Below are 119,919 nucleotides of genomic sequence, written 5' to 3'. Positions count from 1 at the left end.
CCAATCTCTGCAGTAGAAAAAGGGACTTTAGAATGAAGCATGAGTAAGTCAATCCACCATATTTACTATAACTTCATTTCTTTTAACACCTGAATAACATTCCAGAATAACAATATGCCATAGTTTATTAAACCATTCCTCTACCACCTAATAATTTATTTCCATTTTTTTTGCTATTGCAAACTTTGTAATAAGCATCCTCATATAATCCTGTCTGATTACCTATGCCAGGATAGAAATCTAGGTGGATACCTAGAAGTGAAACTGTTGGTTACAGGGAACTTAGGTATAGAATTAAACAGATGCTCCCTCTAAACTTGCTGCCTCGATTCTAACTCCTACCGTCAACATATGGGAGCCCATTTCCCCACATTCTTCAAATCCTACCATCCACAGGACATACTTAAATATAAATCAATACAGCATAGCAGATGATTAAATCTAAAATTACTAATTTTATAATTTATAAAAGTACAGTAAATATTAGCAACCAGAGAAAAGATATCAAAAAGAATGCTTTATAGGGAAAGCTTCATGAAGGAAGTGGCAGTTAAGTTGGACCATGAAGCATGAATAAATATTGAATGGGTAGAAATGACAATCCTGAGAGTATTAAACAGCATGGATAAAACCATGGATATAGGAAAGCACTTGCCATTCAAGGAACGAAACTGTGAGAAATGGCTTAACTAAAGTCATACTTTATTTATTTATTTATTTATTTATTTATTTATTTATTTATTTAAAGTCATACTTTAGACGAAGTCATCATTAAGATAATACAGTGTCAAGTACTTGGTAAACATGGTCTCAGCTGATACAACCACCTTCCAAGCATGACATTGTTAGATTGCATTTTTACATATAAGAAAGCTGAGGCTCAAACAGATTACAATACGCCCTTTGTTTCGCCAAACTGCCATGGAACAACATAAATAAAAAGAGATGATGCTCTAAAGAGTCTTGAATATCAACCAGAGAAGTTTATATTTTATCTTGAAAACAACTGAAAGTTTTGAAGATTTTAAGCACAGAAAAATGTCATGAATTTGTGTTTTAGGAAGATGAGTCATGCCAATTAACATTATAATTCAGTTCTCTGTTCCAAAGCCTCCTTCTCCTAGAGGACTTTCCGGACCACCCTAAAGATAGTCCCTCTGCCCTCCCAACACAAACGCCACTCTCTACCCGATTATTCTGCTTCATTTCCTTTATTACGTATCTCAGATTAAATTCTGCATTTACTATTTTCTTGAGTGTTTGCCTGTTTTTCTCATAAAAGTATAAGCTTTATGAAGGCAGGGACTTTATTATATTCCTTGTTGTAATTCTACTAGGAACAATATGCAAACCTGAGGAAGTTTACAACAAATATTTATTAAATGAATAAATGAAGTGAGTAAATGATTAAAGATATGAAAGTTGGTGCCAAGAATCTAGATATTTGTATCCAAAATATCTTAATGGCTTCCTGATTTTTTGCTTCTATAAGAATTTGGTGTCACCCAAAAACTTAATCCATATTCATTTAGTAAAACGACTTTTGACTAGATTCATTAGTTCCATTTTCTAGAAATAATTACCAAGAGAGAACTGATATTTCTTACACTAAAACCTATCTCCATCTGTAAATCCATTTCTATAAAAGTATCTATACAGTCCCAGAGAGAATTTTTAGACCAAGCATGTTTCAAATGAGTAATGCTGTAGTAGAATTATCATATAAAAAATGTATAGTTAAGTCATTTGTCAGAGACTACTCTGATGGATAGAGGTGGTTTCACTGAGGAGGAGTTCTGTTCCATGAAAGGGCTGGATGGGATCTGAGTCAGAACAATGATTCACCAATCTGTGGTGGTATTTCTTGGGTGGACCTCTTAGGTAACCAATCCAAGTTATGTCTATTCTTTTTCTAAGTATCCAACTCAAAGAGAATTTTCATTTCTTCCTTTAAACCACAGATCCACAGATGTCATCAACACTTGTTAAACGAGTTTCCTTTTAATTGCTTTCTGCTATTGCACCCAACCCTTAAAATCCCAGGTATCATTGTGGTTAGCACATTTACCTGAGAACCACTGACCTGGACAAAAGAAGTACAGAAGTTTCCTTTATCTTATTAACACCAACAGCCATTATATCAGCACATTATGTATAGGTAAGTAGGCGTTCGCTTGCTCAAAATTCTGACATAGTTACAATTAACTGTTTCTCCAATATGACTCCCACCCATGGGTTGCAGTAAAATAATTGAGTTTAGAGGGGGATTTGTAATGTTTTTCTACAGCATTTTGGATTTTCTGCATGGAGACACCCCTGTAACATATATGTATTTGTGTCTGGAACCTGTAGTTTTATGTCATGCTTTGGAGAATGCTTCAGAAGGTTGGCAAGCAGCCTAACATCCTGTGAATGAAAAATGTGTAATTATTATAAAGTAAAAGGAGGAAGCAGAGGGGAAGCATCTTATAAATCAGATGTTAAATTGCTATTGGTGGTGATGATGATGTGACGACTCCTTTGTACTTGTTTAATATTTTGTGCTTTCTTTTTTTAAAAAAAGATTTTATTTATTTATTTGAGAGGGAGCACAGAAGGAGGGGGAGAGGAAGAAGTAGACTCCCCATTAAGTCTAGTGTGGGACTCATTCCCAGGACTCTGAGATCATGACCTGAGCTGAAGGCAGCCGCTTAACTGACTGAGCCACTCTATCTTGTGCTTTCTAAACTGCTTTCATAAATACAGTCCTGAATCTCACAGTACCATTGCTTCATTGGTGTTTTCTATGGAATCATATATAAACTATGCATTTTTATCTGTAAAATGTTCATAAACTATAAGAGAATCATGTATAGACATGTGCTATTTAAAGTATCTAACTAGATGATTATTATGTTAAATGAACAGTGATTATTAGTGCCACTTAAAAAATACTTTCAGCTTACATTTTCATCAAAATACAGTGAACCTAATTATAAAATATTTAATGTTCAGATAACTGTAAAATATAAATGCATGTCTTATGCAAATATTTCTCTAACATTTTGCATCTTGAGTCAGTTTTTTAGTTAAGACATGCACACACGCATGCATATATAATATACAATATCATTATTCATTTAAAAATGTTACTAGAAAGAGTATACTCACTGTGATGGTCTATGGTAACAACTTTTTTTTTAACTAAATAATTTACTGTTGTGCAAATTCTTTATTAGATATGTCGTATTATTCATAACCCTGATGTTTTCTAATTAGCCACATCTCTGATCTACCAGTAAAAGAAAGGGTGATCATACACATTTAATAACTAGAAAGTAAACAACATGATTATTTTGTTTTTGTTTTGCCTATAAGACAGATAAAACTTTGCTGGAAGGATGTGTGTGTGTGTATGTGTGTGTGTGTGTGTGTGTTTTAATAGAGCATCTTCTTCTCCAACATTTTAGCACTTGTATAAAGTCTTCCCCTGAAAGATTTCAAAGCATTAATCCATTGTTTCCAAGTACTCCTAGTCACCTAGAAAAGATTCAAGCCCTAAAGTAGTGGTTAACTTCACAGATTGAGGCATTACTCTGCCCAGAGGAGCTGGGAGGGATTTGGAACCATGGTTGTTTCTGCAGATGCTTTTGAGGAGACCTTAGTCAATCTTGTGGTTGCATATGGGTGCCTGCATAATGAATGGCCAAGAGGAAGAAAAGGTATACTAGAGGTAGAAGTAAAAACTTCAATGCTATATTTCATCAATTTCAATTGTTTTCTTAAGGTTAGTTTTCTAGAACAGAGTGGAAAAAGTCTTAGAAGAAAGTGGTGTTTTAGATCCTTGCCAAAGGAGCATTGAGATTTCATGGCCAAGAGTTTGTTGTTGTTTTTTGTTTTTATTTTTATTTTTTGAGGCAAGATATAATTGATATTCTGTATCCTCTTTCGGTAATTCTCCCCATGTGGTTTTTCAGGAGAATTTATAGTAGTATAAAGTACCAGAAATGTTAGCTAAATTGTTGAGTGATTTTTCGGTGTGGGAAGATTGGGGAGCCAATCTTCCAATCTGTGGGCCATTTTTAAACAGATATTTAATTTGTGTCACGGTGTACAAGATCTTTAGTTTATCCGTTAAAGGTAGCTACAACTGAGAGAAGCATCTGAACTGCTGTCAAGCAATAATCAAAATGGAAAAAAAGAATAGGAAATGGAAATATAAAATTCTACAGTATTTTTCAGTGAAAGATAAATGGAAATTAGGAAGTTATTTCAGTCCTCTTTTAAGCCATAGTGTCTGGATGAATTCCAAGATACCTTATCTTATCACATTTTAATAGATTTAGATTTATTTCTGTACTTATAAGAATACCAATCCTAAAACTAATTGTAAAGATTAAAGGAAAGAAAAATTGCCCAAATCTATGTGAGGTCCTGTCCTAAGGTAAAGGTTTAAAAATAAAACAAAGCAAATCAAGAAATGTACAAATAAATCCCCAGTCAAGAGACTTATAGGAAAAGAATTCGTGAGAATTTATGAGAGACAGAAAAATAAGGAAAGGGTGTGGAGCAATGATTAGAGAACCAAGAGGTAGTCAAAGTAGTTTTGGTGGAACTGAATACCTGGGAGATGAGGTAAGTGCTTACCCATCATTGAAAGGTGGACAAGAGTTAGAATTTTACAGTTATAAAACATATACTGACAGGGGCACCTGGTGGCGCAGTCAGTTAAGCATCTGCCTTCAGCTCAAGGCTCAGGTCATGATTCCAAGGTCTTGGAATCAAGCCCTTTGTTGGGGGAGTCCCTGCTCAGCAGGCAGCATGATTCTCCTTCTCCCTCTGTTGACTGCTCCCCCTGCTTGCACTCTCTCTCCCCCTCCTCCTGTTAAATAAATAAATAAAATGCTTGTTTTTTTTTTTTTTTTAAGAAACATATGCTGGGGATCCCTGGGTGGCGCAGCGATTTAGTGCCCGCCTTTGGCCCAGGGCGCGATCCTGGAGACCCAGGATCGAATCCCACGTCGGGCTCCCGGTGCATGGAGCCTGCTTCTCCCTCTGCCTATGTCTCTGCCTCTCTCTCTCTCTCTCTCTCTCTCTCTCTGTAACTATCATAAAAAAAAAAAGAAACATATGCTGATAATTTAGTCTTTTGAGTGATGTTGAACAATGAGACTATAAAAAATCAGAAAAGGCATGAAAAAGTTGAGATAAATTAGTTGTAGTTAGGATGGAAATAAATGTTTGCCTCAGAAAGAGAAATGTCAATTCTATACTATATTTTATATAACAAGCACTAAATTTAGTAATCCAGTTTCACAGCTTTGTTTGTTCCCTGTTTTTTGATGACTCCTAAATTAACCCCAACCATGGTTCCTCAGTTAATTACTAGTCTGACATCTCCATTTGTGTTGTGGAAATTTAAATGTCTCTTAAATTTTAGATATAAAATATTTACCATTTCCCCCCGAACTTACCTCTCCAAGACTTTGACTCTTTTACTATTCGAGATAAAATCTTGCATCATCTTTGACATATTCCTATCCTTTACCAAGATAGTTAATTACCAAATGCTGACAAATACTCTACTATAAATGTTCATCACTTTGTTTCTTTTCTTACTACCACAATCCAGGATGCCATCACTATATTCCCATTGATTATATTAGCCACTTTGCTCATTGGTCCTCCTCTTTCATTTTTCTCCCTCCTTTAAACTGTCATCGTGCAGATTGCAGATTCATCATCCTAAGCACTGCATGTCCTCATCTTAGTCATTTCCACAGATAAAGTAAAAAACTCTTTTGATTAGCACTGAAGGCTTTGCATAATTTGTATTCCTCTGATCTATTTATCCTTCATAATCTCATTTTCCTCAATATCTCTTGGCTTCATTTATTCAGTACTTCAACCAATATAATCTATAATTGGTGAGACCCCCACAATATGATCTGGTCATAAAACAATAACAACTTCAACAATAATTAATGACATGGACCAGACCATAAAATGGTCTTGACTAGAGGTGAAAAAACTGCCATGTAAAAATAAAAAATAAAAAATACTCTTAATGTCAATCCATGTTAGGGTGATCCATGGAAGACCTCAACAAAGAGGAGATGAGAGAGTTGAGTGATGAAGTTGACTGGGAGCTCACTGGGTGGACTTGAGGGTGGACATTTTAGGCAGAAGAATCAGAGTGTGCAAGGACATGGAGGTGGAAACGAGTTTGGTTGTTCATGGAATTCTGAGTAGTTTGAACTGGCTGCAACATAGATTAGAAACAGGTTGAAGAATGAGATGAGATGATACAGGGGTTACCTTAGAACAGGGGCACTGTTTATTTACAGTAACAAGAAGAAAAAGCAGAGTGTGGGGTATAGATGAAGAGAAGTTCACAAATGTGGTGATGGAGTTGTAAATACTCTCTTCTGATGCTTTTAATTTTCTCAGTTGGACCAGGAAGTAAGGTTATCAGCTAAGATTGAGGATGGGGCAAATGGTGCTGGAGGTTTGAGGGGAAAAAGAAGTATGAAAGAGCTTTCAAAGAGAGTGGGAAAAAAAATCAACAGAGGATGTATTAATACACACACACACACACACACACACACACACACTTGTTCTTCTGAAAGTATCAATCCAATTTATTTTTATCTGAGATCCAATAATCATACACATTCCCCTCCAAAGCCACTTCTAATCTGAAAACCTTGATTATAGGCCTGGCTAGATTAAAGTTTTCCAATTTTGCCATGAAGATAGCATATAGTTTAGTAAGTATCTTCATTAATAAGAGTGTTAAACTGCAAATTCTCAGACTTTTTCAGAATTTGAATTCATTAGATCTGAGGTAGTGTCTTGTAATCTGCATATGCAATAAGCACTCTCAGGTGATTTTGATCAAGGCTGTCTTCCAATCACACTTGGAGGAGCCCCAATATTTAAGGCAACATCTAAACATCTTTGTGTGGCAACAAAATCCTTGTTGTTGCCTCTGTATGAGGATTTTCCAGAGAAACAGAAACAATAGGATATCTCTTTCTCTATTTCCTCTTCCTCCTCTCTTTCTCTTTTTCTTTATCAATAGAGAGATAGAGAGGCATATAAATAGATATATGACCATAGAATCTATATATCTAAGATAGAGATATTTTATTTTAAGGAATTTCTTCACACAATTGTAACATTGGGTAAGACTGGAAACTCAGGCAGGATTTTTTTTAAAAGAGAGAGCTCTTTTTTTAAAAAAAATTTTTTTATTGTTCAATTTGCCGACATTTAGCATAACACCCAGTGCTCATCCCATCAGGCAGGATTTCTACTCTGAAGGCAGAATGTTTTTCTTCTCTTGAAAAGCTCAGTTTTACCTCTTAAGGCCTTCAACCGATTGGATGAAGCCCACTTACTTATAGAGGGTAATCTTAAAGTCAACTGATTATAAATGTTTATTACAGTTACAAGAATACTTTCACAGAAACATGTAGACTCATGTTTGATCAAACAACTTGGCACTATAACCTAGCCAAAGTGACACTTAAAATTACTCATTATACTGTCCAGCTTCATCTTTGGCCAAACCATGACATAGTCTGCGGCAAGGAAGTTGAATTGCTGGCCATTCTTTGAGCACTGCCTGTTGTTCCATCTTACTAGATTGTCTTCTCATGCCTCTTTATCTGGAAAGTTACCCAAATCCCTATTTCAATTTAGGCAATACCTATTTGTTATCCAAATGAAACACGGTGAAAACACCTAACTTACTCTAGGTTGATCATAGCATGCTACTCTACACAAGATCTCTTTGAACTATAACCATAAATAAGCTAGTAAGAAAGATGGACACTGCTCTTACTCAACATAACACTTCATATTTGTATGTGTTCTATGTATATAATAGGGACATAATAAATAAAATGGAATCATGATCAGATTTCAAGAATTATGATAGGCTTTGGTATAAAGAACGCCTAAGACATTTCTGTTTTCCTCCCTTCTTCCTCTCCATCCTGGCAAGGGCTTCACTTATTGATACTAACTCTGTCACTGGTGGGAGGGAACAAGGCACCATTATACTCCTGAAAAATAATTTCATAGCACAGATCCAGAGAGGTTCTATTTTAAACTTCTTTCCTTTTTTCTTTTCCTCCCCATCCTTCTTCCCTCCTTTCTTTTCTTTCTTCCTTTCCTTTCTTTTCCTCATACTTCTGCTACTACGATGCTTAAATTGAACTTCTGGGGGTGAGCGAGAAGAAAGAAGTAAAGATATGGAATGACTGTGATTTTTTTCTGATATACCTTTTATATTCATATCTTTTATTTGCAGACCAGTCATAGCTTCCCGTCCATCTTTGCCACTATGGATGATTGCCCTCATTGTGTTTGGAGTATTGGCAATCCTGGGAATAACTATTGGTCTCCTGGTTCATTTTCTGGCAGTAGGTTGGTAAAGAATATATTTTTATTTATTTCAGTTTGTTGTAAACTTTATTTCCATTTCTACCAAAGACATAGAGATAATTGCAAACAATAAATTACCTATCTTCCTTTAAAATGGCCGTCAGTGACCCAAGACCCAACACCTATGGAACACTTATCTTCAGTTTTTAACACAAGAAGCTGGAGTAGTCTTGAAGAAAGCACCTTAATTTGTGGACTCTCCGAATTATGATGTAGTAATCCTGACTTCTCTCCTTTGTTTATCCCAATTCACCTCTAGCAGGTTGCTTCAGCTGGGAGATAGAACACACACCAAAAAAAGGCACATTACTATGGTTCACTTTTATTTTCACTACTGTCATTCTGTAGGGTCAAAATAGGATTCTATGGAAACATGTCTCTCTCCCAGTCCCTGAAGTCTCATTATTCTAATCATAGAATCATTGAAAACTTTTGGAAAGACCTACATTCAACTCATCTTGAGAAGAGATGTATCTATCTCTATGTCATTCCTCACTCTAGTGTGTAGTTCACATTTTGGAGAATATTTGCCTCATAGTTTTCAGTCTGGAGTTGTGGTTTTCTTTTGTTTCCTTGGAAATGAGCCCCTTACCCTTGTCTTTTGGTCTTTTTATAATCTTAGAGGAAGCAGAATGTAAAGGAAGTGTTTTTACTCTGTCAAATTTAAATAAAAGTGTTCCCATAATTTATGCTTAAACTCTGTCATTGCACTCCAGAACACTGTACAAAAACAAAAGTGTGTGTGTGTGTGTGTGTGCACGTGCACGCATATGTGTGTGTGTTGTGTGTAAGCTGTAAGTTTTCTTTACAGAAATAAGTTCCAAGTAATCAAGTCATGGAAAAGTTATAAAACAATTTCTTTCTTTCTGCCCCTTATCCATCTTTCTCAATTCATATTGTCATTTGAACTACCTAGAGAAATGGGAATGTTAATTATAAGGTGCAGGTGTGCCTTATGAATATCTCATCCCTAAAGGGTTGTTTTCATTTCACCAGGTACCAACAGGGCTCAGTGACTGATTTCACAGTGACCTCAGCATAATGAGCCATCTCTGTGACCCATTAGGAGTACTGTACAGAATTAAATTAATATTCAATTCCTTGTTCTAGTGTGTGCTTTCTTAGTCTTAAATGTCTTAGACATAAAATATTTAGTTTTCCATTGGCTCTTGGAAAAGTGCACCATGCAGTTATAATAAAAAGTTTGTATCTTGTCAATGCATACATTGAGGAATATTCATGGCAGCCTGATTATCATAATAGGTAGAAATACTTAAGAATCTAAATAAAGAACTGAAGGATGAACTGTGAACATTGAATTTTAAAAAAGAAAGTTGAAAAAAAATAAAATAAAAAAGAAAGTTGAATAGCTTCAAGATATATGTATATTTTTATTACTTATGGTAAGACCTACCATTGCAAAGTCTGATTTCTACAGTTAAAGATCCATGACCCCAGATAGACTAATTACAATGAACAATGTTGGTTTACAAATTATTATTCATAAATAATCCATTTCCAGCATTTTCTTTAGAAGTTTCTGATTTCTTTTTCTATCACCTTTCTCACTGTAAAATATTTTCACCACATTTATAATAGTAAGTCATATTTTATTTTAATTATGGTGCTTTCCTTCTCTTCATTCATATAGAACCTGTAAACAATTACCATTATCATTTAATTACATCATATTATTACCTCATGTAATGATTTCATTCATACTGAGCCTGTCTCTTCCATCACATAGTCTTCAAAGGTAATGCAAAATAGTATTAATACATATTTGGTTCTTTCTATATGTTATGGGCTGTATATCAACTTCATATCTATCACATATTAGAGGTAAGATGTATCATATATCAAATGGTTTAGTATCTATGAAAATTTGGGAAGGAAGTATAATGGATTAGGTGTGTACTTTGTAGTCAAATCAAATTTTGATCCTTGGCTCACAGTAGCTGTATGATATCAGCTAAGTTACTGAATATCCGAGACCACATTTCTCCTGAAAAAAAAAAAAAAGGGTACACTTCATATGTTTTTTATACAGTATCTTCCCATGGCACATAATAAATGGTAAAAGTCTTTACTCATAGGCTGGTGGTTATGTGGCAGAAATCCCAATTATAGTGTACAGTCCTGTCTCAATCAAGATATTACTCTTCTTTCTTACCTTTGTATATATCTATATCTGCTGCATTATAGGCCTGATAAACACTTTTCACAACACCGAGGACTTCTAATCAACTGTGCCAGATAGATATACAGACTTTATCAATGTCAAATATGAGCACAATATTTACTGGTTGATATTACTGTGTAATCTATATTTGCATTTGAAATCCATTTCATTTAAATAACTCTTGGATCATGTTTTTATCTCACAGAAAACACGACCTACTATTACCAAGGTAGCTTTAAAGTGTTGGATATCCCATATAACAGAAATTATCAAAAAGAGACATCACTGGAAAATAACTATCTTAGCAAAATTCTTGAGACTAAGGTAAATTAGGACTTTCCTATATTTATTTCATTGTTAGTTCACTGAAATATAAATATATTATTGGAATTTGATATTTGATTCTATGTTCTCTTTAACAGATGGTTGATGCATTTCAAAGTTCTAGCATTTACAGACAATATATTAATTCTCAAGTCATCACGCTGATGTAAGTAACTAATTATAGTTAGAAAAGAGATCAGTCTGTACATACATACATATTTCAAGTACCTCTGTAAAAATAATTTTGAGAGTCAAAAAGCCAATAAGTTACTAACAAACAGAATTATCCTAAGCTAAATGTCAGAATAATTGTTCAATATAAAACCAAGCAAAGATTGGGCTATCTAGTTTATTCATTAGATCTATTGAGAATTTATTATTCATTAAATGCCTCATCACTCAGGTTTCTTAAGACTTTATATCCAGCAGATAGCAGATGATCCCTTTGACCAATGTTTGATAGTCTAACATTTTTTATTTAGCAGTAGTATAAATACAGACCCTGTTTTCTCATATCTCTCTACTTGTAAGTCAGCTAAACACCTGTGGAACTACCCAGAGTTCTTACAAGGTAGAAAGGAGCATATCTACACCAAGCTGTGATGACAAGGAGGTCCTTGTAGTCCATAACAAGGAGTAAAATAGGCAACGTGTCCTCTGCATGTGGGTTTAACATAGCATGGAATAGCAGAGGGAGGCTTAGAACAGGAATTAATCAACCTGAGCTCACCTTTTGCCACTTGGTAGCCTGAGAGCCTTGGGTGAATCATTATATGACTTTGAGTCTGCTCACCTATCTGTAAAATACTGAAAATAGCACCCTCACTGCCCCTCTCATAAACCTGTACTCAGGACCAAAGAAGATGTGTATATAAACACATTTCCAATGAATTGCTTTTACCTTCATCAATGCCACCAGACTATGCCTAGCCCTTTTCCCCTTGCTCCTAGAGTTCGTGAGACTCTTGAAATTGCAGAACATGTCAAGATCTTAACTAGTATTAACCTTGAGTGTTGATTTTAGTATTGGAAAGAGATTGGAGGCTAAAATTGAAGGGCCCAGGTATCTTTCGGAGATAATTGCAACCACTGGAAAGTTTCTGCTTTGTTCTCCCATAAATGCAACTTTAGGTATCCATAGGCAGTGTGGGCCCAGACGTGATGGAGAGGTTTTAGGACAGAGATTTTCATTTTGGTATTCCCTTCTATGATAATCAAACTTGTGTGATCTGAGTTTTTCCTAGAGCTGATTACCAATTTATATGACAAAAGGTTAGTTATCTGTCATGGAGAGCCAAAGCATAATAATGCCACTTCAGATGTTAGCCTCAAAGCTGCTTGACATGTTCATTAGTTAGCCTCTTAGGTTTCTCACATCTTTATGCCCAAATCAATCTTTCCTGAAGACCAAAGTCAGATTCATCTTCCTCAAGCATGGTTTTATTCAACAGCTTCTCTCTACTGCTACCCTTTGGCTAGCATTGAAAGTCTTCCTCCATCTGAGCCCAATCTCCTGGACACTATTGTCTCTGTGACTGGGTATAGGAAGACAGTACAATGCAAAAAAAAAAAAAAAAAAAAAAAAAAAGCCTGTGTTATAGAGTCAGTTGTACTGAATCTGTTCTGAGTTTAGTAGCTATATAACTTTGCACATATTAGGTAACCTCTCAGAGCCTTCATTTTCCTCTGTCCATAAAATGCAGCTAATGACACCTATGCTACTGGGTTGTGATGGAGGTTAAGTGTGATAATAAATGTGAAAATAAGTACCTAGAACACAGCAGATGTTCAGTAAATGCTAATTAATTGTTTCTATCCTGTTATTCTGGAATAGTACTCCTCTTTTTCTCTGTCCGATGAAATTTGCTGCTTGATAATGAAGTAATAATAACAATGTTTTAAGGTCCAATGTGTATGTCATCTCTTCCATGAAAATTTCTCTGATTCTTTGAGTAAAAAATGGCTATCCTTCTTCTATTTGCAGATAAGATAACATAAGTATCATTGATTCTGCCCAATTTATTGTAGTATTTTGTATCCTTGTCTTATCTCCTAGAAATCTGGAAATTCCTGGAGGATAGGAACTATTTGTTAGTTACCCTTGCATCACTAGTAGCACCTATTCCAGTTATTTGTCTATAGCAGTTGCTCAATAAATGATTGATGAATACATGAATAAGTGAGCCCAGTTCTTATGTGGTACTTTTTTTTTTTCGGTACTTCTTTTTTAAAAGAAGATTTATTTATTTGTTTTAGAGACAGATTGAGAGCACGAGTGGGAGGGGCAGAGGAAGAGAGAGAGAGAATCCCAAGCAGACTCTGCACTAAGCACAGAGCCCAACTCAGGGTTCAATCCCTTTTACATGGTACTTCTACCCTGTGCTTCAGGCCTTTCCTATTTTTCAGATTTGTAGAACTACTTGTCCTCTAAGATGAATATCATAGCTGCATGCATACTGTCACCAAATAAATGTAGGCAGATGGATGATCCTGTGATTACTCAAAAGTGAAGGTACTGCACAAACCCATAAAAAGGCAGAATAAGTAAAAATTTGAAAGACCAGAGAATGAGGAAGGAAACTTTATTTTTTGGTAACATATGAAATATGTTTATCTTGTTGAAACATATTTATCTTGTTTCCAGTCCTCATAACAGCAGTGTCACTGCACATATATGGTTGGTATTCAAGGCTCCCAGATCAATGAAGGAAAATACAAGAAGAAGAATTGAAAGCGTCTTACGCCAGATGCTGAGGAACCATGCAGGCTCTTTGACTACAGATCCTAATTCTCTTAGGCTCATGGGTAAGCTTATGTATTAAATAGGAGCAGCGTTACTCTCATTTTTTTATTTCTAACATATATTACAAGTACCATGTGCAAAGCTGATACTCAGTTTTTTGAATGAATATGTCATCATTTTATATCAGAGCAGTAATTTATGTTATTGAGAACAGAATAATCAAGTCATAATAATGCCATATCTGAAAGCAGTTCTGGGGGAAAAACTGCTTCTCATTATAAAACAAGTAGTAAAATTTTGAACAGTCCCTATAAGTAATGGTGTGTCTTAAATATTTTTCATAATCTCCTATAATTTTCAAAAATAGCATACAATTTGTCTTTATAAGATAAGTCACTTTTTAAAAGTTATTTTTGTTTACTGACAGGAATCAGGTTCACTTGTGGCTCTTCCTCTTCTAAAAGATACTGGCAATTTTCCATCTTAGATAATAAAGAATACAGTTTCAACTAAATAAAAAAAGGTCTCTCATGTGGAACTATGATGGTGGTATTTTCGTATCAGACATTCACATCTAGTAAAAGAACAATTCAAATAATCCGATATTCTGTCCTTTCTACTGACATTTTATCCTGGTAGTCAAAATTATTTCTGGACTGTTCTACAGTGTTGAACCTAGCATCTTACTACATTGGCCCCACAGTCAATGGATTAATGCTAGGTATTATATTTACCATGAGCTTTTTGTTCTATTTCAGAAATCAGTAAGGTTGATGCTGAAAAGATTATCAACAACCGTAAGTCCAGAAACTTCTTATTTAAATGTGCGAGATGGGGATGCCTGGGTGGCCCTGCGGTTGAGCGTGTGCCTTTGGCCCAGGGGGTGATCCCGGAGTTCCGGGATGGAGTCCCACATCAGGCTCCCTGTGAGGAGCCTGCTTCTCCCTCTGCTTATGTCTCTGCCTCTCTCTCTGTGTCTCTCATGAATAAATAAATAAAATCCAAAAAAAAAGGTGCGATATGGTCTAAGACATAATAGGATTTATTACTGTTAGCTAGGCATACTTCTAATTAAGTTCTTTACATACAACTCATTTAATCTTCACAACATCCTAAAGGTAGATATTATTATCATCCCATTTGAGACCTGGAGAAACTAAAGCGCTAAGAAGTGAAATAATCTGCCCAAGTTCATCCAGTTTGTGAATGGTGTGGTCAGAACTCAAATTAGGGTTGCAGAGACTGTGGGCTTACCCATGACTTTATCTGCCTCCCGCAGCTGTCATAATCTCCAAGTGCTGAAGTATCTTGGAGATACTATGCTGGGTATGAAGATGATCCAGGGGCTGCTAGTGATTCCTATGCAGATTACATCCTGTCCTCTTCAGTGCAAGATATTGTCAGATAGAACCATACTAGAATAACTCAGCTCACTCTCTGCTTTATAATCAAATAAATATTATCTTCCTTCTCTCAATGGAACAAAACGGACTCTGACAGGCTGTGGGATACGAGCAAGGATGTCAGCAACATATGATAGAATCAAGGGAGGTTCCAACGCTCAGAAAGGAGAATGGCCGTGGCAAGCAACTCTCAAAAAAAATGGCCAACACCACTGCGGGGCATCTTTAATCAGTGAAAGATACCTGGTGACTGCAGCACACTGCTTTCAAAAGTAAGTTTACCATGTTGCCCAAGACCAGGGAGACAAAAGACCCTGGAATAGCTCCAGTCTTCACCTGTTATCCCAGCTTAATTATCAGTAGCACTCTTGTCTCAAGTGTTCTCGTTTGGAAGATAAATTATACAGGAAGCCATTCTAAGATATTCCTGCATTACCTGTAAGAATTCAAAGAGTCATTCATTCTTGATACTACATTTTTTTTTGATACTACGTTTTTTTACATGATTCTTAACTCTCGTCACTTCATACTCCAGATATCCCTAACTACTCATAGTTGCTAAAACACATCATCCTGTTTCATACTTCCCTCCTTCTCTGCACATGCCTGGCCACTTCTCTTTATCTTTCAGGCAACTATGACTCAGCTCTATAGTCTTACCCAAAATGCTACTTTCCCTAAGAAATCTCTGTTTCCTAAAGCATGCAGATTTAAGTTCCCCTGTTTTGTTGCCCTGCTAATTAAAAACAAAGTACTTAAGCAAATTATAGCTGTGTTTATGACTTTCATTAGACTTGAAGTCATTTTTATATTCCCTTTGCTTTACATAGTATATGGTATAGAGACTCAAACAAGATTTTTTTTATTTTTTATTTTTTTATTTTTATTTATTTATGATAGTCACACACACACAGAGAGAGAGAGAGGCAGAGACACAGGCAGAGGGAGAAGCAGGCTCCATGCACCAGGAGCCCTACGTGGGATTTGATCCCGGTCTCTAGGATCGCACCCTGGGCCAAAGGCAGGCGCTAAACCGCTGTGCCACCCAGGGATCCCAAACAAGATTTTTTTAAAATGAATTTAAAAAGTCAGACTGTCACTGCTAATGAGCAATAGAGCAAGGGAATATTGTCATGAAAAGAGTACATTTTATGCAGGCCGTATTTCTATTATTTTGAAATAGATACAAAATACATAATTTTTGTTTCTTTAGGACAAAAAATCCAAAAAACTATACCGTCAGCTTTGGCACCAGAGTAAATCCCCCTTACATGCAACGTTACGTTCAACAAATTATTGTTCATGAGGACTACATCCAGGGTGAACATCATGATGATATTGCAGTTATTCAGCTCAGTGAGAAAGTCTTATTTCAGAATGATGTACATCGAGTTTGTCTTCCTGAAGCTACACAGGTCTTTCCACCAGGTGAAGGAGTTGTTGTTACAGGATGGGGAGCGTTTTCATATAATGGTAAGTTCAGTGAAGGCTTAACATAGTGTTTGAGTACAAAAGCAGAAAGAAAAAATAGTGACCAAGGTACAAAGTCAAAAGCATCATTTACTTAAGGATGCCTAGTTCTCCCAGGAAATGTCTCAGGAAATCAGGCATATGGAGTTATGGCTTTGCAAATTGCCTTGATTTGGAGCATTCTGTGGAAACCAGTTGGTTGTAAGAACTCCCCAACATGGAGAAACTAATTGAGAAAGTTCTGGGTCAAAGATATAAGAAGACAGGTAAAGACATAGAAAGTCAGCATTTAAAAGATTTCAAATTATTCTTTGAAAATTTCTGTTTTATTGATTGGGGTGAGGAAACTGAGTGGACTTTCTAATATTAAGAATGAGCAAGAGTCAGATATAGGTTTTATGCACAGAGGAAAGAACAAGTTTTCCGTCCTGTTCTGTGTCAGAGCAGCTCTTATACTGGAAATGTTTACTTCCTTTAGGTAAATACCCAGAGGTACTTCAGAAGGCACCTGTGAAGATTATTGACACAAACACTTGTAATGCTAGGGAAGGATATGATGGTTTAGTATCAGACACAATGTTATGTGCTGGGTACTTGGAAGGAAATAAAGATGCCTGCCAGGTAAGTCTGGACACTAGTCGCATTGGCCACACAGTGTATAAATAACTGCTGTTATTTTAGGAAAATCACCCATATGGAGACAATTCTACGCTTCAGTTAATTTGCACTTTGGCAATTCTGTTAAACTCTTTCCAACTTTGGTGCTAAAGTAATTCTCCACTACATGCAACATATGTTTTTAAGTGTTTAACAAATAAGTTGGCCAAGCACTGACTAAAGTCTTTTATAAACAATTTATTTAATCCTCGTCACAACCTTGTGATAGAGATACTATCATTATCATTTTACAGATAAGAAAACTTGAGTCAGAGAAAGGTAAAGTGATTTGCACAAGAACACATAGCTAGTAAGTGGAAGAGCTGGAATACAAACCAAGGCAGTCTAGCATCACAGTCCATAATCTTAACCATATTTTAGTAAAGGACTAATCTCAGTAAATTTTCAGCTAATTTCAGCCCATTTCTCTTACCTTCTTGGACTTCTCGTGGTTGGGGTCCTGACTACTTTTCTTAGATATGAAGCCTTGTTCTCCAAATACATCTATAATATTTGTCTCCCAAAAGCTTTCTCATAGAACTAGACCTTATAACTTATCAGTTCATGCTTTCAAGATTCAGGTCAACACCAAAGAGTTCCAGAGAATTTATTCCAGCCAAAGATGAGGTTAAGGGTGATGCAGGGATTTACACCATACATTTTTCCTAGAGTCTGATTGAAGCATGAATCAAAAACTTTATCTGGGCTTATTACTTAGTAAAGTGTCTGGAAGTTAATTCTCATAATGATCAATATTCTTTGTTTTATTTAGGGTGACTCTGGAGGACCGCTAGTTCATCCCAATTCTCGAAATATTTGGTACCTTGTTGGAATAGTGAGCTGGGGAGAAAAATGTGGTGAAGTCAATAAGCCAGGTGTCTATATGCGAGTGACTGCCTACCGCAACTGGATTGCCTCCAAGACTGGTATCTAAGAGAAAAACATCTTTAGCAACTATCTGAAGTCGTTTTTGCCTGAGGTCACTTTCAACCTTATTTAGTATGCATTTTAAATCAGTGTGTATAATGGCTGTTTTGAAAGAACTGTGGCCCCAAGGGAATATTTATGAACTTTAATTTTAAGCAAACTTGCAAAACAACAAATCTCATATTTAGTCAAGAAGGCCTAAACAGAGAAAGTGCTCCTATCAAAAAGGACTATTACTATTTCTCTAGTGCATGAACCCACAGCATGGCTGTCTTGCCATAGCATAAAGCTCTTGGTTTTAGTCACTCAGACTTTCTGGAATTATGAAAATATGTCCTTTTCCATTGTAAGTTATCTGGCAGCGCTATGAGAGACTGAAACTAACACTTTCTGAGGGTTGGGTTGGAACGTGCTCTCTTTGCCTTCATGTCATAGCATTTGAGGAAAGGGTATGGTAGTAAACTGATTCTGGCCAGAACTGAGGCACTGAATTAGAGTCTCTTGTTTGTACGAGGGTGTTCAACTCTTGAAATCACTGTGAAACAATTTCACCATCAGCAAAACTCAGAAAACACATTTTAGACCTACAGAGACCAGGTACTAATTTTTCAGTGTTGATACAGGTTTTTCTGGAAATTCTTCATTTATAACACATGTATATAGAAGTAGCTATGAACCTGGAAAATGTATAATGTATTTTAATTAAAACAAATTTGAAAGCAGACTGTCTTTGTTTAATGACAAATTTCTTTCTTTTTTTGGTGGTTTTGTTTTATTTTTATTTAATTTTATTTTATTTTTCTTAATGGTCATTTTCAAGTGGCTTTTTCTTTTTTTCTGTTCTTGTTTCCACTCGGTCCATGGGTTGAGAGAAGGCTATAAGGTAGTTTAAAAGCTATCTTCTTTTCTTTTTTTCAAAGATTTTATTTATTTATTCATCACACACACACACACACACACACACACACACACACACACCCCACCCCCCCACACACACAGAGGCAGAGACACAGGCAGAGAGAGAAGCAAGCTCCATGCAGGGAGCCTGATGTGAGACTCAGTCCTGGGACTCCAATCATGCCTCTTGGGCCAGAGGCAGATGCTCAATTGCTGAGCCACTCAGGCATCCCTAAAAGGCTGAAGGGAGAAGCTCAGGCAGGCCAATGAGGATGCAGAGGGTGAGTACCCCATAACTAGATGCAAGAAGCTCCGAGTCATTGCCTGAGGATGAGGCCAACCCAGCCAGGGTTTAAGCCTACCAGCTTGAGAAGTTTGGTCAGGTGATCACTTGTCTTCTGGATGAGGAGTAGTAATGCCAAGGCAGCTGTTTTATATATAAAATTTTATTGACTATTTTAAAAAATCAAGTACTGCCAAGTGCATCATGTCTACTCATATGCTATTTAAAACAGATGGATAGTTTTGTGGGTTTTTTTTAAATCGTAGAGTAATGTAGCTAGTTTCCTATGCTTGTTAGCTTTGCCTAGTTCATATCCTGGATCCCCGGTTATATTAGTGGTTCTCAAACTTTGATCTCTTAGGATCCCTTTACATTCTTCAAAATTACTGAGAACCTCAAAGAATCTTTGTTTATATACAGCCTGTATCTATTGATATTTATCATACTCAGAATTTTTAAAAAGATTTTATTTATTTGAGAGAGAGAGTGAGCAAGAGAGAGCATTAGCAGGGAGAGGGGCAAGGAAGAGGGAGAAGCAGGCTTCCCCCTGAGCAAGGAGACTGATTCCTCCCTGGATCAGACCTGAGCCAAAGGCAGACACTGAACTGACTGAGCCACCCAGGTGCTCCTATCACACGAAGAATTAAACTGAAAACTATTTAAAATATTTAATCCACTAAAAATAATAGTATTAAACTCATTGCATGTTAACATAAAGCATAGAATTTTTATTAAAAATAGTTATATTTTCCAATAGAAAAAAATGAGAAATATGGCATTATCTTTAATATCTGGCTTACTAGAAGATGGCTGGTTTCTCATGTCTGCTTCTTCAGTTAATCTATTGTTTTGTTGAAGTATATGAGAAAAATCTAGCATTACACAGGTATGTAGTTGAAAAAGGGAAGAGGATATTAATAGTGTTTTCAGATATTTGTAAATGTTCTCCTATGAAAATACACCAAATCTCAACAAGTGGTCATTTCTTCCATGTGGAATTTAGCTAGATCAATGAACTTTTTATGCTCTGTTATATTAAAATCAGTTAGTATGTTTTGCATTTTTAATGAATCTTTTATCCATGCATGCATTTGTAACAGTATTTATTGGTCATTTTGAGTTACGTAGATGCTCCAAATGTTGATGCTTCTTATTAATCAATATAAACATAATCATATTCATTAATATCAGAACTGATCCCATCATAAAGTCACTAAGTATCAACAGGCACATATAAATTTATCAAAATTTATTCTTCATGCTAAATCTCAAATTTTATCATTAGCAACAGATACTGTCAGTTGTTTTCATTAGGACAAGTTTCCTTTATTTTCAAGATAATTTTTGGCAAATATTGATTCTAAATAACTAGTTTGTCAGTCGTTCTTTTCAAATAAAATCTTGTTCCATGACAAAAGTAGTGAGTTCAGCGTGTGAGTCATACTATTGTTCAAGGCCTTTATTCAGGAGAGCCATTTTAATTCAATATGTAGCAAAAATACTTATGTATACTTCTCATTTCATCATTCAGAATGTTACAAAGCATCCTCAGCCTTAAGATTTTATAGTTTATAATTCTTAATGTTTCATCCAGGGAATTCTTAGATAAGGTTAGATTTTTTTTTTCCCGTGACTGTGTGGCAGTGAAGAATATAGTGATGTCAATAACTTGATTTACTAAGGTATCAGCAGTTTCAACCACTATTGCTTTTGCACCACCAGTTTAATTTCACAGATCTCTTGAAGGGGTCTCAGAGACCCTCTGGGGTATGCAGACCAAGCTTTTGAAACCATTGAGCAATGCTAATTTTCCTTAAGGGAAGTATCTATGATAACCACAAAATAATTTTGTCCATCCATAAATAACCAAGAGTCTTTCATCCATACATATGTACAAAGAAGTATATTGAAGAGGCAGCTAACCAAAGAAGAGGGATGGGGGCAATTGAAGCTGAGATAAGCCATAAAAGATGAACAAGAAGAAATCAAAAAAAGACTTCTTGGTGAAGGGGTGGAGGTACTTGGGTGGGGCATCCAAAGCAGAGAAAACATGCTGTCAAACACTGTGACTGAATACAGCCTCATTTGCTAGGATAGGCTAGATTACTGTAACACACACCTAAATCTGCATAGCTTAATGCGTCACAATTTGTTTCTCACTCATAGACTGTTGGCAGTAGATGAATTATCAAGGCAGCTGGATGAGCAATTCAGGCTGCTCGTAACTGTGACTTTGCCATGTGAACATGTAGCCTCCACAATCTCCATGGCAGAGAAAGAAAGCTGCTAATAGATCCACTAACAGAACTGAAAATATATCCACGAATGGACTTGGAGTCTTAGACAGAACTCCTCAAATGGCCCCTTAAATTTTAAGGGGGCTGAGAAATGTGAGAGAACACTTGGATATTTGGAGAGGTATTATTAAACCAAATTGGCCTAACCTTGTTCCACAAAACAGACCCTGGAACTAATTTCTACTATCGAAAAGAATAGATAGTTTCTATAGATAAACAGTAAAGTGCTCTGTTAATCAACCAGAATGATGACTTATAGGCAGAGTCACACTAAAGTTTCATACCAAAAAAGAGTAGAAATAGAGCTGAAGGGTTTAGACAGTAAGCAAGAGATTCTTTACAGCAAAATGATCAAAAGCTCAGTCTGGTACTGGAGAGCTAAAATTTTTCCTTAAGTGGGTAAAAGAAGGAAAAGAAAACAGGTATATGGATTTGCTTTCCACAGATGTGTTAATAAAATTTGTGTCAATCCAATTTATATAAGCTCAATTATACTTTAAATTCCTTAAAATAGCCTTGTATATAAATAAATATATTTATTTTATATTTAAAATATATATTTTATTTTATTTAAATAAATATATTATAAATAAATATATTATTTTGAATTATTTATTTTTCTATGTAGGATATCTGTATTTGCTTAAGGAACAATAAATTTAGTTTTTAAGTCCGAAATCTGGGCTTATTAAAGAACACCTGTGCTCTACCATTTCTCCCGGCAGAGGGCACTGCAACCCAAGCATCAAGCTTCACAGTTTCCATAAATGTCAAACTTACAGAGTAACTTGACCACTAATAAGTGGGCAAAGTATAGTCCTGTGAGGAGGCAGGGGAAGACAAAGAAAAAACTTCCCTTCCAGTCCTTTTTTATGGTAAATAAAGAATATAAATTGAGATGATTTGTGCATGTTCTTATCAATTTGTACCAAGTGTCAAATAAATGGGGATAGCTAATAATAGCCCAGAGGGCACAGTTTTCATAAGGGTGCCATCCCCTCTAGGAGGAGTTAAATATGGTTTTGGGAAGAGCATTGATTAAGTTCCATTTTATTTTTTATTTTTATTTTTTTAAAAGATTTATTTATTTATTTATTCATGAGAAACACACACAGAGAGAGGCAGAGACATAGGCAGATGAAGAAGCAGGCTCCCTGTGGGGACCCCAAAATGAGACTCGATCTGGATTCTGGATTCCCAGATCACTCCCTGAGCCAAAGGCAGATGGTCAACGGCTGAGCCACCCAGGCACCTTAAGTTCCATTTTAAAGGGAAGTATGAAGAACATTCTTGCAAGTGACATTATCAACTTTCGTGATAAATAAAGATTTACATAATTGACTAATAAATTCTACATGACCACATGACCTAGTGGAGGGAAAGTATAAACACACAGCAAATTCAAATGCATGGCAGCAATAACAACTGCCCGGTTTAGACCTTGAAACTGTTTCAAATCTACAGTTGCCTCTCTGACCCGCTCCAAACAATCCCAGGCTCCGCAAACATCAGCATGCTTCCTCATCTAACTCACACATGTGTTCCCCTTTCTCGGTCCATTCATTATGTAATGGCATTACTGTTCTTATACATTATGCCATATTCAACTGGGTTTAAAGCCAAACAGCACATTGAGCCCAGTAGAGGCACATTAGAGCAATAGTTTAAAGCGTGGACACTGACATCATTAGACCTGTGTTGGAATTCTGTCCCTGCCACTGCACAGCTGTATAAACTTAGCCAACTTTCTTACATTCCTCAGGCCCTCATGTGAAGTAGAAATGATAATGGTTAGTACCCAGGCTTGTACATAATGCAATGAATATAAGGCATTTAATGCAGTGCCTAGAATATAGTAAATCACCCTCCTCCCACAGAGAATGGTGATTGATTGTTACAGAAACTAGATGTTGGCAGGATAGTCCTAATTCTGCTTTAACTTGCTTCATAGCACCAAAAGCAATCTGGAAATATATTATGCATTTATTTTACTCTGTCTCCTCTCTTTGACTGTAAGCTCCCACAAAAGCAAGAACTCTGTTGTATTCACTACTATCGCTCCAGCACTCCAGCCTCTAGAACGGTATCTCTACGTGGTGGGCCTTAGGTAAATATTTGCTGAATAAATAAAAAAAATCTACAAAGTACTAATTTCAAGCACATACCACAAGGCAGATTGATTATATGGTATATATATCACCATTTTTAGTGAATAATTCAAGTTAAAATAGCATCAGGAGACTCTATATTTCCTCTTTATAGTTATCATTGACTCTTTGCCTGAAATGAGAATTCATTAATATGAGGTGCTACTGAAGAATGGTCCCGAATTATGAAACATGTAAGAGGGAAATAAGTCTTTGTTCTGGAAGGATCCTGCTTAAACATGAGAAAGAACACTGCTTCTGAGATAGAAGTACATGGCATAGCTATTTGTTTCAGTGCTCAAATGATAAAGACATTAATCAGAGCCTCCTCTAATCCAAGACAGGTTAAACCTCTAATACGTTATTTAAAATTAGGTAATGTGTGTTGTCACTTGGATGACTCAGCATTCAAGTGACAATACATTTTGAATTCCTGCAACCTCAGTCATCATAAGACAATGATAAGGTTGCTTACATGCTCGGTATAGCAAGAAACAAGATCTGTGTTTATGTGTTAAGCAAGCAGGTCATGCAAGGATATATTGACCATTTGATGAGAAATTTGGTATGACCCAGAGTAGACAATACACAGCATTATGTCAGGAGATGTCTGAGTTTTTAATATAAGTGTTGCATTATTTGATCCCCTGTCATGTTTATTGGACTCCCTAACCTTTATTCTGACATTTGCAGACACATATCAGTTAGATTACCACTAATTATAGGGCAAAAGTTGATAGCTCCACTAAAGTATTCTGTGTGTCTGGCCTTCTTTCTCCCCAGAGTTTGATAGGGTCCACTTCATTTTCTTCCTATAACAGGAATGGAAATAGTGGTCATGCTGTTTTTTTTCTCTCATGACTGGTTATTATTCTTTAAACAGTATATTAGCAAATTTGCTCTGGATATTGACCATTAATGAATAGTATGATTAACATAAGTCACAATAGTAAGCAAACAAATAATTACACATGGGACAACCTGTTTATCCATATACTCACCTATTGCTACATCAGAATTATTTCTGATATGCCTGTCCCTAAAATATCCTAAACTCCACCTCTTGCAAATCAAGTAAGAGATTTTCAGTGCTAATTACCTGAGTAGTTAACTAACTTTATAGTATAACTATAGGGATCCCTGGGTGGCGCAGTGGTTTGGCGCCTGCCTTTGGCCCAGGGCGCGATCCTGGAGACCCAGGATCGAATCCCACGTCGGGCTCCAGGATCGAATCCCACGTCGGGCTCCTGGTGCATGGAGCCTGCTTCTCCCTCTTCCTGTGTCTCTGCCTCTCTCTCTGTGACTATCATAAATAAATAAAAAATTAAAAAAAATAATTTATAGTATAACTATAAAGCACAGAAGTTAGAATCAGGAAATCTGTCGTAGCTCTTCTATTGGCAACTTCCTTTACTTTCTTGGAGCCCAATAAATATAATTTCCTTTTCTGTTCCTCTTTGGTCTCTCAGTCAAGTAACTGTAACCAAGCCCAAAGGGATTCTGTTTTCACAATATAAAACTGCCGATGATATTTTTAAATAAGGTAATTAGGATTTGACTTCAGGAAGAAAAAGGCTAATGGTAGGGGATCTTAGGGTCACCAATGATTCAATGAGAAAAATTGTATCCCAATCCCAATTCTGTTAGTCATATTGCGGCTTGAGAAATTTACTCAACCTCCCTGATTTTAGTTTGCTTTCCAGATTAATGGGAATGATAGTGTATAGACTTCACAACATTGTTAGGATTAAGGAAACAAAGTACTGAAAATGCTTAGTACAGCAACAGGAAATCAGCAAATCTTGATTAAATCAAGAACCGTTCTGACTCTATTTTGTCATATCCCTTTTTCCTCAAATATTTATTTTGCATGCAAATACGTATGTCAGTATTTTCTACCAGTTACATGACACCAGTTGATTGGGTCTTTTGTTGTTGTTGTTTTTATTTTAAGTTCAGTTAGTTAACCAGCAGTTATGTCAGTTTCAGATGTATGATATAGTAATTCAACACATCCATGCATCACCCGGTGCTCACCACAACAAGTGTGCCCCTTAATTCTCATCACCTGTTTTATCCATTGTTCCCACCAACCTCCACTCTAGTAACCATCAGTTTGTTCTCTATAGTTAAGAGTTTATTTTCTGATTTGCCTGCCTCTCTCTTTTTTCCCCTTTGCTGTTCTGTTTTGTTTCTTAAATTCCACATCCGAGTGAAATCATAGCGTATTTGTCTTTCTCTGGATGACTTACTTCACTTAGCATTATACTCTAGCTCCTTTATGGAGTTAATGTCCATGTGGACATTGGTGTAAGCAAGTTAGGTAGTAAGTATGTGCCGCACTGGTTCCCACAGGTGTCCCTGTGTTCATGCTGAGGGGCAAGGTTGGGAAATGACACCTGCCTGTTTGTTCATGGAGGGTTCTCTCTGAATGCTGCCTTTCTGGGACACATTTCAAGATGCGCAAATCACCTTTCCACTGTATGCTCCAGGCCCTCTTCAGATCACTGTTTTTGGGCTTTATGTCCACAGGTTGTTTGCCTGCCTTCTCTCCAAGAGCAGTGCAGTGCTTTCCGGGCTCTGTCCCAGCAAGCTTGCTGACCTTTAAAATTCTAGGCTTTAAGCCCCACTGGTTGCCTGATGTCACAAAATTCTGCCACCCTTGCTTTCCAAGCCAATGGCTACGGGGAATTACCTTTCCCGGGGACTCCCCTGCGTGCTAGGATGTCTCTTGCCCTTCCCCAAGTCCTCAGCTTCCTCACCACCATGGTGGCCTTGATGTGTTTCTCTCCCAGACTGTGTCTCTACGCTTCCTACCTTCTCAATGGGCCCTCCCTTCTGTTTTTAGCTGTGGAGTTTGTTCTGCCATTCTTTAGTTGATTTCTGGAATATTTAGGATGATTTGATGGTTATCTAGTTGTATTCATAGAATAAAGCAAAGTGCTCCTACTCTGCCACCATCTGCCCTCTCCTTTTAAATAGGATTTAAAAAATATTTAGAAAGGCACAATTAATATCTATTTTAGACAAATTTCAAGCATTTTAGGATCTGTTTAATATGTTACAGAATCTAAATTACTAAATATATACAGTAAAGCCATATCTAACAAGAAGTAAGCAATACTAAAATAAGATTTTCAAACTTGCAGCTGCAAGTCCTAGAAATCTGATATAGTTATATAACTCAGTTATGAAATAGGTGTTTAGCTGTAGGTATCAGCATAATAAGAAATATCCAAGAATATTTATTGAGTCAACTACTATTGACAGTTAATTTGGAAAGATGAAATTTCTACAAACCCAGCCAAATGGATTCCTTTTCCTGAATCCCTTCTTTCTTGTTATGGAAAATAACGTGGGGACTGTATTGTTTTCCTTGGTGTCATCTTCATTAGGTTTGTCCTTTTCTTTCTTTCTTCTTTAAAAATAATTTTAATATCAGAGAAAAGTCACAAAAATATTATGAGAACTTAAATTTCTCATCACACTGCTGTTGTAAGCATTAAAGAGGCAACAATCCATGTTTTCACTCTACTAATAAATTAACAAATTATTATATATGTATGTACATACATATATGTATGTGAGATATATAGAGTTAGAGATAACAAGCTATAAAGGCTAAGAAAAATAAGTAGGCAGAGGTTGAGAATAGAGACGACAGAGCCACTATTTTAGAGAACATGGTCAGAGAAGGACCTTTGATGAGTGACATTTGAGTAGAGATGTGAAAGGAATGAAGGAGCAAGACTTGTAAGTATCTCCAGGAAGAGTTTCAAAGAGGGAGAGTATAGAAACTACAAAGGCTGAGGACAACGTAGCTGGAACTGAATGAAAATTAGGTTGGAAAGAACAAAGTAGTAGGGCAGGATTATATATGGTTTTCTAAACTAAGATCAAGCTGAATGTTATTCTAACTGTGCTGAAAAGGCACTTGAGGAGTTTATGCCAGGCAGCAACATATTCTGACTAATATTTCAATGAGATCACTCTAATTGTTGTATACAGGTTAGATTGAATGGGACCAATCATGGAAGTCGTGATACCAGTTAGGAGGTAATGCAGTACTTCAGATGACTGATGATGAGGTTATTGATTAGAGTGGTATTGGCGAAGATGGTACAAGTGGTCCGATCTGAATTTTGAGGATAGAAACTAGAATTTTCTAATGGATTGGATGCGGAGAGGAATCTAGGATGGCTTCAAGGTTTTTGTCATGACCAACTGGGTGAGGAATGGTTGCAATTTACTGAGATTGAGACTGAGTGAGAAGTAGCAGTCAGGAGGGTTAGGGAGAACTAATCGTTAAGGTTGGGACATGTTAATATAAGATGCCTGCATGAAATACAAGTGAGTATGTTGAGCAGAGATTTAGATATGGAAGTCTGGAGTTCAGAGAAGGAATCAAGACTGGAAATATAAGTTTGAGATTCATGAACATATAAAGAGTATATTTGAAACAAAGAAAATCCATGAAAGTTAGAGAGTAAATATGATCGAGAAGATATCTGAAGGCTGAGTCCTGAAAACTTGCAAGATTGACTGGTTGGGAACAGTAGGGATTCAGCAAGTAGTTTCTCAGTCATTGCCCTGTAATTAGCAGTTGTTGAGGAGTCATGTAACTCCCAGTTGATTCATGTTTCAAGTATTAGATACAATCTACTAATGTCACAGGTACACTAAGAGCATGGGGCTGCAGTAGTTTGAATACATTTGTTAATTAGGAATAATTTAAAGGCAAAAAGTAGCTACAGATTTTTTTCCTTTGGGTATTTGATCAACAAACTTTTTTTTTTTAAAGATTTTATTTATTTATTCATGAGAGACAGAGACAGAGAGAGAGAGAGAGAGAGAAAGAGAGAGGCAGAGACACAGGCAGAGGGAGAAGCAGGCTCCATGCAGGGAGCCCGATGTGGGACTCGATCCCTGGACTCCAGGATCGTGCCCTGGGCCAAAGGCAGGCGCTAAACTGCTGAGCCACCCAGGGATCCCCAATCGACAACCTTTTGAATCAGAGGTTTTAATCAAACACTAAAAATACTGTGAGTAATTTAATTTATGTAATAATGTTTGCCAAATCCTTCAAACTTTTAGTGCCTAAAAGCATGCCTTACAGTAGTAGAAGCTGAATAAATATTAGCTACATACTGTAACATTTCCCTGGCAGGTACTTAAGAATCGCAAAGCCCTTTTATGTATTGACAAAGAACACTCAAATTATTAGAGTAGAGGTTATTTCCTACTCATTTTCTTTAGCTGCATAAATGAATATGAATAAGAAAAAAGGTATTTCTTGAAATAAAGATCTCATATCTAAATTCTTTCATCAGTATTTTAACTTCTGACTTAGTGGGTCAAACTTGGGTCAAACTGCATAACCCTCTTATAGACTGAGCATAATTTTTTCTTTCTACATGTTGGAAGCTGTAAGATTTGACAGGATTGTGTACTGTCCTCAGAACTCTCTGATAGAGCCAGCAATATGCTAGTGGTGATTATAGGGGTGTTAGAATGATGTCTCAATTGACCAGCTGTTGTTTTTAGCATGGCCCTATGATTGGCTAAAAAAGATGGCATGTGACTAGTTTCCAATTGGCAAGAACCCTTTTGAAACTGGGGCTCTTGTCTGACTCAGACTGAAAGGGTTAAGCTCTAGGAGAAGGAGGTTAACTGCATTGTCTGTCATATATTTCGGATGTCAGAGAAAAGATTCCAGAGTTGCATTCTAGGATCATTTCCAACAGCTGCCAGCCAAGGAAGTAGAAACTGTCTAATGATGGAACCACTTCAATACCAGAAACTACAAGGTATGGAAACAATGGTTAAAAGGATTAAAGACATATTTTAAAATCCATTTACTTTCCTCCTATGCCCTGTTATATTTACTATGATATGATTTCAAAAAAATTCACTTCTCATGCTTACATTTTAAATCTGTCTTTTTCAAATTTTATCCTCTCTTGAATGATTAGGCATTTCAATTTATTGCATTATTATGTACTTACAGTCAATTTAAAAAATATTGTGGGAGGTTTATAATGGCATTTATGTTGTTTGAAAACTTAATTTTTTATTTTTATTTTTAAAGACTTTATTTGTTCATGAGACAGAGAGAGAGAGGCAGAGACACAGGCAGAGTGAGAAGCAGGCTCCATGGAGGGAGCCCAACGTGGGACTCGATCCTGGGTCCTCAGGATCAGGCCCTGGGCTGAAGGCCGCGCTAAACCGCTGAGCCACCAACGTGGCCCAAAAACACTTTAATTCAGTGTGTACCAAAGACTCCTGGGAACCCCTGAGATTCTCATGGGCTTTTGACATCAAAATTTAAGTATCATTAGTGGTTTTGCTATGTTGACATTTGTACTGATTGAAGCGAAAGCAATGATGATTAAAACTGCTGGACCTTAGTGTGAATCAAGGCAATAGCACCACACTGCACCCCATTGCCATTGTTTTTTTATTTCAAGCATTCCAGAAAAAAAGAATTCCAGTTTCACCTAAGAATGTTATTGATGAAGAACAAAAAGTATTAATTTTATTAAATCTTAACCTTTGGGTACAGCCCTTTATTAGTACACCTGGTGACAAAATGAAAACCATGCATAAACACCTCTGCTTCATACTGAAATGCCATGGTCTTGAGGAAAGTTTTTAGATATTTGAAAAAAGCTGTAAAAGCTACTATTTAACATACAGCATCATTTTTACTTTAAAGAGAAACTGACAAACTATGGTTACTTAGGTTTAGATTTTTGGCAGGTAGCTATTAAAAATTAATAAAGGAAGCTGTGACTTCAAAGAAAACAATAATTTGTTGTTTGTGATAAAGTTCAAACTCACTAGTGTAAATTCGAATTTTTAAAAACTTGCATGATCCCCTGTAAATTTTACAGCTTTTCAGTATACTTACTTTTTATAATGAGATTGGTGTTGGTATTAAGAAATATGGGGAGCTTTTGATATCATATAAATAAATGTGTCAATACTTGAGAGATATGGATGATTATGTGAATTAAGTGAATCGGTTCTTTAAAAAGAGCAAATGCATAATATTACAAAATCATACACACTTAAAGATCCACTCAAAGTAGACAAATACTGATGGATTTTAACATAACAAAGTACAAAAATTTCATTGATATGGCCTCAGATTCTACAGGGCAACAACTAACCTTTAAGAAATCGCCATTTTTCAAGTTTCGGTGTAAAATCAAGAATATCCACAATTATTTGAAAACCTATCATAATACTCTTTCTTTCCAATTACATCTCTATGTGAGATAGAATTTTCCTAAAATACTTCAATCAAGACAACTAATGGCAATACAATGAGTTCAAGAACAAATAGACGTTTCACATTTTTTTGAAAATAAATCTTTTAAAAATAAAAATGTTATTTTTAAATGGTTTATTTTTATTTTAAATAAATAAATATTTTAAATTTCTTAGTTTTAACTTCTAATACCGCAAGTATTGATGGATAGTCTACATAAACCATAGCTATTTAAGGTCTTCAGTAATTTTTAAGGGCATGGGGTGGTCCTAAGAACAAAATATCAGAGGACCACCGATTTGATTCTTTTCAAGGGAGAAAAGCGTAGCAGATTTATGTAATGATATGGTGCTAATTCATTAGCCTTGAAGCTAGATTTAAAAAATATATAAGCCCACAAAAAAAGCTGTTTTTTTTTATTCAGTGATTCAGTCCATGACATATTTAACATGGTGATTATGTATCTAATAACTGTGCAGATCAGAAACTTTAAAATGTATAATGCTAGTGCTCTCAGTGATCTATTTTGTTTATTTGTTTAATTAATGCTTATCTCCTGGCTCCCTGCATTTAACATAATCATTTCCACAATCACACTGGATCTTGAACACGGTATATTTTTGATGAGCAGAACTTTGTTTGATCCTACTACAGATAGTCTTAGATTCATCATAGGTCATGGGGTTAAAATCATGGAAGTATAATTATTTTAGAATTAAAAAAAAAGAGATGGGATGAGGTAATCCAAACTTTCTTTTGACAAAAACAAAAATAGAGACCCAGAGAGGGGTAGATAACATACAAGGTCAGTATGTGACTAATTCTGGAACTGGAATCTGGTTTCCTAGTCAAAAATATTCTTTTCAGTATACTGGTATTTATTCTCTGTCTCCTGATATGTGAAACTTTTGCTCTGGAGTGCAAAATATTGACTTACGATGTTAACCACAATTCCAAAAACTGGTGATCTTTGAAACTTTCACCCACTTCTTCAGCCCAGTGAGAGTGCTCAATTTTATTAAGTTCATGTCTGAGGTATTAAATTACTGGTAGAAAGATTCAATGCTGAAAATCAGATTTGGAACTTTAGCCTGATTTTCCAGGTAGTACTGTCCTTGTTGCTGCCTTACCTGCTTTGCAAAACCATGCATTATTTACTGTGATTATTTGGGTAACTGCTAAACTGAAGCCTCTGAGAGATTATGGGTGGAAAGCATTTGAAGAGCCATAATTTGAGAACATTCTGAGGTTTATACCTAAAGGAACATTAAACATTAAAATTGTCAGAATTTGGGATCGCTGTGTGGCTCCTCGGTTTGGCACCTGCCTTTGGTCCAAGGCAGGATCACGGAGTCCCGGGCTCCCTGCATGGAGCCTGCTTCTCCCTCTGCCTGTGTCTCTACCTCTCTCTCTGTCTCTATGAATAAATAAATAAAATCTTTAAAAAAATAAAAACGTATTCCATTTACTCAGTAATTGTGTTATCAGTTTTCATGTATAAAAATGAACCATTTAGCCTTTTGTATATTTTTTCTGCATATCTTTGTGGTATTCTTTTCTTCTCTTTAAAATATGTATAGCTTTCTTTATATGGTTATTGAACATTTCTTAAGGACATTACTAGTTACATTCACCATTTTTGCTTTGTGAAAAGATTTTATTATTTACAACTGGCCAAAACTGATAAAGTTATTATTGGCCATATTTACTTTTTTGAATCAATACACTTTGAATTCTCTTATTATTTAGCTAATTAGTCCTTAACTAACTTGGATTTTCTTTCTAGAAAATCACATTATCTTCAAATAATTTACCTACCAGCCTTTCAATAATTAAATGTCCTTTTACAATTACTGACATATCATATTATCACGAGCATACGGAAAACTGTTAAATAATATTGAAACCCCTCATTTTAATAATGAGAAAAACCATCACTTAGGAGAAATGATAACCTATATTAAAACTAGTTAGAGAGGCACTTCAGTGGCTCAGTGGTTGAGCATCTGCCTTTTGGCTCCCCACAGGGAGCCTGCTTCTCCCTCTGCCTATGTCTCTGTCTCTCTGTGTCTCTCATGAATAAATAAATAAATAAAATTTAAAAAGTAAAACTAGAAAAAAAGTGTGCATGTTAATCTGTAACCAGTCCCTACAATCCCTACTGAAAAAGATTTAAGGTCATTTTCTCCCTTGGCGTAAGATAACTGAATTGTTGTTTAAGTAAAACACAGAATAAATCATCCTTCAAAATCTTTGCCTGAATATATTTCATAAAATTTTAGCTGTGTATAATAAATTTTTGGAAATTGTGTAATAATGGTTAAATCCTTGTTTACAACTGGTCTCTATCATAAACTGAAGAGTACATAAGAGAGAAATAATTTGTAATATTTGAGACGTATCATTAAACATAAACTTCTCATCTTGCTGTTATTAGGTATCTAACTATAGTTTTCATGAGGAAATCCTGGCCAGCCAACATTGCATCATGACTGGTTTCATACATAAATTATGGGCATAGAATAACTCCTCCAGTGAGAAGTATTTGAATAATGCATAGATAATGATAGAGATACGTAGGGAATTAGTACACTCACCGGAGATGAATGAAACAAGGCACACGGTATAAAAAGCGATGGAGAGGGGTGCCTGTGTGCTTCAGCTGGTTAGGCATCTGCCTTCAGCTCAGGTCATACATGATCCCAGCCGGACTTGGGCTCCCGGCTTGACAGGGAGTCTGCTTCTCTCTCCTCCTCTCCCTCTCTCAAATAAATAAATAAATCTTTAAAACAAAGGTATGGAGATTAATGAACTTCAGTGTTACATGAATTTGAACTAGAAATTGGCCAGAATTCAATGAGAATAATAGTATATTTTCAGACAGGGAGTAAGGTTAGAGAAGAAATTGAAAAAAATGGTACTCAGGGCCAGTCTCGGAAATGGAAATTCCAGAGTAAAGTTGGGAGGTCTTTCAGTGATATCCACCCTTCAGCCTGGATATTGGCTTTGATTACTATTTTCTCTGTTGTCTGTGCTTTCTAGTAAAGAGGCCAAAGGAAGTTAATTAGCTCTTTCATTTCTATTTTCACCTCTTGCTATCAGAAAGCTAGTTTATTTCTAATTTTGAATCATATCTAGTTTATGGGGCCCCAGGGGAACTATTTAATTCATTTTAGAACAGTCTTGGTAGTTTTAGTTTGGATGGCTAAGGATCAAATTAGAGTGATATTTTTTCAAACTCAGTGCCATTACCTGTTAGTAGAAAAGACTGTCTTGTGAAACACACACACACACACACACACATATACACACAAATATATATGTATGATACTGTGATATAAAATGTATTTTTACTGTAGAACATAATAAAAATTTGGGAGAAAAAAAACTGCACTAAGATGTGTCAGAAGCCTCAATATTGAGCTGGAAAAATCTAATGTCCACAGGATAATTTTAGAGCGTAATATAGGAGGTAGGGTGGGGGTGGTGCATCAGTGGGACTAGTCCGCCCCCAGCAGGGAGGAATATTTTATCAATGCTGTTGTTTAGAATTTCTAGTGCATGATGACATTAATGAGCACACCAACTTTAATCAGTTTCCTTTTGCTTTTAAATTCTTTACAGACACAGTGCCCTCCTATTTACTGCATGCAGAATAGACTGCTTCTATAACCCCTGGCTTCAGACTTGGAGTGCCATTGCTTCAGAGCAGCAATGGAAGTTCCAAGTTATTACATACTAGAGTCAATCTCTTTTTATCAACTTATCAATGAAGATTATAAGCCACTTATGAATAAGATATAAGCCACTGTAATACCTAAATCAACCACTAAGAAAGGAAAGAAAATGTTTAGAGGAAATGGCTGTCCTGATTTCTCTTAAGTATAATTCATTGGAAGATTCTTTTTGCTTAGCAGCTGAGAAAGATGGAATTCATAAAGAGCTCTGAAAAGCTAGCTGCAATTTTTATGCAGAAATTTTTTTTTGCTTCCAAAATTAAGGAGAGAGAAAAAAAGATCACATTTCCAATTTCCAGAAGTTATGTAAAAAATAAATATAGTTGTAGTTTGGAATGGAATAAGATAAATCAGCCAGTGAGTGGTAATTGAACACCTACTATGGGTCTATACCAGACACCAGAAGATATCTCAGAAGTAAAAGATCCACTTTCTGGTCTCTAGGATTTTGTACAAAGTTGAAGAGAAAAAACTAAAATACATAATAGCAAAAACACAAAACCATGTCATAGATTTTTAAGTATTGGAGAAGTCTACCAGTGGAGAAGCTAAGAGTTCTAGAACAATATACCACTATTACTAAATTATTGATAATGGGAATGATGTAATGTCAATTGACTACTCTTGTTAGATACTGTTCCAAGTCGTCTACATTCATTATTTCATTTGCTATACTAACTGTTCTAGAATATAGGCGCTATTTTCATCCTTCTCCCACAAGTGAAGGAATTGAGGAACAGAGATTAAGTGACTTAACCAAGGTCACAGAGTCAATGGCAGAACAAGAATTTGAATCAAAGCAGTCAGTACCCAGAAATTGCACTTTATTTTATTTTTTAAAAATATTTTATTTATTTATTTGAGAGAGAGAGACAGAGAGAGAGAGAGAGAGAGAGCGCGAGAGAGCACATAGCTGTGGGGGAGGGACAGAGGGAGAGAAGAAGCAGAATCTCCTCTTAGCAGGGAGCTTGGATGTGGGACTCCATCCCAGGATAATGAGATCCTGACCTGAGCTGAATGCAGATGCTTGACTGAGCCACCCAGACATCACAGGAATTGCACAATTGCACTTTAAACTGCAACTTTAGGGCACCTAGGTAGCTCAGTTGGTTAAGCGTCTGCCTTTGGCTCCCGTCATGATCCCGGGGCCTGGGTTGAAGCCCCACCTTGGGCTCTCTGCTCAGCGGGAGCCTCTTCTCCCTCTCCCTTTGCCTGCTCCCCCTGCTTTTGCTCTCTCTCTGTCAAATGAATAGATAAAATCTTTACAAAAGTAAAATAAAATAAACTGCTACCTCAAACAGTCAGAGATTTCATTAAGGAGGTGGTAATTGAGTTGAGCTTTTACAAAGTGTCATACTGAAGTGAGAGAAAATAATAGGGAGAACACTCTAATGGGAAAGAGGTTGTAATAACAGAAATTACAAAGTCAGAATGAATATTACATGTCTTAAGAATGACAAAGCTTAATTAAGCTTAAAGTTCATGATACAATGTATCATGGGAAATAGAATTGGGATGAATTTGATTCTTAAAGGATTTTAGAATTTCATCGAGTACATTCTTGATAAGATAGAAAATACAGAAGCTATTATAAGCTTTCAAGAATAGTCACATGATGAAAGTCATGTGTATGGATGATTAGTCTTTAATGAACATGAAGGTGAAGTGGAAGGAGAAAAGAACAAGAGACACAGAATTCACCTGGAAAGCTGTTACAATAGTCTTAAGTTAGTTTCGGATGGGAAAAGAATATATGGACCAAAGAGATAATTTGAGGGAATAACTACCAAAATCATTGGCTACCTAGAGAATTAAAGTGAGTACTGAGTCAAAGATACCTTTTGATTTTTAAGTGTAGGTGATTAGGACATTGGATGGTGCCACTTACAATGACAGAAAAGCTTGGAGGCATGAAGATTTGTTAAGTTTGAGATACCTGACAAGACAGTAAACATTCTCTAAAAGCAGGGTGGTGTCATATTTAGCCAATTTAGCCTTAGCAATATGACAGGCACAATGCCTGGCACATAGTAGATGGTCAAGAAAATGTTTTTTAAAATGCCTAGCACATAGTAGGTGGCCAAGAAAATATTTTTTAAAATATATGATTGAATATAGTAATGGTAAGGCAATGAAACAAAAACTCAATAGGCAACTATAGGACTACAACTTTAATGAGGGAATAAAGTGGGATATAGATTGAGGAATTGTCTGAGTAGAGGAGAGTCCTATAGAGTTATGAGGATTAATTAATTCATGAAAGAGAAATCTGTTTTGAAAAAAAAATCTGGAGGATCTGTATAGAAGCCTCCTACTTGAGGTCTTAAAGGACTACTTTCAATTTAAAAATTATGAAGAAAAATAAATTGTTATTTTGCACGTGTCAGAATAGTCTCTGCATTTAACCTTGTTGAGGGAGCTTATGGTGTGTTGATCAGTTTGACACATCCCTTCTTTCAAAGTCACTGATATATATAGCTAGTACACAAGAATGTAGAATACATTAGTCTGTCAAACTCAGATCCAATATCATTTGATGAAGATGAGAATATCTCAGTCTGCTTAATTCCAAATGAGAAACACCTAGTATTTTTTGAAAGTGCATACCGGAAAATGTTAGATCATATTCGTACTTTATGTTTTAACATCTAGGAATGGTATACACCAAAACAATGGCAGTGGTTAATTCTGAGTGGTATGGGGAGAAAAAAGAGACTAGAAGAGTAGACATTAAAGAGACTTTAGTAATATCTTTAATATTTAGTTACATTTTAGCAAGAGGCTGGATGTATTATATTATTTAAAGGTATTAGAAACAAGAACATACATTTTCTCCTATACTTCTCTGAAAGAACTAACACTTCCCAATACGCCAAAATTCTGTGTGTTTCTTTATTAACCTTTTCCATCTTTTGAAGAAAGTTTATCTAAAACTAGATATTTTTATTCATAAACAATTCACTTAGTCAAAATACATAAAATTGCAATACATTAAAATATGATGAAAGCAAAACAACAAATGCTAGTGCCAATGTCAACCAAACCCCTAGCCTAGGATGGCATCTGTGTTAATGACCTGGCATCCAAGGCTGAGTGAAAATGCCAATCCCAATCAAGGAATTATTTTTTTTTCTGATTCATCTCTAGACCCAATTTATTTATTTAGTATATTTTTTTATTGGAGTTCGATTTGCCAACATATAGCATAACACCCAGTGCTCATCCCGTCAAGTGCCCCCCTCAGTGCCCGTCACCCAGTCACCCCATCTCCCCACCCACCTCCCCTTCCACTACCCCTTGTTTGTTTCCCAGAGTTAGGACTCTCTCATGTTCTGTCACCTTCTCTGATTTTACCCAACCAAGGAATTAAACACTAGTAGTGCATTGCTTCTTTTTTCATATTCTGTAGATTAAGAAATACATATAAAATAACTTCTAGCAGTTTCCTCCCACAGCTCTGCTAATGATCTTGTGCTTCACCCCCTTATAGAGTGTGAGCACTTCTCTTTGAAGACTAGATTGTACCACACTAGCCTATATATACTCTACATGTCAATAACTAGAGGTATGTTGGTAAAAATCAAAGCTTACTCTTGGGATGGTTCTTCAACATTTCTGGAATAAGAAATATTCCCTAGAAGTTATCTCAGATGCAATCAACAGAACTATGTAAGGAAATATTGTTAGAACAAATCACATCACCTTCTGGGATTTACCCAGTCTAGGGCAGCCAATCTTGGTTTATCAAACTGAGAAAACTGAACTCTCTAAATGTCATCAGGATATTGATTTTTATTCAACAAATTGATAGTAGACATAAACATTTCCCTAATTCTGCCTTCATTCCCAGATTGAATGTCTCAGACTACATCCTTCCATAGTAATTTATCAAAGTAATAAATAAAATTAAGAGTAAGCTGAACTTTTTAAACATCCCATTTATTCTTCCAAGTTTTACTTGCAAAGTTTTGTGGGTTTTTTTTAATACTTCCAAAGTTGTCCTAATAGCCTAAATAGACTAACTTATGTCCCCCAAATTGTTTATTCATGTAATTTGAAACTGCACTTTCTATGAATTATTATAACATTCCGCTGAAGTCTTTAATTTATGTGTAGATGGGATAAAGCCATTTAATCAATTAATCTAAATTATTAGTCAAAGGTTACAGGGCAAATTTGTAGTGAATTTACTAAAGAAACAAATCACATGAAAATGTGAATGAGACATGGTAGAATTCTTATATACAGCACTTGGGAAGTATTGGAACACATTCAATTCACATTTGAAAATACTTAATTCTGGAAGCAAATGATGCACAATTTTATACTTATTTTGTGAAATTCAACTGTAAATGTTCAACTTAGAAGAACTCTCTTGATTTTGGGAAAAAACAAAATCAAAATCAGACCTTAGATATCAGAAAATTAAAAATTGAATTAAAATGATAAATTTTGTTTACTGTAATTATTGATAGTTATTGAAACTCTTGATTCTAAGATACGATTAAGACCAAAAAGTGGGATGCCTGGGTGGTTCAGTGGTTGAGCGCCTCCCTTTGACTCAGGACATGATCCTGGGGTCCCAGGATCGAGTCCTACATCAGGCTTCCTGCATGGAGCCTGCTTCTCTCTCTGCCTATGTCTCTGCCTCTCTCTGTGTGTCTCTCATGAATAAATAAATAAAATGTTTTTCTTTTAAAAAAAGACACAAAGGAAGTTAAATAATCATGAACTGAAAGAACATTGGGAGAACAGTGCATAATTTACAGCTATAAATATGATTTGACATCAGAAAACTGGACTTGTGTTTCTAGAATCTTCTGTCAATCCTTCAACCTTTTTTGTACTTAACATATAAAACAAAGCAAAAATTCCTTCATATTTCTTTCTCATCTTTCCTTCCTAATCATTAAATTGAAGCTAAGAATGAGTCCAATAAATTATGAAAATGAGTAAACTAGATATGTCTATAACATATAGACTCATATTTGTATCTATTTTACAAGCTTTTACAGAGATTAAAGACTATCTTAGTTGGCATGATATGAAATGTAAGGTCAATGATATTTTAATTCAAATATAGATTGAAATAAAACTGTGAACATTCACTGACAGGAAATGTTGCTTGTTTGGCTTCTCTAAATCCTGGAATTTTCACTATAGTAGTCAAGTATGCTACTGTAGCATTTGTACATCTGCCCTGATGACTGTACTTTATTATGATTTTTTGCTTGATGTTTGTCTTCTTTGCTCACTCGTAAGGTCTTTGCAGATGGAAATTAATCTTGTTTGCTACAGTGTGCCTAGCAATTAGCACAGTTTGGCACAGACTAGGTTTTCAAGAAACATTAATGATAGTATGCATGAATAAAATGAAAGCTTGGGTCCAATTTCCGAAGGGATTTAACTGAGGAATTTCTGGAGATGACAAAGTATCATGATTATTTTGGATGAGCACATGTTTTGAAATGAGAACTATACAGATATACCCATTCAATAATTAAAGTTTTTTAAAAATGCAACCATATAAGATATATGATAAATCTTAATGTAAATTTTCATTGTTTCATTAAAAATCTTGTGAAAATTCTTAACTGTATGGCTAAGAGTACGTATCTGTTGTAGTATAGATTGGATTCTTTCTTCTCTTGCTTTTCCTCTTCTTCCTTCTCCTGCGTGTCTTTCTTTTTCTGCATCTCCTTCTCTGTCTTCTGCTCTTTCTCTTATCCCTCCTTTTCCTGCTTCTCTTCCTCTTATCATTTCTTCTAGAGTCTGGGACATTAATTTTTACCTACAAAAGGTAGTACAGTTACACATATGGAACGAAAGAAGAAAGAAAAAGAAAAGGAAGGAAGGGTGGGAGGGAGGTAGTACAAGTGTACATACATCATCAGAACTGTCCTGAGAATTTGGAAACAACTTTTTTCCACATAGGAAAACAGCCTTCCCTATGCACATTCCCTTGAGACTTCCCGGAAGAATAAACTGTCAAGCAAGTAAGGAGTATAAGACCATCAGATTAGAGTTGGGTTGGGTCCTACAGGTAGGATAATAGGATATAATCAATCAACAGTATCTCAAATATCATCAGTTTCAACAGTTCTCAATGTGTCTTATAACATAGAACCTATGATGAAATCTGATGAAAATGATAAACCTTGCCTTAGAAAAATGCATACATGTACATATGAATAAATTTTATAGTAATTTCAGTAAATCCAACTGAAACATATTTGTAGTCCTTGGACCTAGTCCAAACTCTGAAATTATCTAATTTATCTATCCATCTATCATCACCTACCTATGTATCTCTTAATCCATCATCTATGTACAAAATGAGATCTAGAGATGTTACCTGCATTGTTCAGACACACAACTATGAGGTGGCAGTCAGTTCTGTCACCAGGGCACTTAGCTTCCTGATCATGTTTTTTTTTTTTTTTCTTTTCTTTTCTTTTTTTCTACTCCTCATCCTGGAAAGGAGATTAGAGAGAGAGAAGGGTGGGGTTTGTTGTTCCTTTTTTTCTTTTTGCACATCTCTGGCATTCTCATAGTTGTTTTTAAACAGTTACTAGCCTTTATTCTAAGAAATAGCCTAGAATAGTCTATAAAAGATTGTTTCAGTCACGAATTTAGTAAAGAAATTATAGGATGTATTTAACCACTACTGTATGATTCCTGTGGTTCTTCCCAAACCTTTACTGACTCTCCTACAGGAAACAGTATCAGCTTCTCTGTTTCTATTAACCTCATCATGTTTCTAAGTAAGAAAATACCCTAACTGATCAAACAGATAGCATTGTGCTGCTAGCAAAGGTTAAAAAAATATTATTCCAGGAAAGAAACAGACTAAATTGTGCAGCAGCATTTTGGCACTGCTCACAACAAAACTACCACTTGTGGCTAGCAAGCGGCCAGCTGTCTCTTGGACTATTAATTTTGTACAAGTGGAAAATGAGTTGAAAACATATCATGGCTCTAAGATAGAATGAAAACCAATTAAAAAAAAAAGAAAGGCAATCATGACTTGTTTAGTCCAGGATATGCATCATTTTTGGAGGAAGAGTTTTCCTGGACAACTGGATCCATATACTTGAGAGATGAAGCAAAAACCTAGATATTCCTAGTTCATCAGTTTGATTTGGGAAATCAGTATGGAAGAAATGCAATCTTACTTATAGCATGAGCTATGCTCTTCATAGTATTGCATCATGATGTCAAACATATCATCTAGAAAGCTTTTCAACATGGATTTGTTTTCTGTTGCTATTCATGAATTTGGCCATTCCCTGCTCATTGTCCATTTCAGTGATTCAGGGCATTAATTATCTGATCTTTCTGATGACAGAGAAGCATATATATTCTCTGTGAAGACCCAGGGAAACCCTTCCTTATATCATTTTTGCATAGTATAACTGGCCATTTTGGATTTTGCCATTTGATTCTGATGCTGTATCTATGCTCAAAGAATTTTTAAAGAAAGACCCTTTTGGTGGAAGCATCCTTGGCATTAGGAAGTTTGTGTTTTTTCAATTTTTCCCTTAAAAACTATCCTACCAGCTAGCTCAAGGTGCTTACCAAGCTGGAGATCAAGCTCAGTTTTTTTTCTTTCTAAAGATGACAGGTTTTAATTAGTCAGTAGTTATAGACTACTACCATACAATCTCAGGGGCTTACATTTTTAGACTTAATCATGTGAAAAAGCTCGTACAGATGTTATAAATCCATTTATCTACATAGAAGACCTATTCTTTTTATAAGGTCAGAGTTAAACGTATCATGAAGATATCTATCTGTGAACTATAGATATACTGAAAGTATAACAAAAGAATTTCCAAAATTTGAGTTGAAGTTGATATAGTGTTTTATAACCACAGAACCTACTAATTTTTTTCTGAGTTAAAAAGTTTGTAAATAAAATATTTTTCAATAATGTTACCCAAAGAATGAAAATAAATGACTGTTTGATTTTTAGAAACGGAGTCTAAGTGCTACTGATATTAGCCAATTCACTTCTGAATAACTACTTGCATATCTTCTATTTCCCAACTTTTAGCTGGACGATCGATAGATCACAAAGCATAAAAAAAGTGAACTCTACATATAAGAATTCAGAAATATATTTTATAATTACTTGTAAAATAATTTGAGTAGCAATATTTTTAAATATAAAGACTGATAAATTGTTTTAGATTTATAGATTTAGATACATGTCAGCAAGGACATGACTTAATATGTTATATTTGAATGATAATAGAATCTGTCTACAACTTTGAAGATGGTTATAGTGAAGTAATCAGGCTATTGATACTGGTATAAAATAATTTCTTTTGTATGTAAAGTATATAATTTGCTTACAAATAAAAGTTTTCTAAAAGAAACAATTAGGATCTGAGGAAAAAACAAACAACTATTGGCTTAAACACTGGCTCAAAAAACTCCAAGATGCATTCTTCGGGATGAAAAAGAAAGGCATATATGTCATCTTTTGATCTTCCAAATTCCATAATTTAATGAACACATGGAAATTATACAAGTAAATAAGTTGATCTTAGAGTGAGTGTCTCCAATTTTTGTTACCTCAGTTTTCTGGGCAAATAATATTAGTTTTCATAATATACTAAAGAGAGGCCATTCAATTTGGTCTCTTTTTCCGTAGGTCAGTGACACATTCATTCTAGTCCATAGAATTCCTTATCAACTTTGCGGATGCCATCTTCTATCCATGTTATCACCCTTTGGCAGTGCTCATACTTGAGAAGGTGTAATACTCCACTAAATCCTCTTATGCTCTTTTTTTTTTCCTTTATATATTTAGGTCTTTATTTCTACAATGCTTTGGAGTTTTCATTGTACAAGTCTACACATAAATTGTTAAATTTATTCATACATGATTCATGGTTTTATTTTTTTTATTTTTAAAATATTTATTTATTCATGAGAGACACACAGAGAGAGAGACAGAGACAGAGACAGAGAGAGGCAGAGACACAGGCAGAGGGAGAAGCAGGCTCCGTGCCATGGGAGTCTGACGTGTGACTTGATCTGGGGTCTCCAGGCCCTGGGCTGAAGGCGGCGCTAAACCGTTGAGCCACCGGGGCTGCCCTGATTCACGGGTTTAGACGTTAGTTTAAATGGTATTTAACGCCAATAAAAAAAAATACACAGACAAAAAAAATAAAGAGATTCCAACATCACATTAAAATTTTTTATTTTCCAGGAATATTTTTGGTAGTGTATAGAAATAAACTTAATTTTTGTATTGGCATTAATACCTTGGTAAAGTAACTTATTCTAGAAATAGTTTTTCTAAATTATTTAGGAGGTGTCCTTCCTTCCTTCCTTCCTTCATTCCTTCATTCCTTCCTTCCTTCCTTTTTTCCTTCCTTTTTGCCTTTAATTTCTTTTTCTTGCCTTACTTCAATGGCTACTATAGTGGTTTGGGTGTTGTTGGTTTTTTTTTTTTTTTTTTGTATTTTTTTTATTGGAGTTCGATCCTTATGTTCTTGATTCAATGGCAAAATAGTGCGCTGATTGCCTTAATAAGTGCAAGATAAAATGTGAGGTCACATCAAATCTTAGGCTATTAATAAGTATGAGGCTAAATTATTTCTTTGTTATAACTCTACTAAGTTCAAAACTTAACTAATTTATTATAAAATTTTGCAATTACAGGGAAATGTATACAAATCTTTTAGATTCAATTCTAAAAGTTATCTTTTTCCCATTCCTTTCTTTTATTTTGGGCACTGAAGAAACATGATCAGTTTGGGAATATCTTAACTTTCCCCTTGATGTCATGATGTAATGTCATCTTATTATTGACTTTCCCTATTTACATTTTGCAACATACATGCATTGCATTGTCTTTTGACTGATAATAAATCAATCAACAGTGCAGCAATAGAAACCAGTATTGTGCCTGCATATATGCAGCAAGGTGGGCTGAGGGTGCTCCTAACCAATGAAATAAAATTCACATGTAGTAATTTCACTTATATAGTAAAAATTACTAGTGCTTGCCAACCTCCAGAATTAGCTGATAGTTATTCAGCCTTATAAGAAACATTCATTTAAAACTCTGCATATGCTAATTACTTAGAACCCAATACATCAATATTTTTAATTATGTATTGCAATTAAAATTAACTAAAATTTAAAAATTGTGCAGATGCAATATATTACTAAAAAGAGAAGAGTTTTGAAGTCATTGAAAACAATTAGCAATATAGCACTAACTTTAGAAAAAAAATGAGAGTTGCAGAGAATAAAGTACCCAATATTTTTATGGGCTTTATTCTGAACCAGGCAGTATTTTAAGTATTTTACATTTATTCTCTCATTTAAACTATGTATGAGTAGTATACTCATTTTACAGAGGGAGAAACTGAGCTGTAGGAAGGTTAAGGTTTTTCCTAAAGTTTATAGTTGGTTGATGACAACACCAGGAAATGAACCCAGCCACTATCCAGAGCCTAGTGTCCTGCCACTCCACCACAGTAAGGATATTACCTCGGAGAATGAAAAGGAGTTATTTTATGTATTCACTGAAAGTAGAAGAAGGGGGAAAAAAAAACAAGAACAATCAAAGAAATAGAACCTTTGCAATCAGATAGAAGATCATTTGAGAGAATGGCATAGGAAAGAAGAATCCTGAGGGAAACAGATGAACCTTTATTTTTGAATATTTATGAATATAAGAAATATATGCATACCACATCTCATTTCAGACCCTCAAAGCTGGTTCTTGTAATTACATGCTTCTTGTATAGAAAAATTTCCTCCACTTAAGCAAGAGTTTTTCTCTGGATTATTATTTACGAACATGAAGAGCTGAGAATATTTTTATAACATTTAATAAATTACAATATTAATTTATACAAATGTAATATTAATTTATTAGTGAGAAATATTTTAATGTAAACATTAAAAACATTTTAAATGCATATGTATATGATACTAATTTCAAGTTGGCATAGTACTGTATATAGCAATAATAGTGGGTTATAGTCATATATTAAAATTAATGTAATTTCTCTAGCACTTTTTTTTAGATTTTTATGACTTTGTACTTTTAGAAAAATTAGATCTCCAAAGAACAAAATTACTTTTCGATCAATTAAGTTATAATTTTCAATTTAGGTAAACAGATTGAATAAGTTTTGTGAACTACTTACTCAGGAATTTTTATTCCTTTTCAAAATTATATTACATACTTTTTTGTCATATTATTGATGATTACACAAACTAACAATCTGGCTCAGTTTTTCTGTTTCTAAACTGTCTTGGGAAATACATTTCGTATTAATGACTTTGGGGAATATTACAATAGAAATGTTAAGATTAGATTCATATTATTTGTAGTATTTTAGATAAAGGCATTCTGTGTGAATTACAAAGATAAATATTAAAGCTTTCTTTTTTCTTTAATATCTCCCGGATCCAATCATTTAAAAGTAGCCCTTAAAATTGGAAGAGTCCTTCTGAAACTTTACTCATCTTCATCAGAAGTTCATATATTCAACCCCAAATCTCTGAGATCAAATGCAATTATCCTGAGGAATTCACACACTATTAAGATGAACTACACTGTGCTTTTATTTTTTTTTAATTCCTATTTTTATTTATTTCTTTCAGGGAGAGAAAGAAGAGACAGAGAATAAATGACTAGGGGAAGGGGTAGAGGATGAGGGCGAGGGAGAGAATCCTAGGTAGACACCACCATTAGCTCAATGTGCGGCTTTTTCTGACAACCCTGAAATCATGACCTGAACTGAAATCAAGAGTCAGATACTTAACCAACTGAGCCAGGCGTCCCTAAGATATTCTTAATGATAAGAAAGAAGAAAAAAGGCATTGTTGTTGTTGTTGTTTTTAACATTCTTCTTTTGCCTTTGTGGGGGAAAAATAAATTCTTTAAATAAAATCTGTAATCTCTAGAACTAAAATGGACAGTATTAGAAAAAGCTAATACAGCCCTTATTTTACTTACGAGCAAAATAAGTCCCTATAAGGTAAGAGACTAGAGCAGGGTCATACCATCAAGGTGGCAGAGACAAGCCCCCTGCCTAGCCCATAGCTCAGGTCCTTACCACACTTGCTTATCTCATGGTTCCATGAAAAGGAAGAGACCTAACAATTCCCGTGAAGAAGGAAGAAGTACCATTGACGTACTGTAATGTTTTGTTGGTATTTTTTAAAAAAAACAAATTGGGGACACACCTCAATGCTGATCATACCTTCCCAACTGGAAAAGTGTGGTCTTCTGAATCATCAACAATTGCACGTTGTGTGCTGTCCACTGCTTGGAACTCTCTGTGCTATGAAGTATTAATAATTACTTCACTGAGTTGAACTGGCTGGCACAAAATTGATTATGTTCTTATCATGCTATATCAGGACTGTAGCTCTCAGCCACTAAACCTGTCAGACTTGTTTCCTTTCTTGTTGCCAGTGACTCTTATTATTTTCCAGCCTCCCAGCCCTGATCTGGCTGATAGGGATCAGATGGTGACTGGATACAAGCTGCCCCAGCACTGGGTCCATGATGTACGCGTAAGTACTCAGCTTTTCTCAGTCGGAGTTATCAATTGGGACACAGGTTCACAATTCCTGACACAGGCAGGACAAATATTGTCTGGTGGACTGTGCTTTAAAAATAAGGGGTTTTTTTTCTACATGTGTTACTGTATTTTGGATTAAAGTTTTATTTTGTTGCTATTTCCACATATAAGAATTTCTTTAAACAGAAAGGACCAATATGATCCTTTCTTTCTAAATAACAGAAATAGAAATGATATGCAGTAATACATTAACTCATTATATTTAAACATTTAGGAAAAACTCTGCTATATAAAAGAATAATTTATAATAGTTTATTTAATTTCTTTAGTATGATCAATAGCTTAGTATACATTTTTGTGGTAATGTTGCTTTGTGAAGTATATTCTGGGAAAACTTGAAATATAAAAGGAGGCTTTACTGAAATTTCAATTCATAATTCAAAATAAAAAAAGTATGGCGGCATAAGATTATATGTATCATGAATGAAGGATGAAAGTTCAAATATTTACATCTAAATATCTAAATAATTATTGAGTTAACAAAATCTACACTGTATGTGACATTTTTCATAATTCAACTCCAAAATAATTAATCATTTAATGAATTTAAGGTAAATAAATTTGTATATGTATATATAGTTCGGAATTTCAGGCTATCATTTTACAGACTCAGAAATGAATTACTGATATTTGATGTTAGTGATTTCAAACACTGCATAGTCTACCCTTGCATCTCAAAGAGGTTCTTGACCTCTCTATAGACACCAGTCTCCCAGCTGATCTGCAGACTGACGTTTCCAATTTAATCATGATTCTGTGATCATTATAATTGTACAGTCATTTGATTTTGTCTTCAGTAAAGTATAATACTTTAAGCCTGTAGGCTCCAGCACTCTGAAATAATGAGTGTTCTTACCCTTCCAAAATTACTCTGAAATAATAGCATGAGCCTGAGGAAGATTATCTATTTGATGCATAAAGTTTCTCCCCAATGTCCCTTTCAGGACAGCATGATATGGCATATTATCAGTACTTCTCATTAAGTATAGGAGGTGTATGTTTCTCTTCTTTTTTTTTAAAGATTTATTTGTTTATTTGAGAGAGAGAGAGTGAGAGAGAGAGAGAACAAGTGGGAGAGGCAGAGCGGGAGAGAGAGAAAGAATCTCAACCAGGTTCCACACTGAACTCGGAACCTGACATGGGGCTCAATCTCATGACTCTGAGATCATGACTGAGTTGAAATCAAGAGTCAGACACTTAACCAACTGAGCCACCCAGGCATACTTCTTATTAGATATGAGAAAGTGTTATTTCTTCTTCTAAAATATTTATTTATTTATTTATTTGAGGGAGAGAGAACACGGATGTGGGGGAGGGTCAGTGGGAAAGAATTTCAAGCAGACTCCCTGTTGAGTGCAGATCCCCATGAAGTGCAGAACCCAGAGACCCTGAGATCATGATCTGAGCCAAAATAAAAAATCCACCACTTAACAGAGCCATCCATGTGCCCCTGAAAGTGTTATCTCTAATTCACCAAGATAAGGACAGAGTAGGAAAAAATGTGCATACAAAAAAAATTACTTTTATATATAACATTCATATAGGTATAATATGCAAACAATTTCAGTTTTAAAGAATTAGCAAAGAACTTGAAGTTCTCTCATTCTCATTTGCTTAGAATTTTGTAGTACTGCTTTTCTATCAGCCTGATTCTACTCTTCCCAATATCTATTCACTCACTTTACCACACTAAAAGTGTCATTACAGACACATGAAATTTCTATATTGAAGTGTCATCAGCTTTTTTTTTTAAAGACTTTATTCATTTATTCATGAGACAGAGAGAGAGAGAGAGAGAGAGAGAGAGAGAGAGAGAGGCAGAGATAGAAGTTAGAGGGACAGGGAGAGGGAGAAGCAGGCTCCATGCAGGGAGCCTGATGTGGGACTTGATCCTAGTTCCTGGGATCACGCCCTGAGCAGAAGGCAGATGCCCAGCCAGTGAGCCACCCAGGTTCCCGTGTCATCAGCTTTGATTCAGAGCTTATAATTCTGAGGATTTTGAGTATCTTTTTAATTTAATTTAATTTTTATTTATTTCTTTTAGATTATTAATCAATTAATTAACTAATTAATTAACTAATTAATTTATTTATTTATGAGAGAGAGAGAGACACACACACACACACAGAGACACAGGCAGAAGGAGAAGCAGGCTCCACGCAGGGAGCCAGATGCGGGACTTGATTCCGGGTCTCCAGGTTCAGGCCTTGGACTGAAGGAGGAGCTAAACCGCTGAGCCACCTGGGGCCACCCTTGAGTATCTTTTTTAATTGGATTCTAGATCAGTATTATTTTTAACAATAAAGAGTGGATTGCACCATAGGGATAAAAAGGTTAGGGAGTAGGTTCATTGACTTTCTTAGTAAAGGTATTTTGCTCAAGAACAGTCTCAGGCTCAAAGAATGAATGAATGAGATGCTACAGCTTCTTAGAAGTTTTGTTTTTCTCATTGTGGTAGAGTAGGAAAAAGTACTAGCATGAGATTTAGATGTGTTCTAGATCCAGCCTTGCACTCATTTGTCTGGATAAGTCACTTACCTTCAAGATTTCACCTCTTTTATATGTAAAGTATGGAAAGTTCACATTGATATAAATGGAGGAGGAGTTGTCACCATTAATGAGATTTGAAATAATTTTTGTGAGTAAGCACAAAGATACTTTATTATTTATAATTTGGTTTATCTTGGTATTATTCATTTTGTTTTATTTACTTCGTTAAATAACTGGAAGTAACATCTGATATTAACTTTGTTATATTTTTACTATATCATAACTAGTAAATCTAAGTATTGTATTGTGGAACTGTTGTTTTAGATGTATGATTATGTGTGTGTTCCATGCTGTGATGTGGAATATTTCTTACTGTGGAACATGGTCAAAAACATTTAAAAACACTGCATTAGCCTTAAAGTCATTTTCAATTCTGTGATTTTGAAAGACTTAATAGCTAGTTAATATTGAGGACATTAACTTTCTTGAGGCTCTAGAGACCATTTATATTATCCTATAGATTTTTTTCCCCACTAGTCCCTATATCTGGTGCCTCCTACAGGTGAGGAAGAAATCAGAGATATGGTTACCAGCAATATAGATACTTCGGTGCCAGGAGGCCACACCCTGATGGCACAATTGGACAAATGTGAAAAAATAAGTATAAACAGAATGCTATGGGAATATCTGCTTAATCTTATAAAGGCTTCTCTGAGCTATTGAGTGTAATCTAAAAAAAAACTATTTGGAATTAGTTGGAGGAGAAGGAAGTAGGGATTCTTGACTGGGAGAACACAGCCCTTGTAAAAGTCGTGAGACTTAACACACAGTAGCAAATAGATGTTGGAAATTATCAGAAGAAATGCATGATCAGTCAGACTATGAAGCGCCTTTTGTTTCAGATTAAAATCTCTAAACTCTATGAAGAGAATTGGGTAAAAAACTTAAGCACAAGGAAGAAATGATCAAATTTGTGACTGAGAACCATTAGGGTAGACCAGAACAGTCTGGTGGTTCTACTGTCTTTTGGTACAGTTGCAGAACTAAGTGAAGGGAATGGCATGGACACTGCCTATGTACAAGTTGATTCTTCTGCCTAAAATGAATGTTCCTTCTCACAGTTGATTAGACTCCATATCTTCCTTGAAGATTCTAATTAAAATTACTGTGAAATTTTTCTCCTACCTCACATCGTATGTCTTAATTATTTCTTGAAACACAGCCATCCTGTTAACAAAAGATCACTTTAATAGGGACACCTGAGTTGCTCAGTTGGTTAAGCCTCCAACTCTTGATTTCAGCTCAAGTCATGATCTCAAGATTGTGAGAGCAAGCCCCACATTGGGTGCTGGGCATGGAGCCCACTTAAGATTCTCTCCTTTTTTTTTTTTTTTTGCCTCTCTTCCACACTCTCTCTCTAATAATAATAATAACAAACATTATATATACTTGACACCTCTCTGCATGCTTAACTACTTGTTTATAATTATGGCCCACAGTTGAACAGACAACTTTCAGTATTCCCAGTGCCAAAACATTGCCTGGCCCATTGTAAACCCTCAACATTTGTTTGTTGACTTACAGTAACATATACCTAAAGCTTAAGAACAGAGACTGAGAAATGAGGAAAAGTTGGAGTAAATAGGGCTCATTCTCATGACCTGAGCTGAAACCAAGAGTCAGACACCCAAGAGGCTACACCACCCAGGCACCCAAAGTTTACTTTTCATTACATGTCTATTCAGGAAGGCCTAGGGGATATTTGAGATACCGTAATTCAGAGGGTAAATAAAAAGCTAAGTAGTGGAGAGAATTCATTTGAAGTAAACTTATGCTATGGTGCTGACAGGGATTTATTGTAGAAGTGATGAAAGCATCACATAAATGCCTGTAGACTAAATTTTAAAGTTTTATTTATTCATTAATTCAACAAATGATTATTACTCTAACTTATACCAGTAGCACATTACATACACACATAATATATATATGTATACAGGTATTATACATACACATGATATCTATTGTGAGTTCATATCATGTGTGCGTATATACACATATCACATGCACATAAATAAATATACACATAGACCTGTACATGACCACAACAAATATTCTCTACTTTTATGGTGTTTACAATTTAGAAGAGACATGATAAGCAACTAAAACAAATGGCAATAAATTTAAAATGTGTATGTCTGAGGTAAAGGTTTTGTATTTTTTTTCCAAAACCTTTTTCTACTTAGCCTTATTTCTTTTAATAATTTCTTTCTTTCTTTCTTTCTTGCTTTCTTTCTTTCTTTCTTTTTTTTTGTGGTATCTGATTTACTAAACACACTGCCTTCTAAAGGATAACACCCCATCCTCTCATAGAATTCCTTCAACCTGGCAATTAAGGTGCCTGTAGAAGGCCTTTCCAGCATTCTAAAGGTCAGCTGCCTCCAGATGTTGTGCTATGTGCTACAATAATCAGAGGTCTAGAATCAGTGATAATGCTGGTAGTGATAACTACTGGCTTTTTTTTTTTAGTAGACTTTTCGTTTATATGATAGCGCTCTATGGCCTACTTTCATTTGCAGACAAATGAGAGCTAATTTGTGAAATGCATTTGAAAACATTAAATATTGAAAAAGTCTCCCACTATCCTTAAAGAAGATCTCAATAGGATCTAACCCTTTTAACACTATTCAACAAGTGTAGGAAGACATGGAAATCAACACCTTGACCAAGAAAATAGTTTTGTGTTGCTGTGTCCAGTTACTCTCAGTAGTCTTTAAAAAGGGTATTGTGTCTTTGGAGTACTGTGGAGTTAGATGTGTTAGGATAATGCATGGATATTTAGGGGGAAAATAGCAAGAAATTCTTTATGCTCTTGAATCATATATTCATTATATTATTTCACTATTTATGAAGCATTTGAATGCTTAACATTTCAGGAACACTCACATTCAAAATTCAAGTTGAGAAGCCAATTCAAAGACATGAGAAATACTTGCTGCACTTGCTGTTTTGGATTCTGCACATTATATTTTCTTCCAATAGTGTATATGACTAAACTTTGACTTTCAACTGATTTCTTGTAGTTGCCAGTACTAAAATGTATTTGTCTTTGAATTATTTTGCAAAATTTTTAAGATTTTATAATTAATTGCTATTGTTGTCTAATATTTGAAAATAGGCTACTTTAAGACATTCAGTAATTTTTTTTTGAGATTTTGTTTATTCATTCATGAGAGACAAAGAGAGACAGAGACAGGCAGAGAGAGAAGCAGACTCCCCATGGGGAGACTAATGAAGGACTCTATCATGCAGGACCTCGGGATCATGGCCTGAGCCAAAGGCAGATGCTCAGCCACTGAGCCACCCAGGCACCCCAAGGCATTCAGTAATTTATGTAACATTATCATTGGGTAAAGACAGCAGCCTACAACTTAGGTATTTTATATAAAATAAATTAATTTAAAATATAACTATAGAAAATTACAGTAGTGTGATCTACTAGTGGGAACCATATGAAATGGCCCCTTTTATGGGTTAAAAACGACTTAATACAAGAAATTTCATATGGTCCAAACTAGTCAAATCTCTTCCAGGTCTTATTTCATTTATCCTAGTATACATATATGATATAACTTATACAACTTTAAAATTACACAATTTAAAGAAACTATCAACATTTGAAAAATCCTTCATACTGTCTAAAAAACACTGGCTTAGATACAAGAATGTCAAACAACCTTGAGCATACATCTCATAAAGGTGAGATGAGGTAAAGCAAGTTGGCAAGTATTAACTCCTGAAAACAGTTTTAAAAAATCCAGTGCAAAACAGATTGTAGGGTGTGTCTATATACTACTCTAAGTAAAAGAGGTGTGGGTGGGGTGGGGCGGGTAGAATCCAGTTACCTATTTGATCTACAAGGTGTCAAATATTTGCCTTAATTTGCATGTATCTCGAGACCCGTTTTTCATCCATTGACAGATTCTTGCATATGCTCTTCATTGCTTCTTTTCATAATCAAACAAACCTGAATAAGCGAAAGGGCCTAGAATGAATGAGACCTTTAGTGGCAGTGGGAAATCATAAGAGAAGCTATACAAAGCAAGAATCTATGGCTTCATCTTGATTAAAGTTTTAAAAAATAGTTTAAAAATCAAGTCAGTTAGGGGCACCTGAATGGCTTAGTCAGTTAAACTTCTGCCTTCGTCTTGGGTCATGATCTCAGGATCTTGGGACTGAGCCTGCTCAGCTGGGAGTTTGCTTCTCCCTCTCCCCATGCCTCTCCCACTGCTCATTCTCTCTTTCTCTCTCAAACAAACAAATAAATAAATAAAATAGTATTTCAAAATTTTTAGTTGAAATAAATAAATAAAATCTCTAGAAAGAAATCAGATCAGTCATGTTACTCCCATCTTTCACCCTGAATTCATGATTTTGGTCATACGTGTAGTCATGAACAAGCTGTAGAGACCTGTTAAAGACAGGGTTGGACATATTAGCATAGACACCGCCTCGAAACTACGTCAATGTTATCATTTTAGCTCTCCTCTCTACTAAGTCAGTGAGGCATTTCCTGCCCCATTATGGCCCTGCCATCTGCCTTCTCCTTCCTCCTATCATTCATCCTTCCATAATCATCTTTCTCCTTGACGGTTACTAGCCCCTGATTATACTTTCATTTGGAATCTAAAACTTTGATTGCCTTAGTGTCATTTCTGCTACTGGAAAGATAGAGGAGGGATAAATTTATTTTTCTGTATTTTTCTATTGCTTATATGTCATGTCACTTTTAAGAACATATTAATTCATAGGTTATTGTGTTTGGGTACATAGGGTATTATCAGATAAAATTGTTGAGAAAAGTACCTTCTTCACCTTTTTGAACTTTCAGTAAAGTCAATTCAAGAAATAAGTCCTCTTTAGAGGAAAATATAAACTTAGAATCTTCACCTTTCATGATTCATCTTTTTTGGGGCAACTATTTCCTGTTTAAGACTGCTCCTGCATTCTTTACCTTTTGAACCAACAAGAGCTGCAAGAATTTAGTTAGCATTTACTACTCCTTTAAAATTGACAAAACCATTCATTTCTCTTTATTGCTATTTATTTAACTTGTCAGCTGTCATCTTTCTCTTGCTGACAACAGCTTTTAAAATAATGTTAACCATTACTTATAATGAAACTGTAGCAACATGGAAGGATACAGCTTACTAACTGGCTTTGAGAATGGCTTTGTTCATATACTTCTGGATTTTGAATCATTTCTTGTAGTGTTGTGTTGATCTATTTGTATTGTGTGATTTGTCCTGACTCTCCCAGGGCTCTCCATTAGTTGGAAATTTGAGGTAGAGTTGCAGTTAATTATCAGGGAACATAGTAAAGTCAACTGACTGTATTCTTACTACCCAATTCAAATGAGCTAAGCTACATACCTTTATATGTGAAATTTGTAAACCAGAATTCAAGTTCAATAATCAACCTACGTTCCCTCAAAAAAAATTTTTTTAAGTAGATCAGGAACTCAGGAAATGCTCAATATGCTTATCTCTAAACTAATGGGGATAAAGGGTGCTATATTCATGACTGTCTTTCTGGCAATGATTTAATACCTTTTAAATAAAATGTACTTTGATTCAAGTCTAATGTATTAGGAGTTGTTCTGGGTGCCTGGAACTGGATTATCTGCTTTAATTATGTGTTACTTATTCACTAGAGTAAATTAAATAAAAATATTTAGAATGGAATCTGCCCAGTAGAATTGCATTTTCTTTGATTCATATACTAATGTTGCATTTATAGTACTAAACTCTTTAATTGCATAGGAGAAAATACATGGGAAGTGAGTTCCAAATCCTATAGGATACTTAAAATATGGCTATTATTATTCATGCAGCTATGAAATGAGCTTTTTTTCTGGCTGTAATTCCTTTTTAGAGTTTTATCTGTAGCCAGATGTATTATTATAATAAATTGATTTAATGGATTTTCATGCAAATATAGAAGTAAATTTCCATTGATTCATTTTTAAAAATTGAAGTAGAATCTATCAAATTATAAAATAAAATAATGGAGTCTTAAGTATTCTTACACAGACAAAATTTAATATTTACACTGTTTAAACTATATACACAGTTTTTAAGATTTCTTTAAAAGTTCAGAATTTAAAAAGTTCAGAAGTTAAAATCCACTGACTTCATGTAATTCCATAGCTACACAGTATTTCTTTAAACTACTGGGAATTAGATGGTTTTATTACAAAAATTAACTACTTATTAATGAACTACTTAATGTATACTCAGACCTTCAAAAAATAAAAAATGGCTACTTGGAAAAAGTACAAATCTAATGAAATAGCATTTGAGTTGCATGATACTTTAATTTGTCCATAATAAGACAATTGAACATTTGAGGGGAAAATTCTGAGAATGAGAAGGTTTTGAACTTCTTTTTATCCAATCTAGCACTCCAACTTACTCATTACCTCTTTCACACATGGCTCTTCAGAAATGTGACAGAAAGATTCTGGGACATGTTAATTTTGTTTATTTAATATGCAAATTATATTAATTGCAAATGAGAATATTGTTGATCTCTTTTATCTAGGACATTTATATCTTAATCATACCTCCTCCCACTAAACTAGATTGCAAAATACCACTGAAATATAAACCTTATACCAGTCAGTCATACAGGAAGCTAAGTAAATAACACTGGCTGCTTATCAAGAGTAACTGCATTTAAAAAATATATATTTAGGGGCACATGCATGGCACAGTTGGTTGAGCGTTGAACTCTTGGTTTCTACTCAGGTCATGATCTCAGGGTCATGACCTCAGGGTTATGAGATCTAGCCCTATGTCAGGTTCTGTGCTCAATGCAGAGTCAGCTAAAGTTTCTCTCTTCCTCTTCTTATGCTCCTCCCCCTTCCACATGAGCTCTCTATCTAAAATAAATACATAACTCTTAAAAAATAAAAAAATATATGTATGCATTTAATTATTTATTTTGTCAGGAATTACGTAGCAATAGCACATTCTGTTTGGTTTTATTTATTTATTTATTTATTTATTTATTTATTTATTCCAAGTTCAAATTTATTGTAACAGCATTCTATACTAGTCTTTGAATAGTAGACAAAATATTGAAGATTTTTTAAGATTGGCATACCAGAATGTTTCACAAATATACAAACTATTTGTCAGGTGACTGTAAGCTTAGCAGATTATGAATTTTTTTAGTCACTAACACCATTTTAATTCTGTCCCCTAAGATATTTTTCCAAACTCAGTCACAAGTAGCAGGATGTGATTTCCCAAGAAGCCCATTATGCTGTGTTGAATGATGATGAGTGAAATCATTTTGGTTGAAAGAAATGGGCTTAAAAAGAACATTTATTAAGAGGTCATTAGACTATTTCATAAAACAAAACAAAAGAATTGACAGGGAAGATACGGACCTAGCATAGATCCAGTCAGTTGGACGAGTTGTAGAAGGGAAGTGATATGCACTTTCTAGTAAGTTAGCGTTTTCTTTTCAGTTTTTTTAGGTCAATATTTTAAGAGAGATTCATGGGTCATATTTGAGAGAAAAGTGAATGCCTTGACTATTACCTGATTTAAAGTTCAAAAATTTAATGGGAAATTCTTGAGTTCTCCTTGCCATTAGATGACATGTGCTATTATTCTTCTACAGCCTTGGGGACAAATAAAACCTCAGATCAGATATTCTAGATTCGATTCTGGGAAGTTATTATGGTTGTTCCTAATTGTTGTGTGTCAAATGTTGATTTATGTCCTCTTTGTCCTCAGGGAATACTGGCAAAGTGTGAATCTGGAGTTTATCGTGACTCATTCATAACTGAAATTTTCCAAGCAGCCAGATTTTCTAAATAACTGCCATACAAGGGCCTTTTGGAAATATGAAAACAGAAGACAAACCTCTGCCCTTTGGGAGTTTACAATCTTGGAGAAATAATATTTACACACATAAACAAAAAATAAGTTAGCATGTAATCAATGGCTGAACAGAATAGAATAATATAAAATAATAATTTAAAATATAGGTGGAAAGAATAGAAGAATGTTAATAATATGTCAGGATGTTTATATATAATGATTACATAGTAATTTGGAATTTGCATACCTTTTGTCTATATAGTATCCATGTTAATACTGTTTTTCTTATATTTTTACAGTGACTAAATTTTAAAAATATTCAGAGTAATGTGAAGAACTCTGTATATTTTTATTATTAATCACTAATTAACTTTATATAATATTACCCAGATTTCTGCAGCTCATTTTGTATGCTTACAGACAAAAATGTTTGTGGAATTATTTTATCTTTTTGTTACTGCAAAGACTGTTCTCTTTCATAATCACTGTGTTTCATCCATACTCATCTTATTTCAGTATTTGAGTTTGCCAAACTTCAACTCACCCAACATGTGCTGCTTCCTCTGCCTGAGCTCTTCATTCTAACCTTCACCTAAGTAGATCATCCTTGAGGTTTTGGTTTAAATGTTTTCAGAGGAATCTTCCCTGATCCCCTATACTAGATAAAATTTCCATGTTATATGCATAAAAAAGCACTTTGGATTTTCCTTAGCATTCTCCATTGTAGTAATTATATACATATTTTTTAAAGTTTGCATTTCTCCCCAGGCGGTAAACTCTATGAATATATCTGGTTAACCATTCAACCTCCAACCAGTACAAATTCTCAATAATTATTTTTTAATGATATATAAGTATTAGAATTCTTTACCAAGAAAAATCCTTAAGACTGATTTCAAAGAATTGCTAGAAATATTTGTAATTAGCATATCAAACATTTATAATGGGTGCTTCCAAACTGTATAAAATATACACAAAGTTTCTTTCTTCAGTGGGTTACAGAATTTTCTTTTTAAATATTTTTGTATGCGTGTAATACTAAAGCCTGTGTCTTGGGGTGCCTGGGGGTCTCAGTTCACTAAGCCTCTGCCTTCAGCTGAGATCATGGTCTCTGAGTCCTGGGATGGAGCCCTGAGTCGGGTCCCTGCTCAGAGGGCAGTTTGTCTCTCTTTATCACCCTTTGCCCCTCCCCACCACTCATTCTCTCTCAAGGAAAGAAATAAAATCTAAAAAACCAAAAACAAAACAAAACAATAAAAACAAAAGTCCATGCCTGAACTATCAAAAACAGGGGAAAGATAGAGCTTGAATTGAATCTTTAAGTTTGGCGAAAAAACCCCAAAACAAAATCAAAAGCCCTTTTCATATTCTTGAAAGATACTTAAGGCTGTGGAATGAACATTTGAATATGAGTATTAGTTTAGGAATTTTCAATTACATTTTCAACGTGACACACAGTGTCCGGAGGAAAGGAAAAGGGACCATCTCTTAGTTTGACTTATTTTAAAAGAAAGGAAGTCTTTCCTAGAAATCCTCAACCAACTTCCCTCCTACATAATGGACCAGAATGAATTGGCATGTTCACTCTTGAACAACCATTGGTCAGGGGAATGGAACTATCAAGATTAGCTAACACAAATTATGTGGGGATGAAATAAATGTAGGGATGTGCTTCAAGAAAATTTTTGCTAAAGGATCAATGGTAATTAGTAGTTCTTTTTATAGCTCAGTGAAAGAGGAAAACATGAACCAGAAAAGTTTTTCAGTGAAGATGCCCAACTTTGTATTCAAGATAACATTAAATAATTATTGGGTATCACCTGTACTAGGTATTCAGATTTCTTTTTTGGTAATATCTTTCTCCTTTTATTATGACAAATATTTGTTCAAAATTTCAAGAAGGTGCCTTCACCTACTATCATGTTAACAGAAGAATACAAAAAGAGATTTGACTGTTCACTCTATGAACATGATATGAAAACTGTTTTTTTTTCCCTTGAGAGTAAGTTCAAGGAATCTTTAAGCGATACCTTCAGATACTCAAGATAACTGAAAAATAAAGATTTCTAATTACAAACTTCCATTTTCCAGTTGGGAAAGTGATAGGTTTCCTCAACTCTCTAGAACAGACATTTCAAAGTAACAAGCACTGAAAAGTTCTTATGCCACAGGGCAAGATTTAAGTGAAGTGTGTCTTTTATGATTTTTCTCTCCCTCCTTGTTATAGTTTAGCATGTGGAAATAGAATGGCCTAAGCCTGCTGAACCTTTCATCTAGTGATAATCTTACTAAGAAGGAAGATCCTAACACGAAAACATAGCAAGCAAAATATATGCAGGATTTTCCAAGAATGCTTGTCACAGATGCATGGACTGCACCAAGATATTTGTTACAGAAGGAAATCAGCACTTCTTTTCTTATTTCTACATAAATCATTTTTGTTGAAGATTTGTCTGGCCATGAACTTCATTTGTAAGAGCCCATCCAGCCTAATAATGTGTTGCCAATGGCAACTTCAGGAGATGTATCATTTAATAATCTGCGTTGTCTTCCTGTTATCAACACTATAGATTAAATATACTACAACATTTTTTAGTTGCCATTTATGGTTTCAATATATATATTTTTAAGGATTTATTTATTTTTTTTTAGAGAGAGGGAACATGAGTGGAAGGGGCAGAGGGAGAGGGACAGTGAATCTGAAGCAGATTATACACTAAGCCCCTGTAAAAGGGCTGGATTTCACACATCTGAGATCAGGACTTGAGCCAAAAACGAGAGTGAGCCGCTTAAACACCTGTGCCACCCAGGTGCCCCTATGGCTTAAATATTTATAAATGTCTACAAATTCTCTTTTTCTCCATCATGGTTCCTATCAGCACATCCTCTTGGAATAAGTTTCATAAGTGTATTATCTATTTCAGAAGTCCTAATTTCTCTTTGGCTTAATTCTATTTTAAAAGGATGATCACTGTTTTTAAGACTTTGAGATCTGGTAAACAAGTTTTTGATAATGACACTGCTCAGTCTTAACTTTTTCCGGATTAGAGTCTAATATGTCTACTCCAAGCTTATATGGCAACTCCAGGAGCCCCCTTGATCATTTTAGTTTCCTTTCTTTGGGCCTATTCTGTGTCCATTAGCATTTTCCTTGAGTGCAATCACTATAATTAGATGTTCCAGAGGATTGAGTTGCACAGTTCTGTGAGTTTTGACAAATGTATAAAATCAAGATATAGACTATAACCATTACCTTAAAAAGTTACCTGTGCACATGGATAGTTAATCTTCAATTCCTGCTCTAGTCTCTGATGATCACTGGTCTGAATTTTGTTCCTATTTTGTCTTTTTTGGGTGTCATACAGATGGCATCAAACAGTAGTCTTTTGTTTCTAGCTTCTTTCTTAGTTTTTTGTGTGAGATTTTTCCTTGTTGCATAGATAACAATGTGTTCATTTTTATTTCTGAGAGGAGTATATTGCATGGCTATACCACAGTTTCTTTATCCATTTACTAGCTGATGGATATATGGTTGTTTCAAATTTTTGGTGATAATTGATTTCACTGTTTTTCTATTTTCAGTTTCATTAGCTTTTTGCTCTTCTCTATGTTATTACCTTTTTCAACTTTTTCTTCGTTTACTTTGCTCTACTTTTTTTCTAGTCTTAAGGTAGAGGCCAGATTACTGTTTTATTATTTTCTAATAAAAGAATTTAAAGCTATAATTTTTTCTTAAGCACTGCATTAGGTGAAACCCACAAATTTTAAATGATACCTATTTTTCTTTAAATTCAAAATATTTCTTTTTTTCCAATAATGGTGCTCAATAAGAACCTACTGAATGAATTACATGTGACAGAAGGATCAGATTCATTTTATATGATCCCAAGGAAACATAACTAATGTAATAGATGTAAGCTTTAGGAATGCATTCCAAAAACCATCGTCAGGTTACTTACAAAGGCAAAAGGAGCTTCCTCAAAGAAGTTAGGAAGGAAAAGTTTTACAAACAAGCTGGGCAACATTAGAGTATTGATGTGATAAAGAGGAGTTTAGCACTGGTAAGTGATGTTAATAATGTTATATTTAACTATGAATTCTGAGAATCTATGTGTTCTGGGTAAAATCAAGAAAGGAGTCTTCTTATCCTTACCACCATACATTACAAATGCATTTGTATCTGTAACCAGTTTCAGAGGAAGCAAGTCTCTTTATCAAGACTATCTTCTCTAGATCCCAGTTTTTCCTACCTCTTCTGATACCCTATCACAGAAAGAGAATAAATGGCTCATATCTATGTCTACCACCTGCCTGCTAATTCCTTACAGATTAAAGCCTGCTCAGGAGTTTCCTTCATTGGAAAGACTTTATAGACATGCCACTTGAAAAGGTGATCCTTGAGTGTATGGCAGGCAGGTAAAGGATATGGCAGGCAGGCAGGCAGGCAGGTAAAGGATAGAGAATTGAAAGTGAGAGAGGTTATTAGGGGCTATGTGACAGATTGGCTGCAGAGGGCTCCATCCTGGGGAATCTTCAGGGTTATGTTAAAGAGTTTTGTGTCAGTGTGAAATTTAGTAGTTAATTCTTGTGAATGTGTCTCAGCGAGGAGATTACATAGTGGTAGATTTCCATACACCCTCTCCTTTCCAGAACAGCTCCGTTTTAAATTAGTGTTATATAGTAGAGCTCCATGTAAGCATTAATTTGAGAAAGGGGTCTCAGCCCCTTCAAAATGTTTCTTTCCCCTGCTCAGGCCAAACATAGTAGAACCTCCTTAACTCTTTCACATTCTGCACCAATTCACTGTAAATTCTTTTTTTTTTTTCATCAGAAAATTCTGTCTGCAAGCCCTTTAAAATTCTGAATCCAATGATATATTCTTTTTTTTTTCCAATGATATATTCTGATCTCTTCACTTGCCAACATTCTAGTCAAAGCCACTATCATCTCCCACCTGAACTTCTGCAGTGGTCTGCTAACCAATTTCCCTGCTTTTACCCTTTATGCTACCTTCTCCCTCTACCCCAGTGTATTGTCCACAGAGCAATCCTTTTAAAAAGACAATTCCATTTCACTGACTAAAACTCTGCAATGGTTTCCCTTCTCACTTAATCATATAAAGGAATCCTCATGGTGCCTTGCTTGGTTATGATCTGCTATATGACTCTCGCAGACCTCAGCTTCTCTCTTCTGCTTGCTCACTGCATACTGGTCACATTGACCTTCTCACTCTTCTGTCAACATGCCAAACCTGCTCCCACTTCAGGACGCTCATACTTACTGTTCCTTTTGCTTATAGTACTTTTCTCAGACAGCTGCATGACTCAGTCTTTCACTTTGTTGTATCTGCTTGGTGTCATCTTTGCAGAGAGGTCTCCTCTGATTGCCTTAATCTACCCTACCTCCATGCATTCTCTATTCTCTTACCTGACAATTTACATTTATTCATAGTTTATGTGTTGTTCACTGTCTTCCTCACCAGGAGATGTGAGGACAGACAATATGTCTTCAGTCTTGCTATATCCTTACCACCTAAAATAGTGCCTGAAACAGGTAGATGCTCTATGAAGGTATGTTGACCGAATGAATGAGGTCAAAGTTGCCATATTAATAGTGTGCTTGGCAATTAGAATAACCATAAAATCTTTTTCAGGCAGAAAATGTGATCATTCTCATGCAATTTTTGTAGTCATCTAGAAAATAAAAGATTTTGAGGAACCTGGTGTATTTTTGAAGGACACATGAAAAGTTACCCATATTTGTAAGAATTAAATTAAATTACTAAATATTGTTGCTCATGTAGCTGCTTTCACAGAGGTGGAGCTACCATTGCTAATATGATAGTATGGGGGGAGGTTGCCTTTGGGTGCTTAGAGATGGCAAACATAATTTTGAAGATAAGCTATAAAGGGGGATAGATCTTATGCTGTATCTAAAAATCATAGGTCTACAAAAATTTTTTAAAGGAAGTTTGGAAAGCCCATGAAATTCTTATCATCAATATCCTAGAATGTCCTATATGCTTTTATATTACATTGCATTATGTAATAGGATTTAATGGGATTAACATACCCGTCCCCCTGCAATTTATAGAACTATTATACATTACAGTATAGAAGCAGGGTGCTATCCAATTTCTGCCCACACTCTGCAACTTTCCCTTCTCCATTTCCTGCCAAATCAGTCATGTCTAGTTGATAGAGAAGCTAATTTTGATGACTAACTCATATTCATAATTCTTCTAGTTTCCCACCACTTTGCTAGTTCTTTATGCTGCTGTAGTCACTTACTATGACTACATTTTTAGTATATGCTCTCATGTGCTTTTTGAACAAAACCAAGGGCTTTTCTTGCCAGAGTTCTTTTATTTATGTTCCTAGTCTTAAAAATTCTTATCAAAACAAATTTTGCCTTATGAAAACACATGTCATCACTAAAATGACTATATTGTTGATTGATTGTAATTTTTAACTTAAGTATAGTTGATATATGATGTTACAGTAATTTCTGGTGTACAGTATAGTGAATCAACTTCTCTGTACATCATGCTATCCTCACCATAAGTGTAGCTACCATCTATTACCATGCAACCCTATTAGAATAGTATCATTGGCTATATTCCCAATGCAGTGTCTTTTATTCCAATGACTTATTCATATAACTGGAAGCCTGTATCTCCCACTCCCCTTCACTCATTTTGCCCCACCCACTTCCCCCTGCTAACCATCAATTCTCTTTAAGTCCAATTCCTCTTACTGTTTTTCAATTTATTCATTTGTTTTGTTTTTTAGATTCCACATCTGAGTGAAATCATAAGGTATTTATCTTTCTCAGTCTGACTTATTTCATTTAGCATAATACCCTTTAGGTCCAGCCATGTTATCACAAATAGCACAACCTTATTCTTTTTTATGGCTGCAAAATATTCCATCATACACACAGACACACACACACACATATACACATCTTTCTTATCCACTAATGATATATCTGATAAGAGTTTAAAATCTAAAGTAGATAAAAAATTTATACAACTCAATACCAAAAAAACAAACAAACTCAACAACAAAACCCCCCCCCACAATTTGATTAAAAAATGAGCAGAGGATCTGAATAGACATTTTCCAAAGACGCATGAAAGATGTTCAACATCACTAATCACAGAAACACAAATCAAGAAACTACCATGAGATATCACATTATACCTGTCAGAATGGTGAAAATAAAAAAGACAAAAAAATAACAAGTGTTGGAAAGGAAGTGTGAAAAAGGAACTCACATGCACCATTGGAAGAAATGTTAATTGATGCAGACACTGGGAAACAGTAGGGAGATTCCTCAAAAAATTAAAAATAGAAATAACAATCCCACTACTGAGTATTCACCCAAAGAAAACAAAAACACACTAATTAAAAAATATATATGCACCCTTATGTTTACTGCAGTATTATTTACAATAGCCAAATTATGTACGCAACTCGTGTCCATCCACAAATGATTGTGTTTTTTTTAATGCTGCAACAACACAATGAGCTCCTCTTTTTTCACCATCCAACATTTTGTCAATTTTTAAAAAAGATTTTATTTATTTATTCATGGGAGACACAGAGAGAGAGATAGAGACATAGGTAGAGGGAGAAACAGGCTCCCCTAGGGAGCCTGATGTGGGATTTGATTCCAGGACCCCAGAATCACAACCTGAGCCAAAGGCAGATGCTCAACCACTGAGCCACCCAGGCACCCCTTGTCAGTGTTTTGATTCATATTTTCTGGTATTTCCAAGTCTTCCCATAAAAAGAGATTTCCCAAAAAGCATTGCTACCATTAGCTGAACTGAATTAGATTAAGCCACTAATATGGTTTCCCCAAATCTCTTTAACTCTTCTTACTTCTCATCCTCTATCCAAAATACATAAATCATTTTCTTTTGTTGATTTCATCAACTTTTTATATGAGTGATAGTGAAAAATACTATTCATTGGTGAGTTTTCTTTGACTTCCAAGTAAATTCTGTCATCATATTCCTGTTTAAAAAGGTGCTTTTATGATAATGAAACATTGTTCTGCTTGAAAGCAAGGTGTAAAGAGGAACAGGATATATTTAACCACTATCACGTGTTACAGAATGCTCTTGACCTTCAAGGGCCTGCTCAGTTGTCACATCTTCTAAGAAGTCTTTTCTGTATACATTTCTGTCCCTTTCCCATTACATTATTCAATCCTTCATGTTTACTTATCTTTGTACTTGTTATATCTGTTATTTTTCTTATAACACTGTATTGATCTTACTATTTTATATATTTCAACTCTTCCATAAGCCCCTTGGATACAAAGTGTATTTTTTTTTAAGTTCTTGTATCTCCACTGCTGGGAATATATTAGGCACACAATAAAAGTTTCTTAAATAGAATTGAATTAAGTATAACAAAAGAGCATATAACAATCCTGCCGACCAGATTATACATCATGTGGCTCTGGGTATGTTCCAAATTTAGTAGAAGCAGAGCTCTGTCTAGAAATACTTGACATATATTATATATCAATAAGCTTATTGCCATATTATTATGATAATGTGATAATGTAGTTTTGGGACCTTTAACCATGAACTTAAGAGTCACATAGTAAGACTATGAGAGAAAAAAAGTACTGAAAAAACGTCTCGTCTATGTGAAGTTCAGAGAACATAGATAATAAGTGAGTTTATGAGGCATAAACTAAGCTTTGCCTCTGCATCAACAAATAAAATACTATATTTATATATATAGTATAAATAATAGAGAAATTTCATTTATATAGTATCTGTTAGTTATTATTAAATGCCTACTACATATATATTAGCTCTGAGAAGCTGAGAATTGGTCTATCAATGTAACAGCAACAGCAACACCAATGCTAAACCAACAAATAATTATTCAATAATAGCATAAATGCTTTCCAGTGACATAAATTTAGAAAATCAAGCACACACATAGGTACACACACACACATATCAACTGTAATATGAAGTCTAGGAATGCGAAAAGCAGTCAATGTATTTCAGTAATGAACTGGTTCAAATCCCAATTTCATAACTGAATTAACTAAAACAGATTAAAGTTTAAAAAGAGGCAGGGTACTGTTCCAAAACACATACTACAAAGTGTCTCAGATTATTGGCTTAACTCCTATCAAGCAAAGTGACAGGAAGAAAATAAATCCTAATTATTAATTTAAAAATTAACCTTTTTGGGCAGCCCTGGTGGTACAATGGTTTGGCACCGCCTGCAGCCCAGGGTGTGATCCTGGAGACCCAGGATCGAGTCCCATGTCAGGCTCCCTGCATGGGGCCTGCTTCTCCCTCTGCCTGTGTCTCTGCCTCTCTCTCTCTCTCTCTCTCTCTGTTGCTCATGAATAAATAAATAAAATCTTAAAAAAAATAAAAATGAAAATAAAAAAATAAAAATTAACCCTTTTGCCATCGACTCTTTAACTATTCCATCTAGATAATATCTAATAGCTATTTTTGGTGACTAAGCAAGTATGGAAGTTTTACTCTAGCTTGGGGAGATCTCTCATCATGTAAGTGTCCTATTGTGACTGGTCCGGTCCACTTTAACCATATATGCTTACATATATTTCTTTTTCTTTTTTTTTTTTAGGAAAGATTTTATTGATTTATTCATGAGAGACAGAGAGAGAGAGGCAGACATAGGCAGAGTGAGAGTCAGGCTCCCTGTAGGAGCCTGATGTGGGACTCGATCTCCAGACCCTGGGATCAGGCCCGAGCCAAAGGCAGATACTCAACCGCTGAGCCACCCAGGTGTCCCTGCTTACATATATTTCAGTTTAACTCTTTAAAAGGATACAAATGAATTAACTTTTAGAATCCTGGAATAAGAATAATTTATGCACAAATGGGCTATCCTCATTTTTATGATTTATTTTTAATTCATTATTCCTTAATCTAGTAAAAAATACTATAATTTTTCCATATATCGTGATATCATGGTTTTTGAACAGCTTTGTTTCACTGATTCTCACATTAGGACCAATAATGCAAACTATGTATGGAGGCCGAAGTCTGAGGGAGTGGGAGATATATTAATCATACAATAATCTCCCCATTCTGCCTAACAAAAAGGCACTCATGCCATTCAATGTGCAAATATATAATAAAAATGGCTTACTTCTTTCTGCATAATTCTACTTAAACTACATTAGTTAGAACCTCAATTAATTTGTTATAAAAGCCTCCATTTTAAGAAAAGTTCTGTAAAAGTGGAGAAAAGCAACTCCATTTCAATTGCTTAAATAAACTCCTTAAAGTGTAAGACTGAACTCTCTGATAAATGTCATATGTGCAACAGTGAGCCATCTAGGATATAGTAATCATAGAGCTTATTACAACTCGTTATTGAGAGTTGGCGTGCTTTCTCACCTGTTTATTTAGGTCTTATTACAGTGCTGATTACAGGCTCTCCTCAAAGAGCCTGCTTCTAGAAGACATAACTCCAAGACTTAATTGTTCATCTACACAAGTGGCATGATGGAGGGGGGATGTATTAGAGGTTATGTTTGTTCTTTTCATCAGAGCATTTGTGAGTCTGTCTGCAGAGAAAGGTATAAGATTGAACTTTTTTATGTACATCTTATTGGCCAGGGATAATGTAGTTGGTCTGCTGTATTTACCTGAGTTAAATGGAAAGAATGAAATAGCTGGGCCCTGGGGTAGGGGAGTTCCTGGGGAGCCCTTTCACAGCCATTCTCAGTTTGCTACAAACTCATGGGTCTTGTGAAGGTCAGCCTCTCTGGTTTTCAAAGCTAGATGTTTTGGGATCTTGTCACTCCAGCTTTCAAAGTTGGGGTGCTCAGTGTGGGACTCAGACCTTTGCTTCTAAAGGAGAAGCTCCAGGTTTTGAGTTCCTTCTCAATTGTAGGTCCCCCTGCCAAGGGTAGGGTTTATGGTGAGATGATATCTCAGCTTCTCCTACCCACTTTGATGTGGTTTCCCCTCTCCCTTTCTAATGTGCAGTACTCACTCAATAGTTTTCAGGTTTTTTCAGAGTACAGTGTTCCATATGTAGCTGTGAATTCTGTGTGTCAGTGAGAGAAGGTAACTCAAGATCCTCCTGGATCATCCTTTTGAATTGGAACAACAGTCGGGTCTCAAAATTCTTTAGCTTTTGTATGCAAATGATTTTTCAGATCTAGGATCTAGAGGGCATGCCTTTCATTCATCGTTCATTTATTCAAAAAGCAGAAACATTTATGTCAAGAATAAAAAAAAACTTCTTTACCATGATGCAATGTTATCATGACTTAGAGTGTGGCTATAACTCCCCAAATTTGACAGAATTTGATTCTTGTCATTTCTTGCATCTTTAAGGGCTCAGGTAAAAGCAGCCAAATTTTCCTTTTTAGGAAAAAAGGAAGAGAAAAAAAAATGCAGCAACCAAAATATCCACAAACTCAATCGTCAAGAATACTTAATGCCATAGATTTGTATATGGAGACTTCAATTAGGGTGAGGAAGGAGGTATTGTATATGCAGATATTAATAAATTTTTGTTAATTCTGGGCTGTGTGGTGCCAACCTTAACAGTTGCTTTTATTATCTTGTTTAATGAATAAAGCTTATAACAAATATTGTTAGATAAAATTAAAAATATGAAAACTAATAAAAATATCTTACTTTGAAGATATTAACTGTTGAGAGGAATTTGGAAAATAAAGTAGATAAATGTCAACTTTTAGTTGGAGAAAGATAATTTCAATGGCTTAAGATATTTTGAGTGGGGAAGTAGTACAGGAGTAGAGACAGGTAAAAGTCAAGTGGAAATAGTCTTCTTGGGGACTATAATTCACAATTTGTGATTTCTTTGGGAGGTGCTAATAAAATGCAAAGAACCATGATCAGGTCTTCAAAAGTAAGATTGCTATTTTTAAAAAAAATCATTAAGAAAACTTTTAAAGTCATTAAAAAATAATTCATATTAAGATTTTTATTTTTAATCAAGTAGAACTGATGAGATTATTATACAACTCCATTGCTAGAAACTCCCTTATTAAAATATGTTATTTATAAATTATTATAAATGTTATTTATAAATTACCTTTTTAATAAGTGAGTCTGTGTTCCACCATCCAAATTTCAAATTGCCAATATGTCAGACAAAATGCTGTAGGAAGATATTCTCACTTGAATGTCAACATTGGTAAAACTTTAATCAAAATTTATATTGTGATTGGGGTATTGGGAAAGTGTATACAAATTAAAACCTTGTGTTTTTTTCAAGATCTAAGTACTCTATTGTTAGCATTATGAACTATTTTCTTAAAGGAACATAACAAATGGACATATAGTGAAACCATATGACTTTCTTATTGTCTTACTATTTATTCCTATTATCACAGACCAGTTGAATTTTCAGAAGCCGATTACCCACGGGTTGAATATCAAAGAAGACAGCAATTTTGGGATCCTATACGTCTAGCTCTTTTCACATTGGCAATTGTAGCAATCATAGGAATTGCAATTGGTATTGTTACTCATTTTGTTGTTGAGGGTAAGTATCCAGGTCACATTTCTATTGCCTAAGTCCTCTATGACTTAGTATCTTAAAATTCTCTCTTGTTTAAAAAATGCTATTTGCATGATAGTAAAATTTTAATTACTAATCTCTTATTGATGTTAAATTATTGTTTGCTCCAGTATTGAGTTCAGTGTTACATGTTTGCAGCCAATGAGGTTTGCAATATGCATTATTACATGGATAGACACATCTAAAAGCAATATAGTTTTGGGGCACCTGAGTAGCTCAGTTGGCTAAGTCTGCCTTCAGTTCAGGTCATGATCCCAGAGTCCTGGGACCCAGCTCCCTGCTCAGTGGGAAGTCAGCTTCTTCCTTTTCTCTGCCCCTCCCCTCACTAGTGCTTTCTCTCAAACAAATAAATAAAAATCCTTAAAAACGATATAATTTTGTTTTTTTTAAAGATTTTATTTATTTACTCATGAGAGACATAGAGAGAGAGAAAGAGTCAGAGACACAGGTAGAGGGAGAAGCAGGCTCCATTCAGAGAGCCTGACCTGGGACTGGATCCCAGGTCTCCAGAATCACGCCCTGGGCTGAAGGCAGTGCTAAACCGCTGAGCCACCGGGCTGCCTGCAACATAATTCTTAAAATGAGAAAGAGTGGGGGATCCCTGGGTGGCTCAGCGGTTTAGCTCCTGCCTTTGGCCCGGGGCGTGATCCTGGAGACCTGGGATCGAATCCCACGTCGGACTTCCTGCATGGAGCCTGCTTCTCCCTCTGCCTGTGTCTCTGCCTCTCTCTCTCTCTCTCTGTCTATCATGAATAAATAAATAAATCTTTAAAAAAATGAGAAAGAGTGAACAGCTTAATTTTTAGAATAAAGACAAATCATATGTGCTGAGTTTCATATGCCTTTTTTTCCCCAAAACCAATATAAGGCAACTGCTTAAGCTATAGGCAATCAAATGATCTCTTTGCTTTGTTTCTGCATCTTCTCTATGTAAATCTCTTCTCACTCCTGTTGATGGACGGCTCCTAATGACTTTTGGGTTGGTGCTACCCAACTGGAATCGCTATCTGCTCAAATAAACTTGAAAATTTGAATTTAAATGGCCCCCCGGGATCATAACCTGAACTGAAGGCAGGCGCTTAAGCAACTGAACCACCCAGGCATCCCAACCCAGGTGATCTTCTAACATCAGCAAATAGTTGATCACTGTTAGGATCATCCAGAACAGGTTATTTAACATGATTAGGACAAGGATAGAACAGTGGAAGGCTTAGGATAGAAGTAGAAATAAAAAGTTCTCCAAGGTCACTGAAGAGGTGTGGCCAGGGAGGAAGAAAGTTGGAAGATGACTCCACAAAGCCTAAGATGGGGTTTCAGGGAATATGATTAAGGCTGCAAAACAATCAAGATTTTTTTTTTTTTAAAGAAAAGACCATTATTATGATCTGTTTTCCTTGACAATGGCAGTTTTAGTCGTATGTACATTGCTGAGAATTGAGAGGTGAAAACAATAAATACTAATACTTATTGGTAACATGGAAAAAATTGATAACCTGTTCAATGTATCTTTATAATACAGCTTATCTTTTTTTTTAATTTTTTAATTTATTTATTTACGATAGTCATACAGAGAGAGAGAGAGAGGCAGAGACACAGGCAGAGGGAGAAGCAGGCTCCATGCACCGGGAGCCTGACGTGGGATTTGATCCCAGGTCTCCAGGATCGCGCCCTGGGCCAAAGGCAGGCGCCAAACCGCTGCGCCACCCAGGGATCTAAGATGTATATATCATAATTCTTTGGGGGAAACTGACAAGTTTTGCATGACTTTCAGCAATCCCTTTCAATATTTATTTTCCATATTGCACGTCCAATTTTGTATGAAAATTCTGATATGCATAAACACTGTAAATGAGGTATTCTGAAAGTGTACTTGGAGGCCTGAATTTTCTATTTTAGCTGGATACAGTGACAAAGCTACAAAATATTTTTTAAATGTCCACAATTACTCTTGTACCAAGAAGAAATAAACTGCACTATAGTAAACCTATTTCCTGGGGTTGGAGAACAAGAAACTGATTATATTTAAGCATGAATCTTTTGTTTATGTTTACCTTTCAGATGATAAGTCATTCTATTTCCTTGCCTCTTTTGAAGTCACAAATATAAAATATAAAGAAAATTATGGAATAAAAAGCTCAAGAGAGTTTATAGAAAGGAGTCATCAGATTGAGAGAATGGTAAGTCCAATAGAAATTTTTAAAGTTTATGAATGTGTTTTTCTGTTTCACTTTCAGTGTGGTTGCTATAAGAACTTAGCCTCTCCATGCCTCAATGTCTTCTGTAAAATGTGGTTAATGTCTAGGCATTTTGGTTGTGAAGATTAAATAACTTAATATATGTAAAATACTTAGAATAATTTTATATACCATTAAACATACATTGATTAGAGTAGGCTACTAATTAGCAACTAAGAAAACTGTTGGTTGAAACAGCTGTTTGTCCTATTTTTAATTCTTGATTTTCTGTCCTGGTTCATTTTCCTTAAATTTTTTACATTTTATTTTATTTATTTTATATTTTATTATTTTATTTTATTTTATTATTTTATTTCATTTTATTCATGAGAGACACAGAGAGAGAGGCAGAGACATAGCCTCTATGGGAGGGAGAAGTAGGCTTCCTGAGGAGAGCCTCTTGCAGGACTTGATCCGGGACCCCGGGACCATGCCCTGAGCGGAAGGCAGATGTTCAACCACTGAGCTATCCAGGTGTCCCTCCTTAAACTTTTTAAACAGAAGAATATATCATTGCCATGTTTGCCTTATCATTTTGTTTATTATGTTTTTAAAAGCATCACAAGATGTGCATCTATCTATCATCTCTCTCTATATATATATATTTTTTTTTTTTTGAGAGAGAGAGAGAGAGAGAGATTGGGGCAGGAAGGGGCAGAGGGAGAGGGAGTCTTTTTTTTATAATAAATTTATTTTTTACTGGTGTTCAATTTGCCAACATACAGAATAACACCCAGTGCTCATCTCATCAAGTGCTCCCCTCAGTGCCTGTCACCCAGTCACCCCTACCCCCCGCCCACCTCCCCTTCCACCACCCCTAGTTCGTTTCCCAGAGTTAGGAGTCTTTCATGTTCTGTCTCCCTTTCTGATATTTCCCACTTATTTTTCCTCCTTTCCCCTTTATTCCCTTTCACTATTATTTATATCCCCCGAATGAATGAGACCATTTAATGTTTGTCCTTTTCCAATTGACTTACTTCACTCAGCATAATACCCTCCAGTTCCATCCACGTCGAAGCAATTGGTGGGTATTTGTCGTTTCTAATGGCTGAGGAATATTCCATTGTATACATAAACCACATCTTCTTTATCCATCATCTTTCGATGGACACTGAGGCTCCTTCCACAGTTTGGCTATTGTGGACATGGCTGCTAGAAACATCGGGGTGCAGGTGTCCCGGCGTTTCATTGCATCTGTATCTTTGGGGTAAATCCCCAACAGTGCAATTGCTGGGTCATAGGGCATGTCTATTAACTCTTTGAGGAACCTCCACACAGTTTTCCAGAGTGGCTGCACCAGTTCACATTCCCACCAACAGTGCAAGAGGGTTCCCTTTTCTCCACATCCGGGAGAGGGAGTCTTAAAAAGGCTCCATGCCCAGTGAGGAGCTCAGTGCAGGGCTGGATCTCACGACCCTGAGACCATGACCTGAGCCAAAATCAAGTCAGATACTCAACCAAATGAGCCACCTAGGTGCCTGTGTCTGTGATTTTTGATATCAATCTCAAATCTAGTTACACCTCTCATAGTTCCTCTTGAAAACTATGCATTTTCAAGGCATTTCTAATTTCAAAGTATATGAGACAAGCTAAATCTTTACCTATCATAGCAGAAAGTCAAAAAGAATAGTTTTCCATTTTTTGTTCCATGAAAAGCATGTCCGTGAAGACCATAGATTTGTTTAGCAAAACCCAGTATATTAGCCTAGACTGTACTCCTTAAAGCTTATTAGAGTTACTCTGGAACAACGAAGTTATAGCTCTATAGAAAGAAGACTGAATTAGTATGATTATTTATGATTAACTAACGATCCAATCTCAATTAAAAGATGACTTTAGCACTTCAACTCTTCACTCATTGTACTTTCCTTTCTCTGAATTATTAGTAATGTAGAAAAGTATTTGTATTTTATTTATCTTTATATAGGTTGATTCTAAATACTGAAAAACAGTGACTAGTATTTTCATTTCCATAACTATTTAAATAGTGTTTGTTGAGACGTCTGGGTGGCTCAGTGGTTGAATGTCTGCCTTTGGCTCAGGGTGTGATCCTGGGGTCCTGGGATAGAGTCCTGCATTGGGCTCCCCACAGGGAGCTTCCTTCTCCCTCTGCCTATGTCTCTGCTTCTCTCTGTGTGTCACTCATGAATAAATAAAATCTTTAAATAAATAAATAAAATCTTTTTTGTCATTTAACAAAATAGTGTTTTTTACAATTGCGTTGACGCATAAGAATGTTCCCAAAAGCAATTCTGAGTAGAACTCACTCATTTATTTTAAGTCCTCCCCCGTTTTACTATATCCTCAGATATGTTCAAAGTCTCACTATTTCTTTAATTCTTCTTTCTCAAAACTTTATGCATTCTGCTTCAATTTGAACTGGTTGCCTTCTAGGTCCACTTCAGAGAGGTAACCTGGATCCAAACAGGATTGCTCTAGTTTGTGAGAGCCATTGCTTCTTGCATCCCATATTTTCCTTGACATGGTGGGTTAAGTCCTCAAGCACCTTCCTTAAGAAAAAAGTGTATGGGAGGTAACATTTCTGAATTATTTCATGTTGAAAAATTCTTTATTCTTTAGCCCACTAGAGTGACAGTTTGAATATAAACCTTTAAGTTGAAAATCACTTCCCCTCAGACCATCTGAGGCCTTGATCCATTTTTATTACTTGATCACTACACTTAAAAGAAATTGTGTTTCTTTTTTTTTCTCTAAAAGCTTTTGTACTCTACTTTTTGCTGAAATTTCATAATGATGTGTCTCAGTATTTGATTTTTTTCTTTCATTCATTTTTTTTGGAATATCATACATTAGAAAGTGTGTAAAACATTTTAAAGAACTATTAAAAATAAATATCCAAGAACCCAACCAAATTTCAGAAATAGAACTTTACTAGTACCCCTGAATCCTCTATATGTCCTTCCCCCTCTTCTTTGTAGTTAAAATTTTTTTTGAATTTGGATTTAATCATTCTGTGATTTTATTACCTATGTATGCATACTCAAATAGCATATTATGTGATTTTACCTCTTTTGAACTTTATGTAAATATAATCATATTGTATCTCTCTGTGACTTCATTCTTTCACTCAACATTATGTTTTTGAGATTTCCCCATTTTGATGCACATAGATGTAGCTCATTTGTTTTCACTTCGGTGTAGAATGCCCTAGAAGAATATACTACTATTTATTAATTCATTCTATGGTTGACAAATAATTCAGCTAATTTCACTTTTATAATTATGAACAGGCGGCTAATTAACCTGCTTACAGATTAGTCCATGCACTCCCAGTGCATGTGCAAGAGCCTTCATAGGTCATATACCAAGCAGATAGTTTGCTGGGTCATAGGTTATGCTCAGACTCAACTATTATGTATATATAATAGTAACTCATTGTGAATTTAATTTACATTTTCCTTATTATTAATATGGTTCATCAGCAGTTATTAACCATTTGTATTTTGTCCTTTATAAATACCTACTCATGATTTTTTGCCCATTTCTTTTTTCTATCTTTTGTGTGTGTGCATGTGTTTTGTTTTGTTTTTTTTTACTTAATGTACAGTGTAAAATGCCCAGTTCCTATTGTATTTTATCTTTTAATTTATTCTTAGAAACCTTTTTTGGGGAAAAAAGGAAACTTTTTGGGGGAAATTAATCCCTCATTTTGGGAAATGAATCTTTTTCCATTTTGTGGCTTGCCTTTTCATTTTCTTAATATTTTAATGAACAGTATTCTGAATTTTAATATAGTTAAATACATCATTCTTTTCCTTTATTATTAGTGTCCTTTGTGTTTGTATAAGAAATCCTTTTTGATCTTGATGTCACTGTCTTAAAAAAAATGGGTTTTCCTTTTTTGCAGTTAAGCCTTCTTTATTCTACATGGAATTGATATTTGCATATGTGTTTGATTTAGGGATTTTAATTTCATTTTTTCCCTCTATATGAATAAATATTTCTCTAAGCACCACTGATTGAGCAGTCAGCCTTTCTGTGGTTGATCTGCCATGCCATCTCTGCCACAAGTCAAGTTTCCATATGTGAATTGGGATGTTGCTGTGCTCTCTAATCAGTTCCATTGATCAGCTTGTTTTGCATTTTGTCAATACCACAATGTTTTAACCTTTATAGTTTGACAATAAGTGTCTATGCCTGTTAACATTAGTTTCCTAGTGTTGCTATACCAAATTACCATAAACTAGTGGCTTAAGACAATAGGAATTCATTTTCTCAGTTATGGAAGCCAGAAATATGAAATCAAGGTATAGACATGTCTGGCTTCCTTGGAAAGCACTAGGGAAGAATCTTTCTTTGCCTCTTTCTGCTTCTGGTACCTTCAGTCATTCTCTGACATGTAGTTAGATAGCTGCAATCTCTGTCTACATTTTGACCTTTTCCTCTGTGTTTCTCCAGTCCAATAAAGGCATTGGATTATTAGATTAGGGTCACTAGATTCAAGATGTTCCTGGATATCACATTGGTCTTATCTTGAGATCCTTAGCATAGGATCTACAAAGATCTGCCAAATAAAGTCATATTCACATGTTCCCAGACTTAGATGTATCTTTTAAGGGGGCCACCATTCAACCAGTACACTTGAATTTATCACCATCTTCTCTAAGTATGACTTGGTTATTCTTGACCCTTTTCTTTTCTATATCAGGTAATACACACACATACATACGATACACACCTTCATATTAGGATTTTTATTTAACTTGCTTCAAATCTAGAGGTCTAGAGAAATAATTGACATCTTCATTTATTTATATATATTTACCATAAGTTTTATAAAGCTTTAAAATGTTTTCCTTAAAGGTCTTATTCATCTTTGGCTAGATTTAATCTTAGAGGCCCTTTTTTGTCATTGTTATTTGGTATCATTTTAAAGAACATTTTCTTACTGGTTTTTACTGGTGTATAGAAATATGACTGGCTTTCATAATATCTTTTCATGCCCTCTTCTCTTTTGTAGTCGGTATTTCTGAGTGCTGAGTGTCTCCTGAAGTTTTTAGAGAAGATAGACTTTCTTCTTGGCTGTGTTTCTGTGATTCATATCAGAGGCAGTTTTGTTTCCCAACAGATATTTGGTAATTTCTGGAGACCTTTTTTGATTGTCACACTGGAAGGAGGATGTTCTTAGCAACTAGTATCTAGAGACCAGGAATGCTGCAAAACACCCTACAAATCAAGGATAATTCCCTACAAAAAAGACTTATCTGGCCCAAAATGTCAATACTGCTGAGGGTGAGAAATCCTATTCTAGTCTGTGACTTCCCTCATCTTAGTTTGTCAATTGTTTTTCCTTCATTTGTTGAGTTTAGGAAAAGAGTTAAATCTATCATCTACTAAAGATATCTCTTTGGTTTTTATCAGTGCTCAGATTTGTCTCTATTTACATATCTTTAACATAATTTTAATGGGATTTTCAAAAAGTAGGAGAGAATATATAGTTAATCTACTATCCTAGACAAAAATCTCCTTATTTGCATGTTATCAAAGCTTACCATTTAAAAATCAACTAGTTTTTAGAATCAAAACTAAATGTCCTTCCATAAGAATTACCTCCTTGTAATTGTAACTAAATGTCCTCCCATAAGAATTCAAATCCTTGAATATTTTATTTTCCTTTCTCTTTCTCTATACTTTCCTTTTCACTATATCCCATTGTACTTTAAATTTCTCAGAGGACAATGAATACAATTAAAATTTTATACATTGTGGATTTGTGCATAATAAGCAAGCAGGATTTTTCTGGTTACTTCCAATATCTTTTATGATGACAACAATTATTGACCTTTTGTTTTTTGTCATCAGAGACTGTTAAGCTAATACCTCCTCAGAAATGTGAAGGATTCTTTTATATTGCTTAACTGTAATTTTTTTTCATTCTCTTTCACTTTCCTTTTATGAAGCCAGTTTCCTTACTTCCCCCCTCCCCACCCACCCTGAGGACCACCTTTACTGTGCCTATGGGAGCTCCAAGAAGAGGCCAATACTGTGGGGCAAGGGAGAAGAGAGCAGGGTAGAGAAAGGGGACAGAAGTTAGGACAGGCCCTGTGTGGGGGTATAGGGCTCCTGCATCCTTCTGGGATCTGAGTCTAGAAAGCTCTGACAGAGTGGTGAATGCCTCAGTGGAAACTACTTTCTGGCTAGCATGAGGTTAATATGTGTGGCCTTCATCTCCTTCAGCTCAGGGTTCCACACATATTTGAATTGCTCCCCTTTGGTGCTCACTACCTGGTTGTTAATGTATCGGATCAGCTGCTTGGAGGCCTCTCTGGGAGCCATGTGTTGGTAAATCTGCTGATCCTCTGTGCTATCCAGTATCATGTACTTCTGCAGGAAAAAGGACTTCAGTTCATCCTTTTGAGGGCCTCTGAGGCATCTGGGCAGGTCCTGGTTGAGGTCAGTACTGGCTAGACTCTTCTTCTCCTTCCCCTCTACCAGCACCTGCACAACTTCTTACAAATTTCTCTGAGCTTTGGGCCTGCTCCACTGAATAGGGAGGGAACAACTTCAGGAGTACAGGCACCCCTGGCAACAGCTTCTCCTCAGCACTGACTGCCTCATGCTGAGTATCTCCAGCATCAGCAGTAGGAGAGGCCCCAGTTTCTTCTTTGAGCTTTTCAGGCCACTGCAGGGGCTATGTGGAGATGGGCACCAGGCCTTGGACATCAGAGCTCTGAGTTTGCAGGTTCTCTTTTTTCTTGGCACCACTCAACTGCCCTGAGAGCTTCTGCATCATGTCCCCTATTGTACTCCTTGGAATGTGGACAAAGCCAGGCCATCATCATCTCAGTGAAAGCCTCCATATTGAAGTTCTCTTCTGATGGCCCTGATGGGCCAAGGTTCTCCAGGAGCCCAAACACATCGGAGAAGATGACCTTAGCTAAACCATTGAGGTTAGCCCTTGGGAGGTGTGTCTGGACAAAGGCAAGGAGGATTTCACTGACAATCCTCTCCAGCCCCAAGCTCTTTCTGCTTCTGCTCTGTCAGACACCGCCAGTAACTTTTCCAGCATATTGAAGCTCTCACCCCTCCCAGTTTCCTTACTTAAAAAAAAAAAAAATATATATATATATATATATATATATTTCTTTAGAAAATTTCCTTCAGCATCTCTCCAAACCAGGATTTGACTTTTATGATTATGTGAGATAATGGTGAAAATGCATAGGCTATGATTCATTCATTCACCTATGCAACCACCCATTAAGCCATCAATTAATTTGTTTATCCACTTATTCATGTATTTTTAATGAATGTTTAGTGCCCTTCATACTTCAGGATTCTGTCAACTGCTGGACATACCAGAAAATGTGATTTCTTTATTGGTAACCAAGATTGTAAATAAAGCATTATATCTATCTTTAAAAATTTAATAATATTTCAAATTATTAATAGTTTAAATCATTGTTCTTCAGCAAATTTGAAACTACATTATAGAGGTATGTAAAAAACTGTGCATATTTAATGTATACAACTTGAGAGTTTGGGAAGTATGTACCTAAGAAACCATGATGGTGGTTAACACCATTAAAGACATAAATATATCCAACACCTTCCAAAATTTCCTCCTGTCCCTTTTATTATTATTGTTATTAATATTATTATTATTTTGTGTGTGTGTGGTAAGAATACTTAAGAGCCTCCTTGTTTCAAATTTTAAATAAACACTACAGTATTGTTAGCTATAGACACTGTGGTAGTAGTCCTCCAGAACTTATTAATCTTGCATAACTAAAACTTTGTACCCTTTGACCATCATCTACCCATTTATGCCTCCCCTCACACCATGGCAACCATCATTCGCCTTTTTGCCTTTATGAATTTGACTATTTTACATTCCACATATAATTGAAATCATATAGCATTGTCTTGCTGTGTCGGTCTTATTTCATTTAGCATAACATCTTCCCAATCCATTCATGTTGTAAATGGCAGGATTTCCTTCTTTAAAGCTGGATAATATTCCATTATGTGCATATATCACATTTGCTTTATCCATTTATCAACAAATGAATATTTAGGTTGTTTTCATATCTTGACTATTATGAATAATGCTACAATTTGCAAATATTTTCCCCCATTCCATAGATTCCTTTTCATTTTGCTGATGGTTTCCTTTGCTGTGCAGAAGCTTTTAATTTGATATAATCTCACTTGTTTATTTTTGTTTTGTTTTATCTTTATTTTTTTTTTTGCCTGATTTTGGTGTCACATCTAAAAAATCATTGCCGGGACCAATGTCAAGGACCTTTTTCTCTATGTTTTCTTCTAGGAGTTTCATGGTTTCAGGTCTTAAATTTAAGCCTTTAATCTATTTTTAGTTGATTCTGTATATGGAGTGAGATAGGGATCTAACTTCATTCTTCTGCATGTGAAAAATTAGTTTTCCTAAGACAATTTCTTGAAGAGACTATCCTTTCCCCATTATGTATTCTAGGTGACCTTGTCAAAGATTAGTTGACCATATATGCATAGTTTTATTTTTGGGCACTCTATTCTGTTAAATTGGTCTATATATCTGTTCTTATGCCAAAACCATACTATTTTGATTACTAAAACCTTGTAATATAATTTGAAATCAGGAAGTATGATGCCTCCAACTTTGTTCCTCAAAGAATTCAAGATTTCTTTGGCTATTCAGGGTCTTTTGTGGTTCAGTATATATTTTAGGATTGTTTTTTTCCATCTGTGAAAAATGCATTGTAATTTTCATAGGGATTATATTGAATCCGTAGATTGCTTTGGGTAGAATGGACATTTAACAATATTAAATCTACCAATCCATGAATGTAGGATATCTTTCCACTTATTTGTCTTCAATTTCTTTCATTAATGTTCTACAATTTTCAGTGTACATATCTTTTACCTCCTTGATTAAATTTACTATTACATATTTTATTCTTCTTGATACTATTGAAAATGGTATTATTGATCTCTGGGTTGTGAGATCAAGCCCCAGAATGAGCTCTGTGCTTAGTTCAGAGTCTGCTTGAGATTCTTTTCCTCTCCTTTCCTGCCACTTCCCCTGCTCATGCATGCTCACTCTCTCTCTCTCAAGTAAAATAAATAAATAAAATCTTTTAAAAAAGAAAATGGTATTATTTTCTTAATTTCTTTTTCAGATAGTTCATTATTAGTGTATAGAAATGTGACTGAATTTTGTATTTTGATTTTGCATTCTGCTGTTTTAATGAATCCATTTATAAGTTCTCACAGATTTGTGTGTGGGGGGGTATGTGAAATCTTTAGGGTTTTCTACTGTAAGCACATTCTGTTAACAGAGAGAGTTTTACTTCTTCCATTCTGATTTGGATGGCTTTTATTTGTTTTTCTTATCTGATTGCTCTGGCTGAGATTTTCATCACTGAGCTGAATAGAAGTAATGAGAATGGGCATCCTTGTCTCATTTCTGATTAAAAGAAAAGCTTTTAGCTTTTCATCATTGACTATGTTAGCTGCTATGTTAAGGTACATGCCTAATTTATTAAGAGTTTTTTTTAAATTTTTTTATTTATTTATGATAGTCACAGAGAGAGAGAAAGAGAGGCAGAGACACAGGCAGAGGGAGAAGCAGGCTCCATGCACCAGAAGCCCGACGTGGGACTCGATCCCGGGTCTCCAGGATCGCGCCCTGGGCCAAAGGCAGGCGCCAAACCGCTGCGCCACCAAGAATCTCAATAATAATCCCTTATTAAGAGTTTTTAATCATGACAGAAGGTTGAATTTTATCAAATGTTTCTTCTGTACACATTAAGATGATCATATGATTTTTTCTTCATTCAGTTAATATGATATTAACATTTATCAATGCATTTATGTTGAACCATCCTTGCATTCCAGGGATAAAACTTATATGATTATGGTGTGTGACTTTTTATGTGCTGTTGAATTTGGTTTGCTAGTATTTTGTTAAGGATTTTGCATCCATATTCCATCAGGAATATTGGCCTATACTTTTCTTGTAGTCATCTGGTATCACGGTAACACTGACCTCATAAAATGAGTTTAAAGTTCTTTTTTTTAAAAGACTTTATTTATTTATTCATGAGGGGCACAGAGAGAGAGACAGAGACATAGGCAGAGGGAGAAGTAGGCTCCTCACAGGGAGACTGATGTGGGACTTGATCTCTGAACTGGGATCATGCTGTGAGCCAAAGGCAGATGCTCAGCCGCTGAGCCACCCAGGCATCCCTAAAATGAATTTAGAAGTGTTTCTCCCTGTTGATTTTTTAGAAGAGTTTGAGATTATTGGTATCATTTCAAGAAAAGTTTGGTAGAGTTTGCCACTAAAGCCATCTGGTCCTGGACTTTTCTTTGTTGCAAAATTATTCAATCTCTTTTTTGTTATTGGTCTCCAGATTTCCTGTATCTTCATGACTTGATTTTGATAGGTTGCATGGCTCTAGGAATGTACCCATTTCCTCTATGTTATCCAATTTGTTGGGTTATAATTGTTCACAGTAGTCTCCTATCATCCTTTCCTTTTTATTTCTGTGATATCAGTTGTAATGTCTCCTCTTTCATTCTTGATTTTTTTTATTCTTCTCCCTTTTTTCTTAGTCTAACTAAAGGTGTGTCAATTTTGTTTACCTTTTCCAAAAGCCAACTCCTAGTTTCATTGATCTTTTCTATCATTTTTATAGTCTTTATTTCATTTATTTTTGCTTTGCTCTATTATTTCCTTCCATCTGATAACTTTGGAATGTTTTTAGTTTTTTTTTTCTAGTTCCTTAAGGTATAAAATTAGGTTGTTCATTTGAGACTTTTTTAAAAAAGATTTTTTGTATTTATTTGAGAGAGAGAGTGTGAGGGAGAGCATGAGCAGGGAGAGAGGGAGAGGAAAAAATAGGCTTCTGCTGAATAGGGAGCATGACACAGGGGCTTGATCCCAGAACCCTGGGATCAAGATCCAAGCTGAAGGGACACTTTGACAGACACTTAACTGACTGAGTCACCCAGGTACCCCATGAGACCTTTCTTTTTTCTTAATGTAGGTGCTTATCATTATAAACTTCCCTCTTAGAACTGCTTTTTCTGCATTGCTTGTTTTGGCATGTTGTATATTCATATTAACTTTTCTCAAGATTTTTTGCCTTTTTTTAAAGATTTTTTTTTCTTTTGATTTCTTCTCTAACTTATTGGTTACTCAGGAATGTGTTGTTTTATTTCCACGTAACTGTGAATTTTCTTATTTTCCTATTGTTTTTGATTTCCAGTTTTTACTATTGTGATCAATCTTCTTAAATTTACTGAGACTTGTTTTGTGTTTTGTGTCCTGAGAATGTTCCATGCACACTTGAGAAGAATGTGTATTTGCTGCTCTTGGATGGAATGTTCTAACATGTCTCTAGGGCCATTTGGTTTATAGCATTGTTCAAGTTCACTGTTTCTGCATTGACTTTCTGACTGGATGATCTATTCATTGTTTCAAGTGGGAATATTGAAATTGTCTACTATTATTTTATTGCTGCCTATTTCTCCCTACATTTCTATTAATACTTGTCTTATATATTTAGGTGCTCCAATGTTATGTTCAGCATAAGTTTTTTAAAGATAGTTATTTTCTTTAGTGTCATTCTCTACCCCAAGGCTCATCTGAAATCTCAGAGCCAGATGTGTGATAGGTTTTGCCACAGAACTGTTTTGTTTGAAAAATGGATTTATATTTTGATAAACAATCCATTGTTATTAGCAGAGTTAAAATTACTAATACAGTAATTAAAAAAGATAATAATTGTTTTCTCACTAAGAATTACTATTTTAATTATGTTAAAATCAATGAGTGAAGTATGACTATTTAATTCAATGTAATACAGCAAGGAATTACTGAGTACCTATTCTAAGACTAGCACTGAGCTGGTTTCTCATTCTAATACAGACTGATCCTCACTTTCCTCTTGGAGACATTCAATAATTAGTGCACTTTCTGTAGATTCCACACCTAAAGGCCAGTGCTATGAAAACTTGTTTTTTTTTAATTTAAAAATAAATATAAACAAAGTTTGAATACCTTTTGCAGCCTCAATGAATCATTAGCTTCACTTTGAAAATCAATGCTCCGAATAATCCAAAAGGTTAGTACTAAATTACATCACAGAGGTAATTTCACCTAGAAGTAAGAGGCCTGGGCTGTTTGCGTTATACCAATAAGGACTGCCCAAGGAAAGTGGACACAAGCTCCCAGACATCAGTAAGTAAGGTGCTCAAGTCAGGCAAGGGCAAGTCTCTTGAGAAGTGTTGGTGTGAACTATTACCAATCAACACTTATAGATCCTAGAGCATTAGTGCACTTGCCCAGTAAATGTAGTTTAGATAGGGAAAAATATCTGCTACAATTCCTTTTTTACCACAGTTCATCATCTGTGAGTGAAGTCAGCTTCTAAATAAATTTCCTAAGAAAGAGGAAAATTTTTATTTGCTTGTAGGTGACAATAAAATTCCCACTGGTCCAGGCCTCTGGATCATCCAAGACATCATCCTGGTTTTGCTTCTTTTTCTTTTGTTGCTCTGTAAATTCTCATAATAAACAGGACAGTTTGGGTAGAAAGCAGAAACCCAATGAACACATCAAAGATAAAGAAGGAAAGAAAGAAGGGGGAGGGAGGGAGGAAAAAAGATATGAGAAAGGGAGGAAGGAGGGCAAGAAGATTACTGGAAAAATCTAGAGATTCATTTGACTTCAGGTATGGTGGGATTCAGAGGCACAAATAATGTCATGCTTTCTCCATGTGGCAGATGACATAGCTTACATCTACTTTATATTCACACGTTTCCAGGTATTAACTGAAGCAGGAAAAGACAATTTTTCATAATAGCACTTGTAGGAAAATTTGAAGAACCAAGCTAGCTGGCCAAAATTGGAATATCTTCTCAACCCTACACTACTCACTGTGACCAAGAGAATAACCCTGTGCCACCTTTGTGGTAAATGGGAGAAGGGGCAAGTTTAGCTCCACCTGGACCATATGGAATGAGTTCTCTATAGGAAAAAAGGGTTCTCTTAGCAGAAAAAAGGGGATGTGGGAGGAAGTACCAGTGAGTATACAATAACTCTAATTCTAAAATTTTAATCTCTAACCCACATATCTCTGAACTCTAGACTTGTACATTCAATGGTCTACTTGACATTTCCCCTTGGATATCTCACAGGCATCTTGATGTTATATCTAAATCCAATTCTTAGAAGTTGTTCCCTTTCTCACTAATTCCTATTTCTTTCCACTCAACAAATGACATCACATCCATCTAGTTGCTAGAATACTATTTTCCCTCATCCTCATGTCTAGTCCATTCACAAGTGATGTTTCTACTTCTAATTCACTGTCTCCATCCTGGAGCTAACTAATGCATTACCTCAAATAGGTAGCTCACCAAAATCATTGCTTCCACTCAGGCCACTTCTAATATATTGTCTACATGATCCTTTAAAAATGTATTATATATTATTTTGCTTAAAATTTCATAAGTGGCTTCCAAATGTGCATAGAATAAGATCCAAGCTTTTTGTGAAGTCCTCCAAGGAACTTAGTGCCCTGGCTATGACTATTATTCCCCCAGTGTCTACACTCTCTTCCTTGCTTACTGTATTCTAACCATATTTGCCTTCTTTTTGCACATTCTGTTCTTTTTACCTGGAAGATTGTCTCATGATCTTACTCTTTTTGTTGCTTATTCATTCTGATCTTTCAGATACCACTTAAATGTCCCTCTTGGAGAACCCTTATATATTATAGACCCCCAGCCATTTTCCTCCATTACTTTATTATATTAGTTGTCTCTTGTAATTAATTTATTTTTGTTGATTACTGTCTATAATCAACTCATATATTCTATGAGTCCAAGGACCATAGATTTTTGTTTACTGATTTTTATCCAGTGTTTTCACAGTGCCTTAAGCATATAATATTCCTAATCAATTGCATTGAGTGAATAAATAAATGAGTAAATAGGAAAGGGAATATAGTAAAGGAGTCATGAAGAGATGCAAAAGCTGGCATTTTTTGGGATCCCTGGGTGGCGCAGCAGTTTGGCGCCTGCCTTTGGCCCAGGGTGCGATCCTGGAGACCCCGGATCGAATCCCATATCGGGCTCCCGGTGCATGGAGCCTGCTTCTCTCTCTGCCTCTCAATATCTCTCTCTCTCTCTGTGACTATCATAAATAAATAAATTAAAAAAATAAAAAAAAGCTGGCATTTTTCCCTTTGCACTGTTGTTTACAATTAACCACAGCTAGAGAATCAGTTAATGAAAATGTTATCGTGCACCTATTTTGTGCAAGACTGTGAAGAATGCCAAGGTCTAAATAGTACAGTCTCTTCCTTATTGGAGTTTGCATTATGGTTTATGTATGAAAGCCTGTGCACAGAAAAAAATAGAAACTAGATAGATTAGAAAACAAGATGATATGGCAGTATGAGAGCTGTCATAGTACAGAATACAATTGTCAAATATATATGATGTGAACAAATAGTATTTTAAGAGTTCAGAGGAAGGAAAAATCCCTTTGAGCTAGCACGAAGTTTTCCTGGAGAAGAAAGGGACAACGGATTTGTTTTATTGGTGTATTCACCCTCTGTTGTTACATATTCCCCTGACAGTCGCAGAAAATCTGCAGAACTTGCCTGACTTATTTTCATGGGTGGACCTGGAAAGGGATTCCCTAGCTGGCATCCAGTAACTACTGATCTTTCATGAAGACTTAATCTGCATGCAGTTCCCAGCCAGAGGGAAGGGGCAAGCTCAAGCTTGTGGAAGATAGTAACTGGATATACTATTAGTCAGAGTCACAAGTATTGTTTCAAACATGTCGTTTTGTTTTTTGATGCTGGAGTCAAACCAAGGACTCCAAGTGGGATCTGATTTTAAGGTGAGATTTTCTTCCCATTTTAGCTTAGATTCTATCTTGGTTTAGACGGAGTAATTTAAAAAAAAATCTATTCTTTGGTTTGGACCATAAAAAGGGAAGGATATAATTAGTTTTTGTAATTTGGACTAAATGTAACATTACTGAGTTCTCAGTAGAAAAATATAAGCAGTAGTTAATTTTCTCCAGAAATTGCTTATAGTGATGAATAGATGTCTGAAAAGGAACAATTTTTCGGAAGCAGAAAAAAAAAAAAAACTCCCAAGAGATGATTTTTTTTCTTTTTACAAAGTTTGGATTCAGGAAATAAAAGATGTATTTGAGGCCTTTTTAAGGTTTCCTGCTGCAGGTCTTCTCTACTCCTCACCAACCTAAACATCTGTCATCAGGTATATAAGAAACTCAGGATCTTCAATGTCACTTAATATACTTAAGAACACAAGCTCTAGAGCCAGGTTTCCTCGGTTCATGTGCCAGAACCAGCACTCCCTATGCCACCTTAGAGAAGTTTACCTGGGTGTCCTGATATAGTTTCTTCATCTTTAAAATAAGGCTGATGAGAATTTAAAAAATACTTTACTTCTAAGTAGTATGAGGTTTAAACAAAGGAACCGGCTCAATGCATACCCCGTAGTATGGACTTAGTACAAGTAAGCTATTATTAGTCACACCAATACTGTACTGTACCAAGAATTCACCCATTTTTAAACAGAGGTTGACTCCTCAGGGGAAGATAGTCTTGCTCTGAATCACATTTTAGTTTGAGTAGAGTCTTAGTACTTTTTTATACTCTGGTCTGACAGAATCAAGGTCCTTCCCCAAATGCTATCATGTGTACAGTTCAGAATTTCAGGAGACATGTATATAAAGTGCTAGAGACCTTAACATTGGACTTTCTCCCTGTTCCCTGAGGTATGGAAATAAAATGAGCTCAGAGAAGCTTAATGAAATCATCACTCAGAAGTGATCCAGATCCCTGGAGTGACCTATAAAAGGATTTCACCACTGGAGGCTCCTGGCTCCCACCTTGCTTTAGAAACTCGTGGATTTTTTTTTTAATTTTATTTATTTATTCATGACAGAGAGATAGAGAGAGAGGCAGAGACACAGGCAGAGGGAGAAGCAGGCTCTATGCAGGGAGCCCGACGTGGAACTCGATCCAGGGTCTCCACGATCACACCCCAGGTTGAAGGTGGTGCTAAACCGCTGGGCCACCAGGGCTGCCCTCCCGTGGATTTCTATTTATACTTGGCAACATGATTTGCAGATAAAACAGAACAGTGTGTTGTTATTTTCTTCTCTTTACCATATTGTTGATTTATCTTTTTTTTAAGATTTTATTTATTTATTCGAGAAAGAGAAAGAGAGAGAGAGACAGACAGAGACAGAGAGTCACAGGCAGAGAGAGAAACAGGCTCCATGCAGGGAGCCCGTCGTGGGACTCGATCTGGGGTCTCCAGAATCACACCCTGGGCTGAAGGCAGCGCTAAATCGCTGAGCCACCCGGGCTGCCCACATGCATTGAATGTTTACTGTGGGCCAGGCAGTGTTCAAAACACTGAAGATAAAAAGATGGATCAGACCCACTCCCTACCATCATACAGCTCACAGGCCAGAGTGGAAAAGGAACAACTGTATGGGAAAGGAACACACTGGTATGATGCTGGGGTGGCCCAAATAAAGGAGTGTTGAACTTTGGGGAGGGCAAGTCAAAGAAAACTTATTTGCCACCGGAGTGTCTGGATACTGACAGAATTGTCATTAAAGGAATTGCTAGAGGGAAAAAAAAAGTGCATTGTAGGGAGAAGGAAATGAATGTGCAAAGCCATAGAGGTATGAACCAGTCTAGTGAGATTAGGAAAGAGCAAGTAGTTCAGAAGATAAGAAAATAGTCTTTGAAGGTAAGGGTGGGGCAAGGGCTAATGAAAGCATAAGATTGTGGAGCTCACACTAAGGGAAGCACAGAGCTTGAGGCAGGAGTGTAACATGCTCAGTTTTGTACTTCAGGCATATCACCTGGTTGGTAGCATTGCTGGGGAGCAACTGAGAGGAGAAAGGACAGAGTAGAATCACATAAACATGCCAATGAGGGGATAGAGGCCCAGGCACAAGTTTTGGAGGAGTTGATCTTAGACCATAGTGGAATTAGGTGAAGGGAGGGAGATTCAATATTTAGTAGGTAAAGTCTACTGAGCATTGTTACTAGTTTAAAGGAGTCAGGGAGAGGGAGAAATCTTGTGGGGTGGGAGGCAATATTCCCTCTGCCCAGAGGGTGTAGGATTGGGGGTGCAAGATTTACCAGGAAGGTGGGTCTTATGTAAATTTATGTGGACTTGTAATTTCTGATTTCTGGCTCTCAGTCTAGTGCTTCTTCCTGTGAGGCACTACCTCAATAGTCTTTCGGGAATTGGGTCCTGGGAAATCAGCTCACTGAGCATCTAAATCCTTCAATGTCACAGGCTGGAAAAGCTGAGAAATGAAATGCTGACCCCATGAAGTGTGGTGAAACTTATTCCCAAAGCTGATAGGAGTTGTGAAAGCCTGCCTGCCTCGGAAAGGTGACTAACAAGTGAGGGTATCAGAGTCAAATAACACACATTGTTACTTACTGTGACAAATGCTCTAGTCATGGGATAACCATTTAAGAGAGCAACGAGTTAATACAAATGGTGGACTAGGTGCCACATTGAAGAGTAAAACAAACTTCGTGTGGGCTTTCTTAGAAGTGAGGGTGCTGGGGTGCCTGGGTGGCTCAGTCAGTTAAGCGTCCAACTCTTGATTTCATCTCAGGTCATGCATGATCTTAGGGTCATGGGATCCAGCCTCGCCTCAGGCTCCTCAATGGGTATAGAGTCTGCTTGCGATTATCTCTCTCACCCTCTGCACCTCCCCACCCTGCTCATGTTCACTCTCTTTCTCCCTCTCAAAAATATAAATTAATTAAATTAAATTAAAAGTGAGGATGCTATGCTGCCTTTAAAAATAACACAGATACTTAAATTCACTTGATAATAGTCAAAATGAACATTATCAATAGTTTACTGTCTGCCAGGTAAGGTATGAAATGTGTGATAAACATGACTTCATTTAATCTTCAAAAAAAAACTCTATGAGGTAAATATTGTTTTTATCCTTTTTTTTTTACAGGATAACTGTAACGATTTTGTTAAAGTTGTCATTTCTGCAAGGATTAAAATCTCTATTAAAATCTCTTTTAGTCTTACCACTATGATAAACCAGTTCCAATCTGGGAATAAACCAAAATTGTCTTTGCCTCAACTCTAGAAAAACCAAGAAGTAACTAACTGTTCCATAACTAATACTTCTCTCATTTAATTTTTCTAACCAGATGTCTAGGATATTTCGACGTTCTTCTGGAGGAGGTCGGTTTATCAAATCTCATGTTATCAAACTGAGGTATGTAAACTTAGTTCACAACTTCACACCCGTACCCTTGAGAAACACTTGATTAACATGACTGCCCACCTCCCCCAGGCAAATCTTTGCAGAAATATAGATACTTCATAAATCCTGAGCAGTTCACCTTATGCTGCATAGGTATTTCCCAGTCACAATAAGAAGAGGTAAAATGCCCAACGTCAAGAGGCAATGTCAAAGCAGACATTGGAAGGGGAGGAATGGCACAGGTGACACACTTGCTCCTTCAGCTCAGGGCTAACGAGAATTTAGATCAGCTCTTTTTAATTATCCTCATTCTAAGCCTAACCAACAACAGATCACGGCTTTCTGTGTAATAAGGTTTTTCCTTAATGCCATTGCATTTTTATTATTTCTAATACCTTTTCATTTTTACTTCTGATAAAAGGCAGTATGCATAAATTGAACATATGTCTGTTGTAAGAGACTCAAATAAATTATTAGAATCCATCTTGAATATACTATTTATATCATGTCCAAAATGCTTGACATTTACTGGAATAATATATCTTGTTTTCTACCCATTTTTTAAAAAAATGTTTTATTTATTTTATTCATGAGAAACACACAGAGAGAGGCAGAAACACAGGCAGAGGGAGAAGCAGGCTCCCTGCAGGGAGCCCGATGTGGGACTCGATTCCAGGACCCCAGGATCACGACCTGAGCCAAAGGCAGACACTCAACTACTGAGCCACCCAGGCACCCCCCACTCTTTTTTTTTAAATTTTATTTATTTTATTCATGAGAGAGAGAGAGATTTTCTACCCATTTTGATGGAAAATTTTAAACTTATTTGCTATCAATCCATATTCAAATATAAATATTTGTAATACGTACTTGTCTGCTTCACTTCTTGATGGTAAAGTACATATACACATGGTTAGGGAGCTCCTGCCTTGTCTTCTCTCCCCCTCTCCACTTTTGTTCCTTCTTTACTTTCTCCCTTCTTTCTTCCCTCCCTCCTTCCTTCCTTCTCTGATTCTTTGTTTTAAGGTTAAATTTTCCTCTGAAGGGCAACTGGAGGCTTTCTAGACCTATACATTACAGTATAATATGTGATCCCTTTATCAAAGGATTTCCTTTAATAAGTGCTTTCAATAATTATCCACTTAAAAACACATATTAACGGACCATCAAATCCCAAAATATAAATGGTTTAACACAGTAAAGGTTTACTTCATCTCCATAACATAGTCCAAAGAGTCAGAAGTGGCAACAGAGATGTGGATGCTAGGAGGGATGTAGAATGGAATTGCCCACTGGATTCTGCATCTGGTTGGCAATACGGGAAAAGTGAAAGTATGAAGGATGGTACGGGAGGTTACAGAGGCCAGGTTGGAGGTGAGGTATGTCATTTCTGTCCACATTCCATTGTCCAGAATTCACTAGAGTTTCAGTGAACTGCAAAGGAGGCCAGGAAATGAAATCTAGCTTTGTGCTCAAGAGGCAAACGTAACTGGGTTTCATGAACAAAAAACATCGTCTCTGCCATTTCACTATTGAAAAATGATGTTGATTATGATGGTCCAGACTGTCTTAAAAAAGCAAATTAAATTTAAACAAGTGCATATGAAGCATGATTTCATGAACATCTCTTTTCCCAACCCCCTGCAGATTATGAGCTAAGTAAGGAGCAAGAACAAATTTTTTCAGCTATGTATCTGAGCTAGTATTTCTAGAGATAATTTAGAAATCTGATGTACACCTATTTCATCCACTCTTTTAAAAAATTTAATATGAATCTTAATAGACAAAAATAGTTAATGATTAGAGAGGTGGCTTTATCTGCTTTTTTGCTTTCAGCCCAGATGAACACGGTATGAAAATTCTTATGGTGCTCATGTTTCGATATCCATCTACTGATAGTGCTGAGGGAATTAAGAAAAAAATTGAAAGGATTTTATCTGAAAGTCTGAAGACAAAGCAGTTGCCTTTGACTATAAACAGACCATCCTTTACACTCACATGTAAGTCTTTTTACCATCTTTGTGGTTCCCTTGCAATCCTCTTTATTTTTCATAAGAATTTAGATCAATGTCTTCTCCCATTTTAAGACTTTACCACTGATACACACATATTGGTGTGGAATTAAACTAAAATAAAAATTCACTGTAAGGCAAAGTTTAATTTTAGGAATTTATTTTCATATTTGATGAGGGCTTTTGCTAAGGTTTCTAAGTTTTCCCCCATATATAATGTTGGATCTCTTCAAAAGCATGAGAGGGTAGGTATAATTTTCACCATTTTAAGGAAGTTGAGACTCAAGGAAGATGTAAGTCATGGACCTAGGAAGCCTTGGGGCCAAAATTAAGCACAGGTGTTCTGACTCCCAGAGGTCTTTACAGGTCAGTTCTGGGGGTTAGCTTCTACAGTAGCAGGGAAACGAACATCTTTATGAAGATTTAAATCTGGAGGGTGAACCATTGACATGATCTGTGAAGTTCTGTAGGTTATTTCCAGTTTCAAATGATGGGTCATTTATTTCCCTTATTTATTCCTCACAAGACAAAATCAGAAAACTTTTGTTTTTCCCTGAAAGTAGAAGAAAATGAGGTAAAAACGTTAAGAAATTAAAATTACTTCACAGCTTGGAATCCAAACTGAGAGGCATAATAATGTGTTTCAAATGCTAAGTTCAAGGTCAGGTAGTGTGTCTTTTTAGTTCCTTACCCCTCCCCACAAATGCTAGTGTAAGTATTACACATAATAGGCGTTCCAGTTGTGTTCACTGTTCAGATTAAGTACTGCAAGGGCAGCTACTTCTGATTTATTATCAAGAAATAAGTCTTGCCCTTTGGACTGGAAAGTCTTCTCTCCCTGAAGCATCAATGAATTTAAGAAAAATATTGTCTAAAGGTAATTTCTTCATTGTTAGAAATCAAGAAAATCCTTAAAGTCCATTTTGAGATAGAAGCCTCACACACATTAATGGCAACTTTCATGAAGTAATTAGAAATAGTGAAGAATATGGTATCCACCTTACGTGTTAATTAAATTCCAAAGTAAAACATATTTTTCAGCATTCTATAAATGGCAATCTTAAATTAAATTTCAATTCCTGATAATATACTTGCCCCTAATGCAGGATCATTTATGCTAAAATAAAATATCCATCACAAAAGATATGTTAAAGGGGTGGGTTTTTTTTTTGCAATTTTTTTAAAAGTAATTTTTACAATTTTTTAAAAAAATAATTTTTCAGACTTCTTGGTTATGTACACTGACTTTTTATTACACAGTTGTTTTAATATCAAAATAGCTATATTCTATGACAATATTCAATAACAAAAATTCTACTACAAATATTTTTTTTCTTCCGCAAATATATCTCTCATTAAATAAAGAGAAGTGAAACGTCCAGGAAACCTCTGGTAGGGTTTGGGGCTCACATCCCTCCCTTGAGGAAGTCAGTGTTCCTGAGGAAATCATCATATACTTCCCTAATTTCTCTGTCAAATAAACAAAACAAAACAAACATCAAACAAATGCAATGAAACTAAACTTAAATGAACACAAAGAGAAGTTTGAAGGGAAAAAGATGTCACAGAAGAGAGGCATAAAGTAGTATTGATGGGGCTCTCGGACTGGCTGGATGTCAAAAACCTTCATGCCTCTCATGCCTGGGCCTCACCTGGAACCTTCTACAATATTCATCATGAGGAAGAATCCTTAGCAAGAGAAGGCCAGCAACCTGCACTGAATGAAAGCCTATCCTTTGTAGACCAGGGCTACCACCTGGGCTGTGAGGGGCCTATGATGCCCTTAGCTCCCTGGAGCTTCCCTTTCAACACTGGCCACCAGGGTTATGCCTGGCACAGATAGGCTGGTGCATCTAATATAGTGAGCACCAGTTGTGGTGGGAATTGGAGGGTGTTACGCGAGTTATACCGGAACCTCCAAAGAAGGCAATCAGGGACATTTATCCTTACCATTCTTTCCTAATTTCCTCATTTCTTTTTCAGATCTCATAGCAAAAGTTAGAAAACAACAGTGTTGTCTTTTCATTTTAAAGTAAAATTATACATTTTGGACCAAAACAAATCAGAATTATGTATATATTACTTGGCTATGAAAAATCTCATACCCTCTTAAAAGATGGATGCTTTGGATAATAAGCATTTCTTATAGTGACTATTTGAACAAAATCACATAAAAAACAGGGATATATTCTTCTACCAAGTAATTTAATGTTTTGTTTATTCCAGCTATTGACAGCAAAAAGATGAGAAATCTTCTCAACAGCCGTAAGTTCCAAAACCCACAATTAACTGTCTGTTTCATAGCAAAGATAATGAATAAAAGCCACAGAAAAGTTAGAAGTAGAATTTATAAAGCCTTTTTTGCTCATCTTTTGTTTTTGTGAACCAAATACTTGATGCTTTTATTATTGCTTATTTTTAATATTTCAAGCATTTAAATTTATAATTTACACCAAATATAATTTCAAGGTTTTTTTTTTCTTTTTTTTTTAAAGATTTAAAAAGTTATTTTAGAGAGGCAAAGAGAGAGAGAGAGCACAGAGGGGAGGCATGGAGAGAGAGAATCTTCAGTAGATTCCCCACTGAGCAGAGATCCCTACGCAGGACTTGATCCCAGGACACTGAAATCACAAACTGAGCCTAAATCAAGAATTGATCACTCAACTGACTGAGCCAGTCAGATGCCCCTACAATTTCAAGTTTTATCACTTGCAGGATGTAATAAAAAAAAAACCCACAAATTTCATAGAATTCTTGCTATTATAAGTTTTGTAACTAACATTGTTTTTTAAAATATTATCTTTAAGTATTTCTCTTTTATTTTTCTCTCACAATTCAAAACAATGTTTTAAGGTGGTAAGTAGTTAGGCTTTTTCCTGTTGAAATATCTCAGTTTTTTTGTGTTTTTGCTGAAATATCTGGCATGCACATTTTCTGCCTTCGCCATCCCATTTCCTTTATCTCAACTTCTTACAGGATTGTCGGGTCATCCACTTTCCCTTATAAATTCTATACACATTGTTCCACTTTCTACTAGTGTTTTGTTGTAGTGGAGAAATCTAAGGCTGCTGCAATTTTTATTCGTATGTAGGTTATCTCTTTTGTTCTGGGATGAATGTAGGAAATCTTTATCCTGTAACTTATCCCAAGAAAGCTAGATGTAAGTATATTTTGCACTGAATTTTGACTAGGACATTTTGAATGTTTCCAATCTGTATACTGTTTTTTTTCCTGATTCTGGAAAAATGTTCTTCCATTATAAATCTGATGATTGATTTCCATTCCAGTTGTTCTTTTTTGCTCCCCTCAGGAACACAAATGATTTATTTGAATTCCATTTTCTGCGCTCTGTATCAATCATTATTTCTAGATCCATTTCGGATCACTTTCTCTGCATTCAGAAAGATCTTATCAATTCTCTGCTCCCCACAACCCTTATCTCTGTTGTCTGGTATAACTTTTTCTCTTCTCCCATGTGGATTTCACATCTGCTATGATGTGTCTATGATTTGTTCAATTTTATTTAATTATAGACATCTCTTGTGTTTTGTCTCCTCACTGATTATTCTCTCCCTTATGTTTGGCTACTTTTATTACATTAAGATCATATTTTCTTGTTCAACTTGGTTGGTACCAAACACATGTTCTAAAATGTTTTGTAGGAAATAACTTTCAGAGATATCTCTGTCTTCTGAGTTTATATATCATCTGATTTGAGGGGCCCTAATCATGCTATACCATTAGATGCAGGCTTAAGTTTTGATCTTATATACAGAGTTTATGAAAACTACATCAACCTCCCCCTTTGCACCACCAAATGCAGCATTTACTGATGTCACTGTTCTTCCTTTCACTGTTTAAATTGCTTTCATGAGGCATCTCAGTTTCTTGGTACTGTAACAAAATATCATAGATTGGGTAGTTTATAAACAGCAGAAATTGATTGCCCGCAGTTCTGGAGGCTGGAAGTGTCAGATCAAGGTGCCAGCATGGTCAAGTGGGGGACCTCTTCCAACACGGATTTAAAGTATTATCATGCAGGCAGCCAGGGTGGCTCAGTGGTTTAGCACCTACCTTCGGCCCAGGGTGTGATCTTGGAGTCCTGGGATCGGGTCCCACGTCAGGTTCCCTGCATGGAGTCTGCTTCTCCCTCTGCCTGTGTCTCTGCCTCTCTCTGTGTCTCTCATGAATAAATGAATAAAATCTTAAAAAAATAAAACTTAAAAAAAACAAAGTATTATCATGCCATGAGCAGAAAGGGCTATGGATCTCTCTGAAGACGCTTTAATAAGGCACTAATCCCATTCATGAGGGCCCCACCCTCATAATTAAGCATCTTCCAAAGTCCCCATATACAAATACTATCACCTCTAAGGGTTAGGATTTTAACATAAATTTGAGGGGTTCACATTGAGACCACTACATTTTCATAGAATTTCTCATTTGTCCTGTATCTCTTGGTAGGATGGTATGTCAAGAAATGTGGCTTCTGCATAGATACAGAGGAAGAAAAGTGTTTGAGTCACAATTGGATAATTTAAACTGTAGTTTCTGGTTGGCTAGGAACAAGTGCAGTGTGGTTTTATTTCCGGGGCTGGGGAATCACAATAGCAGTGAGCCAAAGTCTTTGTCAGAGCTTACCAGGATTCTAGTTCCCAGAATAGAGTTTGGGTAGTCCAAGAAGTTACTTTCAAACCCCGATGGATATTGTAGTTTCTATCAGAATTTATAATTTTTGTCTTATCTTTCCTCAAGTTATGGTGATTTTGCTCCTTTTGTCTTTGAAAAATACCATTGACTCAGACTTTTCATCTACAAATGAGGGTGACACCTAGCAGAGAGAGCTGTTATGAAAATTAGAGAAAATATATGTAACACGAATACAAGGTTTTTGCTCAAAACTAGTAGATATTATGTATATTAGTATTACTTCCATGTATGTTATAAGAGGAAGGTGGGAGAGGAAGTAAGTATTAGGCACTACCAATACGACACTTATATTACCCTAGAAATTCCATTTGTTCAATTTTATGGTCACTTTAAACTGGAGCTATTTGACTCTGAGGGAATTATGACGAATCTATAAATATGATTTCAGGCATCTTTTTTTTTTAAATTTTTATTTATTTATGATAGTCACAGAGAGAGGGAGAGAGAGGTAGAGACACAGGCAGAGGGAGAAGCAGGCTCCATGCACCGGGAGCCCGACGTGGGATCCAATCCCAGGTCTCCAGGATCGCGCCCTGGGCCAAAGGCAGGCGCCAAACCGCTGCGCCACCCAGGGATCCCTCAGGCATCTATTTTTAACAAGTTTCTGGAAGAAAATTCCTCTTTGAAAAAAACTAGCATTTTTAATAAAAATATAAATAATTAAAAAGCATATTAATAGGGGCGCCTGGATGACTCAATTGGTAGAGCACGCAACTCTTGATCTTGGAGTCATGAGTTTGAGGCCCACAATGGGTACAGAGCTTATTTACAAAAAATAAAAATAGGGGCACCTCGGTGGCTCAGTCAGTTAAGTGTCTGACTCTTGATTTTGGCTCAGATCAAGATCTTAAGGTCATGAGGTAGAGCTCCACATTAGGCTCCAGGCTCAGCACAGAGTCTGCTTGTCCCTCTTCCTTCCTCTTTGTCCCTCCCCTCCCCTTCCCACCTCCTTAAAAGATAAATAAAATCTTTTAAAAAAATAAAAAATAAAAATAAAAGTTACATTAATAAAATATATCAATATTCTTTCAAGTTTTATTAAGGTTGATTTGAGCTCTAACAAATTAAAGGTTTGTTGTCAGGGAATCAGAATTTTTTTTAAAATTAGTGTTTCAAGTTTTAGAAAACCAAAAAAGGTCATTATTAAGACTTTAAATTCAAGGCTTGCAAAGACAATGTATAAATTCATGTCAAGGGAGAATCATGACCTGCATTCAGTAGTGGGCCCTCTCTCAGGAGCAAGAACATAAGCTTTGATGTAGATCCTCCTAATTTTATGTCACTCACCAGCTGAGTGACCTCCAGAAATTTATGTTCTCTTTCCAAGACGCAGTTTTCTCATCTGAGAAGTCTGTTGCTATAAATAAATCCAAATACTTAGCAGAGGACCTGTATGTTTTTAATGCTCAATAAGTTACTTATCTACCTCTCTATTTATCCATCCATATATGCTTAATAGGGAGAGACAAGAAGTTAATCCCCAGACTGGATGCCTTGATGGATTAGTCAATATTTCTTCTGAACCTCAACAGGATCAGAAGGACCCCTGCAGACTAACCTCAGACACTGAGTCCCAGGAAAAGGTTAAAGAAGAGTAGGCACAAGCGACTGCCAAAGCATCTGCACCCAGTGTGAATCAGCATATGCTCTTTTGTCCTCCTTTTCATGAAAACAAGCTAACATGTATTTCTGTGACAGGCTGTGGAATAAGGATGACATCTTCAAACATGCCTTTACCAGCATCCTCTTCTACTGAAAGGATTGTCCAAGGGAGGGAAACAGCCATGGAAGGAGAGTGGCCATGGCAGGCCAGTCTCCAGCTCATAGGGGCAGGTCATCAGTGTGGAGCCAGCCTCATCAGTAACACATGGCTGCTCACAGCAGCTCACTGCTTCCGCAAGTAAGTTCACAGGGCAGTTGTGAGTCTTCTTTGCCTGGTCATCAATTGCCACCAGTTCAGCGCTTGGCGAAAGTTTAGCTCACCAGTTTCTCTTTTACTCCATTCGGAATGGATCCTGCTCTGTCCTCTAAATGCATGATGCTTGCTCTACTCCTCATTCATGTGCTCCTTTCTCTCTTTTCTCAATATTTATGATGTTTGGTTTGTTTCACTCTTATGGTTCCAACCACTTATTTTCCCATATTATCATAACACTAGTGTTATCTTTCCTACTCTATCATAAATTATTTTAAGTGTCAAGACTGATTGTTATACACGTAACAAATATAAACTCTTCCATGTACTGAAGAAAAAAATTCAGCTGCTTCTGTTAACATTCTTTCTCTCTGATTAACCCCTTTATTCTCTGTCAACATCCACCATCACTTTATAGGTAAGAAAAAATGAAGGATAACACTCTTGGAGCTCTTCCTTTAAGAACCATGTGAGCTGTGTGTTTCAGAGAAGTATGTGTATGACAAGAGGGACTTGCCATCCTGTTTGACTGCCTTTCTGAAAACTCATCATATATGACTTGACAGGAGTGCGCTGCTTGGGCTTTCACAGCTACACTTCTAAGATTCAGCTGTGTCAGTTCACATACATGGACCTCCTGTTGCCCCAGGAGATCAAGCACAACTCATCTCTCCTCCCTGAGGCTTCTTTTAAACTCTCAAAAGACAAAAGCTCTGAATAAAGCCCTGGACAGTGGCATTGTTCACACTCTTTTTCAGAGGAAACTATGGTTGGTATATGAGGGGGCTCTTTGCCATTCTTCCAAGAGTAACACCCAAATAGTTCCAAGGTGTCTACACCTTTCTTTATGGGTAGAGGTATAATGAAAATGACCAGGGGATTTAAAGTGACTGTCACTCTATCATTAGAGAAAAAAAGGGATTCACTTATATACATTTATAATCCTCAAAATAATTAGCATCATGCTTTAGGGGAACTTGAGTTCCATTAATTTAAAGCTTTCTGATTTTGGAGTTCATGTAGTTCTCCAATTTTTGCACTTGTTTTGGAGGGTGTCATCCATATTAGGTTTTTTTTTTTTAAGATTTATTTATTTATTTATTTATTTATTTATTTATTTGACAGAGAGAGCACAAGCAGGGGGAGCAGGAGAGGGAGAAATTGGCTCTCTGCTGAGTAGGGAGCCAGATGTGGGGCTCAATTCTAGGAATTCACCTAAGCCACAGGCAGACACTTAATTGACTGAGCCACCCAGGCACCCCCCATTTTAGTTTATAACTGACCTTTGTTTATATAAATTAGAGATAAATAAACCCAGAATGTCAATTTATTAATATCTAATGCAGAATATAAAATACAATGATTGAAAAACATGTCTCAGCAGGTCGAGTGAAGTCTGTGTGAGATATCATCTAACAGAGATCAGCCACTGAGTGTGATAAAGTAGACATAACTGGTGACCTTCATAAGAGACACTAGTATTAGTGGTATGATGGGGAGAGGAATAAATTCAAGAGAGAATTGGAAGAAATACTTGGATTCTGTGAGTTTAGATACCACGTTCAAGGAGTTTTTAAATGAATGGGAACAGAGAAATTTGACAGTTAAGGGTGGTTGTGGACTCAAAAGAAGAATTTTTTAGATATTATAGTATATTTTTATGCCAAATGTGATAATTCAAAACAGTTGGGAAAGGTGATGGTCCTGGAGAAAAAGAGTTCAATTTTGGGGGTGATATAACTCTCCCAATGCTATAATTGCACCTTGTATTATACTATCATGAAAGAAAAATACAGTGTACTTTGAGGAGAATATCACAATTATCCAAATAACTTTGAAATTATTATAAGTGTATCTTTTCTACAGAAATAGAGTATTTTTAAGACTTGTGTTTGAGACAAATCTTCATACCCTTAGGTCCATGAAAATTGATCCCAATCTTCGTGACACAGTGTGGGTGGGAACAAAGTTCTTGACAGCATGTCAAGGCCATGCTGTCTCTTCCTGACACTAAAGATATAACTTTATATATATCTGGATATATATATTTACCTGAGTGAGTCATTTAACTTCTAAGTTTCAGTATCTTTATCCATAAAATATTGATTGAATTGAGTCTATTCCATGAGATCCCTTTTTAGTGGACAATACATGCAGGGATAGGGTATTTCTATTTGATCTACTCAGTCTATGAGCTCTTAAGGACTGGCAAGTCATAGATTTCTTTGTATCCTCCAGATTTCTAGTTTTCAAAAGGATGCTTCAGCCCTAAGATTTCTGTTTTTTAATTTTTTTATTGGAGTTCAATTTGCCAACATATAGCATAACACCCAGTGCTCATCCCGCCAAGTGCCCCCCTCGTTGCCATCACCCAGTCACTGCAACCCCCCACCCATTTCCCCTTTCACTACCCCTTGTTCATTTCCCAGAGTTGGGTGTCTCTCGTTTTGTCACCCTCACTGATTTTTTCACTCATTCTCTCCTTTCCCTTTATTCCCTTTCACTAATTTTTATATTCCCCAAATGAAAGAGACTATATAATGTTTGTCCTTCTCCGATTGACTTATTTCACTCAGCGTAATACCCTCCAGTTCCATCCACGTTGGAGCAAATGGTGGGTATTTGTCATTTCTAATGGCTGAGGAATATTCCATTGTATACATAAACCACATCTTCTTTATCCATTCATCTTTCGATGGACACTGAGGCTCCTTCCACAGTTTGGCTATTGTGGACATGGCTGCTAGAAACATCGGGGTGCAGGTGTCCCGGCGTTTCATTGCATCTGTATCTTTGGGGTAAATCCCCAGCAGTGCAATTGCTGGGTCGTACAGCCCTAAGATTTCTGCGTCAAATAAAATCTTCCTTTAAAGTATTAAATAAATAAAATAGCCTTCTCCATCTCCAAGTCTTTGTGATGCCCACCTCCTTTCTTCCTCCCACTCTTAGACACACCAAGACTGCTCATCCCTGAGGGCAGTACAGAATACTTTGAAAATCACTGATCTTTCAGGTTTTTTTACTACATTTAGAAGTTCATGATTCACCAACACAGTAATCCTGCATGAACAAGGAAACCCCCTTTACGAATTCTCCGTGTGATCTCCTTCTACATAATTTTCCTTTACACAGACAATTTCAAGGTTCTATATATTTCACAGGGATAAGTAGAAAAACAGGAAACTGGGCTTTGGGAAAGAATAGGGAGGTAAAGAGAGAGTAGTACTAGAGAGAATTTGCTTGTAATGGAAGCTTGTGGGAGAGAAAAGCTTCTGTGTGGGGAAGATCCTCAAAAATGCTAAAAGGGACTGACCAGACCAGGTCAAAAGCAGGAGTGGTGGGGCAAGGGGAGAGTCTAACAGCATGACATTGAATTAGATCTGCTTAGTTCTTCAATATCTGGATAGTGTATGGGCAGAGGGTGGAGAAACAAACCAGTGTGCACATAAGTGTTTGTGAAGCAGGGAAGATCACACTTTGTGTCAAAGATCACAGTAAGCTACAGTATACAAGAGCAAACAAGTAAGTCATTAAGTAAGAATGGTTGGAATGTCTGATACAGACGGAAAATGCCTCCTAGTATCCATATTAACCAAAACAAATCAAAATAAATTTCTACACATTTCATTGAAATTATAGAAGAAAGAATCTGAAGGGTTTTTAACAAGGAATTAAAAGATTGGCAATTAATTATAAATATCAATTACTATTGTTAATAAAAATAAAGCATGAAAATTCCAATTAGCTGCTGTGCTCCTTTTAATTTTAGAGGATGTAAAATTTACATTTTAAGGGCTTTTGTACACTCACTTGTCTCATTAATATTTTAAACTCTATTTGCCATAAGGCCAACAATGGCAAATTCTCCCACCAGAGAGATTTTTCAGGAGCATAATCCCAGTAGTTGGGAGAAATACAATCTTCATCTCTTTTTTTAAAAAAAAGATTTTATTTATTATTCATGAGAGACAGAGAGAGAGAGAGAGAGAGAGAGAGAGAGAGGCAGAGACATAGGCAGAGGGAGAAGCAGGCTCCATGCAGGGAGCCTGATGTGGAACTCGATCCCAGGACCCTGGGATTATGACCTGAGCCAAAGGCAGATGCTCAACCACTGAGCCACCCAGGTGCACCAAGAAATACAATCTCAATCTCTTTTAAAAGATACAGTTAAAGATCACAAACCTTACTCTTAAATTTTTTGCAGAAATAAAGACCCAAGGCAATGGATTGCTACTTTTGGTACAACCATAACACCACCTGCAGTGCAGCGAAGTCTGGGGAAAATTATCCTTCATGAAAACTACCACAGAGAAACAAATGAAAATGACATTGCTTTGGCTCAGCTTACTACTCGAGTTGAGTTTTCAAATATAGTCCAGAGAGTTTGCCTCCCAGATTCATCTATAAAGTTGCCACCTAAAACAAGTGTATTTGTCACAGGTTTTGGATCCATTGTAGATGATGGTGAGTAGTTCACACTAATATACTTAGTGCAAATTTATCTTGAACTCTAAGGAGCTGTCCTAGGAATCCCTTTTCATACTTTTCGTAAAAATAATGTTGATGCTTCCAATGTGTATGGCCTAGAGCAGAACAGGATGGTGTGGTTAGAAAGTAAAAGGAATCGGGTCCTTTTCCTTGAGTCCACAATTAATTGGAGCAGCAGTGAAAAAGAGGAAAGGCTAATAGAGAAGAGAGGAACGGACAATTTTAGGTGCTACAAGAAGGGCCAAGATACTACTACGGAACTACAAGGGAGTAGTCTAAATTGTGTTTCCCAGAGGTAGAAACTCCTAGTTAGCATATACTTCAGATCACAATCTTAATGATAGCTTTTTAAAGATTTTATTTGTTTATGTATTTATTTATGTATTTATTTATGGAGAGAGAGAGAGCATAGGGGAAACGAGTAGCGGGGGAGAGGCAGAAGGAAAAGGCGAGGGAGAGAATCTTGAGCAAAGTCCACACTGAATGCAGAGCCCGACATGTGGCTCAGTCTCACAACCCTTGAGACCATGACCTGAGCTGAAACCAAGAGTCAGACCCTTAACTGACTGAGCCACTTAGGTGCCCCAATGATATAGCTTTTCTTTTTCTTTCTTTCTTTCTTTCTTTCTTTCTTTCTTTCTTTCTTTCTTTCTGTCTAAATGCTTCCTCATTTTAATGAGGATTTCTGATGATTATAAGCATAAAGTGTTTTGTGAATGTTTTGAGAGTTTTCATTTTGGTTAGTTAATTTAAAATATATTTCTTTTCATCTGTCTCATCTCATGGGTGTTGAAAGATACCTGTTCTATAAATCAGAGACCAGAACTTAAGATTTCTAGGTATTAGCTCATTCCACACTGAAGAGAGAGATCAACTGTTTTAAAGTGGGAAATAAGAAATGCTTAAGGTTCTATCAAAGATCATCCTGAAGAAAGTAAGAGACAAATGCTAATGGATTTTACTTATTTATTTGTAAGTGAGCACAAGCAGGGGGAGGGGCAGAGGGAGAAGCAGACTCCCTGCTGAACGGGGAGCTTTATGGTGGGGTGGGGGGATGGATCCCAGGACCCTGGGATCATGACCTGAGCTGAAGGCAGATGCTTAACCAACTGAGCCACCCAGGAACCCCTGGCTTTTTTTTTTTTTCTTGACAGAGCTCTATTATGTGTAAAATTTCCCAAAAGCCCCATCTCCAACTGGACTTCATGAGATGTTGTTACAAGTCTCCTTTCGTGTTCTCTGCCTTCATCACTAATTTAGGACTACTCACCAACAGCTTCAATCTGGAGTCCTAAGCTACTTCCTTTCCTTCATGTAGCCTCCAACCTTTCTCCATACTGGCATGAGATTGCTAACATATCTTGGGCATTGGTTCTGTTCCCATGCTTCAAGACACCCCTAAATAACGTACTATAACATAGAATAGGGCAAATAGCACTGTGCAGCTCATGCACTGGTTTCTGCTTGAATAACTTTCAGAAAATAAATGTACTTCCCTGAGACTTAGTTTCCTTATACAGAAGAGGGTAGCAGTTGGTCAAGATCAGTAAGGCGAACCCTCTTCTCATGAAAAAAAAGAAGTGTATCCACGAACACTATTACATATGGTTTTGTAGGGGTTCTAATAACTTGAAGATTCACAAATATGATGTAATATTGGAATATGCATGTTTATAGCTCCTTGCATTTAGACACTTATGAAACAACATAAATCAGGCAATAATTCCTTATAATTAATGTTAATAATCTTTTGTTTTTGTTCCTAGGAATATGCAATATATGCGTTTTACATGTTTTAGATACAGTTATATTCAAGGAACACATTTTCTGTTTGTATGTGTATGTTTGTTTGTGTAATAGGACCCACACAAAATAAACTTCGGCAAGCCAGGGTTGAAACCATAAGCACCGATGTGTGTAATAGAAAGGATGTGTACGATGGCCTGATAACTTCAGGAATGCTATGTGCTGGATTCATGGAAGGAAAAGTAGATGCATGTAAGGTAAGTCCAAAGCCAACGCCAAAATTTTGAAAGGAAAATTTCCATTAGCTATTTCTAAACTTGGCGTGTATTTCCTCTGGGAGAGAAAACAAAAAGTCATCTCTTTCACCAAGAATTCAGTTTATTTAATAATCATAATATTAAAAAAAAAATTCTTGTATCGAGTGTTTACTGGGTACCAAGCCAAGTGCTTAGCACTTTTTATATATTGTTTTATTTAATATGGTGAAATCAAAGAGGTACTATTATTATGCCTATTCTGCAAATTAAGAGATAAAAGTCTAATTGCTCCCTATTTCTGGTTCAAACAATTACTGTTCTGTTCTATTTTTTTCTTAAACAAAATTGGAAACAAAAGACAGAGAAATCTCTCCTCTGAAGACCATTTATTCAGCTTTGGCATCATCTCTCGTGCATCTTGTTTTCATTCCCTGGCCTACAAGTCTCTCTCTTCATCCCTCTCTCTCTACAATGATCTTGATACTTGAAACAGCTTTCCTCTCCACCCCAAGCCTGTAGTACTAATGCTGATCCCAAGATTGAAATCTTGGATTTTTAGTTCCTAGGTTTCGTAACCCCCAGTGATCTTCACTTCTCAGTAATCATTTCTAGAGTCACATCCTGGGCCTTGTCACCAAAAATTGTTCCATATCCAAAAATACTAATTCCCCAAATCTTCCTATTTAACAGCTATCTTCAATCCTTCTGGCCTGCATTTTAAGCTATTCCTACTCCTTAGGCCACGCTCTTTATGTTGCACCTCAACCTACCAGTCCTCATCCCCCAACATACACAGCCACACATATGTATATTGTGTCCTTTCTTTGTTTTATTTTGTCCTTTAGCTTTTATCACCATCCAGTATATAATCTATTTTATTTAGATGGTTTATTTTCTGTCTCTCCCACTAACCGAGAATATAAACTTCATGAAGGCACAGGTTTTGGGGGGTCTATTTGATTTACTACTATATTACCAACACCTAACACAGTGCCTGGCACAAATACTTGTTGGCTGAATAAAATGCCACTTTTCTTCGACTTCATAAAAATATATAGACCATTGCTTCTCTGCTTTATCACATTCCATTCATTCTTTCTTCCACTGTCAACTTGTCCAACTTAGATTTCACTATTAATCATTCTCTGAACACTTGCTAATATCCCAAGTTCTCTTCTTGATCTCTCCTTTCAGTGTTTCTGTCTGACAAAATCCCAAAGCTGGAAGAACTCAATTACTTAATCTCTCTCTCTCTCTCTCTCTCTCTCTGCCTGTACCTATGAAGTCAAATGCTCCTGGAAAAATTATAACAGAATACATTGGTACGACTATACGTTCTAGATAACAAAAGTGACAATCTTATTTTTGTGTGTTTTTTTTCAAATCCACCTTCCTCTGAATTTTCCCTACACTTTCCACTTTCCTTAACTTTTGGGTTTTTTTCTACCTTTTTATTCTCAACTGATGATTTGTTTTCCAGTTTTCAAGGAAAAATAGAAGTCATAAGTAGAGGATTTTCTCATCTTCCCAGCACCAAGCGGCAGACCTGTCTTCATCTGAACCCCTTTGCTCCACCTTCAGCTTAGGTCATAAGAGGAAAGTGACCTCTTCTCTGAGGCTGATCCCTTCTCTGCTCATTTTCTTCTTGGCCTTTTGGGGAAGTTTACATTAGCACTGTTTCCTCTCTTTTCATAGTCAAGATTTCTCTTGCAGCTAGATCCTTTTCTATTCATCTCTCTTTTTTAGTTTTTTATTTATTTATTTTTTAAAAAATACTTTATTTATTCATAGAGAGACACACACACACACACAGGGAGGGGCAGAGACATAGGTAGAGGGGGAAGCAGGCTCCCTGCGGGGAGCCCGATGTGGGACTCCAGGATCATTATCCAAGCCAAAGGCAGATGCTCAACTACCGAGCCACCTAGGCATCCTATTCAACTCTCTTAAGTTAAGGCAAAAAAAAAAAAAAAACAAAAACAAAAAACAAAACAACAAAAACAAAAACAAAAACCCAACTTTTTCTTGACCCATAATGCCTTCAGTTAGCACTACATCTTATCTCTTGACTGTGAAATATTTGGGAAAATGTTCATACTCACTGTCTCAATTTTCTCAGCTCCCTTCAAACCATTTCAGTATAGTTTCTGCTGAATCACTTCATCAAAATAGCTCTTCTTGAGGTTTCCACTGATCTACCAATGACCTTCAACAAATATCTTTTTGTTTTACTCTTTTTTTTTTCATCTCCTAGCACCATCTAGTAATGCTTACCACTCCTTCTTTCTTGTCTTCCTTGGCTTGTAATGATTTTCATCTTACATGTCTGTCTGCTTCTTCTCTCTTTCCTTCCCTTGCAGGCTCATTCTCTTAATCCTTGCTATTAAATTTTGGTCTATTCTGCCCCTCTTTTTACTGTATACTTTCTCCCTAGAAGACCTGACTTTCTTCCTTAGCTTCAAATGCCATCCTTTGACAGATGATTCATGAATTTATACTTCTAGTCCCAACCTCCCCTCTGATCTCCAGATTTACATATTCAGTTCCTACTTGACAACCCCCCTTGGATATTTCAAAGATATCTCAAATTCAAAGTGTCACACCTGTCACGCACTCTTCTGCTCTCTGCCCCCTCAACCTGATCCTCTCTTTTTTTTTTGTCTCTATGAAAGGCATCGCCTTTCATTCTGTTTAGCTAGAGACTAGAAGGCACTCTAGCATTCTTTCTCTACCCCTTACCCAATTGATTACCTAATCCCATGGATTTCACCTCCTTAAATATCTCTGTCATCTCTTGCTTCCCTTCTCCCACTTTATCCTCGCTACCTCCACCCCCCGCCATCCAGAGAAATTAGTCATCCAGCTAGTTTCCTTATATTTACCTTTATACTCCTTTACTGCATTAGTCATATGAAAGCCACGATGATTTCTAACAAGATACTAATCTGATATCCTGTTAAACTCCTTCTTAAAAAACGTTAGTGGCTTACCTTCAGTCTTAAGATAGAAAATATAACTTCTAAGAAGGACCCACGTGGTTCCTCAAGGACTAGTTCTCCTGACCTCTCCATTCTCATCACACAGCACTTGCCCCCTTGCTGTCTTCTCTTCAGTCCTCCTTTTTTTCCCCCCAGACTTTTGTGTATGCCAGGCTCCTACATGCCAAAGAGCATTTGCAATGCTGTTCCCTCTGTTTAGAATATCTTATATCCCCACCTTCCTTTTCATGGCTAAATCCTTTAGATATTAGCTCAATTACATCTCATCAGGAGATGAAATATGTGGGCTGGTTTAATATTGTTTTTATAACCTAAACTTCAAGTTTATGAGTATAGGGAACATTTACTTTTGGTCATCATGAATCCTGAATGCCCATCAGGATGCCTGGGACACAGTTGGAACTCAGTAAATACTTGATAAAAGTAGTTGATAAAAGGATAAATGAGTGAGGTGGAAGAAGCACAGAGAGGTTAATTATCTTACCATAAGTCACACAGCCAGCAATTAACAGAGCTAGTCTTGAAACTTAGCAGTTCAATTACTAAGACCATACTTTAAACCACTACATGTATATCTGTTTATTTACTTAATTGTCCTTGTTCCAAAACAGATTTAAGAGGGCTTATATAAAATCCAACAAGCAAACATAAATTAGAATTAGGTGTATGAAAGACAAGAAGACCAAGCTCGGGAAAGCTGTTCTATGCTAAGACAAATTGTAATATTTTAGTAATCTATGATATAAACTGTCTTGTATCTATTCTAGTTTGATATTAGTAGTTTGTGAGGAATCCTGTAGTTTTCATTTGAATGACTTCAGTTCCTGTAGTTTGCATTTGAATGGTGTCAGTTTATGTCCACTTTTCAATTTGACCTAAGGAAGCACTACTAAGTTTTGAGTGTGCCTAAGTGTTTGAGAAGCCTAAAGTCATTAAGATAAAACCTAACATCAAAAAATCGGAAGCCAAGTAACTTGTGCAGAAGGAATACACAGAAAACTTGGGGTGGTTTGGTTAGAGTATAATTGGGGGAGGGTGTGCATAAGGTAGATTTTTCTGGTTTTCAGAAATTGTAATTTTTTTGATGTGCTATTTCAATTTTTAGTAGCAAATGTGTATGTAGAGGATCTTATTAAAATTGAGACTTATTTGAATAAAAAAGTCTATAATATAGAGTCTAACTTTACTCAGAGATCATCAAAACTTTCCACCTATGCTCCCAAATACTAACTTTTATATATATGTATTTACTAAATCATGCATAAGTTATCTAATCAAACTAGAAAAAAATCCAAAGATATTGAACCAGAAATAGTGTAACCATTCCTTATGAATGAGGTTTAGCCTTTCTAGAAAACAATGCACTTTAATGTCTTGGACAAAATTTTAACTCAATTCAGAGAAACACATCATATAATTTATTTCTAGTCTGGCTGCCTGTTCCATGTACCAATTTCCTCCCCCCCCCCCCCATGGAAGGGAGATATTGCAGTGACTTTATTCCTGAATTAAATTGGATTTAATAATTTTAAATGTATTTTTGTTTTTTCTCAAGGGTGATTCTGGTGGACCACTGGTTTATGATAATCATGACATCTGGTACTTAGTTGGTATAGTAAGTTGGGGACAGTCATGTGCTCTGCCCAAAAAACCTGGGGTCTACACGAGAGTGACTCAGTATCGAGAATGGATTGCTTCAAAGACTGGCATCTAGTGTGAATTGTCCATGAATTATATCCGTGGCACACGAAGCTGAAGTCCCTGCATGTTGTCTATTATTTATAGTCATGTGGTTTGGATCAGGTTTTTTTCTGGATGTCAAGAAATCCTCTGACTCAGACTAATTTAATATAACAAGGTGGTCTTTGCATAGAGAACTCTTTCTACCCTGAGGGAGGAAGACACAGCAAATGGCAATTGAACCAACTCTTCACTCTTCACCAGGGAAACTGATGCTTATTAATAAGATGAGTATTTACAAATCTTTTCCTCTGATGGAAGACAAGAAACATCATTTTTTCACAGAATATGAGGAGCTCCCAGGCTGCCAAAAACTTAATATATAATGTCCTGGAGCATTTGTAACCCTTGTAGCAAAACATCATTCCCCGAGAATTCAGAGCTTCAACATTCTAAAACTAATGGCTGGACATTCAATGGCTAGAATGGAGAAGTATGGACTTACAATGTAACTTGAACTCCAACCTGGGTTTGTAAATAATAATACAAAGGATTATCATTAACAAGAAGAGTTGCCATTTAAAACATGTTTGAGTGTATCTGAATGTATTGTTAATATTGTTATATACATAAGCACTAGCTTCAGGATGCATGTTGTATTGCTAAAGAAGCATTTTTGATTCATTCTTTAACAGCATCTTGCTGTTAATATATCTGTTGAAGTTGGGCCAGGAAGAAGAAAAAGGAAGAATCTTGGGAGCATTTTTCCATGTGGACAAAGAATATAAAAAGAACTAATGGGACATAGGCACACAAGGTTGTTTTCAAAAGATAAATAGGGAGAATACTCCTTAGATTTTTGGTGGAATGAGCTGTCCAATTATTTATTTAGAAATATTTACATCAGCATATTGTAACTGGTGCTTTTGTAAGTCTTCAGTTCTCTGACAGGTCAGATATCTATCAGATTGGGAGAATTGATTTGTATAAGCACTTAGAACAGTACCTCGTGTATATTGAGCACTGTGTGGATGTTCCTTGTATATGGAGGAAAGGAATGCCTCCATGAGCTTTAAGATAAACTAAGTTAATTTGTCAAATGAGTGAATGACTTTGGTGCTTAAATACAGCCCAGAGTCTAGTGGTAGAGACACAGGCTTTGGGGCAGCCCGGGGGCGCAGCGGTTTAGCGCCTCCTGCAGCCCAGGGCGTGATCCTGGATCCAGGATTGAGTCCCTGGTCGGGCTCCCTGCATGGAGCCTGCTTCTCCCTCTGCCTGTGTCTCTGCCCCTCTCTCTCTCTGTCTCTATGAATAAATAAATAAAATCTTAAAAAAAAAAAGAGAGACACAGGCTTTGGAACCACCTGCCCAAGCTTAAATGTTGGCTCTGCCACATATGAACTGTGTGTCCTTGCACCAGTTTCCTAACATCTCTGTGCATCAGCACTTTCATCTCTACAATAGAAATAAAAATACTGTCTACCTCATATGGTTGTTATGAGGATTAAATGCATTAATAGAAGCAAAGCGCTTGGAATAGTGTCTGCACAAAGTATCTCAATAGGGACTACCTACTATTAATTATTATTAATGTGCCTTGGACTCAATGAAACCATATGCTTTTAAAAAGCTATCCTTTAAAATCATGTATTTGATGTCAGAATGCTTAAATTACACTGTAAAAAAACCCTAAGTAAAATACTCGATTTTTAAAATCATTTTTGATATCTCAGTATATTTGCGACTATGTCTCTCATAGACACAGTTGCCTGGTACATGGTCGTCTGTCACCAGGGTTATGACTAGAGATGCAGCAGTATTCATCCTTAGGGCTCAGATGTGAGACCGCAAGTACTAGATTTGTTCTGATTTATCAGAGAAAAATCTAGCCTGTTTCTTTAGTGACAAAGTTTTGTTAATTTTTATGTGTGTTTATCTGTAATATATGTAAGCAAGATAAATCTAACTTTAAAGTTTTCCTAGTTATTATTTACATCTTGATATTATAATACAATAAACACAAAAGATCATCCTTGTATACTTTCCTTTTAAAAAGAAAATGTCACCAAATTTCTGAATTGATGACAACTAATAACTAAACATCAGTAGAAGAGCAGAGTAAAAACTTCAATGTTTATAGTTTCTTCTATATGCAGAGAAACACCCAAAGCTTTCTAGAGAATATTTAGTAAATTTAAGAAATATTTGATTCAAGACTGACCTTTTTATATTAAAGCTAAACAAAATCTTTGTTAAAAACAGGAAAACAAATCTGTATATAAAATAAATAAATCTCTACTGTGTAAGTTCTATAACAATGAATATATGCTTTTGTGTAGCTATATTTACATTTCATAAGATTGATAGCTTTTTTGCATGTATCTGTGAAACTGTACACTGACTTAGATAATCAATGCTCAATTCAATTCAAGATATTTTAATTCAAATGAGAGGAATAAGTACAAAAGGCCATAAGTAAATCTGAGAAATGGAAAAATAGATTTTTAAAAATGTTTTTAGCTTGCTATCTGACCTATTGAGTGTTGTTATAGGAATCATGCAATACCTTTTACCTCATGTTTTCCATCTATCAAATGAGATATTAAATGATCTACCTCCTGGCATTGTTGTGAGGCTTTCTTGTTGAGTAAGTTGAAAAGTTGAAGAATGTTTAAAGCCTGCAAAAAAATGCAAAATGTATTATTGTAAACTGTTATCAGTACAGACGCTGCTGCAAATACATGGATTGTAAAAAAGTGTGTTTTTTTTACAGTATTGACATTTTTATTTATCAATAGTATTGCCTTATGAATTTTGCAAAAATATTGTGGTTTTTAAAAAAGCAAACCTGGTTTTGCCTCGTGTTGTAAATGTTATAGTAATATTCATGTCTTAAAAAAAACTACAATTTGTTTGATGCATTGTTTGAAAGACAGGTCAAATCTATTAAACTGACAGTAAACAATACAGCACAAAATCCCTGTAGAATCCTGATGGAATTTGGGGTGCCATGAAAACTAAAGGGTTAGTTTTAGTGCTAGAACAAGATTGGACCAAAATTTTTGCAATATTTAACCATCTCTCAGTAAAAATCGTAGTTCAACAACAATAAGAACAAAAATATATTAATGGGAATCTACCCTTTTCAACTGAATAAATCTGTCACGTTGTTAATATGTTTGTTTTGGGGGGCGCTGTGTTTAAGGCATTCCTTCATGTAATAATGAAAACGAAAAACAACCCTCGGCCAGTCCAGTGTTCTTCCCACTACTCTCATCTGAGTTATGCAGGTGTCACCAGCCAGGAATATTGCAGTTCTAGAAGTCACTGGAGTTAGATAGTTGCAATCCAGTGTTTCTCCATGCAAAAACAAAGCAAAACAAAACAAAACAACAGTGAGGTAAGTTAAATTCACATGGTTTTCAGCAAAGCATCATTGGATGAAAACAGTTTTACAACTAGGATAAATACCACCACTTAAAAGTAGACCCAACTATACCTAAAGAAATGAGGGTAATTTTTATGAGGCAAAGCTCCAGAACTGGTTAACTGACAGTAATTTAAACCTTTAATATGGTAGAAATGAAAATTCTATACTATTTTTAAGTGAGGAGTAGCAAAAGATTTTGAACTCTACTAAACAACAAATGTCTATTTTTCGCTTTCCTCTTTTTACTGCCTCAGAAAATCTGTTTTATAAACAGATAAAGCTACAGAAAGCCCACGAAAATGTAGTATATTAAAAATTTTGATTAAGCTGTTTTGGTACATACCTACAATAAATATTCTTTTACAGGTTTCAATATTTTCTTTGTCTTTAAGTTTTAATTGTAGCTAATGAGAATGAAAGTAATGCAATCATATCATACAATTAAAAACTAATAAAACTTTATTTCCTACTGCCTTCAATCTCTGCAATGAGACATTGACCTATCTACCTCATGATATTTATGAAACTTCCCTGTTGAATAATAACATCCAAAAGTCAGAACATGTTTAAAGCTTGTTTGAAAAGTGCAAAATATATTACTAGGTACTGATCACACAACTGATGACAAACTTGCACTAAGATTGTCGTTATGTTTTTATATTGTGTTACCGTTTTCATTTATCCATACTATCACTTTGCATAGTTTGCAAATACTATTGTTTTGTTGAAATTATATTTAGCATTTTCTTGAAAAGAAATAGCATATAATACAACTCAAATACATTATTTTTAATATTAATTTATTGCAAAAAGAAAAATAGGCAAATGAAATGGTTTTTCACTTAATAGCTTTATAATCCAGGGACACCTGGGAGGCTCAGTCAGTTAAGCGTCTGACTCTTGATTTCAGCTCAGGTCATGATCTCAGGGTCATGAGATCAAGCTCCCCATTGGACTCTGTGCTCAAATATTTAAAATTACTTTTAAAAGTTATTATATAGTTGACCATGGAAAATAAGAAAAGTAGTCCAAAGTAAGCATTTAACAAAGTATATTTTTAAAACTCTGCTTTGTAACATTTTAGTCTATATCCTGGATTATTAAAAGTTCTGTAAGTAACAAAGCTATGCAATAAAGAGAATGCGAAGCAGTTGTCTAGCTTTCCTGTGAAGTTCTATTTTTATACACTTTGTTCTATTGTCAGAATCTATGTCCCACCTTTTATTTAAAAATGTGGTTTCACAGAAAAGGAGATCATCCTGTTAGATTTTCTTCTCTTTCTACTCCCAAACTTAGGTGTTCTCTGTAAAAGATGTTCAGATGCCCACTTTTCAAATATTTCCAGAGAGAAATTTCATAAATGCATGGGACTGCCTTCTTAATGGTTTTAATAACCACTTTCTTTCTTTAAAAAAAAAAGATTTTATTTATTTATTCACGAGAGACACACAGAGAGAGTCAAGACAGAGGCAGAGGGAGAAGCAGACTCCCTTTTGGGAGCCTGATGCGGAACTTGATCCCAGCACCCCAGGATCATGACCTGAGCCAAAGACCTGAGCCAAAGATGCTCAATCACTTGAGCTACCCAGGCATCCCTAAGAACCACTTTTCATCATCTGTATAATCGACCAAAAAGAAGAGGTTATAAAGCAACCAAAATAGTTTTTGAGGGGTCTTAGGAAATGCAATCCAGGAGACAGAGTGGACAGAAACTGAAAATGTGCTCCGGACTGTAAGCAGGGGAATGCAGTTACAAAGGCAAAAACCACAAGGTTACTTAACTTGTTTTGAAGGAATTATGCTTGGTGCTGACAGAGCTAAATTATGTAACACATTTATTGACTATTTAGCTAAGAGGTGTTACAATATCTCTATTTTGGTCCAAAGTAGAAAGATGTGTTCCAGAGGGTGGGCCAGGAGCAATTGACAAGTTGCAGCTGACAAAAGTAAAAAGTCCATGGTGTCACCAAAATTGAAAGAGGAGGCAAGCATAGGCCTGCCTCCTGAGTGTCTTCCTGACCCTATTTCAAATAACTCTCAGTGATGCTTACTTCACCTTTGAAATCTTTCACAGTATTCAAAACAAGCACTTTTTGCTAAACCTCAAACAAATATTTTCCTGTTTAGATCTATGTGGAGACTCCTGAATTTTGGGGATAAATGTTCAATCCATTAGTGTTTGTCCTACAAGGGATAATTCTTAGGAAAAGAGCATTAGGAAGTTGAATGAACAGGCTGAGATGCCATGAAGAAAAGGAGAATTTAAACATCAATAGAATCTGAAAGTAAAAGAGAAGCTTTTGGAAAGACAGATATTAAGCAACGGCTACTTGATAAAAGTTTCAGAGAAAAGTGAATAATAATAATAATAATAGTTGGACTCAAGGACTAAAGGCCTTTTTTTTTTTGCTTCTGAAATATTTTATTGGCTGTGTACAAGTGATTGCATATCATTGTCTGAACCAGCAGGAAGTCAACTATCAAACATACAGTTTTCCAAGTGAAAGGCAATTTAATTTTCAGGAACCAATGTCATCATATATCCCAAGTCTCCAACCAACTTTCCAGTCCCTTCACCAGGTGTCTTAAAATCTGATTATTCTGAATTACTAAACCCATGTTAGTTTACACTAAGATTCTGTGGTTATGCTACATATTCTTGTTCCCCTTGGTTGAGGGAAGCCTAAGCTTATGTTAATAACTTGCTCAAGGGTTATAAAGTGATACAGGTAAGAACAGATTGACATGTTTTAACTGCAGAGTCAGGGATTGTAGCTATAATGATCTGACTTTTAAAAATCTTTTTTTTGTTGTTGTTTTGTCTTTTAACAGATTTATCAGCAGGTTGCAGGGGAACATGGCCTTGAGGACTAAAATAGTAATAATAGTTGGACTACCAAAAAAAAGTATTTTTTTAAAGTAAAAGAAATGGATGATTGATATATCCCCTTAAAAAATACTACAGGAACATAATAACTAATACTTTTTGAGAGAGAGAGGGCACATAATTGTATCAGCTTAACTATTTCTATTTTTAAAAATCTTCCAATCCTTATAAATTCTTACATACAGTTTAAAAAGTTGACACACAGCATATATAAAATTATGTTGTTTTTTCATCTGAGATTATATTATACATTTTTCAATGACTATGTGGTTTGATATAATCATCATTTTTTTAAATTGAAGTCCGATTTGCTAACATATAGTATAACACCCAGTGCTCACCCCATCAAGTATCCCCCTGAGTGCCTGTCACCCAGTCACCCCATACCCCCAGTCACCTCCCCTTCCACAACCCTTTGTTTGTTTCCCAGAGTTAGGAGTCTCCCATGTTTTCTCACCCTCTGATATTTCCCACTCTTTTCCCCTCTTTTCCCTTATACTCTCTTTCACTATTTCTTTCATTCCCCGTATGAGTGAAACTATATAATGTTTGTCCTTCTCTAACTGACTTACTTCACTCAGCATGATACCCTTCATTTCAATCCAAGTTGAAACAGATGGTGGGTATTTGTCCTTTCTGATGGCTGAGTAATATTCCATTGTATCTATAGACCACATCTTCTTTATCCATTCACCTGTTGAAGGACATTGTGACTCTTTCCATAGTTTGGCTATTGTGGACATTGCTGCTATGAACATTGGGGTGCAGGTGTCCCAGTGTTTCACTACATCAGTGTTTCACTACACTATCTTTGAGGTAAATACCCACAGTAGTGCAATTGCTGAGTTTAGGGTAGTTCTATTTTTAACTTTTGAGAAACCTCCACAGTTTTCCACAGTGGCTGTACCAGTTCACATTCCCACCAACAGTGCAAGAGGGTTCCACTTTGTCCATATCTTCTCCAGCATTTGTTGTTTCCTGTCTTGTTAATTTTTGCCATTCTCAGTGGTGTGAGGCGGTATCTCATTGTGGTTTTGATTTGTATTTCCCTGATGGCAAGTGATGCAGAGCATTTTCTCATGTGCTTGTTGGCCATGTCTATGTCTTTGGTGAAATTTCTGTTCATGTCTTTTGCCCATTTCATGATTGGATTGTTTCTTTGCTGTTCAGTTTAATAAGTTCTTTATAGATCTTCAATGCTAGCCCTTTATCTGATAGGTCATTTGCAAATATCTTCTCCTATTTTGTAGGTTGTCTTTTAGTTTTGTTGACTGTTTCTTTTGCTGTGCAGAAGCTTTTTATCCTGATTAAGTCCCAATAGTTAATTTTTGTTTTTGTTTCCCTTGCCTTCATAGAGGTATTTTGCAAGAAGGTACTGTGGCCAAGTGAAAAGGTTGTTGCCTGTGTTCTCCTCTAGGATTTTGATGGATTCTTGTCTTACATTTAGATCTTTCATCCATTTTGAGTTTATCTTTGTGTATGGTGTAAGAGAATGCTCTAGTTTCTCATTCTTCTGCACATGGCTGTCCAATTTTCCCAACACCGTTTATTGAAGAGACTGTCCTTTTTCCAGTGGATAGTCTTTCCTGTTTTGTCGAATAGTAGTTGACCATAGAGTTGAGGGCCCATTTGTGCATTCTGTATTCTGTTCCATTGATCTATGTGTCTGTTTTTGTGCCAGTACCACACTGTCTTGAAGATCACAGCTTTGTAGTACAGCTTGAAATCTGGCATTGTGATGCCCCTGGCTTTGCTTTGCTTTTTCAATATTCCCCTGGCTATTTAGGGTCTTTTCTGATTCCACACAAATCTTAAGATTATTTGTTCTAAATCTGTGAAGAAAGTCCATAGTATTTTGATAGGGATTGCACTGAACATGTACATTGCCTGGGTAGCATAGACGTTTTGACAATATTAATTCTTCTAATCCATGAGCATGAAATATTTTTCCATCTCTTTGTGTCCTCCTCAATTTCTTTCAGAAGTGTTCTATAGTTTTTAGGGTATAGATCCTTTACCTCTTTGGTTAGGCTTATTCCTAGGTACTTTTGCTTTTGGATGCAATTGTAAATGGGATTGACTCCTTAATTTCTCTTTCTTCAGTCTCATAGAAATGCCACTGATTTCTGGACGTTGATTTTTGTATCCTGCCACATTGCTGAATTGCTGTATGAGTTCTAGCAATCTTGGGGTGGAGTCTTTTGGGTTTTCTATGTACAGTATCATGTCATCTGCAAAGCAGAAGAGTTTGACTTTTTCTTTGCCAGTTTGAATGCCTTTTATTTCTTTTTGTTGTCTGATTGCTGAGGCTAGGACTCCTAGTACTATGTTGTAATCATCATTTTTTAATCGCTATCTTTGAGTTGCCACATCAAATAGTTACACTACAGAGACCTGGCCCAGAAAGACAGGTTTGCCTGCTATCAACTAAATTTTATACCAAGCTCATGAACTATAAACTAAGGCATCCTTCATGAACCCTCTAAGTACTGAACCAAGAAGAGCCCTGTAATCACCCATCCTTTCCACCTTTGTTTCTTTCACCTTATGCCTGTGGCTTCTTCTACGTCTCCTCATATTGCTCTTTGTCTTCCCTCCTGGTTTAACATTTCTCTACTATCCTCTTTCTCAGTTGGTTCCACTGAGAACCAACTTGCTTCTTTTTATTAAAATATTCCCAGATCTTCAGCCTCCTTATTTATTTTTATTAAAATATTCTTAGATCTTCAGCCTCTTCACAGAATGTCCCCCCACCATCTTACTGAAGACTGAATGTCCCCATCTAACACGTCTCCTCACGGGCAGCCTCTCACGTGATTGCTCTTTTTCTCTAGAGTCAAAATTCTTGCAACATATAACTAAAAGCTTCCAAATACTTGTATAGTTTTCCAACAATTACTGCTACACACTAAT

General features: G+C 35.9%; 2 protein-coding genes and 1 pseudogene across 2 annotated transcripts; 2 read left to right on the top strand and 1 right to left on the bottom strand.

The window, feature by feature from the left end:
* Window positions 1-2,013: 2,013 nt before the first annotated feature.
* LOC129521294 (transmembrane protease serine 11B-like protein) lies at window positions 2,014-18,815 on the top strand. Its single transcript, XM_055342598.1, has 10 exons — window positions 2,014-2,158; window positions 8,300-8,415; window positions 10,821-10,939; window positions 11,038-11,105; window positions 13,584-13,744; window positions 14,441-14,479; window positions 15,183-15,357; window positions 16,299-16,558; window positions 17,034-17,176; window positions 17,985-18,815. Exons 1-10 carry the CDS (start codon window positions 2,151-2,153, stop codon window positions 18,144-18,146), a joined length of 1,251 nt encoding a protein of 416 aa, XP_055198573.1. The 5' UTR covers window positions 2,014-2,150; the 3' UTR covers window positions 18,147-18,815.
* A 10,599-nt stretch (window positions 18,816-29,414) lies between these two features.
* LOC129521302 (transmembrane protease serine 11F) lies at window positions 29,415-113,865 on the top strand. The gene is made up of 11 exons (XM_055342610.1): window positions 29,415-29,570; window positions 47,248-47,328; window positions 70,175-70,326; window positions 72,421-72,539; window positions 90,827-90,894; window positions 92,719-92,882; window positions 95,121-95,159; window positions 99,303-99,504; window positions 103,724-103,983; window positions 105,868-106,010; window positions 110,565-113,865. Exons 2-11 carry the CDS (start codon window positions 47,318-47,320, stop codon window positions 110,721-110,723), a joined length of 1,317 nt encoding a protein of 438 aa, XP_055198585.1. The 5' UTR covers window positions 29,415-29,570; window positions 47,248-47,317; the 3' UTR covers window positions 110,724-113,865.
* On the bottom strand, window positions 78,744-80,411 carry LOC129521152 (CUE domain-containing protein 2-like; annotated as a pseudogene).
* Window positions 113,866-119,919: the final 6,054 nt, after the last annotated feature.

Source organism: Nyctereutes procyonoides, unplaced genomic scaffold (assembly GCF_905146905.1).
Source record: "Nyctereutes procyonoides isolate TBG_1078 unplaced genomic scaffold, NYPRO_anot_genome, whole genome shotgun sequence".
NCBI classification, from domain to species: Eukaryota; Metazoa; Chordata; class Mammalia; order Carnivora; family Canidae; genus Nyctereutes; species Nyctereutes procyonoides.
Note: the sequence above shows the minus strand (reverse complement) of the source record. Positions and strands in the feature narration are given on the sequence as shown.

Bases quoted from the DNA above. Each gene is read 5' to 3' on its own strand.
- LOC129521294 (XM_055342598.1), top strand. The intron at 10,940-11,037 runs GTAAATTAGGAC...TCTCTTTAACAG, and splicing joins GCAAAATTCTTGAGACTAAG to ATGGTTGATGCATTTCAAAG. The intron at 17,177-17,984 runs GTAAGTCTGGAC...TGTTTTATTTAG, and splicing joins GAAATAAAGATGCCTGCCAG to GGTGACTCTGGAGGACCGCT.
- LOC129521302 (XM_055342610.1), top strand. The intron at 70,327-72,420 runs GTAAGTATCCAG...TTTACCTTTCAG, and splicing joins TACTCATTTTGTTGTTGAGG to ATGATAAGTCATTCTATTTC. The intron at 106,011-110,564 runs GTAAGTCCAAAG...TTTTTTCTCAAG, and splicing joins GAAAAGTAGATGCATGTAAG to GGTGATTCTGGTGGACCACT.